The sequence below is a fragment of the Brassica napus genome, chromosome C3, assembly GCF_020379485.1.
Source record: "Brassica napus cultivar Da-Ae chromosome C3, Da-Ae, whole genome shotgun sequence".
NCBI lineage: Eukaryota > Viridiplantae > Streptophyta > Magnoliopsida > Brassicales > Brassicaceae > Brassica > Brassica napus.
Genome location: NC_063446.1, coordinates 68,515,049 through 68,630,021, shown reverse-complemented (window position 1 = coordinate 68,630,021; position 114,973 = coordinate 68,515,049). Strand labels below are relative to the sequence as shown.

Below are 114,973 nucleotides of genomic sequence, written 5' to 3'. Positions count from 1 at the left end.
CAACATTTGAAAATATGTTAAGATGATCTTTAAATTGCAATTACATTTTCACCTTTTCTATTCAATATGCTCATGTAGAATGGAAATACATGTTACTTGTATTTCGAAATTTGGGTTTAGTTTATGAAAGTGGGATTGACATTGGATTAGTGTTTATATTTCCATGTAGGGTTAGTGATTAGTGGCTAGGATTTAGTTTATGAAAGATTATGATTGACATTGGAGTAGGGTTTATATTTCCGTATAGGGTTTAGTGATATTAGTTGATAGAATTTAGTTTATGTACGTTTGGGGTTGACATTGGGGCTAGTATTACCACATTCCATGAAAGTATATCCATATCAACATTTGAGAAATATGTTAAGATGATCCTTAGATTGGAACTACATTTTCACATTTGCTATTCTATATGCCTCATGTAGAATGATAATGCATCTTACTGGTATTTCGAAATTTGTATTTAATTTATGAAAAATTGGGGTTGACATTGGATTATGGTTTATATTTCCATGTAGAGTTTAGTGATTACTTGATTGGGTTTAGTCTATACTTCGTGTTGGATTATTTCTTCGTAAGTTTATTTTTTAGATTTTGATATTTGGATTTAAGGTTTATATTTGAGTTATGGTCTAGTGATTAGATTTTAGGGTTTAGTATTTAGAAGGTAAGATGGTATGGTTGAAGCCATCATTAAATTCTTCAATGCAATAATAGATATTTCATAATATCACCAATATGTATTATGTTATTTATTTTGTTCCATTCTATTTGGATTTTAATTTTATATTTGGGTTTAGTATTTAGGGGTTTGGATGGATTATGATAAAGTCTAATATTTTGATTTTAGAGGTTGAGATAGTGATGGTGTCTTATACTACTTATTTGATATGGAATAGAACATTTAAGCTTTTTATATTTTCAACTTCTTCAATGTTTGTTCTTTTTAGATGGATATCGAGGGTTGGTAAATTGAATAAACCATTTATTTCAAACATGTTCATATTTTACATCACTCATTTCACTGCCTAAAGTAAAATTTTTTTTTGATAAATAACATAGTGATGTGGCTACTTCCTCTTCGTTTATATATAATAGTTTTGGCTCGATCTGCACCACAAAAGAACGTCACCTATTCTCTTACTTACAACTGAAAACCTTTTGTGTAAAGAGATAAAACCGGATGATTTATTACCTAAATACCTGACATTGATTTATGTCTAAATCATTGTTATTCACCTAATTCATCTTTAAAATATGGCTATTACACAAATAAGCCCTTTTATATACCCGTTGGGTTATCCTTAGAACTTTAGAGAATCATTACGAGTGTTTTTAATTAAGTTTCTAATACTATTATATTAGTATTTAAAAAAAATTGAAATAGGTAACTAAATTTTGATGTTATTAACAATTTTTTTTTTAAAACAAGTGATTTAGTGGTGTTTTAAATTTATATTTTTAAAGAGAAGGTACTTATAACACTTTAAATTATCTACCACTTTTCAAAATACAATCAATCAAAAATACTCTAACATTTGTGTTTATAGTTTAATAATTATTCAGGGTTTAATATTTAAGGTGTGAGGTTGAATTTATAAATTTCTATAAATATTTATAAATTACCCTTAAAATTTATGAATGATTTAAAAGAGTTAATTTAGTTTTTTTATCATAAATCCATACTATCATTTGCGAAGTGTTTTTTCACAACGAAGCATTTACGTTAAAAGTTAGAGCGGTTAAAGTTGTTCAAGCCCTTGATGAATACTTCAATTTATTATTATATAATTAATAATAATTTAATAAATTAAAGAAAATATTCATTAATTTTTTATGATTATCATTATCTAAAAATATTTATATCCAAAAAATGTTTCCAGCATAATACTGTTAAAATTTAAAACAAAAAAATATCTATATATATTTATTAAAAATAGATTTCTGAATAACATAACTTATTCATCAATGTTAATCACTATTTTGGTACAAAATATATTAATTGCATATTATTATCTTACTAAACATAATTTTAGTTACACAAAAACTAATGCACATAAAATACATAAAACTATATTATATATTCTTTTAGAAATAAGAATTGGTAAAACTTATGCTCGCTTTTGGTTAAATTTATACTTGCCTCAACTGTACTATAGATTTGAAAAATATACTTTTTAGTTTGGGTTTTGATTCGCATTACACATACATGCAAGCGTGATAGATGTGTATGTACATGAGTATTTTGAAAATGATTTTACGCCATAAAAGTATTTTTGCCATGATAAAACCTTTTTATTATATATAAAGAGTTTGATATTTTATGTATTATTAAATATCTAAATGCATGAATTTTTTTACATTTATTTTATGCTAAAAATATTTCTATTGCCATATATAAGAAGTTTGATGTTCAGTTTTATCATATTTGCATGAGTAATAAATTATCGTAATGATCTTTTAACTGATAGTACATCCATTTATAAACGTTTATAAAATTATTATGTCTGTATCTGCAGGCAAAACTTTTTGAAAAATTGGTATCCGTAAAATATTAAATTTATGATAAAATTAAAATTTTCTTTTTAAAAATAGATATGATTCACTTTTCCCTCGACTTTATTTTTTTAATTTTAATGGGATATTTTTATAAAAGCTAAAGATAATTATATTAGACAAGTAAAACTGTAATTTTTCTTTGATAGTGGCGTATATCTCGGATCAATCATCCAGTTAAACATTCTTTTTGCATCGAAAGGCATCCCTGTCAAACATTAAAAATATTTTTTTTTGATATTTTGGTATATTAAATTTGTTGGTGGGTCATCGTATACATGTTTTTTAATAATGTCAATGCCTTTTCCAAATATGAAGGAACATGTGCTGCCAAGCTCGAAGGAATCAAATTGTTTTTGTATAATTACAATTTTAGTCATAATTGCTCCTTTCCTCCTAATGTGATAAGGCCAGACAATCTAAGTCATCATTCATCAGTAAAATTGAACGATCAAGCTAGGTCATGAAAACCAAAACTAACATATTAATATGAGAAAATATTTCAAAGTTGAATAAGCAAAAGCAAAAACATTTGTGCAGCAAAAGTTACATCCACACATTTTCACAACTTCCATCTATTTGTTTGATATACTACATAACCAATTATGTAGTAGACTAAGTCATATATAATAAGATTTATGAGATAATCTTAATTCAAACTATAAAAGATATTCAACTTAAAAATACAGTCTTCATTAGACCTGAGCGTTTTTAACTCAACCCGAAGTACCGACCTTAACCCTAACCGAAACCGAATCCGAACTATTTTACAAAAATATCCGAATGGGACTTATGAGCTTACTACTTTGGACTTTGGTTATAACCCGAACCGAACCAAAATCTGAATTAGAATCCGAAGATATCCGAAATTATTTAAATATGTTAATGTTTTTATATATATTAAGGTGATTTAGATATTTTAGAGTATTCAAAATATTTTTGTAGTTTGTTTTATTTGTTATTTTTAATACTTTTTAGTTAATTTAGATAGTTTAACTAATTTTTAATTAGATTTGTAACTAATTTATATATTTTGAAATTTTTTTGGTCAATTTTCGAAGTTTTTAAAAATATATTTTTGTACGATTTTAAAAATTGGTTAAATCCGATCCGAACCGAACCCGGAAAGAACCGAACCGAACCCGATCCGATAGTTAGTAAAAACCGAATGGTACTTATGAGCATAACACCGAAAATCCGAAAATCCGAATCACCCGGATCGAAACCGAACTGACCACCGAACGCCCAGGCCTAGTCTTCGTAAACACAAACAAAATTTTGAAAAGACGAATGGCAATGCCTATGACAATGACCAAATAATTCTCTTCAGTTTACACTACTCAATTTAACTGAAATAATGTATTAAAAATGGGGAGGCTTTAGCACTGAGTTTTTTCTGTATTTTATTCCACTATTCCAAATACTATCATTAAACATTTGTTGGAGCAATTGTTGTTTATGTTTTGATGAGGTCATCGTCACCCATGAGTATTCATTCATCAACTTGAAAATTTAAAATATACATAAAAAAGCATAACCTTAGTTTGGAAGACATGTCACATGATCTCACACAAAAAAATTAATCCCACAACCACCAAGTTGTATAGGTCGGCAACTTTTTATATTTGTTTTTAGATGTAAACTTATTTACTTACACTTCATTGCATGAGTTATATCGAAACTCAGATACATTTGTGGGCATCAACATTTAAGTAATGGCAGCTTGCAGAAAGTAGATCCCTCTTTATCCTGTGGTCGAGACAAATGACTAGGCAATTTGTTCTCGCATGGTCTTTGTAGAAAATGGCGCATGAATGCATATGTTCTCATGTGTGAAATAAGTTTTTAATTAACAATTTTATAATGTAAAAATACGGATGCATGCTACATCATAACGATTATTGGTTAGTTAGAAAAACCTGCGTGTTGTTAGCGATAATTAAATGAGTGTCTTTGTAAATGATTTGATCTTTAAATCCCTTTTAAAATGATTTTTTCCATATTTTCCTAATCATACGTTACTACAAATTAATCGACCGGTATAAAGGAAGTATATAGCATTCTATTCCAAATTATGCGGAGGAAAATAAAAGAGAGATTGTTTTCGGAGATGCCACTTAAGCCCAGCGTCGCTGTCAACCCCCCCCCCCCCCCCCCCTAATTGAAAAGTGTATACTCTACTATTTACCTAGACAAGATCACGGCACAATAACGAAATCGTCTGGCTTAAGATGGCGACTCCCATCATATTTTAGAAGGATCTATGATTAACTTGAGGTTCTTAGCCGACTTTTACATCTGATCAAAAGAGGAATATTTCCTTGAATAAAAACTTAACGTGATGCCGAGAGCTTGAAGACCTTACAAATAATAGTAGAATCTTCTTTCCTCATTTCTCTACTCTAGGATAACGACAAAAAAATAAATTACACTTTCGAATCGAGAAACATATTTATACATATCAGCATAGATTAGATTTAAAAAAAACTAATAATGATCATTGCATTTCGCAACGAAGAAGCTATAGAAGTCCATGATCGATTAAAATTACCATTACTAAGTACTAAGATGAACTAACTAACCACTTGAATTAGTCATATAGGAAAAACTATTCAATTGCTAATCAAAATATATTATTGTCAAACTAATTAATTTTTAGCAACATTAAGATCAATGGATATAAACATCTTGCATTTTTACCAATGATCTTATGGTTATTTAATATCTCTCAACATGATATGATAAAAAAAAAACAAGAATAAATAAAATTGAATCTTTATACAACTAGATTATATTTTATTAGTCCTAACCTGTCCGATGATTCATAAATAAGTTTGATGATTTATGTATATACTTTAGCAAGTGATAGAGAAAATGAGAAAGCAAAATTACATAAAATTCACTACTTACACATCTTTAATTATTATTTCTCATAATTCATTTTATACATGGGTGTTTGGTTCTGATCATCGGATAATAATCAGAAAAAAACCCTAAGTTTCTGCTTTTTGATACTATTAAAAAGCAAGTCATAACCAAAGAGCTCCAACTTGGACAAGCTTAGGGACCAAGTGACTACTTAGATGAAGAGCAACAAGGGACTCAAGACCACCGACATACTCACGGCCAATGAAAACCGCCGGCGGAGGAACAACGACGGAGCGGCCGCCGGAATATTCTTCTTCAAGAGCCATGGGGAGAGAGGAAACCTCGTGGTCATCAAGCTCGATGACGGTGGGGACGACTCCGATTGTTGAAAGGAGGCTTTTCATGACGTGGCACATGCAACAAGAAGATCTGCTGAAGATGATCACTGGATGCTCCGATATCAGCCGCCGGATCTTGGCCTCCGAAGATTCCTCTTCGTCGATGGAAAGAGAAGTAGATGAGGTTTGAGAAGGAGGAGTGAGGTCTAAGGGAAAGACATCGTTGGAGAAACGTTCTAAGCCCAATTCTTGCATCATAGTTGCAATCAGAGAGAGAAAAGAAACGTAGAGAGCTATTTTAGTAGAAAGTGGTGATTTTGTATTTGTATATATAGAGAGGATCAAAAGAGACTAAAATTTAAAAAAAAATCAAGACGAGAAACAATAATGGTATTATAAAAAAGTTAGGAAATATAAAATAGCTAATAAAATAAGAAGAGAATTATTGGGAAAGGAAAAGACAAAACAATGGAGAGGAGAAGAAGGGAGTGGTGTATGTGGTTGCTTACATCACAAAATATCTCGTGATGTGTTTTTTTCTTTGCTTTTTTTTTCCGTAGCTTTCTCATATATTTTTGTATATTTTTTTTGAATTGTGTATTCTGATGAGTTAAATGCATGGGAGTTCCAAAACCAGTGGGGTAGATTTTATTGCTGATGTTGACCCTTTCAATAGGAAAAAGTGAATGGAAAAATATTCACAAGTTTGAAGTAATTCACATCCTAGTCATGTTAGGATAAGGGAAGACGACTCTCCTTATGTATTGGGAAGCAGAGGCGAAGAATTATGTGTTGTTGGTTAACTCTTGAAAGCAAGTTCTAACATGCATTGGGTTACAATTTATTGTACTGCCCTAGAAGAGAGTTGGAGTCAATTCTTTATGTCATTGCTGGATGAGTTTTTTTTAACACTTAAAATTCGTTATCACACCAAAGGATCATACAGTTTTGGAATACATTTGTAGGATATTAAGCCAGCAGGTACAAAACTTCTGAAGACACAACCTCTAAAGGCATCTTCATCCCTACTCCATTTATTCCTGTAAAATAGAATAAAAGTGAATATGGAGTAAGGAATGCTCCAACCCAACTTCATATCTCACTCCATAATGAAATTTACTCCATAAATGGAGTAATCTATTTTTTGTTTGTTCATCACTTCATTTACTCCATTTTCACTTTTACTCTATTTTGGATGAAAAAATAAAGTTTTACATTGGAGATGCTCTAAACAACAGGGAGACAAATTAAGCCTCAACTCATCATGGGGAACCATATATACTAATGAAACTAAGAAAGCAAAAGAGGCACGCTCACAAACCCAACAATCAACTTACGAGCACAAAGGAGAGCAGTAAAAACCAGGGTCATTGCTGGATGCGTTAAACACGATAAAAAGCGAAAGAAAAACGAAAACAAAAGTAACATCAATTAATAAAACAATTTTATCAGAGAGATCAACAAAAACTAGAATTAATGGAGTTTAATATTTCTACATTTTATTGTAACTATATTTTTCTTGTTATATTAGGTGATTCTCCGGTGCTTATATACATATATAAATATTTTTAAAATAAATATAATATAATATAATATAATATAATATAATAATTAATTAATATTTTACTTTCAATTTCAATAATTTTGCATGTATAATTTATATTAATAATATTGAACTAGACATGTGATTTTGTATATGTAATATCTAGTCGGTTTAGTTATCTCTTGAGTATATTACATTGTATCTACTTCTCTGAATGCAATCATAATACTTTTTGTTCTAAATATATTAAAATTTTGATTAATTTTTTTATTTTTCATTTAGATTATTTGTTCTCCTAAATATATAAATATATTTTAGTAGATTTTCTATGACATAATATATATATATATTGAAAATAAATCTACTAATTATTCACTTAACTTAGAAACTTTATCGCAATTAAACGTGAATACATTGATAATTTGGAAACCTAAATTAACTATTTCTTTACATTGTTTAATATATTTTTGGTTTAAAATTTAAACATATAACTATCTTCAAAATTTTGACTTGATTAATAATATCTTAATCTTATACTTCCTCCATTTCATAATAAATGACATTTAAGATTTATGCAAACAAATTATTTTTTTTAAAAGTTTTTATTCTACCCCTATTTATTATATTTGTGTTTGGTTTTATTGATTGATGAATTAAAATAAGATTAAAGTTTTTAAAAATATTTAATATATGCATTGAAAATGTAAAACGATACTTATAATGAAACAAACTTTGAATGCTAATATGACACTAAATATGAATTACATGGAGTATTTGTTAAGATACCTTTCTAATTAATTTTGATAAACCATATTAATAAAAAATTATATGTTTTATCTGTGGAAATAGAAGTTTCTTGCGGCTTGCGCAATTATAATAATTTTTATTTTTACTCATATTTATATATAACTAATTATATATTTTTATTTTATTGGTTTAAAAATTAAAATGGTAAAACCAATTATTATTAATTTTTTTAAACTATTTTCAATTTAAATTTATTTAGATTTAGTCAAAGTTTAGGAAAAAATCAATTTTATTTTCTTAAAATAAGAATTATATTACAAATAAATTTATTAAATATACAAATATATAAATTCTAGAAAACATAAATTTGTTTTAATTTATATTAGATTGATTAAAATCAATATATTCTATTAATTAACCGTTCAGCTAACATACTTTATCATAATTAAACGTGAATAAACTGATAATTTGTAAACCTAAATTAACAGTTTCGTTACATTGTTTAATAGATTTTGGTTAAAATTTCAATATTTAACTATCTAAAAACTTTTACTTGATTAATAATATTGTAATTTTATACTTCCCCCATTTCATAAAAAAATAATGTTTAAGGTTTTTGCACACGAATTAATAAAAATTGTTAAATTTTTCATTTTATCCCAATTTAATATTTATATATTTTTGCTTTATTGATGAATGAATTAAAAATGGTAAATTTGAAAATTTATTAAATATATACATTGAAATGTAAGATTATACTTATAATGAAACAAAATTTAAATTTTAAGATGACACTTAATATGAAATACATCGAGTATTTTTAAGACATATTTCTATTTAATTTTCACAGAACATATGTATATAAATTGTTTATATATTACCTGTAGAAATATTGCTATTTTTGTAAATATATTATTAGTTTAATTTTATTAATGTTAATTATGATAAATGAGTTATTAGCGTATTTTAGAAAATTACCAAAAAGATAAATTATGTAAATAAAATTATCCATGTTACAATTATCTAGCTTGATGACATATCATATTATTTAGAAACCATGTCATCTTTCTTTTGCCAATGACACATGCAAATCACTTTAAAAGAAACGATTTTTGTCTGGCTTTAATTTTTTATTATTTAATTAGGTTATAAACTATATATTAGTGATTATACTTTTAAAACTCCAATGCAAATAAGTTATCGCAAGTTCTCTGAACTTACGCTTTTGCTATTATGACAAAGCATTAGCATAACTTTTCAATGTTATTTTATGATACTATATAAAAACTGGACCAATCCCAAGGCTTCTTAGTTTGAGATTCTGTTGTCACTGATTCCGTCATAACGGAGCTGCTTGAAACTATTTTGCCTCCAAGAAAACTCACAAACTTAGATATCAAATGCTAAGTAAACTCATCGTACATATATATATATAACTTGTTTTCAAGACTTTTAGTCTACTTGGTCTTCAAGCAGAGATTGATAAGTTCTCTTTTTACCATGACGAGTAAAAATAACAGTTACAAAGAGTCAAAGACTTTACAAGTTCATTAATTGAATCTACTCACATAGAATTTTGGCAAGAAGTGAGTAAATACTACTAAATGAAGAAGAGGACAAGCATAAATGGTGTGGAAATAGGTTGAACTGGAGCCCATATGAAACAGACTTTAGAGAGATGTGTGGTATACGAGCACCGTTGATGGTGTTGTCTTCAACTTCGTGTCTGCCACATGTGCTCACGTACGCCCATCTTTACTTTAAAAACGTAATATAACTAGTTTATTTTAGTCTTCTTTTTCATTTTCAGTGGATCCATTTTCTTTTGTTGTGATCTCTTCCAGTCTTTTGTATAATTGTGATCAGTGACGTATTCTTTTATATTGGTCTCACCTAAAACATTATGTCCTAAGATTCTATATGTAAGATTCCATTTTCATCCATGTTCCATTTAAATAAAACCGAGTCTTTGTCAATGATTCTAAAGAAATGTTAGTGCGTTTGCGGTAAACAGTTGCATTTACACAATGTTTTAAAATCTGGATTGGACTGGCCTGTTGGACTGGTTCAACCGTGACTCAGAGCCGAGTCCAGGTTAGTTCCATAATCGGATTCCAATTAATGTATTTTTCAAAAATATAATATGTATTCCTTTTGTCAGCAGCGTTAAACAGACTCACATATACTCTGCAAACCAAAGTGGTAACTCTCCATCTATATAGACAACAAAATACGGTTATTTTCTGGCACTGCGTGCAAGACTATCCACCCTTAAATTCATCGTTCGTGGTTATAATGAGCTATGAGTTGTGAAAACTATCCCTTTCAGATTTTCTGCCAAATAACTTTCAAAAAATGGTCATTCTTTTGGTTCTGAAATCATGTTCACCAATTGAAAACAATATGTTACAAATATGATATAAAACTGATGTAAATTTCTCATACATTACATTGCCCAGATAAGCGCTTCTACTTCCGAGTGGAGAGGTGAAAGACTAGCTCTAGTATTTCTTGCTCCCATTAATCCATCAAAACCTTCCAAAGTGCTATACCAACTTTGTCTCGAGTAAATATCTTAATCTTTCAAGGATCCATCCGTAAAACACCATCTACCCGGTATTGAAGGTAAGGTTGTGACCTCGGCTTCCCTGATTTGAGTAACCCTTTGTATAATTGTATTATGTGCCTCCGCCCAGAGTAATGATTATGTTTCTGCCAGTTTAAGAGTGTCTCTGGGATCACTATATATATTGCTAAACACATTATTATTTCTTCCTTTTCAGGTATACCATAAAATTCACGCAAATTGATAATCTTCCATCTGTGAAGAGATTCTCCAGTACAAATGATCTAGGTTTGTGAAGAGTGATTGAGTGAGAAAGATGTCTGGATTCGTTGGGATCCGTGAGGGTCTCCAAACTTGAATCTATTTTAAATATAAAGATAATATTTATCTATATTTGAAAAAATAAATAGTATTTTTCTATACTTTAGAAAATACATTTTTACTTTAAAAAATTTTCTTTTTGTCAAAAAATGTAGAGGTGAATGACAGTCTAGAAATGCGTCATAGTTTACTTGAATTCATCTCAGTCCAAAAAAAAAACTAATTTTTTTCGATGCCTTCAACCCCACTTCAGAGCGACACTATTGTAACTCCAGTGACCGACGCCATTGCGAGGCAAGTCGATCGCCATGGGTAACACACATGCAAAACAGGAATGAACTAATGATCTATTCACTACAGGAAATGTGGGTATTAATAGCATCGTAGCATAGCATTTTTATCATGTCTGCTATTGTATACCAACACTTACATTTTTTATAGCGTTTGTCAATTTAAAACGCTATATTTGTTATCAGCGGGAAAATAATTTTTTTTGGCCGCCTAAAATCCATTTTTCTTCATTTTTCTCACAAAATCCCAATAGTTCTCTGGAATTAAGTTTCAATAAGGTTAGCTTCATCAGTAATTTTTTGTAATGTGAACCAGTGTTGCTAACGTGATTTGGGTTCTTCTCAAATTGAGATTGAAGAGTATTAGTGGAGGAGGAGGAGGAGACGAAGTTGCAGTGACGGTAACGCCGTCGCTCGTCACCACCACTACCATCGCAATCTCTCCAATCCACCATCGCTCGTCACCACCTCCACCACCATCACTTTTCAGATCCGTCTTCGCCGGTCTCCGTCTTCACCGGAGTCGCGACCACCAATATCTGAAGCCCTATTCCGATCCAACAACATCGGAAAATGAAGCTCGCTCACACTGACACTAACTCATTTCCATCCTTTGTCACTTCCAGATTCATCTCCCCTCAAATTCGTCGTCATCCGTAGCAGGTGTTACATCAGTCTCTATCTCTAACAACATATTCTCGATTTGAAAGTTGAAATCTTTATCATCTCAAATTGCAGAGCTTTTACTCAGAAGAAGCTCAAAGATCTGTACAGGAATTAAACACATATATCTCTAGATTGCTGAAGTTTTGCTTTGTAATATATCTAATTTACCATCCTTGTGTGAAACCTTTTCTTATGAATTTTGTCTATGTGTTTGCAAAAAAAAGGTGTTTTTTATTTGTCTATGAAGACTATAGAGAGAGCCCACATGCCTAAGAACTTGTGGGAGAGGGTGAAGCTGCCTAGGAACTACGAGAAAGCCCTTGAAACCATTGACAATAACTTGGTAAGTGAGTTCACCGTGTACATATATTGATGCAACAAGAGTGGAGGTCTTATTATGTTTCTTTTGGTTGTGGGTGTGTGGTAGTTGTATTGGCCTAAGTTATTACAACACAACATCAAACAAAGACTGACTAAAATGACTCAGATGCGTTGAAAACTTGCTCTTAAGACAAGGTTGGTTTTCTTTCGGAGCTGTTTGGTACTAGTTACTATTATTCTGTTGGGTCTGAATGTTTGGTGGTCTTGGTTTTGTTCACATGGAGATGATAACTACACCTAGGAAGGACATCAAGAGAGAATCAAGAAGAGAGGAGAAGGTTGTGAAAGCCGCGGTCTTGGATAAGGTCACACCATGAGTCCATGAGTCCATGAGTCTGAGATGAGTCAGAGATGCAGCGGCATTGAGACAGGTACAGGACTGAGTTAGAAGCAGAATACGAGGCAGATGAGCTCGTGAAAATTTAAATGGTGAAGCTCATTATTGAGGATGATGGTCCGTATGAGTGATCTGAGTTTTAATGTTGAAGAAGATGATAAGCTTGGTTGGAGAAGATGACATGGGAGCAGAGATTAGAGTTTGAGATTGAATGTTAACGTATACAGCTCTTAAGAAGTTGAATGTAGAGTTAGCCTAGGTTGCATGGAAACGGAAACGGATACAGGGAAACGAAACGTTTCGAAACTTTGAAACGTGATTTGTGTTTTTATTTGCTTTGGAAACGTTTTAGAAACGTATATATATATACATATATATATATATATATATATATATATATATATATATAATTGATTAATATATGCATTCATTTGATTATGTTTAGTATATTTTATAATACAAATAAATAAATAGCCATTCTATTTAATCATACGAAAATAAAATAAATCATCATTAAGCATTAAAGTCATATAAAAAATTCAAAATAACAAAACCCAGTACTTAAATATCAAATAGCTTAACTAAAATAAAAATCATAACAGAAAGTTAAAAACCAATAACATCATCTTCAGCCTCATTTTCATTATCTCTATCAAACATGACTGTTTCCAACTCAGTTTCATCGAGAGAAAGATACCTTTTGTCAAGTGTGAGCATATGGATCACATGTTAGTCAATTCAAAGTCAATTTTGTCGAGCAACGATAAACAGAGTTCGGTACTTATGAAATCACTTATGTATCTAAATCATCAAGACTCATGAGAATTGAAAATCACAAAAGAAAAAGAGATTAATACCTTGTTTATGCCGTTTTCTCTTGTTTCTAACTTCCACCTTAGCTTGATTTCGTTACAAGATTTTAGGTTTAACTAATTGAGAATAATATTAATTAGGTTTTTTAATTTATTAAAATAACAAACTAATCCTTATATTTATTATTATTTATAAAAATTGTTCTAAAAAAAGAGTTTCTTAAACGTTTCCAAAACAGAATAGCGAGTTTCCAAAATAGAAACGCAAGTTTCCATTAAGTTTCCAAACTGAAATTTTTAAGAAACGAGTTTCTAATGCATTTCCGCAAGTTTCCGAGAGATTCCAATTCCAAAACGTTTCCGAAACATGAAACGGACATTCAACGGAGTTTCCATGCAACATAGGAGTTAGCCATCAAAAAATGTACTTAGAAATATTGTCATACTAGTTATCTAAAATCCTTGTTTGTTTTGGATCTTTAATGAAAAACATATGGTATTTTATTATTTATTTGTGTTTTATTAAAGTGTAAACTCCAAACCCCAAAGACTAAAAGTCTAATCTCTTAAAATTTTATCCTCAAATTTCATTATAAATCTCAAACCCTAAAAGAATGATATATATATACACAATTATAGGGTTTAAACCCCTAAACATAAATTTAAAAACTTTAATCTTAAACTTAAACACAAAATTTAATAATTTATAAATTTAATCTCAAATTTCTATTTTAAACCTCAAACACTAAATTTTAAATCTATACCCTAAATCTGATACTTTAAACCCCAAACTTAAACCCTACATACTAAGTCATAAATCTAATCTTTTCAAACTTATAATTTAATTTTTAAACTTAAACTCCAAGTCTATTCTAAAACTCAAACCATATACACAACTCTAAATCTAAACCCAAAAAACTATGTTTCAAACCCTAAACTCACTTAATTTTATTATTATTACATCATTACTTTTACTTAATTTAAAATTTATCTACAAAGTGAAAACTAATAATGTTATTAATCTTATATCATTATTTTTATAAATTTAAATGTATAACTTAATTTCTTAATGAAATAAAAGTTTTAGTTAATCTTCTAGATATTGAACCATTCAACATTTTACACCATTTATCTTTAAACTTAAATCTAAATTTTAACACTATTCATCTTAACCCTCAATACTATTTTCAAACATTTAATATCATATATACATAAATTTTCCATATACATAATATAAATTTCAAACTTTCAATAATTTTATAATAATTATACATACAAAAAAGACAATTTTATTCTGTTTTTCGTTTGAGCCATTGATTGATTCAGAATCAAAGGCCCAAAATCAATCTTTTATTTATCTTCACCCTTTTTTTCTATTGGTTTGGCATGGATCACCATTTTGCACCCTTGGATGATAATGAATCAACGACTGAGATTAATTGTTCATTAATTTTTTAAAAATTATTTTTCGAGATTTGAGTAGATCTCGTGTTTGAGAGAGAGAGAGAAAGTAAGCGATGCATATCGACTCCTTCTCGAAAGTAAAGATCTCATCTTCTCTATGATGATTATGGATCGACTCCTTCTCGAAAATTTTCTTCTTTCTCTCATCACTGAAACTGAACCAGAGCGCGAGGCTCATGCAGAGGCTTGAGCATCGTCCGTTCGTCGTCCGGTGTGAAGCTTCTTCCAACGGAAGGGTAAACAGTCTGAAACTTTCTGAGTTTAGAGTTATCATATTCTTGCAGAAAAATCAGATCTGTGTTTGCTTGTGTAGAATCTGTGTTATCTGTTTCTGTTTGGGTTTGAGAAGATTGATTAATCTGTTTATGTTTATGATTGTTCTTATTTCAATTGATACTGTTAAGTTTAAGAAAATTCGAAATTAATCTGAGCTGTTTAGGATCTGAATTTCAATGTGATCAGTTTCTGATTTGTTTAAAAGTTTGGAGTTTAAGTTTTAGATTTCGAAATTAATTTGATTTTTGATTTATTTGTTCTTGTTACAGGAAGAAGCCGGATATGAAGAAGATGTGCTGGTGTAGATGAGCCGAGCAAGAAGAAGAAAAAGAGAAAGAGGGAGAAGACAGAGACGTAAGGAGGGAAGACGAAGAAGATGGAAGAGGAAGGCGACAACAAAGTGGCGTAGATTAGGTTTAGTATTGGTTGGTTTATTAGGTTTGGTGTAGACAGGGTTAGTTTAATAAACCGGGTTTGTGTGTAAACCAATGTTACGAAATAAACTTATTATTAATTGTAAGCCAATTATTGTATACTGATCTTGATTAATAAATAAAATTTAATTTTTAATTATGAATTAATTTTCGATTTAATTTTGAATTATTTAATTACGAATTATGTTTAGGTATAGTTTTTTATTTTTTATTTTAATTTGGTTTGGGTTCATAATTATTTTTAATAAATTTTTGGATAATTAAAAACAAATTAATAACACGAAACATTTGCTATTGTTGTTTATTAAACTATAGCATTCGAAAAATCCGCTATCAAAAGTGTTGGACCTATTATAACGGACGCTGTCAAAGCGGACAAAGAAGCGCTATTATTCATGACTCATAGCGTTTTTCGTCCGCTATTACTACCCTTATTTCCTGTAGTGCTTTCTAACTCTTAAGTTATGCTATGCCATTGATAAAGACAGTAAAAAGAAAACCAAAACACCAATTCCACTTGATAGTATAAAAGCTTAAAACCAAAAAAAAACAATTCAAAAGTACTAAAATCTAAAAGAACATAACTAGAAAACCTAAAACTCGACATTATGACTCAAAAGTTTTGCTTGATACGAAAATGTAGTACTCCTATATGAGAACATAGAAATAACCAGTAAAAGGAAAGAAGAGCTAAGGCTGTGAATAGAGTGAAGAACACTAAAGAAAGAAAGAGCTGATGAAAAATTTAGGGGCTGTATAACTATAATATAGTCATATTGGATTAGGGTTTGCCGATAGATTATATTAGACGGTACAGCTTACGTGTTAACCAAAGTTGGTCTAGTAACCTAGATACGTAAAAACCATGTTGGTTTAAGAAGAATCAATGTGGCGTCTCTAGAGGGACCTTAGAACTAATAGTAATGCGCTCAATAGCGAGCGTCATGTGTGCCTCGCATGGCTTTGCGGTGGTGATGCGATGAGAACACCGCTACACCTCGCCAAGCGCCATGGCGAAGGAAGCGATCGCTTTTTCAAACCAAGAGTCCGTCGTCATTGCTAAGTGGTGGGTTCTACTGAATCCAAGCCCTTGGTCTTTCCTCGCTTAAGATGGGTTAGATAAGCAAAATATGCAAAGAGCTTTGCGGTGGTCTTAGGTTGCTTGGTTTGAATCTGTCACTAGTAAAGCTCGTTGGACTCTGCTATTTGGAGTGTATCTTGTTTGTGGCTCTCTTTTCGGGTAGTGTCGTTTGGTTTACTGATTGTCTAGGGTTGTGGAAGAGTTAACTATGTCTTGAGCTTGGGCTCGATCGCTTGATTAATCTTATTTTAGATCTGGTTCGCGATGGAAATAAGAGCCGATTGAAATATGTGGTTAAGTGTATTTGCAAATCATTTCAGTTAAGGTTAGGTATGGATGAATGATTATTGTTACGTTGGTGATGAAGAATCAGTTATATTGGAAGCTCGAACCACGTCGAGATTGACAATTGAGTTTTATGGCGTTTTTGGTTAAACGGCCAACTAATATTACTCAATGGTTTACGGTTATTGGAAACCAGTTATCAGTTGTAACTACCCTTGCCTAATATAAAAGCAAGGCTCGTGAGTTATATTAGATATCAGAGAAAAATAGATTGTACTAGGGTTACAAACTTTACGTCACGGTCGTTGTGATCTTGGAAGAGTTTAGTAATTTGCCTTGTCAGGCCCCAGGGACGTAGCCCCACCGGTGAACTCTGGGTCATCAAATAAACTATGTATTGAGGTTTGGCCAAGACGACCGGACTTTTTCAAATTGGTCTAACTTGCACAAGTCACGCGCGAATGGACTATGGGCTTATTCGACAAAGGCCATTAGGTCAAGTTCTGATTATATCAGATGGAAAGGTCATGACAGATGACCTAAGACAAGGCAGACACAAGTGAAACACAGAGGAGAGGCACATAAAAGTGGGAGCTTGAGAGAGCTCGAGACCAGGGCATGGTCTGAAGAGAGAGAGCTAGAGAGAACTAGGTTCTCGGTACCCTAGCTAGGCTCTTCCCTTTATACTTGTATCTCTAGGTGATTTGTAACAGAGATCAAGAGAGGTCGACAGGAACTGTAACCTCTGGATATTGTACTCTCGTGCTTTTGATATAATGGAAGGTTGAGAGACCGATTTCTCTCTCCGGTGAGTATAGCTCCTTCTTCACATCGACACATCGAGGAAGGGACCTGAACACCGGGTTAAGAAAAGTGTCTTGTGTTCCTTCTTATCTTGCTTGATTCGTGTTGTACTTGATTAGTGACTAAGTTTGCGATAAATAACTACTGTAAGATTCCATGAAAGAGAAAAATTCCCTAACAACTGGTATCAGAGCGCTGGTTTGGCTATTAAGGGTTTGTCTAAGTCGAAGCTGGATTGATTCTGAAGAAGTAGAATCAAGGGATTGGTAGTTCCGATCGCGTCGCGGGTTTAAGCGTAACGAATCAGAGATGTTTCTGAAGGATAGTGTTGTAGGCACGGGGGGGGGGGGGGGGGGGTGGGGGGGGGGGGGCGGGCGGGGGTAACCCACAAATTGGTTGAATGGTGTAACCAAGCTAAAATCGGATCGACCAAAGATGTGGCCGATTGGTCGATATGGCCGGATTATGACTTGAAAACCTGAAACCAGGGGGGTGAAATGAGATGCGGAATATGATATGAATAAAACAAGACAAATAAAAAAAAGGAAAATGGATAGAATGGTGGAATCAAGCTGCTGGTTGTATAACACTCTCAGTTTGATCAATTGATGGACTTGAAGTGGAATTGCGGATGAGGGCTTGATTGAATCTCTCAATCTGGTGGTATGAATGAACGAAGTGATTGACTCTCTCAATCTGTGTACTGAGCTTATTTTATTTGCACAAATAAACTAGACTCACAAAATCAATAGAACAACAAAGAATCTCTCTTTGAATCCTAAAGACCGATATTTTATACAAACAACAACTTTGATAAAACTAAATTAAACTTTTATTAACTTGGTGATTGAGGGGTGTTATTTACAATGGACATCTAGGAGCTTATATAATGCTCAGAGACAAAGGTCTTAACGTTCTAAAACAAATAGAAAAGGAAAGAAATGAAACAAAGCAGCAAAATCGGAAACTAGCCGTTGGAGAGATTGATGAGATTTTGGCTTGTCAAGGGGAGCTTGAGTAATCTTGAATCTGGACTGTTTAAGGGGATAAGAGAGATTCCTTGGGATATTATGGATGGTTTGGAAGGTTCTAATATCGTGCATAAACTCAAAGAAAAAGAGTTGTTAGAGTTTGAATGCAAGAGCTTCCAAATAAGGCAAGTTGGAGTTAATGGGGATCCTTTTGATCATATGTTGGCTGGTATATGGTATAAACTTGTAGAACTCCTCTTGGCCGTGTATGATGTCTCCTGATTGGTTGGAATGATCTCCTGGTCGCCAATGTCTGGTTTGAAGCTGATTGAACCGGTTAGCTTCCAATTGAGGCAAGTGTAGAACTGGTTTGGCCGGTTCTGGAGAATGAATCATAACTTCTGATATCCGTGTACATTTCTCCTCAAATTGGGATTTTTGGAAAGATGTGAGATCCCTCTTGAATCCTATGATGGTCTTTGGTTCAGGACGCTCCTTCCTTGGACTTGAATCTCCTTCTAAAGTCGGGTACTCGCAGATGGACGGGATGAGAAACCTCTGACTTGTAAAATTCATAACTCTTTTTTCCGTGAAGATTCTATTGAAATTCTAAGCCTCAATGACTCCTTGATGAGTTAGACTTCTTTGAAAAAAACATTTCATAGAAAAACTCCTTCTGATTGTCGAGATAGGCTCCTTGGACTGAACGTCTGTCGTTGGTGTTTCCTAGGTGGCCGGTTTGGGAGGTTTGGTGAAACTCTGGTTTAACCAGGGATTTCAGGGCTACAACAGATAGGAAACATCAAAGAAAGAATAAGATGGCGTTCATGTATGGTACGCGAAGGAAACGTCGAAACGGTCCAATCGGATCTAATGGTTTATGGTCTGTGAAATCAAATGTAAGTAAAAGATGTTGCTGGGTTTGCAAGAACGGGAAGATCCAAAGACTGAAGCAAGAACAACTACACAGATGAGCGTGTTCAAGAACAGCGGCACAGTTGAGCGTGTCTGTGGTCTGTATGTTTAGAGATTGATTTGATGTTTGTTTGAGATGGAGGATATCTCAAGTTGAAGACATAATCATATTAAGTCAGAACAAGGCTTATGGAGATGGAATCAAAGTTTGGTCATAAATTTCACTGGTTTAAATCTTCAGAATAAATGGCTCATTCCTAATGGACTCACAAGAAAGGTTGTGATGGCTGGTTACTCAGGTTTTGCAACATGTAAGGAACTGAAGCTTTCATGATCACAAGGGATGTATGTTGTCTTTGCAAAAGATGATCAAGGTTCTGGTCTAGGTCAGATTGTGCGTTGGTCAGTTTGATTGTCGAAGAGATATGCAGTGTGGTTTCAGAAAGGTGTAAAGAATGACAGTTGGTGACACTCTGTTATCTCAGGTCTAAGGGACGTCTTAGAAGTTGAAGATGGTATGTGTGTTCAGGGGCTATTCGGATTTTAATCAATGGTTCCAGGGTTCGGGTGTGAACAAAAAGTTCCAGAGAAGTGTTCAACGCGAGGAGGCGTTGATTAGGTTTGGAACGAGATAGGGTGTTGGTACTTTGAGGCTTCAAAGTCGGTTCAGTTAAGAAGATTTGAGTTGCAGGGTTGAAGGTTCAGTCACAGAGAGGTTAAGGATCAGGTTCTTGTGGTTTAAAGGAAGCTTAAGGGATGATCGGGGTTAAAAAAGATCACAATGGAGCTTGTACCAGCACATGTTGGTTTCTTGTGGCAATGATGTGACGAAATAGATGGCGTTCTGTTTTGGGTCAGTGCAAGAATATGAGTGAATCTCATTGGATACGTGAGATGTAATGTTTCTGGTTGATAGAAACATGTTGTATCTCCACGAAGAAAGAACTAGAGTAAAGGAAAATTGTGTAAAGGCCTACACAAGTATATGTTGGAGCAAATTGCCATTTGTGGTAACAACATGTAGTAGTTCTGGTGAGGTCGTGTGAGTGACAAGAGCAAGCCATGGGAGAAGGCGATTCAAGGTTAGAGTTTGCTTGGAGATTCTGGTCAAAAGCAGAGGAAAATGCGCAGGAAGAATCTGGTAGAACATGTTGAGCGACACTTGTTTAGGAAGCATTGTTCACTACCACAGCTAGGAGAAGCGTGTGTGAATTTACCTTTGAGGAATCGTCATGATGGTCTGAGTCAGAAGTTTCAGAGGAACAGACTCAGGAGAAATAAGGGACGACAGTATTGGTGCCATGACCAAAGTCGTCAAGGTGGAGCGCTCGGACAAAGAGGTAAAGCTCTGAATCATAAAAAAGGATGAAGTTGTAATCTTCCAAAGGAGAAAATACTTGCGGACTTGACAAGTATGGAAATCAGGCTTGGACAGGTCACGGTCAGGTCTCAGAAGAAGGATGATGCAAGCACCAAAGGTTTTTTGGTGGAGTTCGCACACTGGTGATAGTGTTGAAGGACTGGTTACAGCTGGAGAAATTCGTCATGGGCTCGAGTTTGACATGAAAGAAGTTGTAAGGGTGTATCTCGACAGGTTACAAAGGATGCACGCACCAAAGGTTTCTTGGTGGAGTTTACACACTGGTGATAGTGCTGCAGGACAAGTTACACCTGAATAAACTCGCCACGGGCTTCAGTTTGACAAGGAAGAAGCTGTAAGGGTGTATCTCAGGAGAGCATCACAGGTTTGGATGATGTGACATATGGTTAAAGGATACTAGTAGTGAGGTTAAATCTACTGGTAATTGTTTTTCCTTAGACTCAGGGAATTGAACATGGGACTTATGTCGAAAGTATTCACAACAAGGTGGAGTTGTGTGGCGTGACCTGTTAATATCGACAGCGTTACGAGTGTGTTCAAGGTGGAGTCTTGCTGGACAGGTAGCTGTTCGAATCAGAGGATGACTCAGGATGGAAACATGTATGTTTCGGGTTTTCTGCATGGAATTCTGTAGAAATTTATTTCTATATCTTAGGGATATGAGGTGAATCAGAAGAGTCTACAAAAGTATCATAGTTGCAGATTGGTAATGATTTGTTTGAGCAGTGGTTGAGCAGAGATCTTTGCATCGGAAGTCTTCTTAGCAGAGAGTTAAGTGGCGTGTTCTGTTGGCAACAGCAGCGGTGCAGAATGATGTTTAAGATAATGTTAATGTTCATTCAGGTTACTGTAAACGAATATCTCAGGATAACAGTGGGTCTACTGACTATTGAGGTTGGTTGAGTCAAAGGGGTTTCTGATTTGAGGCAATGGTGATTCAGGTTCCGTAAGAGTTTCAGGCCAGCATCGACATCAAGTTTTTTGCAGAAAGGTTAAATTGTATCAAAGCTCATCTGATACAGAACTAGTTTTGAATTATAGTCACAAAGGGCTGATTAAGTCTGGCATTGCTTCAAGGTTGAGGCTGAAGTGTCGATGGTAATAATCAAGTGCATGGTGGTGACTGAAGTAATAGGACTGCATGGTTTTGAAGACATGGTTGTTATTGGTAGAGCTTCGGGTTTGAGGTTCCAAGGGAAAGCAACGAAGGAATCTTCAGGTTGTATCGAGTTGGATACATGTGTGATGCTGGGAGGAAACCTGTTCAAGGCGTATTGAAGTTGAGCAGGTGAAGTTCAACAGGTGGATGAAGCCGGATGAGCTTTATTCAGAATATGTGAGGCTGAGAAGGTCGGTTCTCAGGAGGCTGCAAGAGATGCAGAAGGTGAGCATGTTTTTTGCTCTGGCTTCAAGAAGTATTTGAAGCAACTCTGAAGATTCTCGGAGTAGTCGAGCACTAGGGTGTTTAGCACTGTCTGGCATTTCACGAGTTGGCAACATGGTAGCTGCAGATAGAGCTGATTAATCATTAAGGTGGAGATTGTTACGTTGGTGATGAAGAATCAGTTATATTGGAAGCTTAAACCACACCGAGATTGAAAATTGAGTTATATGGCGTTTTTGGTTAAACGGCCGACTAATATTACTCAATGGTTTACGGTTATTGGAAACCGGTTATCAGTTGTAACTACCCTTGCCTAATATAAAAGCAAGGCTCGTGAGTTGTATTAGATATCAGAGAAAGATAGATTATACTAGGGTTACAAACTTTAGGTCACGACCGTTGTGATCTTGGAAGAGTTTAGTAATTTGCCTTGCCAGGCCCCAGGGACGTAGCCCCACCGGTGAACTCTTGGTCATCAAATAAACTATGTATTGAGGTTTAGTCAAGACGACCGGACTTGTTCAAGTTGGGCTAACTTGCACAAGTCACGCGCGTATGGACTATGGGCCTATTTGACAAAGCCCATTAGGTCAAATTCTGATTATATTAGTTGGAGAGGTCACGACAGATGACCTAACACAAGACAGACACAAGTGAAACACAGAGGAGAGGCACGAAAGAGTGGAGCTCGAGAGAGCTCAAGACCAGGGCTTAGTCTGAAGAGAGAGAGCTAGAGAGAACTAGGTTCTCGGTACCCTAGCTAGGCTCTTCCCTATATACTTGTATCTCTAGGTGATTTGTAACAGAGATCAAGAGAGGTCAACATAAACAATAACCTCTGGATATTGTACTCTCGTGTTTTTGATATAATGGAAAGTTGAGAGACCGATTTCTCTCTCCGGTGAGTATAGCTCCTTCTTCACATCGAGGAAGGGAGGTGAACACCGGGTTAACAAAAGTGTCTTGTGTTCCTTCTTATCTTGCTTGATTTGTGTTCCGCGTATTTGATTAGTGACTAGGTTTGCGATAAATAACTACTGTAAGATTCTAGGAAAGAGAAAAATTCCCTAACGATTATGTTTTGAGCCTAGCTTTTGTTCTTGTTTCAATAATTGTGGATGGTCTCTGTTTTGGTTCGTGACAAAAGTGTCTTTCTAGGTGTTCATATGAAGTTCCAAATGGTGTTATTTGTGTTATTATATGGTACCGGTTTAGGGTTGTGCGAGCTTTAAGGTTCCGACAAATTGGTCTTTAGAATAGGAAGTTGCTTCAAGTCTATAAACAAGCTTCATTGACTTGTTTCTGTCCGCATTTAAAGATCGGTCCATTCTTCCCCAGTGGTCACTATCATCATGACATCTGTTTCAAGTATTCAACTCTTTCTACGAGACTTTCATCTTAAGTTTTAGCTTGCCATATCTTCTTTTGTTCATATCCTTGTAGTTTCGTTTTTGAGTTTCTCGTTTGGCTCCAGAAAGATTACGATTCTTATCAGTTTATGGCTCAGAAAGGAATGTGTTTTTTGCGGACTTATGAACAACATCCACGTTTTTATTTATTCAAATATTTGGATCTAAACAGCCCACAAAACGATCATACAAAGAACTACTCGAAACAACAAAAAATCTTGCAATTCACGAAATATACAAAAGATATAAAAGAACAAAGAAAGACGGAGGCTAGCTTCTCCTCTTCTAACCTATTCTTTCTTGATTAAACAAGTGTAAGTTTTAGCATTTCACACCTCTAGGGCTTGGGATCCCCATGTAAGCTAACCGTGGAGAAACCCTCACTCTAGGACTCGGTCTTGGAGATGGGATTGGTCCATACGAATAGGCTGGTGAGACACGAGGTGAGAGATTGACTTGCTCCAATGCTTGTGCCTGTAGCTCCACTGGATAATCTCTAACACACCCAATTCTTGGACCGTATCCACTTGACCATTTACAAGAAAGTCTCTTCGCATGATCAAACACTGGTCTCGCTCTCTCTTCTTGCCCTGAAGGCAACTCAACTTCTTCTGATACTTCTTTTGGTTCATCTTCTTCTTCAGTAGTGGATTTGAATGACGACGAATACTCTTCATTCACAGCACATCTCTGCAATACATATTAAATTTATATCTCGTTAATACAAAGATGTCAAGAACACGAAAGAATGTAATGTTTTTATTTGTTTCCTTACCTTAACATTGGTGAGAACAACATTGTGCTCCTCCAAGAAACTTATGAACTCCTTGAAGTTTTCTTCTGTTGGGAGATAGTGTCCACTATATGGCCATATAGCCTGAAGAGGAGTAAGACCATTTTAGTTTACACAAGATGAGATTCATACACGATGGAGAAGCAAGACATGTAACTTAAGTACCTCAAGGATCCCATCACGGGCCACCAATCTTCCTGCAGCGGTTGTGGCTCCTCCAGATAAGAAACTAGAGTGCTGGAAAACGCCTTTCTTCTTCTTCCCTACGTATAAGGTTCTAGTCGTGCTAAGTACAAATATGGACTTTGATTCATCAGTTGAGTTGATCAGATCCATGCTTTGTTTGTACATTAGTCTCCCATCTTCCACTATCACTTCATATGCTTCTCTCTCCATCTGAACGTTTGAAGAAACCACAAAGAGTGATGAGTAATCAAGAAGGTAAACCTAGCTAACTAGTACTCCTGTAAGAAACTCACTGGTCCGAGATAACTGATGCATTGTTTCTGCAGAACACTTCTTGGGTGTTTCTCAAGATTTACGTCTTTTCCGTCTCCTATATCCAACCTTTAGTTTCAAATGAGTTGAAACGGAGTTTAAAACAGATTCAAAAACAAAAAGATCTAAGATGAATGTTTGGTTCTAACACTAACCAGTAAAAGAATGGCTGTGAGCTCTTGCTCTCTGACCAGACATCATAATAGAAGTGCAAGTTGTGGCCATAACGATGACGTGGGTCAATCTGTTGATAAAAGAAAAGACGATCAGATTAGATTCCCAACATCAAAGAGGAACCTATAACTTTGACCTTGTGTTCTACTACCCAATTTCCATGACTTAAATCTAGGTGCACCAATAATCTAGATAGTTCTTTTAGGATTAAAAAAAAAAACACTTCTAGTAATAAATATAACTTCCTATAGAAAAAAATATATTTAAAAGTATAAATAGGAATTAAAAAAAATTGTAATTTATTCATTCACACAATCAATAAACAAATCCTAAAAATAGGTGTTTGTATCAGTCTAATTGTGCTCTATAATTTTTTTTATTTCCTCGAGTTTAGGTCGCAGATTCACTTGACAAAATTCATCGATATGATTCTTGACATGTCCTATCAATTACCAAAAAGAGGTCATGGGGACTTACCGCTTCAAGCCAATGCTGAAGAGCTAATTTCTGAGCCTTTTCATCTTTTGACAAGCCTTTCCCAACCTGCAAGATTGAGACCACATTTGTTTTTTCATAAGAGCATCATTATTGGGAGTATCTAGCTAGTAGGAGTTCTCAAAGTACAATAAATTTATAATTATTATAAATTATTATGTTGGATATCTCAAAATCATGAGAACCACACACCAGAGTATCTCAAAGTATGTTTGGTGTAGAATTCACGAGATTTTGAGATACCTTTATTTATCTATACATACACATGTGTTTATATTGATAATCCCTTGACATGCTTTAACAAAGAGAAATAGTGAAACTAATAACACCTTGACTTAAAAGTAAGCAGAGAGAAAGAACTTGTGAAAATGAAGTCAGACCTTAGCGGCTCGTGTTCTAGCTCGCACCCATTTTGAAGCAGCGGGCTCATGTTTCTCTTCTTCAAAGAAAGACACAGAGCTCAGGTCCAGAGTTGCAGCATCAAGAGTCTTCCACCTATAACGTTACAAGCAATAACAACAGTTAAGTTAAATCATCTTTAAAAAACATTAAAAAGATGAAAATGGTTTGTGCAACTCACCAGAGCTCCTCAACGACGACAGCACAATCTGCTAAGTTCCTTCTTGTACGGTAACTCTTGTACACCTTTTGTAGCGTAGTTGCAGCTGCATCAAGCTCGGTGACCGGTCTAGGTGAGAAGAACACAAAAGGCTCAGGTGGAGTTACTGTGGGTTTCTTTATTTGGATTCTCTCACAGTTTCTCCCGTTCAAAGTGTTATGAGTTGACTTCTTTGTCTCAAGAACCTTAAAACCTGAATCATTTTTTGTTTCCTCAGTATTTGAGCTCAATTTGTGAGCTGCAGCATCCAAACTCTTCTGCCTACAACATTTGAAGCAACACTTAGATTAGTGTAAACATCTTTATAAGACATCACAAGAAGAAGATCAATCAAGTAACTCACCAAAGCTCCTCTACAAGGACAGCACAATCTGCTAAGTTCCTTCTTGTCCGGTAACTCTTGTACACCTTTTGTACGGTAGTTGCAGCTGCATCAAGCTCGGTGACCGGTCTAGGGGAGAAGAACACGAAAGGCTCAGGTGGAGTAATCGTAGGTTTCTTTATTTGGATTCTCTCACAGTTTCTTCCATTCAAAGTGCTAGGCGTTGACTTCTTTGTCTCCCAGACATCAAAATTTGAATCAGTCTTGGTATCTTCAGGAACCTCCCAGCTGTTGAAACTCAACGACCGCTGCATAGTTGGTTTCCGATTAATCTTAGGAGAGTTCTGGTGAGTAGTGTTATCTCTATTGAAACTGTTGGTTCTTGAAGTCAAGCCTCCGTCTTTAATTTTCAAGCTAAGGGAGCCAACTTCAAGACCCATGGACACAATAAAGCCAGAGGATACTTCCAAAATATATTAATATAGAAACCTCCTGTACACGTCAATACAGATGAGTATCAGCCTTTAATTTAATTGAAATAAAACTATAGTCTTATTAATAGTAGCTACACCAACCAAACATTGATAAAAACATATCGTCCAGACATCCCGACAAATACCTTTTGTTAAGTGATTAGTAGATAGAAGAACCAAAACAAATGGCACCAAGAGAAAGATGAGCTACAAACAATTAAAAGAATTTTAAAACAATGTGGAGAAAAAGGAAACGAGGGATTTGAATAATTGAATATGTCCAACATAGGTTGAAGAAGACTTATATAGCTATGTAGGCATAGATATGTGTAGTGTGGGCAGTTGGAAGACTAGTAATAGAGTAAAAGTCTTAATTACATAATCTTTGAAGACGGAAGATTCAAACTTGGTGTGTCTGAGAAAGATGAACATTTGAATATTATAGAAAAGGGTGGGTTAGGAGAAAATAGAGGATGTGGGGGTCCTATTAGATATGGAGGCTATACTGAAGCCTCAAGGTAAGTTCATGGAAGTTATTGAGAAAAGGACTATACACATGATCTATTCCAATTCTTAATTAATGTTAGTGATTTGATATTCTGAGTTTGATTTTTCCAATAGAAATACAACTAACAACTGGTCCTAAAGATGGTCTTAAATGTGATTGGTGTTCAAAACAAAATGTGTCGTCAAAAGTTATTGCTCCCTTTTCACACGGACTGAGAAAGTAGCGAAATATATGTAAGTTGATATTAATTACATCTTTCTGATCAATAGTATTTGAGATAAATAAAATTATTTATAAAACCAATATAGTTTGCAATTAATTTATAGTTGAAAGTAAGTATAATTTGTATTGGAATTGCAAAGTGACACTTTTTGTGTAACATGAAAAAAATGCTAGTAAAAAAAAAAAAATAGAATGATATTTATTATGAAACAGACAGTATATTATTATATTTTTCTTTTTTTCTGTGTGAATTTATATATTATTATTATTATTATATATTATTATATCTTTGTCATGACTTTGTGACTAGTCGATGCGTGCGGGTCAAGCATGTTTGTCTAGAGTGCATGTGGTTTATATTGCACTTGTTAGTTGGTTACTAATGACTTTCTTGGAATTGAAGGGTTCGAAATTGAAAACTTTATTATGAGATCAAGTAAAAACATAGAGGATATTCTATAGTTAAGCGGAAGTATTTTCGTGTCTAGTCACAATATGAATCTATTTGTAGAAAAATGCTCTAATTTCTGGAATATTTGTAATTGACAATTTATTCGTCAACTAAATGTGAGTTAACTTTACAAAGTATGCTTCAATATTTGTCAATGTTAAAAATAAATGTAGATTGATAAGTTTGTTATAAATCCATGATATGGATATGTGGATTGCCATTAACCATTAAGGAGGTTTACATCTGACCCGACTATCCGGTCCGTCTACACCCGTCTCCGGTCCGTCTACATCCGACCAAGACTAGTCAAGATGAAGACTCATTCAACCGGAGCATTTATGAGCTTTGACCAAGTCTAGATATTTGTAGTCAAATGTATTAAATGTGTAGATTCTCTCTTTTGTGTAAACCCTTATGAACCTCCACTATATATTGATAGTGAGAGCTAATGAGAAAGACACAACTTTCAAAGCAACACTTCTCTCATATTTCTAACACGTTATCAGCACGATTGTGCTCTCCACCTGAGAAATCTCTCTCAGCCGGCGATCCCCTTTTCCGGCCAGCTCCTCCGGTGCTCAGCCTTTGCTCCACCGGCGCTCAGCCTTCTCTCCACCTGGCCACCTCTCTCTCTCCGCCGGAAAACTCCTCTCTCTCTCAAATTCCGGCCAACTCTCTCTCTCTCTCACGGTGGTCCTCTCAGATTCTTGTGGTGAAAAAGGTAAACAAATCAAAACCTTGAAATCTAAAGAACACCATTATATCTGAAACAAATCTAGGATCTATATGAATCCATAACTTATAAACAATCTATGGATTTAAAATATTGATCTTGTTTCTATGATCCATATGATCCATATGAAACTTGATTCTAAAAGTATCTTGAATCCATAAAACTTAAAATTCTCTAAAGGTTCTATGTTTCTCTAAAAACTTATAAACTTATCAAAATACCTAAAGATCTACATGAATCTTGTTTATAAAAACTTATGAATCATAAAATTATTAGAGAAAGCTTAAACCTTTTGATTCAATCCTTTTGTTTGGCCATTTTACCAGATGTGATAAACATAAGTGTATAATCTGGCCAAAACAAAATTCCATCAATCCCTTGCTGTGCCATTTTCGGCCAGATCTCCTAAAATCAGTCAACCCATCAATAAAATCGAAATTAAAATCATTCATTGCATATCCTTGACTATTAATATTTATTTTGTAACTATCAAAGTTTTAAAAACCTTTTATGATTTTTATAAATGCATAATCGATTTTATAAATGCTTGTTTGAATTTATTAAGTGCATATCTTTGACTGAAAATTATTTCTAAAGGTTTTATAAGCCATAGTCTTGTTTTAAAATTGATATGTCATAAGGTAGAATAAAATCTGGTTGAAATCATTTGATCATATTGTTAATTAAACCAACCATGAACTGATTTTATATCATACTGAATTTTGATCACAAAGTTTGCTAGTTAAAATAAAACTTGATCTAGTTTCATCCTTGAACCTGATTCTATGATTAAATTATGAACTGATCATTTGTATACCTGATAGTATCATTTAGTAAATCATTAGATCGAACTTGAATCATCCATGAACTGACCTTTGCATGCATCCAACTATCATATTGTTAAAACTGGACATAGGTATCACATAATTGAAACCAAACATACATGTTCGCATAGCTTTAGCAATGATGATACTAGTGCGTCTGAAGTGGTTCATGTTGTTTGCATCTAAATGATTCACACTGTTTGCATATAGTTAGACAAAATCGGTTTCCATTTAAAATTTAGTACATTTGCTTTATTCAAAATTATAAACCAAGTTTTAACCGATTTTGAAAATCTACTTTGGTTTACAAATATCTTGAACATTATAAAAGTTATTTGTCCTGTCCATGATGCATTTTAATCCATCCATATTGATTGACAAAAATTTTATCTTAATGCATATAAAATATATTTTCTGAAAATAATATGCAAAATAAATCATCAATCTCCTTGGCATATAAATTCAAGTCCTGAATTATATTATGAATCCTTACTCCTTTATGGATATTTGATTCAGATGTCGAAAATCAACAACCTTGAATATGCTTCCCTCAATCTCTCCGGAGATAATTACCTCCAATGGGAGCTTGATACCAAAATCCTCTTAAGGTCCAGAAACCTTGGTGATACTATCACTGAAGGCACTGAGCCATCAGACAAGGATAATTACAAGGCACTTGTTGTCATTCGCCATCACCTTGCTGAAGGTCTCAAGGACCAGTATCTCACAATTGAGAATCCTCTGGAACTTTGGACAGAGTTGAAAACCAGATTTAATCATCAGAAAACTGTGATATTGCCAAAAGCCCTTTATGATTGGAGAAACCTGAGAATCCAAGACTATAAGTCTGTGGAAGAGTATAACTCGGCTTTGTTCAAAATAGTCTCAAAGTTGAAACTTTGTGGTGAGACTATTACTGATGCTGATATGTTGGAGAAAACATTCTCCACATTCCACACCAGCAATGTTGTGCTTCAGCAACAGTACCGAGAGAAGGGTTTCTCCACTTATGCTGCCTTAATCTCTTGTTTGTTGCTAGCTGAGCAAAACAATGAGTTGCTCATGATGAACAGTGAGCTAAGGCCTCCTGGTGCTAAAGCATTGCCTGAGGCACATGCGGCCGTAGAGCCAAAGGATGAGACTCCAAGAGAGTCATACCATGGTCGCATGAGAGGCCGTGGTAGATGGCAAGGTCGTAACCGTGGGTTTCAACCACGTGGCCGTGGATTTCAACCACGAGACCATCTTGGTCGCAGCCGAGGCCGAGGCTACAGCCGAGGTCATCAAGCTAACCGTGGGTATAAGTCCGACTTCAAAACCCATGGCTCGAGCTCGACCAAATCTGCTTGCTATCGTTGTGGGATGACCAATCATTGGGCTAATAAATGCAAAACTCCCCAACACCTTGTTAAGCTCTACCAGGAGAGCATAAAGGGCAAGAACTTTGAGGCAAATTTGGTCCATTATGATAATGAGAATGATCTGGATCATGAGGATGATCAAGCCCATGACAAAGATGATCATGAGGACTTTGAGACTTCAGACCTCCTTACAAGTGGCTGAATATGAAGATTTCGATATCATATTGCTTTTGTCTTTGCATTCTTGATTTGGCTTTATGTCTTTTTCCTATGTTCTATGACTTTGCATTCTAATGCATTATATTCTCCTAAAATCAAAGAGAAACCTGTTAAGTTTCAAAGACATTCGCATGAATGATCTACATGTTGAAACTAGGGGCGAGGGAAAGAAAGAACTCCTCTTGATTTATGAAAATGCCCAAGGCCATAAGAAAGTCCTAGAGACTATCCCTACTATATCAATAGGCCTCTATTGTGCCAATATAAAATCGAGTGAGGCTAACACTTCAATTCCTAATGAGTTCAGAGAAGCCTTTAAACAATGGCATGAAAGGCTTGGCCATCCTGGCAGATCCATGATGCGCAAAATAATCTCGAGCTCAACTGGCCATTCCTTGAAAGATAGGATAACTATCCCTATGAGCATTACATGTATTCCATGCCCACAAGGGAAATTAATAATAAGGCCATCACTTGGAAAGGTGAGTAAGGAAACATTAAACTTTCTGGAAAGAATACATGGTGATATATGTGGACCAATACACCCACCTTGTGGGACATTTCGATATTTTATGGTCCTCATTGACGCATCGACCAGATGGTCGCATGTTTGTCTATTATCATCTAGAAACTTAGCATTGGCAAGACTATTGGCACAGATCATAAGACTGCGAGCCCATTTTCCAGATTTTCCACTAAAGACTATACGTCTTGACAATGCAAGTGAATTCAGTTCCCAAGCTTTTAATGATTACTGTATGTCCATGGGGGTAAGTGTGGAACACTCCGTGGCACATGTACATACACAGAATGGATTGGCCGAATCCTTCATTAAAAGAATCCAGTTGATTGCTCGACCATTACTCATGAGGTCGAAGCTACCAGTATCAGCTTGGGGACATGCGGTATTACATGCTGCTGAATTAATACGCATAAGGCCATCCAGTGAACATAAATATTCTCCATCCCAATTACTCTCGGGTCATGAGCCAGACGTATCCCATATCAAAACATTTGGATGTTCTGTGTACGTCCCTATTGCACCACCACAGAGAACAAAAATGGGACCTCAAAGGAGGATGGGAATATATGTTGGTTTTGATTCTCCAACCATTATTAAATATCTTGAGCCTACTACTGGAGATTTATTTAAGGCCAGATATGCTGATTGTCATTTTGATGAATCAGAGTACCCAACATTAGGGGGAGAAAATAACAAGCTGGGCAAAGAAATTGTATGGAATCAAACATCCTTATCATGGCAAGATCCTCGGACTCAATCATGTGATTTAGAGGTCCAGAAAATAATTCATATGCAAAAGCTAGCTAATCAATTGCCTGATTCCTTTGCTGACCCGAAAAGAGTGACTAAGTCCTATATACCAGCTTGTAATGCACCAATAAGTATTGATGTCCAAGATGGACACAATCAAGTGGCTACAGAGTCTAAAGCACGTCTTAAGCGTGGTAGACCAATTGGTTCCAAAGATAAAAGACCTCGGAAACTAAAGAAAGGTGCAAAAGAAACCGAGGTCATAGATTGTCCAGACAAGGCCGAAATGGCCATGCCTAAGGTACCAACCAATGAGACTCGGGACGCCGAGCCTCATGGTACTGAAGGTGCTAATGATGAGATCTCAATTAATTATTTAATGTCTGGGACAAGATGGAACCGGAAAGATGTCGACATCAATGATATATTTGCATACCAAGTAGCCCTTGATGTTATGGACTTAGATGAGGATCATGAACCCACGTCTATACTAGAGTGCACTCAAAGATCAGATTGGCTCAAATGGAAAGAAGCCATAAACGTGGAGTTAGAATCATTTAAGAAAAGGAATGTCTTTGGATCGATTATCCGGACACCTTATAATGTTAAACCAGTGGGATATAAGTGGGTATTTGTGAGGAAGAGAAATGAATATGGTGAAATTGTAAGATATAAAGCACGGCTTGTTGCACAAGGATTCTCACAAATACCAGGCATCGATTATGAGGAGACATACTCCCCTGTGGTGGATGCAACTACATTTCGATTTTTAATAAGTCTGGCCATCAAAGAAAATTTGGATATGCGGTTAATGGATGTTGTAACCGCATACCTTTATGGTCCACTGGATAACAAATATATATGAGATTACCAGAGGGTGTTGAGCTTAAAGCTAATAAAGGTTCTCGAGAAGAACACTGCATAAGGCTGAACAAATCCTTATATGGACTTAAGCAAAGTGGTCGAATGTGGTATAATCGCTTAAGCGAATACCTTGCCAAAGTTGGCTATAAGAACGACCCTATCAGTCCATGTATCTTTATAAAGAAGTTTGCAAACAAAGGATTTGTTATCATAGCAGTGTATGTTGATGATTTGAACATCATTGGAACCCCTGGGGAAATCGCCCAAACAGTTGAATATCTCAAGAAAGAGTTTGAAATGAAAGACCTAGGTAAAACTAAAGTCTGTTTGGGGTTACAACTTGAGTACATAAAAGGAGGAATCCTTGTGCATCAAAAGGCATATACAGAAAAAGTACTCAAGAGATTTAACATGGACAAGGCTCACCCATTGACCAGCCCAATGGTCGTGAGGTCCCTTGGAGTGGACACTGACCCATTCCGTCCTAAGGACGAGAATGAGAATGTCCTGGGTCCAGAAGTGCCTTACCTCAGTGCCATAGGAGCATTACTGTATTTGGCTAGCCACACTAGACCAGATATATGTTTTGTCGTGAGTCTCCTAGCCCGTTTTAGTTCATGTCCGACCCAAAGGCACTGGAATGGAATTAAACATATCCTACGTTACCTTCAAGGAACTAAGGATTTGGGTCTATTTTATACCAATGAAACCAAAGATGGTTTAGTAGGATTTGCTGATGCAGGCTACTTATCTGATCCACACCATGCTCGGTCCCAAACCGGTTATGTGTTCACTCATGGTGGTACTGCAATATCATGGCGTTCCATGAAACAAACTATAGCAGCCACATCATCTAATCACTCAGAAATCTTAGCCATGCATGAGGCAAGTCGTGAGTGTGTATGGTTGATGTCTATGACTCAACACATCTGATCAGATAGTGGAATGGTCGAGGACAATGGTCCGACCATCATATATGAGGATAATGCAGCCTGCATTGCTCAACTCAAAGATGGGTATATCAAAGGTGACCGAACCAAACATGTACTACCCAAGTTCTTCTTCACACATGAGTTGCAGAAAGCCAAGGAGGTCAGCGTCACTCAAATCCGGTCAAGTGAGAACTCAGCCGACCTCTTCACCAAATCACTTCCCACCAGCACATTCAAGAAGCTTACGCAGCAGATTGGCATGCGAAGACTCAAGGACCTTCAGTGATGTCCAAATCAGGGGGAGTAATGTGTGTTGTACTCTTTTTCCTGTCCTTGGTTTCCCTTTTTACCACATTGGGTTTTGGGTTTTCCAGGAGAGGTTTTAATGAGGCAACGTTAGCACATTACAAGCCCGATATGGTTATGGCATCCAAGGGGGAGTGTTATAAATCCATGATATGGATATGTGGATTGCCATTAACCATTAAGGAGGTTTACATCTGACCCGACTATCCGGTCCGTCTACACCCGTCTCCGGTCCGTCTACATCCGACCAAGACTAGTCAAGATGAAGACTCATTCAACCGGAGCATTTATGAGCTTTGACCAAGTCTAGATATTTGTAGTCAAATGTATTAAATGTGTAGATTCTCTCTTTTGTGTAAACCCTTATGAACCTCCACTATATATTGATAGTGAGAGCTAATGAGAAAGACACAACTTTCAAAGCAACACTTCTCTCATATTTCTAACAAAGTTTTTTTTTTACGAAAAAATCAACTCGAAGAAAGCAAATAAACTCAAAAGAGAAAACGAATTAAGACAAATACTTATTTAGAGTTTGTATATTGATTATGTGTGAATAAATTTACAGTCCCTTAGATCCATATTTATATTAACCTCAAAATTCAATATTTTTTATGAATACATACTTAATATTTGCGCTTTTGTATTGGCCGAACTACATCCGACCTAACAAATACTGGTCTTTTTTAGTGGTGCACAGAGATTTAAGAAACTTCTAAAATTACCAAGTTTGATTTTATTCTTGTTTTATATCAACTTTACTATCTCTAAAAAAATGTTATGTTATACTAATCGTATTCTTGTTTTCATACTTATAAGTATACAACACATAATAAGCCTTTAGTCAAAAAAGTATACAAGACATGCTACAAATGATCTTTAAAAAAATATTTATTGTTCTTGGTATTGATTTCAGTGAAGCTTTAAGTTATATACATTCAAAACTACCTATAAGACTATCTATGACTATAGCAAAATGCAAGATTTTGAGTTTTGTGCATGACATTTTTTTATAAATATTTTTTTTGAACTTTTATGTTTTATAGATTCAACTCGAGACAGAGTGACTGGTAATGGTATATAAACATAATTGAAAAATGAATATAATAGTCACAAAAGCAAGTATATTGATTTTTATGTTAGAAATTTTTGAAGATAGCATGGCATTGGCATATATAACTGATTTCTCTCTTCTTTAATGCAAGCTTAGTTGTTAGTTGCTTTACAGAGAATGAACCAAAGAGTTATTCCTGTAGATAAAACTACAGTAAGCAATGGCCCTTATCATCCTTAAAACTGTACATAGAGAAGGGAAACTTTGTTGATGGCAAATTCAAAGTTTGAAAGAAACTTCAGATTCTGTGTTGAGAAGAAGAAACAACAAAAAGGTTTGCATAGCGCAAACATGTTTTTTAGTTAACTCAGGGAGATAACCCAACATTAAAAGAGTAAAAACTTTTAGTTTGAAGAGAGGTGAGCAACTAGCTGAGTGAGATTGTCTTCCTTCCTGATACTCTCCACCCAATTAGCATTAATATGAACCCTTTCAATGCTCTGCTTCAAGGTTCTTGCCATCGAAGGCTTTGATCTCATTGCAAAAAACTCCTCCACTTCTTTCGCTTTCTCAAACGACGCAAACTGTGACAAATGGACATAAAGAGGAATCAGTGACAGAACATAAAAAAATCAAGAGATGTGTATGGAGTATGGACGAATGAAAGAAGAACAAACCGGTGATACAACTGCACTTATGAAGCGTGTTATGAGAAATCCAGAACCCCATGTCTCCTCAACGTACTCCCACTTCTCCTGTAGCCATTTCCAGGCTCCTTCACGTCCTTCCCAACTTACACCGTAGAGCCCATAAAGTGCATCTTGATTACGGACCTGGATAATTATCAATAATATTGATTATTCACTAATATACAGAGTTGAAAGTAAAATCATTACTATGTATGTACCACCTCATCAGACAATACAAAGTTAAGAACATCTTGAACTATACTGGGGTCAGGGCAACATGCTAAAGAACCTGCAAGAAAAAAAAAAACATTAGCAATTGAAATGACAAATTTAAATTCGTTTTTCTATTGAGAGATTAGTTACCTAGGATTCTTGTTTTCTCCTCGCTCATTTCTGTTTCCCTATAAACTCTCAGAAGAGACTCATAACCAGACTTGTCTGACTTGTTGGCTCTCTGCATTACAGCAACATAAGCAGCCTGCCAAACACGTACAGTTCAATCATAAGGTCACCATTTCCAATTTCAAAGTTTAATTGGATTATGTTATAAGAAACAAACTCTTCTAAGGTCAGGAGGCAGAAGTGAAGTGTTCCTATCAGCTAAGAATGCATCAAATCTCCGAGTTGCTTCCTTCCGTGTCTCATCATGCCCAAACACAGCAAGTGCAGTTAGAACTTCCCCTCTCAGCATAGCATCTAGATGGCTCTCCCCTTGTTTTGGGTCCCAACCTAGTTTCCTGTAACAACAATGAACATTGTAACAACCTAGTTTTCCTTTTTCATTGGTAAATAGAACATCAAGTTAAAATATACCTTTTTGTTGTTGATAAGTCTAAATTCTGTAGATGGGTAAAACAACTTACCCTGCAGCAAATTGGAAAACACCGACGAAAAGTTGTTTAATCTCAGACATCAGTTCTAGATTTGCATCTGCTGCAATCTTCACAAGTTTGTAGCTTATCTGTATGGAGGAAGAGTCAGAGCCATAGGCTAAAGCATAACTAATGAATAAGGGAAGATCAAAAACAAAACAAAACAAAAAGATTCTTACAACAATGAGGTTTGACATCACAGTATAGTCAAGTTCCTTCTTGTAAGCACTAATCAAAGTGAGCAAAGAAGCCAAAGATTGCTGACGAGCCATAGAAAGTGCGAAAGAATCATCCAAAATACCTGTGAAAGAAAAAAAAGACATAATTTACATGATGTCAACAAGAAAAACAAATCTTTAAAAGGTTGCATTACCATATCTATCAATAGAGGTCAAGCTTTGGTTCTCTGTTGCCTTTCTGAGTCCAGCGGCAAGGGTGTCATCATATTTCACCCTGTAGAATCCAGCCTGATCGACATTGATTTTTATCCACGTACCACTACCATCATCGATGGAGGAGCCCAATAACTCCTTTAGATCATATACTCCAGATTTGGATTCCAACAAGAAGTTTTTGCGCATGTCATATGAACCACAGCACAAAGTTACAGGCACAATCCATTGTCCTTCCCCAGGAGAACCGCTTGACAGGAAACGAGACTGTAATTTAAACATTAAATATAGTTAGTTGATCATACAAAAGATATCATAATGAGCCTCCAACCTAAGTGGAGGTTAAAACGCTTATAAGTAATACATCCAGCAAGGGAAATGAGTGTATGAACCTGCTCAAGTTCCAATTTTCCATCTGTGATTTTGGCTGAGACAACAGGATATCCAGTTTGTTTTGTCCAAAAACTCATGAGCTTGTTCACAGGTTCTCCTGATTCTGCTTCCAAAGCAGACCAGAGGTCTTCTGTCTTTGCGTTTGAGTAAGCGTGATTTTTTACGTATGCAGCAAGCGACTTCTGCTCACCAAAGTAGGGTAAGAAATTTTGGAGACGTTAGAGCTCAATAGTCCTAAAATTGCTTTTGTAAGAGAATAAAAATGGGCATGAGCAGAACCTGAAAAACTTCAGCACCAAGATAGCTTTGTAGCATGCGGATGACAGATGCACCCTTCATGTAGCTTATTGCGTCAAATATTTCGTCAATTTCAGCAACGTGATTAACCTCCACCTGAGGACATTTTCATAATATGGTATAGTTGGATGAGCCACTGCCACATACAAACATAGATACTTGTTTTGGTTACCTCTATGGGGTGAGACTCCTCAAGCCCATCTAGCCTTAGACCATCAGTAGATTCGTCTAGAAACTGAGTCCAAATTTTCCATTCAGGGAACAAACTATCAATAGCCAAGTAGCTGACCTGAAATAGATAAAAGAGAAACGTTACATTCACAACAAAACTCAAAACATTTTGTTTATACAAAGACATAGATTTTGTAATGTACCCAAGTAGCAAAACCCTCATTCAGCCATAGATGAGTCCACCACTCCATAGTGACAAGATTACCAAACCACTGGTGGGCCAGTTCATGGGCAACTACAATTGCAACCTAGCATGATAAATTAAAAGCTTTAGAAAATTGCGCAAAAGCACACAAGGAAAGATTCTTCTAAGAGGATAATTAGAAAATGTTTGCAGTACTCTCTGTTTGTTAGAAGCTGCTGAATGTTGCTCATCATAGAGAAGAATAGTTTCACGGTATGTTACTAAACCATAATTCTCCATAGCTCCAGCAGCAAAATCCGGTATCGCAATCATATCCATTTTGGGAAGAGGATATGGCACAGCAAAGTACCTGCAAGAATATTTGGAGTAATTTTACAATGAATATCACACAAGCCTAAAAGTTGATGAAGGAACCTACTCTTTGAACAGATCCAAAGTTTTTGCACCAACATGCAATGCAAATTTCCCTTGGTCAGCTTTGCCCACTTGACAGTACACTCTCACTTTGATCCCTGAGAAAAAGATGAAACTTGATTTAGTCCTTTAACAATATGGAAGATAATAGGGGATAAAATGAATATATATTACCATCGGATGTATGATCTTCCACGTAGTCAAACAAACCAACAACAATGGCTACCAAATATGTAGACATAATTGGTGACTCTTGATAAGAGACAACCTTCACATTCCCATCAACTTTCTCGTCCACGATGGGCATATTAGAGAGAGCCACTAATTCAGCCGGTACCTCTAGTGTGATCTTGAAGGTAGCCTGTCACCAAATTTGTCCATATAGGTAGATAAAGACATAAGAAAAAACAATATGCCACTATTGATATCCTCATGCGGATGAAAGAAGAGGTAAATAGAAAGAACATGTAGAATGTAAACCTTGCAAGCAGGTTCATCCCAGCATGGGAAGCATTTCCTAGCATCAGCTGGTTCAAACTGAGTAACTGCCATATTCTTCTTCTCACCGTTATGTTCATAGGTACTGCACCAAGGATAAAAAAAAGTTAGTCCTACTAACCCATATCAATTTAAATTTATTACTTAAACATTTACCTTTTGTAAAATCCCTTCAGTTTGTCATTGAGTATACCACTGAACCCAAGTTGTAGAACTCCAACTCCACGGGGAAGAATCTCAGTAAATTCGAGCACCAGAATCTCATCCTCCTCAAACAGGACAACTTTGGGAGCTGCAAGGGCCTGCTTAACCAAAAAATAATAATAATACATATTAAACCCCTCGATTTTCAGACAAGAAACATAAGACGCAACAAGATGTAAATGATTCTACTGTCTGAATGATATATTGATATATGAAGTAGGCACATATAAACTCAACACAATCCAATATTTTCTCCATTAAATCCAATCCACATGACAGCTGACTAAAGGTCAAAATGAGAAGCTAATCATGAAAATATATCTAACAACACTACTTACTCAGCGACCAAAGCAACATCAACACCGTGATACCTAACCACGTTATCGGAATAGATCAGCTGAGTGTTGTATATATAATATATACCTTAGAGGAGGTAAGAGGCGTGAAGGAGACGGAATCATCATTGACTGAGATATCAGCTGCGTTGAGAACGATGAAGCGAGTATCTGCGACAATATCTACATCGATGGAGACTGTTCCGGTGAAAGTACAGGCGATGAGATCGGGAATGAGACGGAGATCGTATCGTTTTGGGACGGCGAACTTAGGGAGACGAGGTTGACCTTTGAACTTATCCATTATCGTGCAAAGGAATGATTACTGTGTGTGTGTTTTTTTTTCTCTTACGGAGGGAGGCTTTATATATAGAGCCGAAAACTAAAGGGCTCTTAACCTTAAACCAAAAAAAAAAAAATGCAAAAAAGTGTTTGATATAAGAAAACTCTTGATGTAACGCCACGCTCGATAATGACATGACCAGAAGTAGGGATGTTAACTACAGGGTTAGGGCTCAGCCCTCTTTTGTTTATTATAAGCCCAGCCCTATTTTAACCCAACCCTATTTTGACCCTATTATAATTAAGGGTTAGGGCTGGTACCAGGGTTAACTCATTTAATTGAAAAAAATATTTCATTTATTTTTGTTCTTAAATTTTAAAGATAAAACTAGAAAAATTAAGATATCATATGATTCTTTCCTCCAATTTGTTGAGCATCAAAATCAAAAGTTTTCCTTCCAAAATCGCAAAATCGAGTTTTTGCTCCACAACTAAGAATAAAATTTTTCCGTCAAAAAAAAATTGTGCTTTTTTCCGCCAAAACCTAATTTGAGTTTTCCACCAAAACCACAAAATCAAGTTTTCCCGCCAAAACCGCAAAATCGAGTTTTCCCGCAAAAACAGCAAAAACCGCAAAATCGAGTTTTCCTGTCAAAACCGGCAAATCAAGTTTTCCCGCCAAAACTGTAAAATCGCGTTTTCCCGCCAAAACAGCAAAATCAAGTTTTCCGCCGAAACCGGCAAATCGGGTTTTCCCGCAGAAACCGTAAAATCTAGTTTTTCCGCCAAAACCGCAAAATCGAGTTTTCCCGCCAAAACCGCAAAATCGAGTTTTCCCGCCGAAACCGGCAAAAACGAGTTTTTCCGCCGAAACCGGCAAATCGAGTTTTTCCGCCGAAACCGGCAAATCGAGTTTTTCCGCCGAAACCGGCAAATCGAGTTTTCCCGCCAAAAACTACAAAATCGTGTTTTCCCGCCGAAACAGCAAAAACGAGTTTTCCGCCGAAACCGACAAATCAGGTTTTCCCGCCAAAACTGCAAAATCGAGTTTTTCCGCTGAAACCGCAAAATCGAGTTTTTCCGCCAAAACTAAAACCGCAATATCGAGTTTTCCCTACAAAACCGGCAAATCGAGTTTTCCCGCCAAAACCGTGAAATTGAGTTTTACGGGTTTTCCAAAAAAACTAAATTTAATTTTACGTTTTCACGGGAAAATTCGATTTTGAGGTTTTGGCGAAAAACTCGATTTTGATTTTTTGGCGGGAAAACTCGATTTCGAAGTTTTGACGAAAAACTCGATTTTGCGTTTTTGGAAGGAAAACTCGATTTTGTTGTTTTAGTTGAAAACTCGATTTTGCGGTTTCGACGGAAAATTTCGTTGTTCAGTTTTTGGCGAGAAAACTCTACTTTAAGTTTTTTTTGATGAAAAACATTATTAAATATTGTATAATAGTTGTGTGAATCAAAATAAAAGGGTTAGAATTTAAACCCTGGTCCTATTAGGGCCAACCCTATTTAAACCCTGTTTAAAAAATGAGGGTTAGGGTTACAAATGGGTTTGCAGGGTTAGGGCTAACCCTGTCACGTTGAGCCCATATTAACATCCCTGACCAGAAGTGATTCCAGTTCGTGTAACGTTTGACGTTGACAATGTTGGTCCCACGAGAATAAACAGGCCTAAACAGTCTGGGCTCAATCTGCTAATGGGCTTTGCATAGTGCTTTTATCTGCCGTAAAACGGCGTCGTTTGGATTTTCCCACACTCCTCCGATCTCCGAAGCTTCAGGCGTCGTCGAGGCTGAGGTTTACGGGTTTAGATTCAGACATCTTCTTCTTCTTTGTCCTGTCTAATCAAATTTAGTCTTCCACCTGTTCCGATCTGTTCAGGGTAACATTTCTCCTTCTTGACTTTCATCTATATTTGATGTATGTTTGTTTGCTCTTTGAAGAGAGATCATTATATTAATCATGAGTACAATATTTTTGACAAATAAAATTCTTTCGTCATTGTGAAAGGATCCATGCTTCTTGATGAAGCTTTTATAAGATTCTTGTGTTTCACATTTTTCTTTATTTCTTCGAATTGATAATAAGTTTTTGAACTACGTATATAGGTACTAAGCTCAAAAGTCACAAGTGATTGAAACAATGGGCTTGTTGAAGAAAAAGGATTCAACTTCAACTCGCTCCTCTACTTCTCCCTGCGCAGATTTGCGAACTGCTTACCACAACTGCTTCAATAAGTGAGTTTTCCTTTTTCCTTTCTCTAGTGTTTGTTTAAGTGTTTAGTAGCTAGCAATGGTGAACCAAAATGGAAATATATGGTCTTTTGATTCAAGTACTTCCCTTTATATGAAATCTTTTGGTTAGTGTATAACTCTGATCCAAAACCATTGAAAGTTGCATCCTTTTATCTTTGATTCTGCAGATGGTACTCAGAGAAGTTTGTTAAAGGGCAATGGGATAAAGAAGAGTGTGTTGCTGAGTGGAATAAGTACAGAGACTGTCTCTCGGTAACTCACCCACTCTACTTCTCTTCTTCTTCTTCTTCTTCAGCTCTATTCATGTTTTTGTCTGATCATCTTAATCAATTCCATAAACTTCTCTTTCTGAGTAGTTTTGTTTTTTCATGTATTCAAACAGGAGAATTTAGATGGTAAAATTCTCACTCGCATGTTGGAGGTTGATAGTGAGCTGATTCAAACAAAGCAAGCTGATTCAAAAGAATCCAGTCGATGATGACGCTTGACCACTTAATGTTTCTCAATGACATTGTCTCTTTGAAACAGCTCCATTGAGAAACTCTTTTTTTATAGGATAGCATACCAGTACTAATCAAAGTAGAAGGAGAATGTTGTATTTCTTTATTTGACCCACACAGCCTCAAAAATAAAATCACTTACTGATTATTCAGAAGAAATATATACTTTATTTATAGATAGCAAGAAGACTAAAGATGTTGCCTCCTGCGATGTCTCATGATTTATACTGGAGAAATACAGGAGAAAGGAGACATAAACTGCGTTGGAGGAGCTGGAAACAAGATACTTGTGTGTATTCTTCTCAAGATAATGCAGTGTAACTTGAATTACAATCTATTGAGTAAATTAGGCCTGGACGTTCGGGTCAGGTTTTTCGGATTTCAGTTCTCTTTTATAACACCTCTTATGTCTCATTCTAGTAAATTTGTAAGTACGGGTCGGGTTCAGATATAACACATCGGGTTCGGGTCGGTTTTGTATCACATCATAAAACCCATAAAGTAATCATATATCATTCGGATTCGGGTTATATCGGATCGGTTCGGATATACCTGAAATAAAATCTAAAATTTAAAAGTAAAACATAAGAAATAAATATTTATTATTTATTTATATATAATTAAGTATTTAAGGTAATTATTTAAATTTTAAATACTTATTGTTAGATAACATATCAAAATAAATATGAAATTGAATATTTGAAGTATATATTCATGTTTCATATAATTATATTGTATATTATTTTGGACATTCGGATCAATTTCTTCGGATATTTTTTCGGATTATTCGTTTTTCGATTTTTTGGTTACCTGTTCGGGTTCGGTTAATAACACTTCGGTTTCGGTATGTTTTGTATCACCTTACAAGACTCATTCGGATATTTTTTACATTTCGGACCGGATACGCATCGGGTTTTTCGGTTCGGGTTCGGTTCGGATTTCGGATATTATGCCCAGGCCTAGAGTAAATCAAAAACTTAATCTCTGTCCAACCTTCCAAACTACCAAAAATCACCACATGAGCATTTACCATCCTTGAACCTGTGAAACCGGTTTGCATCTCTCAGTACAATCTCTCTACCATACACTTTCGCTATATACTTCATCGCATTGTGGCAATCTCCACAGACGCGAAGATTCTTTATGACACGGATCGGTGTTGCTGGAGGAGTGCTCATAAGCCCGAAAGCAACAGCCAGCTTCTCGCTGTGATAGTACAACGCCCTCTCTTTCTCCTCTTCCTCCACATCCACAAGTGTGTAATCCGTCTCAGGAACATACCCTTCTTGCTTGATGTCTCTGATCACATCTTTAACCTTCCTGTATATCAACTCGGCTTGAGGGTTTGATCTATCGTCCACAACAAATAGATGGATCTTGTTTTTCACCTCGATCCAACTGAAACCAGGGTCTTTCTTCACGTTTTGCCCTCTCATCATCGTCCTGGCAAGTTTCACCTCGGTCCATTTGGAAGCAGCAGCGTACATGTTTGATAAAAGCACATAAGCTGATGAATCCGATGGCTCTAGCTCCAAAAGCTTAGTGGCCACTCTCTTCCCTGTCTCTGTGTCCCCTTGAACTCTGCAAGCTGCAAGAAGAGCTCTGTACATTGACGCTGAAGCTTCCAGGGACATCGACTCGATCAGTTTCTCAGCCTCTCGGACAAGTCCAGCACGGCCAAGCGCGTCAGCTAAACAAGAGTAGTGTTCTATTTCAGGTTTAATTCCGTAGTCTCGATCCATTGACTTGATCTGCTTGTATGCCTCGGATACTAAACCTGAGTGACTGCAAGCAGAGAGAACACCGATGAAGGTGACCTTATCAGGTTTTATACCTAAAGATCTCATCTGTTCAAAAAGCTGGAGCGCTTCTTTGCCTTCCCCATGTTGAGCTAATCCTACCAACATCGCGTTCCAGGCGGCGATGTTCCTCATCTCAATCCTTTTAAACAAAGAAAAAGCGTCGTCGATGCTTCCACATTTAGCATACATGTCCACAAGTGAAGTTCCAACGAAAGGATCACCTGAGAAGTTCAGCTTGAGGGCATTTGCATGAATCTGACGCCCCTGTTCTAATGCTGTTAAACAAGAACTTGCTTTCGCAAGTGTGGCTATTGTAAACTCATCAGGTAACACTCCCATGAGTCTCATCTGGCTATACACATGGAAAGCTCGCTCTTCTTCTCCGTTCTCTATGCATCCTGATATCATAGTTGTCCAAGCAACATCGTCCGGCGCAGCAATGCAATTGAAAGCAACATGTGCTGCCTTCATATCGCCACATTTTACGTACATATCCAACACCCCACTGCTGACCCATAGATCTAAGTTGTATCCGGATTTGATTGCATAAGCATGGACTTGCTTTCCTTGATTCATTGCAAACAAGGAACCACATGTCTTAACCACTGTTGCAAGCGTGAAATCATCAGACCTATCTCCCTGTTTATGCATCAAAGCAAAGAGCTTCAGAGTCTTGTCGCCGTCATTACTCTGGGTGTAACCAGACATCATAGCATTACAAGCGACGAGATCGAAACTGTTCCTCGAGAACAAAACCTCTGCCTCTTTCATACACTTGTTCCGAGAGTAGGCGTCTATCAGAGCAGTAGAGACAAAACTGTCACCAACGTTATTGGTTTTAATTGCATGAACATGAACTTGTTTATTCAACGAGAGAGAAGAAGTTGCTTTTAGAACACTGGTTAGGGTATAATGGTCTGGTGTGAGGCCACAACGTAAGAGCTCCATAAACAGACACACTGCTTCCACTTCTAGGCCACTTTGAGCAAACCCGGAGATAACTGAGTTCCACGAAATCGAATCTCGTTCACTCATACTGTTAAAAACAGTCCTAGCGTAGCCGACTTTTCTCAGCTTACAGTACATGTTTATTAGACTATTCGCCACAGTGAGCATCAAATCAAAACCCAACTTCAATGCCATAGAATGAACTTGCTTCCCTAATGCTAAACTATCTAACCTAACAGCTGTAGATAACACCAAAACAAATGTGACACTGTCACATTCCAAGTTGGAATCAACCATATCCGCAAAACATTGGAGAAGAGATGAGTACTGACTTCCCTGGAGATACTTAGTTAATATCTGGTTCTTGGATCGTATTTCGGAAGCATCATTACCATTCACTTGTCTTCCTTCAGAATCATCACCAGAAACTCTATCAAGTAAACGCAAAGTGATTCCATTGGGATGCAAGCCACTTTTATGGAATGCAGAAGAGAGTTCAACTGCCTCTTCTTTAAAACCCATATCAAGATAAGCCTTCAACATCAAGTTCCATAGCACCACATCTCTACCAGGCATCTCCTCAAACAAAACCCTACCTTCCTTAACCTTACCGAACTTCAGATATATATTAACAAGACCTCCGGCAACAAACTCATCACTGTCCAAACCGATTTTGCAAGCATACCCATGAACTGCCTCTGAAGCCCACACATATCCAGAACACAAACAGAGTTTCAACAGAGGAGCCAAAGTCATTCGACTGGTGAACACAACGTTCTGTCGTAAACTCCGGAAAAGAACAAAACCCTCTTCGGTGCTGTCGATAACATGTTCGTAAGACTGGGCATATGCTGCTAAAATAGAGTTCCAGGAAACGAGGTCTCTTTCAGGCATTTTATCGAACACTCGGCGAGCGTGAGTGAGTGATCCGCACTTTGAGTACATTGTGATGAGGTTGTTGATTAAGAAACGTTCTGGGTTTTCTTCGGAGGTTAGGATACGTGCGTGCGTGCATTTCCCGAGCCTCAAGTCCGAGGAAGAGATGGCATGGCGTAGAAAGCCGAACCATTGTGAGGAAGAAGAAGAAGAAGGAGAAGAAGAAAATGGTGAATTAGTAGAAGTGAGAAGAAAAGGAGAGAAAGAATGAGAAGAGAGGAGATAGTAGAATCTGGGAGGTCTGTGGAAGGAGAAAGGGATGGCTTTGAGGCTTGCTTGCATGGTAAGTTTAAAAATGTAGCCTTTTGAAGATGAGCGACGTTTCTTGCACGTCACGAAACTAGAGACATATCTCTACGCTACCCTTCTTGTCAGAGAAAGAATATGAGGAATGATGAAAAGAGTCTGAACTTATATTTATTCAAGTGTAATTTTTCACTAACATTACTGAAAGAAAACAAAAAAAATGGTTATCATATTTTGATTGAGATGGTAATCACGGTATATTTGGAGCAATCCATTAGATCATCTCCAACCCAAACCTATTTTTTTCCTCTATAATTTCCACGAAAATAGAGTAACTAAATTTTGCTCTAATAGCTTAGAGGGATTTCAATTAGGCTCTCCATATAAACTATTCCATATATGTTGAATAATATTATTACATCAGTAGCAGCGATGTAGTCAAAGCAAATACAAAAAAAAAGTAAAGATTTTTGTGTCATCACACAACACAAGGCCATAGCTCCAGTCTCCAGACTCCAGAGGCCTAGAAGCACTACTGAAACTCGAGACTTGGACCCATTAGTTACATCTCAAACACCACACACTGACACACATCATAGCATTTAGTATAATTTTAGAGGTTGTATAAAACATTCCATGCAAACTCCTGGTCTTTCAAAAGATTAGGACTGCTGCAGACGCGCTTCAAACTAGGGCACACTGTTTGGAACCTCGCCATGCTCACTGAAGATATCTGTTAAATCACAAAGAGATGGTTTTCAAAGTTTTAAAGTCCCTTTTATGATCCATGGATTATTTGTTTAACTTTGATACCGAAGTAAACACTCCCTACTAATAATACCTTTGGACAGAAACGGAGATCCAGTATCTCTAGTGAGCAGCATCCTGATATAGCTGCTTCAACTCCTGCTTCATCCATTTTACATGACTACCAATAACAGAGGTGTCAAAATGTGTTTAGTGCACAAGTACTGGAACTATAGATATATATCTTGAACATATATAAACCCATGTGATTTAACTAGCTTAAAACCAAAACAATTAAGATATAACTGTGGAATAAAACCATTACCTGAAGAAAGAGAGTAGACAATCTTGGACAGCCAAGCTTCAGTACTTCCAGAGAGCAACAGTTGCTATACAATCCATTTTTTGAATTTAAATTTAATTAGCAAATGGAGTAACACCAATCTTTTTCTGTGAGAACTAAAGAAACAAAGTCATATTACAACTTGTAAACCCTCTCATACCTTAGATTAAGTTTGACCAGGTTGGAACAAGCGAGATCAACCTCCTCTAAATGGACCGATAGAGAAAGGTTCAGTGATGATAAATGATCAAACCGAGCTGCAGGTGGTATCAACACTTTTCTGATATTGGGGCAACCCACACAGTTGAGGTTTTGCAGTAACCGGTTGGATGTTTCAGCTGATTCTTGAGTATTCTCACTAGAATTGAATACACCAAAGTAATCAAGGTCATGCATGTTAACACAGCCGTTCAAGCTCAAATGGGTCAAGTGTGTGCAGCAGGCAAGTAGATTATCTATGGTAGTCTGACAGAGAGTTCCATAAGACAGGTCCAACTCTTCAAGTGCGGGTAATGCACCTTCTTTGTATAGAGGCTCCAATGATGAGTCAGTAAGATCTTTGCAGGCGTGTAGTTTGAGTACCTAAACAATAAAATATGCAAGAAGTTCTCATGAAATGAATAATAAGTATATATGCTCTACTGCAGACAGAAAGAAAACATTATACAAGTCATAAGGTCTTAACTACCTTCAGTTGAATACAAGACTTGAAGATGGGCTCCAGATTCATCACGCAAGTATACGACAAATCAAGAACAATCAAATTTTGGAGGCCTTTCAAGGAAGAAAAGCCATCAGAGCCTATAGAGGAGCAGGACATTAGCAGCAGTGACTCAATTAGTGGACAAGAAGCAGTGATTGTAGGGAGAGAGTCATCCCTCAGTTTCCTGGAAAGGCAATGGGGGGGGGGGGGGGAAGTCGATTAGCAGCAGCATAAAATCAGTCATGAAAATAAAAAAAATAACATACAATAAAGAATTACCCGCAGAAAGACGCATCTAAAGATGTTAATAAAGGACAAATGATGGATGCTTCAGACAGTCCACCGAAACATTTCAAGTCAAGGGACACCATATAAGGCGCTTCGATACTGAGCACACTCAGTTTTGGGCATATTCCTAGATTTAGAGACCGGACCGCAACCTGTTCACAACCAGAACGTTCAAGGGAGAAGTAATAAATCCTTCAGTTAAGAAAAGTCAGTTTTGTGATATGAGAGAAGAAACACTCACAGGCTTGAAGAATACAGTTTCAAGATTATCACATCCATCCAAACAGATCTGCTCTAAGCGAGGGCACTTCAACGCAAGAGAAGTAACAGCACGACAGCCAACAAGGGACAGACTAGACAACGATGAGTTGCAGAATCTCACTTCTGTTAAGCTCTACAAAATGATACAAGGTTTAAAAAACATTAAAATATGAGCAAGTGCTGCTTTAATTAACTATATATATTTCACTATGTTTATCAGATAAAATAGCAGTTAGTTGCCGCCAAAAGAACAAGAAGAAACTGGATCACACACCTCACAGTTGTCAAGAATTAATGACTTGAGCATTGGGCATCCACCATCATCACTAAATACAGTGTTGGACAGTGATTTACAACCAGTGAGATCCACTTCTTGCAAGGACTGGCATTGCAGAACTAATGTTGTCAAATTCTCCTGTTTCTTGATAGCTAATCTCTGCACCAAAAATGAAGAAATGTTAACGGGTTATTTAGAACAAAACTGTATTAACAAATCATGATAACTAAGTGCAGTGCATACTCGTAGGGCGTTGGAAGTGATTGTGACTCGGCAAAGAGCTGGACACTTTGAAACAGTGATTGATGAAAGCATGGTGCTTTGCAAGTTCAGCTCTGTGAATCTGTTACACACAGGGAAAAGAGGACACGTGTGTGAAATGATAGCAAAACTTTTCCAGAGGAAAACAAAAGATGAAGGCTATACCTGGGGCAATTTACTAGGCTTAAACTCCGCAAGAAGGAGAGATGCAACGCGACAGATGTCAACATGGTGCAATTATCAAGCTCCAAAACCTGTAATTAGATGATATGTGAGATTAACTTAACTGGATACAGTGGTCTTTAGTTAAAGGTTGTAGAACAGTGTGCATGTGTATGTGTGTGGAAAAAAGAAAAAACAGACACAGACCTCCAGCGCTGGACTGTTGGCAATCCAAGTCATAGACACGGATGTTATACAGCTACATCTATGAAGCTTGAGAACTGTCAACATGGGGAGATGTACTGACTTCAAAGAAGAAAAGGTCAAACAAGTCAGAAAACAAGTATGAGACAGCAGATAGCAGATAACATGACACCAACCTCAAAAGATATACTGGGGCAGCTTGAAGCATTAAGCATACGGAGACCAGCACAAGCCTGGGCTATTTCACGCAAAGTCCCGTTACTGAGATTGGAACATTTAGAAACATCGAGCGATTCTAATAGAGGACACGAAGTGACAGCTGAACGGATTACAACATCTAGGAGCTTACGGCACGAGGCTATGTCAAGATGTTGGAGGAGTGGACAGTGAAGCATCGCCCGTACCGTGTTGCTTCCTTTTAAGGATAAAGACCTGAGCTGCTGACACCTAATACGATAGATAAAAATTGAGAATAAAAAAAACCAATAAGAATCAAATGGAAAAAAAAAAACAACTTCACCTGATAGCCAAACGCATAACGCGACATTTTATAATTTTAAGTTCACGTAGCCGATCATGACTTAGGTGTATTTCCTGAGGACCAGTTCCTAGAAAAGCCTCACTTATGGTCACACTCCTCAAGCTATTACACTCCCTCAATACCTGGAAAATTTCCTCACTGACATGAACTTTTCCTATAATTAAGACCTCCAGGTTCCTGAAACAACAGACGAAATGGATATATATGATTTAAGTTTAATTTATGAAATCATATTCAAGGCTAAAGAAGACAGATACCTCAAAGTAGTAGCTGCTTTCATAGCCAGACTGTTGCTGACAGAAGGAACACCATAAACATTCACTTTAGTTGCATTGGGATAGCGATGGCACATGATTTCAACTGCCACACAAAAGCAACCAATGGTTATACTTTACTCTAATTATATATTAACGTCTTGCGAAAATACAAGTTTGAGTTAACATAGCTCTCTTAGAGAGGCCATTAAAGGTTGCAGAATGAATGCATCCAATGTTACCAACATACAAGTTTATTGTATTCACTAAAAATATCAGACAAATGTATAATAGTCCAAGACTCAATATCAATTCTCAGAGTTCCTTCAAGGTGTACACAGCAAAATAACAGAGAAGACAATGTTTAACATTATGTATTGAAAAGAACAACTTACACTGCTTGATAGAAATCCTCATATTTTGAAAGTTGAAGACCTTCCAAAAATCCTCATGAGCACTAGCTACTCTCCACTGGCGACATACCATAGCAGAGCGACAGAGGTCGATGTGATTCAAGAACGAGAACACCTGAAAGTGGAAAAAAAAAAATTACAAAAAAATCTATAAAAAGAAAAAGATTATCTTAAAATGCAAGAGTGTGTATACCACATGTAAGAGGTCATCATCAGTCAAATCAATATGAACTTGAGAATCATCATCTTTCCGACCATGATTTAAGATGAAATTTTGGCAGAACATAGCAGTATCTGTCCGAGAAGAAGATGCAACAGTTTTCTCCATGGACGAACCAGAAGCATCTGAAGATATCCCGGAAGCAGACCGGCATTCACTAAAACGAAAAGAAACAAACAAAATAACACCCAAAAAGGATTCATGATAGTTCAAAGGATGTTGGTCAAAAGCTGAGGCAGCTCCAAACTTGGTTTCTATCAAGATTCAGTGAGTAGAAAATGGAGTTTAGGGAGAGAGCTAACGCAAGGGCAGAGCACACTTTGGCACGCTTGTGGTGCGAATCGTCCTCCTCCTCCATCGTACAATCCTCAGCATTGCTCGATGACCATAAGCAGCGCTTCAATTCAGCCCCTGCGGCTTCTTCACCTTCCTCCATCCTCGCTAGCTTTAGTCTAAGGAAAGTTCGGTTCTAGGCAACACACAACTTCTTTAATCAAATAATCAATCAAACTTTTCTCAAGAGATCATCATATCCATATTTATACTAAAAAAATAAGACATATCTCTAATAGGATTAGAATAATAATCTGGAAAAACGTTAAAAAAAATAATAATATAATCCAAAAACCTTGAAAGACTGATCTCCAAGCTGCAGAAATTAGGGTTTGGGAAAATGGAGTGGTGAATAGGAAGCCAATAGATAACTGCGGTATTGTGTGGTTTTATTAGAGAGACTACTGCTGGACATTCGGGTTCTCGATTCGGATCTATTTTGATTTTGGGTTTTCGGTTTGGATTGATTCGGATTATTTGGGCTTGGAATGTTTAAAATCCATTTAGAAACGAAAGAATCGTTTACCATATAAGACACATTTAAGATTTTTTTAACGCGTGAAGACACATTAAGCCAGTTGGCACATTTTTTTTGGACAACTGTATTTTTTGCGTACTGTTATGCTTTCACGCCAAGTTACTTGTTTCTGTCTGGTTAGGTTAGAGTAACCAAATAGTTTAGAATACAACGATAGAACACAAAATGTGTAACGATTTTATATTTAAGAATTGCAGGTCCTTAGATTTCATTAGAAGGAAAAAGATCCAACGGTAGATAATAAGGTTGTATTACATTATTGTTTTGTATTTTTATTATACATTCATCCCTTATATCTTATTTTGACTGTATTTCAAAATTTAAAATACATAAATAAATATATTTGGTATAGTTTGTTCTAAATTGTTTTTTTTTTATACTTTAACATCCATTTTAATAATCTTAATAACTAATAAATAAATTTTTGTGGATAAACAATGTTTAAACATGTGTTCTAGTTTTGTGGACACGTGAGTTAGGGATAGACGATTTGTGGATTGGACGGAAGACTTGTGGATCTGATCTATCATAACATCTCTTTAAACTCATCCATCTTTTTCATAACAAAATTTTAAATCTTCTTTTTCCTGACATGTCTAATAATCATTCATATATAATAAAATTATCATTTAACAACCAATATCAAATGGACAAAAAACTGTAGATAACATTTTGATAACCATATATATATATATATATATATATATATATATATACTTTGATATTTTCAAAAAAATTAAAATTTTAATTTATTAATAAAAATGTTGTGGACGAAAGAGTTGTTGATTGATGCAAAGTGTTGTGGGTGATAGAGTTGTGGATTGGTGAATCTTGACTGATGCGAAAACGTATAATATAGATCTATATAATAATATTGTTATGTCTATCAATTTTAGTATGCTTATGGATGAGATAGTGTAGACAGTTTGGTGAAAACACGGTCTTGCTGACATGTTTTGTGAACATGTTATTGTAGATTTAGTGTGGACATGTTCTCGTGGACGGGTTCATGTTTTCGTGGAGGGTTTACCTTCAATAATTTCATGTTTTCGTGGAGGGTTTATGATACTTTGTACACACAAAAAACACAATGCTCCATCTCCACAAAGCTTTTTGGAATATATTTTTACATATTTTGTATAACTTGTTCATGATATTTTGTACATAAAAAAATATGGATGCTGGAATTAGTATTAAGTATTTTTAATAAAAAAAATCAGATACATTTGTATATATTAAGTTGGTTACGAAACATTTTATGAATAAGATATATACTCCCTCCCTTTGTATCATTTTAAGATGTGTTTAAAGTTTTTGCACAAATATTAAGAAAATACAATTTTTTATGTAATTGGCTTTGATTACATAAAATAACATTAAATAAAACTAATTTAACAAATAAAAAAAGATGCAGTATTTTATAATTGGTCAAAAATTTCAAATGACATTAAATTTCACCTAAAATTGCGAGAACAATCACTTATTTTGAAACAAAATCAAAATCTTTAAACACCAATTAAACTGATACAGAGGTTTAGTAAGGGGAGTTTTTAACACAACATATTAAGGTGTTGACTGGTTTCCCAGCTACCACCCGCAAACGCAGCTTTTGCGGTTGGTAGCATTTGACAGCGTTTCGAAACAATCATACAAATCGCTACAAATCGCTTCAAACCGTTCCGAACCTGTTAAAATCAAAAGCCGGTTCCAGCTAGCGTTTGCGGTTGCGAGAGGATAAATTTTTTTCCTTTTTTTTAAAACATATAAATACAAAAATAAAAATATTCAATAAAAATGTAAAATTGGAATTATAAAAATACTAAAATATATCTATTATATTTTAATTACTATTATAAAATTTTAAAATAAAAATATTTTCTATAATTTTTAAAAAATTTAAACTATAAATTTTTAAATATAATTTTCATATTTATTATAATATTATTATTTTTGATATTTTATAATTAAATAAAATATAAATATTGTTAATTTATTATTTAACCGCTACTGTATTTGGTAGTTAATCAGTCATAAGTATCCCGCAAACGCATCAATTTCTAACCGCAGAACCAGTCATACAAATCTCTTAAACTGCTAGAAACCGCAACCACCCGCATCCGCAAACTCCCGCAACCGCTGCGTTTGAACTAATCAGACCCTAAGTACTCCACGTTTAATTTTATTTTTCCCTGTTTTTTTTTGTTTTTTTTAATAATGGCAAAATCGTAATTATAATCATCTTCTTCCTCCAATTGTTTTAATTCTCCTGGGACACTTTCATGACCGACCATAGAATATTGTAACAATACATCAAAATATCACGTTTTCATGTTGTTTTTGAATTAAATTGATAGATCTATCCAATCACATTCAATTTTAAGCACAATCCAAAAAAAATCTAAGAACCCGATTTTTTGGCCAAAAATGGCCACAAAAATCTTACCCACTGTGAAACGGTCCAACGCTGTGTAATCTCCTGTCCGAGACCTATCTAACTCTAACTAAACAACTGGTGCCATCTTCCTCTTCCACACCACGAGTTCTGTTCGCCGTCGAGTCGTCATCTCCACACCGGCGCTCGAACCTGCTCCTGTAGAGAATGTGATGAGAGTAGAAGATGTGAATAATATTGTATTGACTCTCGTGAGAATAATGGTTAGAGTTACATATATATTTATATTAGAGATGTTTCCTAAACTAGATAGATACAAATATATATGAGTATCTTATATAATAAATATACAATATTAACAATAATGTTTATGAGCTCCTCCTCGTAGTCTCCATGCAGAGCTTCATCAGCCAAGTTTATGGTACACCATACCCTTTCTTCTTCATATCATCAACCGAGCTCGGAGCATTTCGAAATGAAGAAGAGAATACATGGGACCATTGAAGCAGGAGAAATCTCACAAAAAGATTGACACATTGGGATTCATTACTCATGGAATAAGGCACCAATTCCTTATCTCCTTTTCTTACAGTTAACTATTGTCAAACGACACGTTTCTAAAACGTCCTACCTTACCAAACTAATGGGGAAGCAAAGAACCAAAGACTCGGAACGAGCTCTGCAGTTTTGTCTTTCCCTTTACAATTTTGGCGGATTATTTTCCTCTTCGGGATCTGATCAACGACCACTTTGACTTATAGCCTCTCTAAGTCTTGGGAATATTATCATAAACCCAAAAACTTAATTGGAACAGAACCAAAAAAAAAAAACAAAAAACCAAAACCGGACAAAGTTTACAAAAACAATGGTTTTTACTTTTTTTTTGAACCCGAAAAATCCAAGCGGAACAGGTAAAAATATCCCAAGTACAATTAAATATTAGTTATTTTAATACTAAAATAAATACATATATATAAAACATTTAATTTACAAATCGAAAATCTGAATTACTCGAATATTTTTTTTTGTTTATTTGGAGTTTATCTGGAGCATTCAAGATTTTTTAGTTTTAAACTTGAACCAAATCCAAACTGCTTTTAGTTCGGTTTCATTTCGGGTTTTAGAAAAACACGTGATCATGATCCGACCCGATATTATTCGAACTCACCCGAAAAATGTTTCGTTTCGAAAAATTTACTCCTAGAGACATAATTTCACTTTACAATTACGCAATGAATCGCATTGTCCTTGGAGAGCACTTTTCTTGTGTTGATTCTACAACTTACCCTTCAAACTAGACCAAATCCAATTAGTCACTCTCATTGTTCCATCGCTTAGCTTTATCCTTATCACTTTTGAATTATATATTTGCTTAAAAAATAAAAATAAGGTATTTCAAAAAGAAAAAGAAAAAAAATAGGATTCAGACTTTTCTTTTTTTCGCTTCTCTTCTCTATTAGCGTTGGATTAGACAAACTCTTGTATAAAAATTACATAAAATAAAGTCTTACCGTTGGATTGAAAATGGCCTAATCAAGCAAAAACACACGAAAGTTTGTGTCATCACAAAAGCAGCCTAAGAAAGCCACAATACAAGGCCTATAAGCACTACTGAAACTCGAGACTTGGACCCATTAGTTACATCTCAAACACCACACAACACATCATATAGCATTCAGTATAATCTAGAGAGAGTTGTATATAATAAAACATTCGATGCAAAACCCTGGTCTTGCAAAAGATTAGGACTGCTAAAGACGCGCTTCAAACTAGGGCACACTGTTTGGAGCCTCACCATGCTCACCGAGGATATCTGTTAATAACCAGGACATAGTTTTCAAAAGTTGAAGTCTCTTATTTGCTAATCTTTATATCAAACTATCAAAATAAACACACCCTACTTTATACCTTTGGACAGAAACGGAGATCCAGTGTCTCTAATGAGCCGCATCCTGATATAGCTGCTTCAACTCTTGCTTCATCCATTTTACAAGACTACCAAAGACAAAGTCACAAAGTGTGTTTAGTGATAACATCTGGACAAGTACTACAACTACAGATATATATATATCTTCAACTTACGTGAACCCATGTAACTGAGCTTATTTCACTAGCTAACAAAACAATTAAGATATAAACAGAGCCAATCATGGGGAAAAAACATTACCTGAAGAAAGAGAGTAGACAATCTTGGACAGCCAAGCTTCAGTACTTCCAGAGAGCAACAGTTGCTAAACAATCCATTTTTGAATTTAAATTTAATTAGCAAATTGAATAACACCAATCTTTTTGATGAGAACTAAAGAAACAAAGTCATATTACAACTTGTAAATCCTCTCATACCTTAGATTAAGTAAGACCAGGTTGGAACAAGCGAGATCAACCTCCTTTAAATTGACACATAGCGAAAGGTTCAGTGATGATAAATGATTAAACCGAGCTGCAGGCGGTATCAATACTTTTCTGATATTGGGGCATCCCACACAGCTGAGGTTTTGTAGCAACCGGTTGGTACTTGTTTCAGCTGGTTCTTGATTACTCTCACCAGAACCCCAATCATGTTCAAGGTCATGCATGTTAACACAGCCGTTCAAGCTCAAATGGGTCAAGTGTGTGCAGCAGGCAAGTAGATCATCTATAGTAGTCTGACAGAGAGTTCCATAAGACAGGTCCAACTCTTCAAGTGCGGGTAATGCACCTTCTTTGTATAGAGGCTCCAATGATGAGTCAGTAAGATCTTTGCAGGCTTGTAGTTTGAGTACCTAAACAATAAAATATGCAAGAAGTTCTCATGAAATGAATAATAAGTATATATGCTCTACTGCAGTCTGCAGACAGAAAGAAAAAAATTGTACAGGTCATAAGGTCTTATGACTTATCTACCTTCAGTTGAATACATGACTTGAAGATGGGCTCCAGATTCATCAAGCAAGTATACGACAAATCAAGAACAGACAAATTCTGGAGGCCTTTCAAGGAAGAAAAGCCAACAGAGCCAATAGAAGAGCACGACATTAGCACCAGTGACTCGATTAGTGGACAAGAAGCAGTGATTGCAGGCAGACAGTCATCCCTCAGTTGACTAGAAAAGGTAATGGAGGGAAGTTGATTAGCATAAGTCGTGAAAATGAAATATAACAAACAATAAATGATTACCCGCAGAAAGACGCATCTAAAGATGTTAATAAAGGACAAATGATGGATGATTCAGACAGTCCACCGAAACATTTCAAGTCAAGGGACACCATATAAGGCGCTTCGATACTGAGCACACTCAGTTTTGGGCATATTCCTAGATTTAGAGACCGAAGTGCAACCTGTTCATAACCAGAACGGTCAAGCAAGAAATACATCAGTTAAGAAAAGTTAGTTTTGCAATATGAGAAAAGAAACACTCACAGGCTTGAAGAATGCAGTTTCAAGATTATCACATCCATCCAAACAGATCTGCTCTAAGCGAGGGCACTTCAACGCAAGAGAAGTAACAGCACGACAACCAACAAGGGACAGACTAGACAACGACGAGTTGCAGAATCTCACTTCTGTTAAGCTCTGAAAGATGACAGAAGCTTTAGAATCAGGTAAGCAACCAGGAAAAAATCACCTATTGTCTTAGTTAACTATATATTTCACTATGTTATCACATGTAGCAGTTAGCTGCAGCCAAAAGCACAAGAAGAAACCGTGTCACACCTCACAGTTGTCAAGAATCAATGACTTCAGCAATGGGCATCCACCAACATCACTAAATGATTCACATACAGTGTTGGACAGTGATTTACAACCAGAGAGATCCATTTCTTGCAAGGACTGGCACTGCAGAACTAATGCTGTCAAATTCTCCTGTTTCTTGAGAGCTAACCTCTGCAACAAAAATGAAGAAATGTGAACATGTTAAACAGACCAAAACTTCCAACAAATGGAACTGTATTAACAAATCATGATAGCATACTCGTAGGGCGTTGGAAGTGATTGTGACTCGGCGAAGAGCTAGACAGTTTGCAACAGTGATTGATGAAAGCATGGTGCTTTGCAAGTTCAGCTCTACGAATCTGTTAAAACGCAGCGAAAAGAGAGGACACTTGTGAAATGATAGCAAAACTTTGCCTTTAATTTTCACAGTAAAAAAACAAAAGATGAAGGCTATACTTGCGGCAATTTAGTAGGATTAAACTCTGCAAGCAGGAGAGATGCAACGCGACAGATGTGAACATATTGCAATTATCAAGCTCCAAAACCTGCAATAGATGATCTGTGATTAACTTAACTGGAAACAGCGGTCTTTAGTTAAAGGTTATAGAACAGTGTATGGAAAAAAAAACAGACACAGACCTCCAGCGCAGGACTGTTAGCAATCCAAGTCATAGACGCGGATGTTATACGCTCACAGCTACGAAGCTTGAGAACTGTCAACATGGGGAGATGTACTGACTTCAAAGAAGAAAAAGGTCACACAAGTCAGAGAAGTAAAATAATAATATATTATATATATAGTAACATGACACCAACCTCAAAAGATATATTGGAGCAGTGTGAAGCATTAAGAATATGGAGAGCAGCACAAGCCTGGGCTATTTCACGCAAAGTTTCATTACCGAGACAGGAAGAGTTAGAAACATCGAGCGACTCTAGTTGAGGACACGAAGTGACAGCTGACCGGATATCAGCATCTTGGAGCTTATGGCACGAGGCTATGTCAAGATGTTGGAGGAGTGGACAGTTAAGCATCGCCAGTACCATGTCGCTTCTTTTTAATGATAAAGACCGGAGCTGCGGACACCTAAATGATAGGAAAAGAATGAATGAAATACACATAAAGGAACAAGAATCAAATAGAAAAAAAAAAATCAACTTCACCTGATAGACAAACGCAGAGCGCTGCATTTTCTAATTTTAAGTTTATGTAGCCGATCATGGCTCAGGTGTATTTCCTGAGGAACACTTCCCAAAATAGCGTCACTTATGGTCACGCTCCTCAAGCTGTTACACTCCCCCAATATCTGGAAAAAGTTTTCACTGATCTGACCGTTTCCAATAGTTAAGATCTCCAGATTCCTGAAACAAACCAAACGAAACGATGGATATGATGTACATAGCTATATAGCTCTTAATCTATGAAATCATATTATATTCAAGACAGAGATACCTGAAACTGGTAGCTGCTTTCATAGCCAGGGCGTTAACAGCAGGAACGCCATAAACATTCACTCTAGTGGCATTGGGATAGCGACGACACATGTTTTCAACTGCCACACAAAAAAAGCAAGAAACCAAAGATTATGTAAGTTTGAGGAACATAGCGCCTTTGTATAAAGAAAGAAGGTTGCAGAATGAATGCATCCAATGTTACCAACATACAAGTGAAGTTATTGTATTCACTAAAAATATCGAAAAAAAATGTATAATAATAGTCCAAGACTCAATATCAATTCTCAGAGTTGTTTCTTTCAGATTTAACATATTATGAATGAAAGAAGAAACTTACACTGGTCGATAGAAATACTCATATTTTTAAATGTCAAGACCCTCCAAAAATCCTCATGAGCACTGGCAACTCTCCACTGACGACATACCATAGCAGAGCGACAGAGGTCGACGTGTTTCAAGAACGAGAACACCTGAAAGCGAAAAGAAATGACAAAAAAAAACTAAAAACAAAGGGAGAAGAAGAAAAAAAAAGAAAGAATGCAAGAGTGTGTGTGTGTACCACATGTAAGACGTCATCAGTCAAATCAAAACGAACTTGAGAATCATCATCTTTCCGACCATGATTCAAGATGAAATTGTGGCAGAACATATGTGTCCGAGAAGAAGATGCAACAGTTCTCTCCTCCATGGACGACGAATCAGAAGAAGCAGACGCTGGGCACTCACTGCAATTTAAAAGAAAAAGAAAAAAAGCCTTTTCGAACAGTTTGTATCAAGATAAGAGTGATCAAGGTAGTAAAAAAGGGAGCTTGAGTACAGTTTGGGACGCTTGTGGTACGTATCATCATCCTCAGCATCTGTAGATGACCATACGCGCTTCAATTCACCTTCCTCCATCGTACAATCCTCAGCATCCAACGTGATCAATCTGCGAGAAAAGAGTTACCAAATTCAAAAGATTAAAATCTAATCTCAATCATAATCCTTTTATTAGTGAAAGCAAGTATAACTTACCCAACAAAAAAGCAAATGATTTCATCTCCAAGCTGCAGCAAGCAATTAGGGTTTGAGAAAATTGAGTGCTGTGGTTTTATTATATCAAATCCAGAAAGAGGAAAATAATCCGCCAAAAATTAGAATAGGAAAGGGAAAAGACAAAAGAGCAGAGCTCGAGCTAGTTTCGAGTCTTTGGTTTCTCTCTCTTGCTTCCCCGTTATTTTGGTCGGAAGGGAGGTCTCCAAACGGTGCCGTTTTATGATAATTACTAAGGTCTTTTGGAGAGGAGAGCAAAGAAACCCACATTGAAACTGGGCTTGTTTTTTGATGGCCCAATGAGTATTTCGTGGCAATCAATGTCAACGTGAGACTAATATTTCTTTGACTGACTCGACTCCTTTTATTATATCTTCAGTTCAATCTTCTTCCTCTTCCTTCCACCATTTCTAAGAGCGACCATCACGAGTTTTCTCTACTGTTATATTCTTTCCTTCTGTTTTTACTTTGTATTTTTGATCAAACAAAAGATGATTCAACTTGTCTCTCTCTATGCATGGTTGCACTTTAATTGAAACATTTAGTAAACATGCGGTATAATTGGTCAGCTAGATAACTTTTTTTTTTTTTTGCTAAAATATTATAGCTAGATAACTTACTAGGCTGTTTAACATGTCTAACGAATTTTGGCATTGTGTTGTCTATCCTTACCACATCCATCTAGCCTCTGCATCTATCCTTACATGTGTACTCTCCATGAAATTATAAACTCAGAAATCACTTATTTATCGTATTCGTACGCAATAATAATAGTAATACATTCAGCAATAATAATAGTAATACATTCAGCAATATTTTCTTCTTATGGAATAAATGATACTACAAGAGAAGATCGCGACATGCATCGAAATATTGTGGAATAATCAACTTTGGCAATGATAGAGTGGTAGTACCATGCTAGCTAAGAGTCGGCGATGGGCTTTTAAGCTCATTAAACATTTGATTTAAGCGCCAAATTTTATACAAATGTTTAATTTATTATTTCTGTAAAACAAACTTTATTGATCTTTAGGTTAACTTTTCAAGACTCAGATTAGAGCATGATTATCGCAAAATGGGTTGAAGAGTTTCTTAATTTTTTTTTTCCCGAAAAAAAAAAAAAAAAAAATCAATCGCGGCCGCCACGTGTCAGTGGGGTCCGCAAACAGTACTTGAAACCAACAATAGTCGATCTTTATTAGATCACTTTTGACATCGGTTTTATGGTGATACGTGGGATCCACCACTAACTTTTTTTTTCTAAAACCCCTGTTGGAAAACACCGATAAAAATGGTCTTAGTGTTTTGTGATTTTATTCATATGTATGGGACAGCAATCCCAAGTCAGTATAAATGACTCAGATTAGTGTTTTGTGATTTTATTCATATGTAATCATTTTTTACATGAAGTTCTATAATTTTCACACAAATTAAGGCACTTGCTACAAAGTCATTTATATCTTTCATCATCAATTGACCATCATCTCTCGTAACACATTATTGCACATTGAAACTCGAGTTTGTTGACTAGAAATAACAACATGAGGGTAAATAAAGTCATATCTTATCATATTATGCATAGTATTTTGAAAACGTCAAATATAACGAGACAAGAAAAAGAGTCTAAAACGTCATGTAAAAGAATACAGAGGGAGTAATTATATAAATGACTACATTTACTTGATTCCTCCTTTGTATTAAATGATGATATAAACTAAAAGCTTTTGTTTCATTTAATTATTGATGTTTTACTTTCTCAATACAATAAAAAAAATTCTGTTTAACCTACACAATGAATTGAATGAGTAATATGTTCATTGTTTAAATGAATAATATATTTAGTATTAGTATGTATAAATTAGTAAAAAAAAATCTCTTATATATCAAAAGAAAAGCATTTGTAATATATATTTTCACATTGTAATATTTTAACATTGTGACGTGTCAGCCTCACAATCATTTAAACATTAGATTGTTGATGTGTTTCTTGCATAAAGCTTCTCAAATCAAAATGGTTTCACACTTTATGTGAAAACATTTATTACAGTTTCCAACTATTCATCTAATGTGTCATTACCTTGCAACTGAAACTATAATATGTTTATTATCATCTACATGGACTCGATGAAACATCATCATCGAAAGAAGCTTAAACATGAATTCGATGAAACATGATCAAAATATTCACAGCGCAAGAGCTCGATAAAACATTATCATCGAAATTAAGAAGCTTTTAAAAGTAAAATAGGTTGTAGAATCTTTTACTACATCATCATTAATTAAAAATATAACTATTTCATTAATTTCATGTGTTTGTTATTTTTATAATGTATGTTATAATTTGTATATCTTGATTTATTAAAATAGTATAAATTAAATTACATTAATTTTTTATAAACTAAAACCGATAATATATAAACCAAAAGAAATTAGATATGATTTTAATATGGTCGTTAATTTGTATTAACCGAAAACGAAAAAACTAAACCGGAACCGAATTGAATTACAAATTTAACATTCTTACACTAATCCCTTAGTATAATATACTCCAATATTTAATCTACCGAACTATCTCATTCTGCGCACAGGGGATTATTACCTAGTAACTCAGATATAACGGATGGAGTCTATGATTTTTATAAGGCGGTGTAAATGGCTGCATTCTACTATACGACCGAATCTGAGAACATAATGGATGTGTGGGACGGTTGAGCTATAATTAAGAGATCTCATAAATACAATTGAAAATAAAAGAAATATCAACGATGAAAGAAAGAGTTATGTTTGTTGGGATAATGGAGTTAAGTCCCAAATAAAGATTTACGTAGACTTAACTGTTTCGAAGTAGACAGACAGGTAGGTGCAATTTAATGCGTTCCTTCTTTTATAGGTTCCACTAACTCAGAAGAGCTTCAATGTGATCAAAACCACCCAATCCTTTCTTTCATCTAATCATTTTATTCATTATTGTTATAAGTTAAAGCATTGTTTAACAACAACAAAAAAAAGAGAAAAATGTCATGGTGGAAGGGTTTCTTGATCTTCTTGATGCTGTGTTTGTGTGTGTCATCAGAAGAGAGTATGCCATACGATTACTTGAAAGTTCCAGCAAGTGAGTTTGTGAGCTCCATTAAAACGATCGTGGAAGTAATAAGACAAATGAGTTCGATTTTGTCTCGGTTTGCGGATTTCAGTGGGGATCGTCGACTCCAAAATGCGGTTTCGGATTGTCTAGATCTGCTCGATGTTTCTTCAGATGAGCTGAGTTGGTCTGCCTCTGCTTCTGAGAATCCACATGGTACGTACCTTTAAACCCTAATTAACCGCATATATCTATTATCTAGTTTTAGCACCGCCTTACAGTGTTATAAACTCTAAATGCACAAGTTATTTTTTAATTGATGGAAAATACAAACTATTTTCTATAAACCCAAAACATAATATACAAATTGGATCAAACCGACAATTTTTTTAAAGAAGAAATGGATATTAGATACGATTGTTGCCACTTTAGAAGAAAAATGGATCTAGCATGACCTTTGTTATTGGCTTATAGCTGCTTGCTATGCTTTAGAAAGATTACCTGAACTTTTCTTTTCTTTTTTAATTACCTGAACTAGTTGTTTTAGCAATTAACCGATTAGAAAGGATTTTTGAAACCGGTTGTTTATACCGATTAAAATGATCCAAAGGTCGTGAAATTGACCAATTTAGTATATACTTTTTTTTGTAAACTAAATTTAGTATATACTATATAGTAGTTTTATTCTTTTTCACGATTATTATATATACATATCAATCAGAGTTTTTGAAAGTTCAGAACATTATTCGTAGGCATCTAAAGACTATCCATTAGACAAGTAACGACGCCCAAATTACGTAATTAACAATATTTTCACCATTACACAAGATAGGCAAAGGAGAAGGACATAGCTGATGTTAATCTGACGTATACGACCGTCATAGAATTTTAGTCTTTTTGATTATAAACGTGTATAAAACAGCAATAATTAAGTATTCTTGTGAAACAACACACATGTACAACTAGACTGCTTCAGAAGTGGACTTTATCTAGTAAGATTCTCCACGACTCCAAGTCTCCAATAGAATATGATCATCCATGGTGTTATTAAATGGTAATATAGTTTTTTTTTGGTTCACCAAATGGTAATATAGTAAGTCATTTTATTCACATATTTAATTGAAAAGGGCCGAATTGAGAAAGTTTTTCTAAAAACAAAATGAAAATTAGTTTCGCACTTGCTGCATTAAATTTGAAATCCGGCATGGAATTGATTGCAATACGGTTATTTGGTGGTTCTTTGACCACCACCCTAGTACTAGCTAGTAGTATTATTCAACTATACAAACTTTGCATTGCAACAAAGAATATTAATCTCTACACGCATATTCCCCGTTTTCTTATTCGGTTTTGTTGATTCAGCTTAAACAAAGAGCTTAAAAACAAATACATTTCTGCTCTTTCGCCTTCAGAAGATCAGTAACAAATGATACTTCCTCCCTTCAGTTGTAATAGAAAGCATTTAGTCCCTATATTATAATTTCATAATTTAAATTTGTTTTTTATAACAAAACCACACGAATAAAAAAAGAACAAATTTGAGATAACCTTCTGAGTGTTTAGCAAACACTGCTAGCACAAAACATTCTTGGAAAAAATGTTATTCGATTGAATCTGTTAGTCAATGAAATTTTAGAAGTTTCCATCACACATCTTTACGTCAAGAGACTCAAGACATAACTTCTATAGTAAATGGCATGTGCGTAGTAGGGACAGAGAACGTACGTGGATTCAACATCTTTTTTTTTTTGTCATCTGGTAGATTAAGATTAGATTAAGATTAGATGGCACAATAAATATAAGTGAATGAAAATGATAGTGTGGAAAAATAAGAATAAATAATACTAGTAGTTAATGAGCTTTGAGTGGGACCAACAGGTAAGGGCAACGGAACAGGGAACGTGAGATCGGACACACAGACATGGTTGAGTGCTGCTCTCTCCAACCAAGACACTTGCAAGGAAGGCTTGGACGGTACATCTGGTCTCGTCAAAACTCTTATCGCTGGTAATTATTATGTTTTTCTTTTATGTATACTATTATTTGTGTGTGTCACTAAAAAGTAAACTTAATATAATGATATGGTAATTTCTTAACAATCACATTCGATTCAGAGTATCAAACTTTCTTTGTTATTATGTTTGTTTCGGTTTTGGACAACAATATAGTAACTATATAATATGCTGTTAAGCAAAAAAAAAAACTATATAATTGTAATTGAAACGGTGTAATTTGAGGCTATAACTAGTAATTAATAATAATAAAAAAGATGAGATCAAAGACACAACTATTAATAGAATCGAATGGAGTGAGATTAAAATTCCATCTATTCCACTACTTTTTTAATGTGGAATGATTTTTTAAACAAAATGTTTTTTATTCATGATTATAAATAAAATGAAATTCCTTTTTGTTTTTTTTTAATTTTAACTGGTGAATATTATGAGATTTTTATCTTAGAAAACAAACAGAAGATTTTATTTCATAAAATTGCATCCGAGTTGCCTCTAAGTATAATATAAAAGTAGGTTTGTTATACAATATGTCTACTAATTATGATATTTGATTTTTTCAGGTAGATAAAATTCTTGTTAAGTTTTGATTATTCGGTTCAGTTATATACAGTAGAAACTCTATAAGCTAATACTCAATAAATTAATAAACACCATAAATATTTTTTTACGGTCCCAAGTTGGACCGGTTTAAAATATGATGCAAATCGATAAAATAATAAGATAATAATTTTTTTAAAATCCTATGTAAATATATATAGATCCCATTAAATCATAAATTAATAATTATATATATATATACATTTTATATATGTACAAACAAACTATTATATTGTTTGTCTTACATTCACAAGTAGAATTATATTTATATTTTTTAACACTTAGTATATTTTGATGAAATTTAGTAAAAATATATCTAAAATTAAATTTAAACTATATGAAACATATTTTATGTACACTAAATAGTATAATAAAACAGTATGAATGTCAAATTTCAAAAATGTAATTAATGTATATATAAAAATAATAATAATAAATTTTATTTTGGAAAAATTATATATTTAAAATACAAAAATCTTAAAATGATTTTTTTTTATAAATTAATAACTCTATAAATTAATAAAAGAGAAATTCTCTAGGATAGCCATTTTTAAGTTTTTGTCACAAAAATAGCTTTCAATGAAGGAAATGACCAAAATAAGTTTTATTAAAAGGTAAACATGTATTTTACCCTAGGGTTAACTAATATAGACTTAAGGTTTAAAGTTAAGGAGTGGAGTTTTGTGGATATGGTTTCAAATTTTAAAAAATAAATATTAAATTTTTCAAAATAAAAAAGAGTTATTTTGGTCATTTTCTTTTTTGATGGTTATTTTTGTGATAAAAACTTAAAAATGAATATTTTAGAGAATTGCCCTTGATAAAATATCATAATCTCAAACATTATTAATTTATAGAGGTTTTAAGTTATTTTATATATGCCCAAGACTGTTTTTAATTCTACTCCCGGTTCATTTCAGGCAGTCTCGATCAACTATATTATATGCTTAGGGAGCTGTTACCACTTGTTCAAGCCGATCAGAAACCCAAACCCATTTCTAAACCTGGCCCTATTGCTAAAGGACCAAAGGCTCCACCAGGCCGGGGACTCAGATCAAACACCGACCACGACGAAAGCCCTCGTTTCCCAGACTGGCTCAGGTCCAACGACCGTAAACTCCTTGAAACAAACGGTGTAAGTTACGACGTAAGTGTAGCCCTGGACGGGACAGGCAACTTCACGAAGATAATGGACGCCATTAAGGCAGCTCCTGAGTACAGCTCGAAACGTTTCGTCATATACATTAAAAAGGGTTTATACTTGGAAAACGTTGAGATCAAGAAGAAGAAATGGAACCTCGTTATGTTAGGTGATGGCATTGACGTGACCGTTATTTCTGGTAACCGCAACTTCGTTGACGGTTGGACCACTTTCCGGTCCGCGACATTCGGTATAACTATTACGTTTTATATGATTCTCATTAATATTTATATGTTTTATCTTCTTTTTTTTCTAACTTGTGATACATATTTTAGCTGTAAGCGGAAAGGGATTCTTAGCAAGAGATATAACCTTTCAGAACACAGCGGGGCCAGAGAAGCATCAAGCCGTGGCCCTAAGGTCAGACTCCGACCTCTCTGTGTTCTACAGATGTGCCATGAGAGGTTTTCAAGATACACTTTACACGCACACCATGCGTCAGTTCTACCGAGAGTGCACCATCACTGGAACGGTAGATTTTATATTTGGGGATGGGACCGTTGTGTTTCAAAACTGTCACATTTTGGCTAGGAGAGGACTCCCTAACCAAAAGAATACCATCACTGCACAAGGCCGTAAAGATCCTAACCAACCCTCAGGTACACTTCTTAGCCACTGTTCTTGGAAACTCTATTAATAGTTATCTTTTGAATATAGTTATATCGTTAATTTTTAGAATAAACGAAAAATTCAAGCTTCACATCGAAATATCAAACAAATAATATCTAATATATAAGTAAATTCAATTCTACTTAATATAAAAGTTTTTTTGGCGAGCAACTTTCCCATAAACAAATTTGCGAGGTTTATGTCCAACATCTAGTTTTAGTAGAGCTTGTGGCTTCCCTACATTTGCTCCGTCACAACCCCTGTTCTGGAACGCGGTAGGCGCTAGTCGGGCGGTCGGGTTGGGCCTAGCGCCTAAAGAAAAAATCGGAGATTAATCGGAAATTATGCGGGGCGGAATTTTTAGATGGTTTACTATGTTATAAAACATGTTAATGTTTAATTGTGTATAACATTAATACATTTTCATGTTTATGATTGTATAAAACACACAAATAGAATATATAAATTTAATATAGTGTAATTTTCATCAAAATTATGAATATAAATGATATTTATAAAATTTTAGATCAAATAAACAAATAAAAATATTATTAAAACTAAAAAAAAAATTAAAAAAAAAAAAAAAAAAATTAGGCGGCCGCCTAGGCGGCTAGGCGGTCATTTAGGCGGCTAGGCGGTCATTTAGGCGGTCTAGGCGGAAAAAATCGGATATCCGATTTTTTAAACCGATTTGGCATAAATCGGGGCGGAAAAGTGACGCGTAGCGCCTAGGCGGCTAGGCGGCCGCCTAGGCGGCTAGGCGGCCGATTTTTAGAACAGGGGTCATGCCTAGGCGGCCGATTTTTAGAACAGGGGTCACAACATTAATAAAATATAGTTTCTTGTCAACAAAGAAACTATGTACCACACAAGCAACTGTTCTCATTAATTGAAAGCCTTATTAAAGTACAAAATCAATCAATGCATGTACTATCTACAGTGTAATGATTCTCACTTGGACAATTTTGCTCACATTCAGGATTCTCTATCCAATTCAGCAACATCTCTGCGGACGCAGACCTAGTCCCATACCTAAACACGACACGCACATATCTAGGGAGGCCATGGAAGGAATATTCAAGGACAATTTTCATGAGGAACAACATGAGCAACGTTGTGAGACCCGAAGGGTGGCTTGAGTGGAACGCAGACTTTGCTTTGAACACGCTCTTCTATGGAGAGTTCTTGAACTACGGGCCTGGCTCAGGACTCAGCAGCCGAGTCAAATGGCCTGGTTTCCACGTGCTTAACAACTCGAACCAGGCTAACAATTTCACCGTTTCTCAGTTCATTAAAGGAGATCTCTGGCTGCCTTCTACAGGGGTAACGTTTACTGCTGGCTTGGACATCTAAGTATGGCTCTGTTTGAAGCGTGAAGCCTTTTTTTTGTTTTCAGTTTCTATTTATGTTTTTGTTTTCAGTTTCTATTTATGTTTTTGTTTTGTGTTTTGTCATACTGTTCTTTGATGTTGGTGGAGTGTGATTTTTACGGTTTTGGCAAATATTGTTACAATATAAATGTATTACTGGGCCATTAGGTCATCAGTTTAAGAAGAATCGATCATTATTTACTCAAGAGTAAATAAAAAGAAAAAAAAATATTTCGAAGAATTAAAAACATATAATGTTATGGAGTATTTGATATGAAAAGAAATGTAATAAACAAAGTAACGAAAAACTAAAGAGAGAAGCATGGTACTATGTATAATTGCACCTTGCTTATATAACTTCTAATGCAAGAGCTATATGGCCACTTTAGGCTAAAGGTGAAGCATAAGCTGCCATTACCCAAAGACCATTCCAAAAAGGCAAAACCGAATATTGTGTATGCATTGCAGAAAAAGATTCATGACTTGTTACCAACACCTTGTAGATCAAAGAGCGCTATATAAAAAAAAACTATGGCATCCCAGTACTCTTACAAGCAAGTCGAATCGATCAATCTACTTATGGCAAAGTCTTGGTTTACTTGATTCTGAAGAAAATCACCCCAAAAGTGTAAAGAGGAAGAAAATCACATTCCAGCTGTCTTAAAGTGTTGTATTACAAGAAAGACAGAGAGACTAAAAGGAAAATTTGCAGAGTTCTCAAAAAATTGGTTCAACCAAGGATGGGGAAGATGCGGGCGATGTGTTCCAAGGGAACATTCTCGCCTGTGTTTTTCTTAAGCTCCGGATGATTAAATTCGTTCTGTGGTAAGACGCTACTTCCGTCTTCTTTCACAACAATCCATCCACTGTTGGTCACTTGGTGCTCAATGAACTTGTCTAGAGATGCACCATCCATGTTAACAGCCTGTGTCAAATGTTCATAAGTAATGAGCAAAGGGCATGTAAAATTATACAAAGTGAGAGACTTTAGCTATCATTGTGGTGAAAAGAAGAAGGTCATGTGTCAAGATTTTCATAAATTCAATCAAGATAGAACAACATACCTCGGCAAGAACAGATCTTGGAACCTTTTGGTAGCTTAAGCTAAGAAGGTGAGTTGCATATGCTTGGGTAGCTTGCTCAAAACCTGCATTTAATTTCTTTCATGTAAGACATCTACACACAAGTCATAAAATGAATAGACAGTACCATAAAGACCTACTTGTGTACAAGAGAAGATCTAGTTCTAGAAATTTGATATACCTGGAACGGTCTCGAGAATGTGACGGTTCTTAGCAGCTTCATCCCAGAACTGCTGGAACCTCCCAGTCTACAAAAGCAAAACAAACAAGTATTCTAAATACTCTCAACAGACAGACATACACCTTTTTCAGGCTCTCAAGTCTCAAACTAACCTCAAGGTAGTGTGAGAGAACAATGAGTGACTTGAACTGCTCCTCCATTTGCTGAAAGACACAAAGTAAGCTTGATCATCATGAATCTTCCTACAGTGCAAGTGAAAGAAGAAGCATTACCACTCTTTCGGGAATCAAGAAGAGGCAAAGGCTAAAGTCTGGAGCTGGCATAGCCATAAGAGCCTTGATCAAGATACGAGCCACAACATGAGTGTTCATACGCTCAGGCTCAAACTGCACATAAAAGAGACAAAAAAAAAAAAAAACACCACTTAAGAGACAACAGAGTCTTCAGACAGGTAATGGTAATGAATGGACAACAACTAGAGTACCTGGTAGAGACGAAGCACGCATAGATTTGCATCAAGACTATACGTTTGCGATGTAACCTGAGGAGAACATAGAGAAACACATACAACAATCAACCTCACGTGGAAGAAGATTTCTACAACGGAAAGCTAATTTAATTACATGACAAAGCACAAAACAACAACAGCAACTGAACCTGCTCGTTGACGTAGTTTTCGAGATCAGGTAAGATCTCAGGGTTGAAGGGATTGACGGCGACGAGCTGCTCAACGGTGTATGAGCTCTGTTCCTTCGGGGACTCCATCTCTTTTCCCATCTCTGTCTCTTCGTGCTTTCGAGGTGAATCACGGCGGGCGGGTGAGAGCAGATGGATATAGGGTTTAACGGCAAAACGGCGACGCTTTTTGTCTTATGAGCTACTATTGCAGGGTAATTAGCAAACTAGATAAGGTTTGTTTTGTAAATAACAAAGATTCTCTTCACTTTTAATTAGAAGAAAGTTAAACGGTGATTAACATTTAACCCTGTTTTTGATCAAAAAAAAAAAACATTTAACCCTGTTAAGTAAAGTTATGGTTGTTGACTAGTCAACAAAACTTGTAGAGATTTATTCTGTAATGAAATATCTGAGACATTGTTTCTTGATTTAATGATCACTAGACCCTCAGCGCGGATATGAATTTTCAGTTTTTAATTATTTATTTTATTAAATGATGTATTTGTAATATTCGTTCATATTATATTCATTAAGTAAATATTTTTTTTGCATCTTAAACTATCTATTTTTTACGAATGTGTGATATCATATAAAAAAATATAAAAAAATGAGTATATAGAATTAATTAGATAATTGTAAAAACAGAAATTTTTTTTCGTGTTCTATATCATATAAATAATGATTCACCAAGTTAACAAAAATCATGATTTTTTTTTATGTGTAATTTTTTTTATTTTGACCATTTCTTTAAAACTATATTAAATTTTACATAGTTTAATTATAATATTTTTAATATATTTACTTTTTTATTTGAAATGCAACTCAATATTTTTTTAAAAATTATAACAAAAATATTTTTAGAATTTATTTGAAAAATATGAAAATTACATTTTAAATTAAAATTATCCTAAAATATGATAAGTTTTGATATAAACAAAAACTTAAAGTATGTCAAAAATAATTATATTCAATGATAATAACAATTTAAATTGATTATTTTTAAAAAAAATTACAAATTTCAAAAATATTGTTTGAAAGAAAATTCATTTATCTTTCGAATATAAAATGAAAATATTATAATTAAATAATAAAAAATATAAATAAAAACTATAAATTTAGCAAATGACAACTGAGTTATATTATGCTAAAATTTTCTTTCTAACAATTTAGCAAATGACAAATGAGTAATGAGCAAATAATACCATATAATTTTTTAAAACATGGTCATTCTTAAATATTTTTTGAATAAATAATTATTTTTAAATTTAATCAACTGAAAATAATATCCGTACAGTTGTGTGAGTCAAATTCTTGTTTTATTGATGCATGTTATATATTAGTGTTGCATGTTTTAGGTAACATTTTAATGATGCACGTTTTTTAAAATCTCCATTATTAAAATTATGCACGTAAGGATAACTCATGAGTTTTTTTGGTTGATTAAATATCATTATGTCCAAATTGATTTAAGGATATTTTATTAAGGTACCCGAAAAAGACAAACAATAAAATAGGAAGTTTAAATTCATTTCAGCATATTTCATTAATGTAATTGAAAAGACAAGTATTAAATTAGGCAGTTTTATTCGTTTTAGGATATTTCATAAATGCAACTGAAAAAGACAAGTAAAAAAGTATGGAATTTAATTAATGAAATAAGAACATTTTCAAATGGGTACTTCTCTTTTAATAATATAGATTATCAAGGCTTCGTGTCCAAGCCTTGACATTATCAGAAAGAATTAAGTATAATATACAGTTACAGTGGTGAGAGCCGGCCCTGCACTAAAGCTTATAAAACCCATGCTTTAGGCGCTAAATAATGTTAGATATTTAAGGGGCGCTAAAATACAAAGGATCTTTCGTAGTGTAGTGGTTTCGTTTGATACAGATGTTATACAAGGTCTCTGTTAGCGTAATATTAAAAGCTAAAAGACATATCTTATATATCTTATTTAAGATACGTTTCTTAACTTTTTTTAGTTAAAAGCTAAAAGACTATATCTTATATATCTTATTTAAGAGACGTTTCTTAGTTTTTTTACTTAAAAGCTAAAAGACTATATCTTATATTACGCTAAAAGACTTAATCTAAGAGACCTACAATAAATATACTCTAATTAATGTTCACTTGATGAGACGAATAAGAGTGTTAAAAATGAAAATTCTTTTTCTATGTAGGGTATATGTAATACAGTGTGCACTTTGCTTGTCAATCCATTTCATGAAAATGAAATCTAAAATTGTAATAAGATACAATAAGTCTTTTATGTTCAAAATCAGTAGCTTTCCCTTGTTGTTTGTTAGTCTAGTCTTTCACAGTTTCTTCAACGAATACGATTCACACGAGAGAATGGCCCATGTGCAGCTTTAGGAGCAAGTTTCTTGGCAGTCTCTGGCACTCCAAAAACATTCCAAAACCTCAGTGTCTCATCTCCTGCTGCTGAAGCTACGGTACAACCATCTGGACTCTGTAGAAAACACACAGACAAAAACAGCACAAGTTTCAGAACTAAAGACTTCAAAAAAAAAAAAAAAGAACTAAATTAATATAAGTTTATTCTCTTCACCTGGGCCATATATAGAACTCTTGACGTATGACCATTGAGCTCAGCCATCTTCACCATAGATGGATACTTCCACAACGTAAGCTGATTCTGTGCAAACCCGTGTGAGCTAAGCAACTCTCTTTCATTCTTGCTCCACAACAACGAACACACTTGCGAGCCAGTGTCTACCGAATTCAAACAAGCCCCCGTGTGAGTGTTCCAGAACTTAATCGTCCTATCTCCTCCACCACCACCAGTCGCTAGCAGATTCGCCTGGAAAGGGCACCAGGCAAGGGCTTTAACTGCAGACGTATGCTCCTCAAGCCTGTGAAGCCACTGCGTGGTGGAGTTTGAAGAGGCCACGGAACGGTCCCATATGTGTACCACGTTGTCGTTGCCACCACTCGCTAGCTGCTGTCCGGATCCTGACCACTTGAGCCCACAAACCTCCTGAGTGTGACCACTGTAAGTCTCCACGACGTGTGATCTGATCCGTACGTCGTTGTTTACAATCTGCCCATCCATTCCCCCAGTTGTCAGAATATGATTGTTCCATGCCAAGGATCCTACTCTTGACTGGTGGCAACCCTTCAATGTCCTTAGCTGCAGAAAATAAAAGTACAACACATCAGGTTAAGTACACAACACATTATGTCTGAATCAGAGGAGATAGGAGATTTTTGTAGTTAACTTACTTGACGGTTGGATGCAGAATCCCACAGTTGCACTTCAGCGTTATTAAGACCAACAGCAACATGACGACCATCAGGTGCCCAGTTGATACTTGTCACAGGTCCTTTCTCTTCATCAATGGTTACAAGCTCAGATGTGGAGCCACTAGAAGCATCCCACAGATAAACTGTGTGTCCCAGCGCTATAGCCAAAACATTAGCACTACCCCAGTCAAGCAAGTTGAGGTAGAAGTCCTCCACAATGTCAGGTGCATCCAGTGTCCTCTCAGAAGTCTATCATTACAACATAAAATTAGAACAAACGGATCAATATTACAATACAACAAGAAGTAGATGCGAACTAATTAATACATACCTAAGGAATGTGTCTTCTTGGCTTTACGGATTTAGGTTGTTGTTGGTGAAGAGAAGAACCAGAGTGGTCAGTGGAAAGCAACTGAGCAGGATCTTTAGGTTTGTTCCTGAAGGCGAGAATCCGTGTGTGGTTCAGGTTCATGGTCTCAGCTAGTTGCTTCCTGTAGGCCTCTCTGGATGGTGAGCTTACCGCGGTTTCTTCTTGATCTTTACCGTTCCTTCCTTCGGTAAGAGCGTAGTGTGCGTAGTCGAAATCCATGGCTGATCTGTTGGGTATGAATCTGTCAAGCTGGTGCAACACAAAAGCAAATCAATATCACTGATCTTTTTAAGATATCTAAATAAAGACAAACATTCCACAACTAGAAACCCTAATTCTCAATTAGAAACCCTAACTCACATTTTCCTTGCAGTTTTTCCTGGGAAGGAAGTGTTCTCGAAGAGGGCAGCGAGCTTGAGCCTTCAAGTGCGAAGATGTGTTTATACCTGCATCCATTGTTGACACAAAACAAGCAGAGAGAAAAAAAAAACACAAAGAAGCAGAAGGCACGATAGTGATGATATATATATATATATATATGGGCAAATCTCCAAAATAGCATAAGTTTATATCACAAAAATAGCACTCAAAAACTAAAATGACCAAAATAGCATTTTATCTTCTGAAAATTTAAATTTTTTTATTTTTCAAAATTTGAAATCTTATCCCCAAAACTTCATTTATAAACCGTAAACCCTAAATTCTAAACCCTAAACCCTAAACCCTAAATTCTGAACCCTAAACCCTAAACTCTAAACCCTAAACCCTAAACCCTAAACCCTAAACTCTAAACCCTAAACCCTAAACTCTAAACCCTAAACCCTAAACCCTAAATTCTAAACCCCACCCTTTAACTCTAAACCCTAAATTTGTGATTTTTGATAAAACATTAAATGCTATTTTTGTGACTTTTGACCTTGAGCGCTAGTTTGGAAACAAAAACTTATTTAGTGCTATTTTTGTCTTTTTCTATATATATATATATATATATATATATATATACACGAAACGGATTTAAACAATTAAATGAAATTAGATCAAAGAATAATCAATAGAGTAATAAATTCGAGCGAAGAGTTGTTCGTGGGTTGATGATGGGATGGGAGATGAGTGGAGGAAAGTGTGAACTTTGAGGTGAATTTATAGTTTTTGATTATTAAGCAGTGGAGGCCGTTTAGGGTTTCGGCTGTCCCCAAATCTCTAATCGGAAAGTCGCTAACGGCTATATTTATGTGAGAGAGCCGTTGAAAATTTTATATACGCGTTTCTCGAATCTTACTAAACCAAACCATAACCAGTCAGTTATGTAATGAATTACTTACTAACTGAAATTTGTTTTACAAAAGCCGAACCAAAACATAAGAGACGTTCGATTCGGTTTAATTGAACCAACACTAAAAAGACTCCCGTTGAAATTTCCTTGCATCCTAACACAAAATTGGGTTACATTGCTACATTTTATATACAAAAAGGCTTCACTAGGAGTTTTCATCTATGCATCATACTTAAAGCATGAACATCCGAAAGTCCTTGGGAAGGTTTTTTGACGAAATATAAGCCCCACTGACACATGGATCCCACAAAAATTTAAAAATCATTTTTCAAAATCACCAAATAAGGATCGGTAATTGAGGGATTTTGGCATTGTTTGCGGACCCCACCGATACGTGACGGCCCACGATTGGTTTATTTTTTTTTTTCAAAAAACCTTAAGGACCCCTTACGATAATCATAGTCTTAGACCATGTTTATCCCTAAGAAATCCATTTGGGTTTCTTAGATTTTTTTTTTTAAAAAAAAAAATTAAAAAGCAAACCAATCGCGGGCCGCCACGAGTCAGTGGGGTCCGCGAACAGTGTAAGAAACTCACTAAAATCAGTTCTTAATTAGTAGTTTTTATAACCGATCCTTAAGGGTTTTGTGGGGATCCACGCACTAAGAAACTCACTAAGAATCCCGGATAAACATACTCTTACACCACTGGCTGGAGATATAGTACAGGAAGCTGGCCAGATTCTGTATCAATGTCAGAGTTAATATTGTCCTCTTGCATTATAGGGGCGGACCCACTCAGAGAGGAGTGGGTTCAATTGACACCATTAAAATAAGATAAATAGAAACTTTTCATTTGAAAACGTTAATATATCGTGGCCGAGTTGGTTAAATTTTCTTCATTGAACCCACAAATCTTGTGTTCGATTCCTCCCAAGGTCAACTTAACCGCAGTCAAATTTTTTTGCTGGGTCCGCCACTCTGAGATATTACGAGTTGCTGTTTTAGCATTGTATCAATATCGGTATCAGTAACAAAGTCAATGAGGTCTTCTAGCTCATTACCAAATATTACAGGTTGCTGGTTCACTGTAGTTTCAATATCATCAGTGCTAAGGTGTCCCTTAGGAGATATTTAAGACGTTGCAGTAAAATCTGTGGATATTGTCTTCTCTGCATGCCCACATTAATGACATAAGCTCAGACGCTCTGAAGACACTTTTTTAACCATTTTCATACAAAGATTAAGAATAAGATAAGCAAAAAAAGAGACTTGACCGATTGAGTTTGTAGAAACTGTACAGAGAGATCTTTACTACAAAAGCATGATATTAATTAACAAAGAAGAGAAGCCCTACACTAATCCCTCAAAACTATTTACAATTGATACAAGGCCACTCACTATAGGTTTATGGTCTTACTCGTCGAGCCAATCTAAGCTGAAACATTTCTCAGCAGCTTCAATCTTCAACCCTGGAACAGCCTTCTCAACTTCCTCCCATATAAACGCAACGTCCTTATCACAAATCACATGGCGTAGAGACTCTAAAGAAACAGCAGAGCTAAGTCTATCCGAGAAAAAACATTCTCTCATGTCTATCTTCTCAAGCGTCTTTAGCTTTCCTATCTCCTCTGGAAGACAACTCAGGTTAACACACTGTGAGATGTCTAGGTACTTAAGCTGAGGAAGCTCACAGATCTCCACAGGCAATGCCTTTAGCTCAAGACAAGCATATAGCCTCAGAATTTCAAGAGCTTGTAGCTTACTGAGGTTCTTAGGCAATTCACTGAGGCGTGGACAGTTTGTGATGCTTAAGGAGTTGAGAGATGTCATGCCGCAGATGCTTGAAGGTAGTGAGACGAGATCATCACAGTGATCTATCGTCAGGTCAGCTAATTTTGGGAAGAGGTTGGAGATGTCAACTCCTGTCTGATCAAAACTGTTATTGATCTTGCAGAGGATCAAAGACATCTTGTGGAGTTTTTTCAAGGGAACTGTAGTGTTGTAGAGTTCAGGGACATGAACTCTCTCCAGCCAGAGAGTCCTTAGGTATGACAAGTTGGCGAAAATCGAAAAGTCATTGAGAACAGCAGGGGACATGCCGTTGTTGATGATCACTAGGACCCTAAGCTTGCTCATCTTAGTGATGAAAGGAGGCAGAACATATTTGTCTGAAGAGAAGTTCAGTATTAGAATCTCTGCCTTAGGGAAGTCCATGTCAAAGTCAGACCAACCCATCTCATCCATATCCCCTGCAACAGAAACATAACTCTAGTCAACATTACCATCCTTGTGATATAAAGATTGCAGTTTAAAACAGTCTCTTACCAGTATGAATAGAGACTATCTGAGCTCTGTATGGCTCATCACTGTTCCTTCCCCATTCTTTTGGAAGAGATGACTCTCTTTTCGGCATCAGCAGTCTCTTCCTTATGTTTACTTTCCCTTTGTTGCTTAAATGAAGAGCCAAGTCTCTCAGAACATCATGTTGTGTCACAAACACATCATAGTAGCTTGCATATGAAGAGCCAAGCCTGTATATCAATATACCAGTAGTGATTATTAGTACATATAAAAAAGTGAAGAGCTACAAGTGATGTGATCCCATCCTTACCGTGGATCTTTCCCAAGGGTAAGTAGATTCTTGTGCGACAAATCAACAAGAGTGGCAAAAGCAATGGCCTCCTCTAGATCATGTATCTCAATCCACATGTTGATAAGAACATCTACAGGAATCTTCCTGTCTTCAGGAAATGCGCCAAGATCCAAGAAACACTCTCTGGTTGTCGAGTCAAGATTTTCTAGACTAGCTTCCATTTGATGAAGTAATCTAGTCTCGTGAGTTTCATCAGCAGGTTCACCTTTTTGTAACCTCTGCAATGCTCCTTTCCAATACATTTCAGGTCGGTCTTTTAGTGAAGCCCCTGTGACTTTGAGAGCCAAAGGTAGACCTTTACACTCACCAGAAACCTGTGAGAATCAAAAAGCATTGGATATATACATCATACTAGGCATGAATCAGTTGAAGAAAAAAAAGTAGACATTATAATTACCTGCTCGACCATTTTTTTGTCGAAACCAGAAGGGATAGTTTTCTGACCAAATGCACAGAGACAGAAGAGGGAGAGTGCTTCATCTTCCCTTAGTACTTCCACATCATAAGTGGCTTTAGGCTCTGTGAGTTTGGACCGTGAGACCACAAGTGTTGTGCAACCAGGGATATTAAACGTCAAGGCGTCCAACGCTTCTCTTGTCCAAACATCATCAAGAATCACCAGCTTCTGTGTTTTAACACCGCCCTCGTACTGTAAATTCCAGTTTGGAACAGGGTTTACACCTTCATAACCAGACACAAACGCCCATATATGTGCTCTCAGTTCCTCAAGCATCGGAGATTGTGATACAGTCAGAAACAAAACCTTGTTCTCAAAATGACCTGACATAAACAAAAACAGTGTCAGTAACTCAACTCAATCATTACAACATGTTCATCTAACTATTTGCAATCTAAGTCCCACATCGGAATATTAGACAAATAGTTTCTAATATATAAAGTCCAACTCTGATTCATATGAGGAATTTTAGGAAAAAAAATCGTAGGGCTTCCGTTCCGTCCAAAACCGACAATATCATACTAATTATGCATCTGATGACGACATAACATAGTTAGAGACAGAACAAGAGCAGAAGACTTACATTGGACTTCAACGTCCCGTTCAAGCTCTCTAGCAAGTGTAGTTTTGCCGACACCGCCCATGCCACTGATACCAATAAGCCCTCTCTCGGCGCTAAACATCATCTTCTTCACCTTCCTCTTACCTATCTCCAACCCAACACCAAACTTCTCCTCGTCGTTGCCCATCTCAATCTCCATCGTCGCCTCTGCTATCTTCATGGCTTCCCTTATCATCCCTCCTCCACCGATCTTCATCGACCCCAAGTGCTCAGTCATCATCTCAAGGCTCCTATCAACCCGATCGAACCTTACATCGGAGTTAGCCCTGAGAAGATGAACATCAGCGAGGATATGAGTCAATATCTGATTCTTAAGGAAGTTAGAGATATCCTTCTCTAGCTTCTCCATCTTCCTCGCTAATGTTAACTGTCTGTACACGTTCCAGCGACGGGCGCTCAACACTTTCTCGGTGAGTTTCTTCCCTTTCTCTAAGGTGTTAGAGAGCATACCGATCTGAGCCTGACGGTGAGGAGGGAGCTCGACGCCGCTGTACTGAATCTCCTTGATGGTCGGCTGCATGTTCTCGATCAAGTCGATGAGCCTCTCAGCGACGCTTTTGTATTTCCATGCTTTGGCTGATATCATAAAGAGCTGTTTCAGTAGCTCAGTCGCTATTTCACCGGCGAAAAAATCGGTGATGGCCATTGTTAATGAAGTCAATGAGGTCGAGAGAGAGAGAGAGAGTAGTTAAGGAGAATCTAAATGGAAATTTCGTGGAAATTTTACAAAGATAATGGTAAGTGAAAACATCATCTATCCTATACTAAAAGCAATATATGGAGTGTTTTTAACATGTCCACGTAGGCAAATTTATTTGGCCAATCAAAACATTTTAATAATCCACGTAGATCTGTTCAGTAAACTGTTGATTTTGTATGGGCTCTAATATGTTCCGATGGGCTTCATTGGTTAGCAATGGACTGAGCTATCCGGTTCAATTAAAAAAAACATGTAACCGCAGCGTTCATCGCTTTCCTTCCTCCACAAATAAACTCGCCGTCTCCGTTAATTCTTAATCTTCAGAGTTTCTCTTCTCATCTCTTCATATTCCCTGAAGTTCAATGTATTCTTAAAATTTGGCAATTCTAGCACCGCTCCCGTAGTCCTCTAACAGGAAGCTGACAACTTCACTGACGAACCACCAGAGCGATGGCGCTCACCTGGGGATCTACCACACCAGAGATCCAACCGAACCGCAACGAGAGAGAAAGGTACCACCTTGACGACGACGGACGCTTCCTCCTCCATCTTGATGATCAGGTACCGGGTGGGGAGACGAGATGAGCTCCGACGAGGCTGCCGGAAGACGCAGCGCCTCCACCCACGGAGAACACGAAGCTTGAAGGTGATTTGTTCTGGGTTTAGTTTTGCTGATTTGAGTCGAGTTTGGGTTGTGGATGAAGAAGTGTAAGAGAGTAGTTATTGTGGTGTTGATGATGATTGTTTGGAGATGTTCATGCCGTTTATTAGTGAAAGATTGAGTAAAGAGGTTGGTTCTGACTCTTGCACCGTTGTTTAATTTGCTGGAATCGTAGCTTCTCAGCTTCTTTTGCTTGATATTTGATTCGGAGTTAGGAAGAGATCTGCGAGAATCTGTGCTTCAGAAGATCTTTGGGTTCCACAGTTGCTACTTCTTTGGTGAGTCTCTTTTCTATGGAGAGTTCTTTGTAGTCTTCAATTTACAGGGAATACAGATGATTGAGTATATTCTGATGTTTTCTTGATTTTGACTTCACAGATGGCATTATAAAGATGCTTCTGGTGGAGCCATATCTGCATTTGACTCCACTATTGGTACGTTCTTTAGCTAAACATTGTTTCTACTCTACAGGTGACATGAGAATTTCAAATTTAATGTTTTTCATTTATAAAATGTTGTGGAGTTATTTTTGTTGAATCATATTTGTATATGGAAGGGCTGTTGTAGCTTTACTGAATCATACTGACGCTCTTAAAAATCTTTCAGGGTTCAGAAGACGAAACTGCTTTAACTGAAACCATAACAGAAGCTATGACTGAATTGGCGGAGAGGCTATGAAGTGGAAAATCCGAAAGAAGTTTGCAGTTAAAGAACATTGCTATCAACTGGTAGTTTCTTTTTGGCAAGGCCTCCCTTAGGTATGCATATAGTTATTGGCTACTAAAAGTTAGTTGCTTTCGGTTACTTAATTGTTTTTGCTTGATATTTCCAAACGATCACACATGAAAACTGAAGATCAAGAGGAAACCTGCAGATACATGAACATGTTCTCCAATTCACGTACACCCTATCACTTGGTCAACTGGGTGATCAGTCAAGGTGAAGTGATCAGAGATGTGGACGCACCGCTAAACTCTACGCCTGCATCCTTCATCGGTAAATTTCTTTTACGTAATGTTGTGGACTGTTTTTCTCGAATCATTTGTTCATAGAACATTCCCATCTTTTATTTTGGAGCTTTTATGTCTCTCTTGACTAATCTATTATGCAAAATCTAATCTCCAGAGTGGTGTGTATCGCTTGAAGAACAAGGACTAAAGGTTTTGACTGTGACCATTCCAACATTGACACAACAAGTTTGAAGAGAAGTCCAGATTGCAACCTTTTGTATTCTCGGATCGTTTTGTGAATGGGACTAAGGTTGGAGTTTCAGACATGAAGCTATGAGTGCTGAACCACCCACCACTTGAAAATAGGCTTAGCATGAAACCCTGGAAATGTAAGGATGCTGCAGAAGTAGTAATTGTTGTCCAGAGATTCTAACATGTCACTTCGTAACATTTTTAGGATCTACTACTTTTTTTTGATCAAGTAGGATCTACTACTTAACCAAGAAAATAACTACTATTGTGGATCTTTGTATTGTAAAGCAGACTCTTAAAGTCTTTTAGAGATCAGTGGTGTTCTTTGAAAGGTCTTCAGCATGGAAAGTTTTAACATATTTTAAGTCTTCTGTGATTTACAAAGAACTTTTTTTCGACCAATTTTTTTTTGCCAAATGTAATTTACAAAGAACTTACGAGTAAATCTTTCCACGTTTAAAAAATAAAAGAAAAGAATATACTGTCCCAAGAATGTTACAGAGTTGTGTTGTTGGATTCAGTTCGAAGAGTACTAATGTTTTAAATTTTATTTTCTTTTAAATTTTACATTTGAAAAAAATTATTATTATTTTGATATTAAGTTATATGATTAGAACAAAAATGTCCAGTTTCTCTGACAAGAAATACTGATTGAATTTTTTTTTTTGAAGAATCAGATTGCATTCAAGGGGCAAAAAAAATCAAACAATACCCCAATTACAAGTGAGGGCAGAGATGAGTGAATTCCAGGAAGCAAACAATACTTCTTTTTTTTTTTGTCAAAATTGGTGGAGAAGCATGACACCACTCTTCTCCACAAATATTTCTTCTCAGGAGTTGTGGGACTGGCGTGACATAAGTATCATTCTCTGTTTACCGCTTTCTGATCTCAATATTTGTAATATTGAACGTCAAGGCGATGAGCCAAATCCCCAGGGTGTTAAGGGCAAAGAGGATGGTCGTAAATGACCCCATGAGTGAAGTAACAAATCTGTGAACCCGTCAACCCAACATGCTTCCATCCCTTTACAATTTCATAAATTTTTATGCATTTCCTTTTTCCTTTGCGATATTACACCTTCTATTTATTTTTTGAAAAATAAACTTTATTCAATGTGAATTGACATTTTTATCCATATTAGATATTTCAATAATTAAAATATACTCCAAACTAAAAATAGTATTATTATTATAATTATTTATGTTTAAGATAAATTTGTATGTTTAGATAAATATATGTTATTTTATCTTTTAAAATTTTAAAATAACAATTATATTATAAAAACAAAAAATCATGATTTTTTCTCTTTTCCAAAACCTCTAGCTATATGCAGCATAATTTTACTAAACGAAAAAAAAACAGAAGTATTTTCAGAATAAAATAGAAGCAGAATTAGAAACTGAAATCTGATTCATGAATTAGCAAATTTCTTAATGAAATGAGAGGAAATAGGAAGAATCTGTGAAACTATAGAATAAAAGTTTTGTTTCAGACATGGAGGATACAAAGAAGGTTACCTTCTTTTTTTTCTCAAAAAATAAATAGTTTAAGATATATTAAAATAATATATTTTGTAGATAAAGATAAATAGTTTAAGATAAACATTTCTTTTTATAAAAAAAAACTGTTTTTCTAAAACCTTACTTTAAATACAAAATAAATTAGGAATTGAGAAATATTCAGATTGGACAATTTAGTAAATTTATATATACATAAGTGTATTTTTCAAAAAAAAACTTACACAATGGTGTAGTTTTCAAATTAAAAATTTACTGTAGTATATTTCTCCAAATTTTCCCATTTAGTTTTTATCATAAACCAAAAAACCAGCATTCAAAATTATTGAATTTAGGTATATTTATATTAAGTTTGAAATTTTATTTTAAGATAGAATAATTTGCTGACTGAACGTTTATAATCCAAACTTATCGCTAAATATTGTTTCATATTTTATACACAAAATTATTTTATGAGAAAAATAGAATATCTAATAAATGGACAGTAAAATTGTTCATAATGAATAATAAAATACAATAAATTATCAATATATACATATATATTAAGTAGGTTTTATCCTTTTTATTAGATCATCAAAACAAGTAATGTACCAAAAATTGAATCATAAGCACATTTCTTAAAAACAACCAAGATTTTAGTTAATTATCTATATATCATTAAACATTGAGTTGGTGATAGTGATACTACTAAGCTACTGCGAAGCATTTTCGTATTTCAAATAATGTGAAAATAACCTTTTTTAAGTGTGAGAAATATTTAGAATAGAGATTTTGGTCTAAGAGAATGTCATACAATTTTGGATATTAGGTACAAAAACAACATTAATAAATTTATTTTCGTGTTTAAATAATTGGTATGCAGTAGTGACACCTTTAAAAAAAATATTTTTTTGAATGCCTAAATATATTTTTTAAAGTTATTCTAGAAATTAATATTGTTTTGCTTAAATCCAAATTTTGGAATACTATTTTTCAAAAATTTAACTTGCTTGAAAGACATCCAATACATATTATGATATTTCAACTCTTTGCGGTTGCACATACTTCAGAATAATATTTTTATATTTTCAAATGTTTGAAAATAATTTAAAACATAAATTTAAAAGACATAATCCGCGCGTAGCGCGGAAAAAAGATCTAGTTGTTATAAAGAAAAGAAGAGGAACGCGCTAACAAAAGTCCTAATGAGAATATTTCCACACAAGTATGTTCTGTTCAAAAAAAAAAAAAAAAAGTTCTGTTCACACAGACCACATCGTGTAGGCCAGTGAGATAGAGAGAGTGGGTCCTACTATTTATTTGTTTACTTGTTGATATAGTCTCTTTTTTAGGTCAAGTCTTCGTAAAACAATAAAATACTAAGAGGTGTATGATAGTTATTTAAAAAATTATAAAGAAAAAACCTCTCATTGGTGGGTAGGCCTGGGACTGATCGAATATCCGGACAAATTTAAGGTATCTAGATCCAAATCTTTATCCGGCGGATCCATAATTTTACAATCATCCAGATCCGAGGTTTTCAGATATCTAGGTGTCGGATATCCTTCTAAAAATTGTAATATCCAGCGGATATCCGGATCCAGATTTGGATCCTTAAAATAAATAAAAAATAATCTTAATATATATAAATATTAAAAATAATTTAAAAACAAAAAATATATAATGTTTTTAATTATTTATGTGTATAATATTACAAAATTTATATAAAATTTATATATACTATTATAAAAATGAAAATATATTAAATAAAATTAATTTATATATATATATATTACATTTTTGAAATAGTTATTAATAAAACTTACGGATCCGGAGCCGACTTTGACGGATCCAACATTTTACTATCCGGATTCGGCCCCTTCGGATATCCGAGGATTTTTGGATCGGATTCGGATCGAATCTCGGATCGAATCCGGATCTCCGATAAAAGTTCCAAGCCTATTGGTAGTATCTAAAATCAGGCCCGGAACTACTTATTTGGATGGTTAAACCATGGAAGAAAAAATTTTAACGAGTGGTAGAAATAGAATTTGGGACAGGAGTAACTAGCGTTAAGCCTTTTAAAAAAAAAAGACAGAGTAACTTCCTTGGTTCTGTGCCATGGGTTCTATGTATCCAGCCGCAGACTAAATTTTTATTTGCTTAGCTAACCGATATGAGACTTTCATTCAAAACCTGGGTTCGGACTATTTCATCTGTAGTATCCTCATATGGAGATTTGTTGGGTTTTGGTCCAGATACCTCCGACCAATTAAAAAACATTTGTTATCTGTAAACCATATACTAAAGTAAGAATGTGATGCTCTGGCCTTGCCATGTGAAATGCTTAGATACACGCTCAACATGTATGTGATTCGTTTCGCATCAGATTCTTCCATGTTCACCATCCTTATCGTTGTTTTCCCTTTGTTAAAAAAAGTAGCTTTCTGTCTTTAATTCCACTGGGAATATCGTAGCAATTTGCAGTGACAGTGACGACATCATTATACGACACTGCTAAATAACGTAAGAAATAAGGAACCAGGAACAAGCTAACAAAAGTCTAAATGTAGATTGGAAAAGGATTGGATAATATTTTCACACAAGTTATGTTGCTGTTCACACATATAATTATATTGCAGATAGAGATAGATAGAGTGGGGTACATAATTATTTGATTATTTGTTGCTAAAGTCTTTTTAGGCTGAGTCTACAGAAAACAATAAAATATTAGGAAGCATAATAATTGTTTATTTGGAATAAATTTATCACATTAAACGACTAATAAAAGGAAAAAAAAATTGGAGATACAGTACCTGCTTATGAAAACAGATTAAAATTTTTCAAGTTAAATCTTTCAAAATATATAAACATATCAATTATATTGATTTTTTGATTAGAAAGCATTTCAAAATTTTGAGGAATTATTTATGTAAAAGTTTTCCAAAATAGACAAAGAGAAAGATATTAAAATAATATTTTGACAGGTTTTTCAAACATTCGAAATGTTCTCTGATCAAATATTAATATACTTTTTTTTTACGGCAAACATTCACAGATTTATGTAGACTCAGTAAACCAATGCGGCAACTCGGCATCCATGTGTACGACGAAAGATGGCTGGTTCCAAGCACTGCGTGCCAAACGATCCGCCTTTATGTTTTCCGTCCTAGGTACATGAACAATATCTGAGTTGGTGAAGCTTTTTCTTAAAAGCATAATGTCTTCCAGGTAGCTTTCAAATGCTGATCATTCCTCTAGTTCCGAAACCATCTTCACCAATTGAGAATAATCTATTGCAAACATCACCCGAAACTGTCTTAAATTCTTCATACATTCCATTGCCCAAATTAATGTCTCTATCTCCGCATGAAAAAGAGAGAGACATGTCCTTACATTCCTTGCCCCTAATAACGCGTCAAACCCCGGTAGTGTGTTGAACTAGCCTTGTCCTGAAAATAAGTCCTTATCTTTCCAGGAACCGTCTATAAAACACAATCTTCCTGTAATCCCATAATTAGGTCTTATCTGACCCGCTTGTACCAACCTGGTATCATTAATAACTTGTGTCTCAGCCCAAAGTCTTGATTCCAATTATGCTAAGTTGAGTGTTTCCCTCGGATCAATATCAAGATTACTGAAAACTTTTTTATTACGGCCCTTCCAGATGTACCATAATATCCATGCAAACTGATGGTCTTCCATTTTTGGGTTAACTCTCCAAAATAGATGGTCTATGTTAGCAAAAAGAGAACCCATAGGAAAGATATTTGGATTGGATGGAATCTTAGGTAGTGCCCACACCTGACGTGCCGGGAGACATTCAAAAAACACATGATTTATTGATTTCTCCGAATCTCCACACCTTGCACAACATGTATCTTCTTGTATTCCTCTTGCATTTAGATTTTTTGTTACCGCTATACAACATGTCACCAGCTGCCATAAGAAATGCTTTAACTTTGGTATATCCACATTTGGTCCATAAAATTCTGGTAGTTTTTCCTTATCATGATATATCCTTTCTATCTGATACCCTGATTGTACCGTGTATTTCCTGTTATTAGTGAAATGTCATCCATTCCTATCTTCCTTCTGATTCCTACTCAAAGGAATACTTTCGATCATTTTTGCATATTGGGATTCCACCAATGTCTTAATGGCCTGTAAATTCCATGTTCGGGATTCCTGATTAATGAGAGAATCCACTATGAGTTCCGGGTAATTATTATGAAAGTTTTTGTTAGCTGGTCTCGGGCGAGTGGATGAGATCCAATGATCATTCCATACTGAAATAGATGATCATGATCATGTTCCAACCTTTGTGATTAGTCCTTTTGATTAATATAATTTTTATTATATTTCAAAAGTCCAACATCAAAATTCTCCAAAATAATGATATTCTGAATGTTTTAAAACATTCTATACTCGAAAACATGATATATTTTCTCCATGTAATTACAACCACATAAATTATGTTTGAAACAGTTATGTGGAATTAAATAGCTTAAAGGGAAACTAGAAATTGAACATAAAATTGTGACATTTCTTTAGAGCACTTTTATCGTGTAGTTTCTTAAAATGAAGTTTTCAATAGGTAAATATTAATATTATAATACAAATTTTGATTTAAACTAAAAATATTTTCTTTTAAATATTTAAATAAATAAGAAAGTGACACATGTACTCTAAAATATCTCAATAGGTTCTTACAAATCCTGTTTTTAATTTTTTTTTCTTCATCTCTCTCCAATTTTTCCCTTTTTAATTAATGAATTACAATTAAAAATAGATTTTTATGGAGTTCTTACAATTAAAAATAAATCAAAAACAATTAAAAGAAGGAAGAGAAAAATGAAAAGTTTTTAAAACTCAACCTTTTAAAATCCATGATCAACTATAAATAACACATGTCACTTAACTAACATTTCATCTATTAAAGAAAAATCAAAACAAAAATCTGAAATTATAATACTATTATTATTATTTTTTTAGATATTTTCATGGTATGCTCTATCGACAAATGAGTTTTCTTTTATATATCAGTCCGGCAGCGTTATATATATGTCATATTTGCAAAATCGTTTTGAAGTAAACAACTAAGGGTCTGACCGGTTCAAACGCAGCGGTTACGGTTGCGGGAGTTTGCGGATGCGGGTGATTGCGGTTTCTTAGGGTTTTAAGAGATCTGTACGACTGGTTCTACGATTAGAAATTGGTGCGTTTGCGGGATACTTATGACTGGTTAACTACCAATTGTATTAGCGATTAAATAATAAATTAACAATATTTATATTTTATATAATTATAAAAATATCAAAAATCATAATACTATAATAAATATAAAAATTATATTTAGAAAGTTATAGTTTTAAATTTTTAAAAATTATAGAAAATATTTGTATTTTAAAATTTTTATAATATTAATTAAAATATAATAGATATATTTTAGTATTTTTATAATTCCAATTTAAAATTTTTATTGATTATTTTTATTTTTGTTATCTTGTTTTAAAAGAAAAAAAAATATTCTTTCGCAACCGCAAATGCTAGCTGGAACCAGCTTTTAAATTTCTAAGGTTTAGAGCGGTTTAAAGAACTTATTAGAATGATTGTTGCAAAACGCCCGCTACCAACCGCAAAAGTTGCGTGTGCGGGTGGTAGCAGAAAAACCATTCATCCCCTAAATACACATAAACCATAAAAATAGTACAACCACACGAGCTGAGAAACAAAGATAAAAGCTTATTTCAGAATAATTGTAATCGAGATGGCATGAGAAGATCACCCACACGCAAAAATAAAGGAAGAGATAAGAATGGGGTCTCAGTCTCACAGTCTCAATTACATCTATATACACAGACAACAAAAATTTACCCTATCAAATAAGAACGGCGTCGTCTTGGATCAGTAACATTGATCCTCCAATGGAAGTCAGTTGAACCTCTACGCCTCGATCTCCTCCTCTCCCAGTTAAGTTCTGTCCTCCTCTTCTTGGTCAGCCTACAAAACCTTTGCAAATCTTCGTCCATGGCGTCGTGCACTTTCCACCATCTATCGTGAGCCGCGTCGCTAGCGTACACATGCTGCTCCACGTCGAAGTTGCAGTCGTAGTCTCTATAACAAAGCCATGGTTTCCATCCCAAGTAGTGGACTGCATAGAGCTGAGGCGGCTCAGCAGTGAAGAGGCTGTTCTTGATGTTTCTTTCGTTGGTTGTGTTCGACCAGAAGTTCTTTAGAAAGTTTACTCGGCGAGGTAATCGGTGCCACCACACGAATATCTCGTTTAGATACCTGAAAATACATATGTACATTAGCATTACTGTTGTTATGGTTTAATGTATTGTTAGTAGTAGGCCTGTAAACTTAACAAGAACTGAAAACCAATACAGAATAGAACAGAAATTAAAACCAAAACCAAACCGATGTTCATATACAAATGATTCCTATCTTTAGATTTGAAAAACATGAACCGAACACGGCTAACTTACCCAAAAAATATGAATTACAAGAACAGTTTTTTTTTATTTGAAATACTTAAGATTATCGGACTACCCAATTTTGATCTAACAACCCAAATTACCCAAAATTTAACCTAAAACTCTATTATGTGACTTTTATCCGAATTATCCCAAATTACTTGAAAAATCAGAACCCAATTAGCACTAAATTGGACCTGGACTTTTTCGGATATTAGCCGACCAAACCGAACCAATTTTTAAAAAATACTCGAATTGTTCCAAAATCCCCAAAACCAAAAACTAAATCGAAATCAAAATCAAAACGAAAATTGAATGCTCATGCTTGTTGTGCCTATGCCTGATTAATTAGTAGTGTTTATATCTTATAGGGTCTACAAGCGGTTTACACTTAACCATACCATTGAATTGATAAAAGTTAACCGGACCAGTTTGGTTGATGCTCTCATTGATGCTGTTAAGCACTTTTTTTTGGTCAACAAGCTTTTATATTAAACTAAATGCCCAACGGGTTTAGACGGTTACAACCGGAAGTGAATTCAACGGCTAGATGAAAACGAAAGGTACAGCAATAAAGGATAAATGTGTTTAAGGGGCGAAGATACCCGTAGACAAACTTCACTTGAAACCCTAAAACTGATGCTCCCAAGAACATACTAAAATCGGTACATGAACCGATGAGAGGGGACCCTAAAGATCGGGTTTGAAAGTCGTTGGTGAATACCAACACTGATGAGCTCATTGAGAAGCTAGATGTGAATATGCAGTCCATTAGACAAACAAGATCAGCTATAATCCGGGAGACTAGGTGAATCTCAACTGTGCCGGAAAGCATATTGTTTGGTGAGACGGTTGATACCGTTGTCATCTCCAATTCCATAGGTATATTTGACTTTGAAACGAACCGTGAGAATGACGTCGGATAAGATTGTGGTGGGAGATCACTCGAGAGTCCTTTTGGGTCATAAAATGGGCTAGAACCCTTGTTGTTTAAAGTCCAGGCCCAGAAAAGTGGAGTGAAGCTCGCGTCTCGGCGTTGGAGGCACAAAACGTCGTGGTGGTGGGGCGACCTCTCGTCTGAGAGTGACTTGTTTCGAAGAAGGCGTGAGCGGCTTGAAGATAAGAGTGAGGAAGCACATAAGCAGAGAACTCAACGGTGTGGTGGTGACGGCTCCGCCTTGTCGGTGTGAGAACAAGACAGCAGTGGATTTTTTGTTGGCGGAGATGAAGGGAAGCGGGAGTGATATCGACGTGGATGGGTGGAGCTGAACCCAGCGAGGATCTTTTAACCGAGAGATCCAACTCTCAGATCTGATGTTCCAAACAGAGGAACCATCGTTGTGGAGGTTACGAAGTACGGAGGAGCAGCAGTGGCCTTCAGAGGAGCTGACGCCAGGGCCACCGGTGGTCTTCATGGCGGTGCTTGAGACCAAGCCGTTCGAGCCATCTGAAGATCCAGCGGAGACGAGCATGAACGGAAGTGCTGCGAGGACGATGAACGCGCTGAAACTAGGCATGACTAGAGAGGGGCTGCTCGCTCGGAGAGGATGAGTGGTAGCGAGGAGGGGAACATGGAAGGCAGTAGTGTCTCGGATTGGAGGGGAAAAGGTGATGACGAGCGGATCTAAGGGAGCAGCGGCGTGGGAGACGATGACAGTACGAGTACAGATGTTAAAGACGACGAAGAAGAAGAGAGAATACGTTATAACACAGACGGAATTGAGGGCCCGACGCCGGTGACCATGGGCCTCACCGGCGTCGAGATGTAAGAGCGGCGGCGGCGTGGTTATGTTCTCTCTCTAGGGCGAACTCTCCCCTTTCTTTCGTTTTTATAGTGCTGTTAAGCACTATATTATTAATGAACTATACTAAATGACTGACATAAAAACATTAAACTACCCATGTATTGTTAAAATATGCAAAGTGCGTACCCTTGATCTCCGCCGTTGTATGAAACGATGTCGTTTCGTTGACTCATGATCGTACTAAACGTACAATTAGAAGGCTCAATGACCATTACACCGGAGTTAAATATCCAGACATCATTCCCGGTGGCCGACATCTGAGGGAAATGGAAGAGAAGGTCAAGGTTAAGCAGGACGATGATGTCAGCATCAATGAAGACCACTTTGTCGTAATCCGTCAACTGCCACAGTCGAAACTTGCTGTAATTATACTCATTGTATGAATCTTTTTCGGCAAGTGGGTTTCTGATTCGTAGGATTCGACGGAGCTTCCATCCTGCGGCTGCGAGAGCTCGGAGTTTGGTAATGGAGATGGAGTCGTCGTGGAGAAGGATAAGATCGCGTTTTGTGTTTGTCTTAAGGAGGCTTTGAGCCAGAGTTATGGCGCCACAGACGTAAGATTCGGAAGAGTGGAGGACGGTTGCGTAGGCCTCACGTTTTGGTCGTCTTGTCTCTGCTTTTATCTTTGTTAGGTCATACACTTTGTCTATACCTGATTTTTTGTATTTGTAATCCAAGAAAATTACATTATACGCTTTGTTTAATAAGATTAACTTTATAGATTAAAAAGCTTATATTAATCTAATTGATATAATACTGAATTAATAAAAAGAAGCTATTTTATCAGATGTATAGCAAATTTTTGTTCTCTGTGCTCAAAAAAAAAAAAGAGTAAATTTTTGTTCTCTTTTATACAGTTATAACATATTATTGAATTTTGACTAAACTGCACACATGACATAAACTTAAAACATATTAATCATGCCATTTTAGAATCTCTTTTAGGAAGCAAGGTAGCTTGAAAAACAATCAATATATGGTAGTTAGCAAAAAGACACACCTAAATCACAACCACTAAGGCACTAACATACCTAATTAACACACAAAAATCAACTAAGCAAAGTATCCAAACATGTCGATTTGTTTTATTTGCCACGACATAGTTAGTACGTACCTTTCACATCAATTTCACGTAATCAAGTTTTTTAAGTTGCAATGTCTCATTTGAGACCTTTCTATCTCAGTTTCAGTTCGAATAATCATCTGTTTGGCTACTTCAACTTCTAATCAAATTAAAACACAAAAGTTAAAGCAATTTGCTAATAATACTAAAAAAGATTGGTTTCATCTTAAGTGAATTTTATTATGGGAATTACGTTTTGTTTTGTGTGGTTTGTATACTTTAGTTCCTTTACTTAAATTAGAATTATTGAACAAAAAAAAATGTGATTGTTATGCAAGTAATATTACCTTGTGGTGCCCACAAAGGAAGAGCAAGATTGCAAGATCCGATGGGCAAACTAACCTTCTGCTGTAACCTAACCACCTCTGGCCGATACAACCACCAATTTCCCTCCCTCTTCTCCATATCATCACACCGGAAAATCTCAATCATCGGTTGACATTTGCTCCAAAACAACACTTTGCTCTTCCATGTCCAATCCGTCTTCCCTTTCTTGGCCACCAAGTTAGCCGCGACAAGGTTGACTTGCAACCTTAAAACCTCTCTTCTCCACCCTTCTTCAGGGTACTTACAAGGCAGCTTCACTACTATCAAATCAAACTTCTCTAATCTTTCCAAATCAGGCATTGGTATCTCAGGACATGTGGGAACCTCGTGATCTTCCTCTTCGTCTATCCATTCAGGAAACAAGTCATGCCATGTGAAAAGCTTAGACACACGGTCAAAATGTATGTGATTAGTTTCTCCATAACGTTTCCATTGGGTAAGATCGGCTTCTTCCATGTTTACCATCCCTATCTTTGTTTTCCCTAACCCTCTTGTTAGAATCTCCTCCATGAAGCTTGGTGCCTCAAGCTTGGTCTGGTTACTAGCGATTTGTGAACCTATCTTGTTTATTTGGTTCTCTACAGTGAGTTCTTGCATCTTCACTCCTCTCGTTACCTATAACTCCAAAGATTTGATCAAATAGCAATAGTAAAAATACCGATTAGACCGAGTTAGGTATAGAGTTTACCCGTTCATCAAAATAAAACAAACACACTTCACCTTACCTTGGGAGTGCAATGACGAAAGGAGCATCCAACAAAGGAAGCTGCGCTGCGGAAGTAAACTGACGAAGAAGGGTGAAGAGAAAATGCAGTGTAGAGAAGAAAAGAGAGAGAAAACAAGATTAAGTTGAAGCGTATCAATGCGGATTTGGATGGAGCTATCTTCATTACCATCATCATCGTCCTCCCGTTTCTCAATAAAAAACACTTCTCTTTCATCTTTTATACTAATCAGATGGTAATTTTCTATATATATATACGGTCCGCGTAAGGTAGTTAATGAAGTAGTGTTAAAAAGTAGTTAGGGGAGATAAAAATAATAGAAATAAACATGATTAGTAAACTACATATGTAGAGGACCAGAGGTTGAGTTTTAAAGTAAGATACTATAATATACCAAAAACATCTAGAAGAGTTTCATTGGACGTGTCAAATTAAGGATTTTCTTTACTCAAAAACAAGCCTGATGGCAAGTTCAAAAAAAAAAAACAAGCCTGATGGATTTATTGGAATATAAACAAAGATGTCGCCAACGATTATGGGTGGTTGGGCTACGAATAATGAAATGACTGTGCAAAAATGTACGCCTTACGTTACGTATTTGTTCTCAGTTGCACATATGGGACCAAGTATATATTATAATGAAAAACAACCCTCTTCTGTATCGTCTCATGTGCAATGGGAAATGGGTTGTTAATCATGACTTGTGAGTCAAGCCTTAAGCTTAGGTGAAAATTATTTATAGTTAGTAAATACTCAACACTCGTCATTCATTCACAAAATTCTTTTTTTTTTTTTTTTCACTTTGTCTATATTCATTCACAAAATTCTTGTAAATATGAGAAAAATGTTGAATGAGTTCTGTTACGATACTACGTTCGAGAGCGGGTAAACTGTCTGATAGAGACAATCCAACAATCTTTTTATGAGATCTAAATTTCCACAACTTGATGATCTTAAAAAGAAAACAATGGTGACATATGTGTACAACGACAAAAAAAAACAGTTTCAATTATTTTTTGTCGGTAAACTGTCTACCAACTACAATTTTGAGAATTATTAGTACAAAATATCATAATAATTCGATGTAAGAATTCCGTGGGTGAAAAATTTGAGGAAATGCTTAATGTAACAATATAAGAGATGATTAGTTTAATTATAAATTTTTTAATTTGTAAAGTTTAGAACCTTTTGTAATGTAATTAAATTTGTCATGGTCTAATGGCAGAAGTCTTTTGAAGTTTTTTAAATTTTTTTTTATTTTTTAATTTTAGAAGTTGAATTATTAAATTTAAATGTATATATAGCACAACACACACAAATGTCTTTCAAAAAGATCAGGCTTCTAAACAAATTCATGCGAAGAAGGTGAAAATAATACAATACCTCCACGGATTTGACGATCAGAGTTTTTTCTAGACTCATGATTATTTTCAATTGATCAAACGATTAGAATTACGATCACTACTATTTTTATTATTATTATGAATTATATAGAGGTATCCTGACCCCACAGAAGTGGTCCAGACTAGTCACGTGTTGCCACGTGTCGGTACGTGTCGATTTTCTGTCTCTTGTCTGTGGCGATACCGAAATGTTATTTTTATTATTACTATCAGAGGGAAGCTGAGGAGAAAAATGAAGGATGAAGATAAGAAGACAAGTCGTAAAGTGGCTCGATATCGATGATGAAAAGATCAGGCTTCCAAACAAATTCATGCAATTTCACTTATTAAACGTAACCGTTCCCAGACATAGGTATAGGCCTACCTTACTATGTGTAATATTTTGAAATATAATCAAGAAACTATCTATAGGAAATTATGTTCATATGCCATCGAAAAAAAAAACAAATTAATTTAATTTACTAATAATTTGATTTGGAATGTAAAATGGACGACGTCACCATCCAGAATCGACTTGGTCTATATTGGAATTGTGTAAGCCCATGTCCAACTCTATATTATCCGATTAGTACGATATTGTCCACTTTAGGCCTAATTGGCTGGTCAGCATAGATTTATTTTTGGGCTTCTTTCCAAAAGGTCTCGTACTAATTAGAGTTGAACATCTCTTTATATATTAGACACTCATTGTCTAATTCTCCAATGTGAGAATTAATTTGTTATCTCACATTCCCCCCTTCAAACTAAGGATCACATTCATCTTGTGTCCCACAATTGACTTCCAGGATCTTTTGACTTGAACTCTGCCACACACACCTCCCAATCCTAACTCGATGGATCTCATTCCTACTCGAAGGGTATTTTGGTTTTCTTGCAGATTTCTCGTCAACTTGGCTCTGATACCAAATCTAGAATTCAAGAATGAGATTTATAAAGAACATTCTTTATTAATGCCTTAGAAAAATCACTCAAAAACTAAGACTCTCAATCACACAACTCGTGACTAATGCCATTACTCGACATAGCCTTATATAGAGACTTTATATTTCCTATTCCTAATTGTAACACACAAATATAATATGATCCTTATCTCTTAAGATCATAAATCAAATAGGACTAGGTTGCTTGACTCTCAAGCTTTCTCCAAGCTTATCTCAACATTCTCCCCTTTAAGCTTGAACTCATCTTCACTCACATCTCTAACCCCAATAAGGCTTCTCAATTCCTTGAATTTGATCCTATCAAATGATTTAGTTAGCGGGTCGGCTCTTTGCTCGCTCCCGGGTACATGCTCCACTTCAACTTGTTTGTTTTCAATACATTCTCGGATGAAATGAAATTTTCTATGAATGTGCTTACTTCTTCCATGAAACACATGATTTCTTGTAAGAGCTATTGCAGAGTTGTTATCCACACGTATTGTCACCTTCACGCAACCTGCTCCCATGATTTCACTAAGTAGCTCTTGCAACCATATCGCTTGTTTAGCCGCCTCTGTCGCTGCCATAAACTCTGCTTCGCAAGATGATAAAGCCACAATCTCTTGTTTCTGTGAACACCACGTTATCGGACTTTCATCGAGGTAGAAGACATGGCCGGTTGTGCTTCTTCCATCATCAGTATCGACATTATGAGAACTGTCGCTGTAGCCTACTATCTTGAGCTGTGTTGATCGTGAGAACACGAGACCAAGTGAACACGAGACTCGTAAGTACCTTAGTACCTGTTTGAGAGCCGCTCCATGTGATTCCTTTGGTTCTTGCATGTATCTACTGAGGACTCCGACACTAAACGAAAGATCAGGGCGCGTATGCAGCAAGTAACGAAGGCATCCAATACTTCTACGATACTCTCTCTCATTGATGCTTGCTTCTTGCGGAGCTTTAGACAATTTGACATTTAAGTCCATTGACACATGAGCGAGATTGCACGCATGCATACTGGCTTCTTCAAGTACCTTCCGCGTACCTATCTTGCGTCAAGACAATGCCTTGCGCAAGCTGGTGTACTTCGATTCTTAAATAGTACGTCAACATCGCTAGATCGCTCATCTCGAACTTGGCAGCCATCTCTCTCTTGAACTCGACAATGCATTGAAGTGAAGTACCGGTCACCAGCAAATCGTCTACATAGACGCATACTAACAACAAACCATGTGTATCTTCTTTTCGGTAAAGGGAGGCCTCCGTTGCGCATCGTGTAAAGCCAAGATCCCTAAGAATCTTATTAAGTTTGACGTTCCATGCTCGTGGAGCCTGCCTCAAACCGTATAAAGCCTTTCGTAGTTTGTATACTTTATCTTCCTCTCCCTTTACTTCGAATCCTTCATGTTGACCAACATAGACTTCTTCTTTCAATTCTCCGTGTAGAAACGCTGTTTTTACATCTAAGTGATGTATTTCCCAGCCTTTCGATGCTCCAATAGCTATTACCAACCTAATGGTTTCAATGCGAGCCACCGGTGCAAACACTTCCTCATAATCAACTCCATGTCTTTGAACATAGCCTTTTGCTACCAAGCGTGCTTTGTATTTACTAATACTCCCATTAGAGTTCCTCTTGATTTTGAACACCCACTTCAAACCGATAGGTTTAAAACCTTTAGCCATATTGTTCTTCTCCTCGTGTTTGCTTCCGGGGTCTATGGTTTCCCATACCTTGTTGACCTTGAGGGCTATCTTCATACGCATCGCCCACACAGTGTAATTTAGTCTTTTTGCAGATTTCTCGTCAATTTGGCTCTGATATCAATTGTTGGAATTGTGTGAGCCCATGTCCAACTCTATATTATCCGATTAGTACGATATTATCCACTTTGGGCCTAATTGGCTGGCCCGCATGGATATATTTTTGGGCTCCTTTCCAAAATGTCTTGTACTAATTAGAGTTGAACATCTCTTTATATATTAGACACTCATTGTCTAATTCTGGGACTTAGTTTGTTATCTCAGAGTCTAAAGGCCTAAAGCGTAGAGTTAAATATACCTGAAACCAAAAGCAAGTGACAAGTATGCATGGACATTCCATATGTGATTATATTCGTATAATATGTAATTAGTGTAAGAAATGATATTATATCATCATTTTTAAGCTGAGATGTCAATGGGATTTAGCGATCAAAAAAGAAAGAAAGAAGAAAGAAAATTGAGATGGTAGCTTTTTATTGTATGTCAACCAAATTAATCAAGAATTAGACTAAATGATCATATAAATTAGGTGGTCCAACCTAACACGGTTTAGATTTGGGTGGTTTAAGCTTGTGAAAATGGATTACAGCTTCATAGCCTTAAACCAACATACCATTTATAATCTATTGATAGAGAATAGAACTTGCTTGAAAAGAAAAGGAGGGTGAAGAGGAAGAAAGCAACAAGAGACGTGACTTGTGTTTGGTTCGCAATATAATAAGTGTGTCAGATTGTGAGTGGAGTGGGAATGATGTGGAACTGGAGATGATGCATCGACGTATTTAACCAAAGAGTATATATATGGTGTATGTTTAGTGTGAACTGGTGAAGGGAGATTGTAGATTTATATTGAGTCATGCAAGAATAGCTTCTTTTTTTGGCTTTTGTTATTTTTGAAACTATATCATAGCTCTTTTGTGCTAAATATTGTTGGTTGGAGGGTTCAAATTGAACCATGACACCTTTCTCCAAATTTATCACTTTGCATCATTTTACGTGTGAATTTTCAAGAAAATGAAATGCAATAGTAAACTGTATAGATTGAGAAAATATTTTGAGTTTTTAAAAGACTTTTATTTAGTACATTGAGTTGAGAAGACTAGTGACAATCCTATTCCTATGTATCATAACTCGAGGGGACTCTCTAAGTAAAGAAAAGCTTGTCATCTTGTTCACCTCACCCAGATTAACTCACCCAGATTAAGTATATTCATAAATTCAAATCAGTCATCCACCATCTGGTAAGCAAATAGATTGATGATTAACAGTTACAATGCAAATCGGTGGTCCTCACAAGCACGACTGCTCCGTGGAGACATTTTATGGCCTGATGATTCTTAAACAGTATGTAACAAATCATAACATCATATGTCTTCACACCATCAACAATATTATTCAACTATAATTTATAATGAAAGTCCTAGACAAGACCAGTAGGAATCACGATGGACATATCCAAAGAACTTACTCCACTCGACCCTTCCATGGATCTCGACTCCAACCTTATCCAAGGCGATCACGGCACACCAAATCTTCTCTTCGCTGTCTTCCCATAGCAAGGCAAGTTTCCCGTTGCATTCCACCACATGCCGGCCCACATCACAACGCAAACCTTTAACCCTTTTCCTTTTTTTTGATCAAATCTCCAAAAGATAATTTTCTCAGCAAACTCTTAAAGATGCTCCCAAAGTCTCAGATCTGCGATACTCTATGTAATCCATTGAAGGAGACATAATGGATTAGCTGATGACGAAATTACCGAAAGAACTCTAGTGGAAGATGAAATTATCAATGATTTTTTGATGTATCCTTTGGGAAATACCAATATTTGGGCTACCATTTTCCTGCAAGAACACCCTCAGATTCTACAGAAGGTAAAGATGAAAACAGAGCATCATACCCAAAATTTGACTCTTAAACAGATACATAAAATGGACTACCTTTTTCAGGCGCCTCATTGCAAAACAAGTTTATGGCGTTTTTAAACCGGTATGCTTTGTTTCACAGTCTCTTACTGAATAAAAAGAGCCTTTTTATGGGGTTATTGATGAGACACTTTAGAGTAATACTTTAGACATTCTCTCTATGGTCCAGGAAGCAAAACTTGATGGCCAACTAATGGTCCGTCTATGCTCATAGTCTGAATCATCTTCAAACTCTTTTGTTTATTCATTTTCATGTTTTTTTAAGGCAATATCTCACTTTGTTCAGGTACGTTCACCTGAATCCTGAGATTTACATCAATCCAAAGAAATGTCGACCTTCAGGATAGGAGGTATGTAGATATAACAGATTTGTGGCGCATTCAAAAATTAAACTGTCTTTGTGATTTGTAGTTGATGTTGCAAAAGAGTAACTAAACATGGTCAGGTTCATTCTGCAGGGATACATGCCAAAACCAGGTACATTCCTTTCTTTTTGTTTAGGAAGCGGTCTTTGTCCCGGGAAAGATTTTGCCAAGCTCGAGATTTCCATTTTTCTTCATCTTTAACCACTGAAAATGGATTTAACTACGCTATCGTTGAGGCTGTGGGTTATGAGTTCAAAACTATCCAGCTGAATCAGCTTGTGAGAAGGGTTCTGTCTTGCTTTGATCCCAAGAAATTCTCTGTAGCCGTGCACTAGACTGTTGGAGTGAACACGTACAAGCCGGAAATTAGTGTATACTTGGAAGATTAGGGGTGCAGAGAGAGGACATTTAAGTCTCTAGGAGAAGAGAGTGGACCAGTGATATATCATACTGATATGATACAAGGCACGTGGGAAGGAGCTGGTACCTGCACAATCAGAAGAAGAGAAGGCAGTTACTTTCAAGAGAGGAGTATAAATAAGAGGGAGGATTGTTATTAAGAGTTAGTTGGTGAGTCTTGGCCTTGCTTCTCTATTGAGAGCAAGATTGTAATTGGCTTAGTACTCTGGTTTGTAGAGGCTAAGAGAGGGAGTTTGAGAAGTTATTCATCAAATATACATCATTGTTCTATCACATGCATTTGAGAAGCTTGGCAAGTAGTGTGTGTCGCTTAGATCTACCTTGAAGTGGGACTGGAGCAGCAGTAACAAAAGAACACGAGGGGATCTAGCAGAACTTTATGTAAACTATTTTTGAGCTCTCTGTTTTTGAAGTAATGAATGATGATTTGTGAAGTTAAGGTGTTCCCTTCACAAGCATGTGTGTTGTGTTTTCGTACTCTACAGTCTACAAGTTGGCTTTAATATATGGAATACTATTATGATTTATCGTTTTTCCATTACTTATATGTCTTTTCTTTGGTTATCGAGGATTGAATGAAAAAAAAAACAGGACAATATACTTGGATCACACTCCAGCGATATTAATCTTGAAGTTTAGCATCCACACAAATCATACAAGCATTAGTTCCTTACTAACACATGTTCTTCTTTCTGGTTCACATCATCTTCAAAATCATTAGCTTCCTATCAATAGTGCAACCTGCACTACCAAAAATCTTAACTCAAACTCATATCTAACAGAAAAATAAAATTTTGAACTGAATAGAATTATTAGGATATTGAAATTTGAAAACTTATGTTATTCATTAATAATACTACCTATTAAAAATAGAAGAAATATACATGTTTAACCATTTGCGAGTATGCATTCCTCTATTAATAAATTTAGAAATAATTGTTTATGCACCTTCGTTGTTATGTTCGGCTTAACAACAATGTGAACTTAGGCTTGCAAAGTTGATTTGTTTAACCCTTTTTCTATTAGTGTAACAAAAAAATAAATTGATTAGTTTTAGGGCGATTCTCCCAAATATATGTTTGTAAGTTTTTCTTACAAAAGAGTTTTCAACGAGAGAAATAAGACACTTCTACTCCTTGATATATATAATAATAATAATAATAATAATAATAATAATACATATATTTACTTATAATTTTCGATTATATGTTTTTAAATTCGAAATTTTTATAAAAAAATATTGAATCTTTTTTCAAAAAAAATATTAATTTTTTCCTAATTTTCCTTTTGAAATTCGAAAATACTTTTTGAAACTATTTTTTATTTTTTTTTCTATTTTTAAATTTTGTTTACCCTACCCCTTAACTCTAAAACCAAAGTCCGGGGGTTAGATAACTTTAAGGTTATAAAGGTGTATTTTCTCTTCAATAAAACTTCTTTTAGTCACTTTCTTTTTTAGAAGCTATTTTGTGAAAATAAAATTAAAAGGGTTATCCTACAAAGTTTCTCTTAGTTTTATGTAAAATTCAAATATATCTTTTCGAAAAACAAGTTAAATTTGCTAAAACCTCACTAATGAAAATATTATGAGAACAAAATTACAAGTTAGAGTTTCAAGTTTATTATTCATTTCGTAACAAATAATTATAACTAAATGAAATTTTCCAAAAAATATGATAGTTAGGAATACTAATCACTAAACATCTAAACTTATACAAAATGCTCAACGCAGAGTAAACATTAATAATATTTAATAACAATGTGATCAGTGAAGAGGTAAACCAAAAACTATCAAATGATCATAGTTTTCTGATTTTAAAAATGTGAACAATGGTATAGTAAAAATATTTCTTTGTGTGCTTGAGTCAATGAAAGATGTTATAGTTGCTTACAGATATTGAAAAATTAGAATATCTATAAGATTTTAAGATACCAAGTTGGTCATAAACACGAATCCCAAAATATATAATTAAATACTTACCTGAATTAACCATATACAATATTAAAAAAAACAATTTATATGAAGTTATATGAAGTTTCAAATGAAATAGAAAAAATACAAAAAAATTATATCATCCAATTTATAAAGTCAGGAGAGGCAACAACAGAAAAAACAAATAACAAAAAACTATATTACTCCTCTTTAATGTGTTAATTATCAAAATCAATTTGGTTTTATTATACCTATTTTATAATATCAAAATAGATGTGGTATATAATGTAAAACTTTATCTTTTAAATTTGTTAGAAGAAGCAAATAAAAAATAAAAGAATTGTTTAGTTCAAATTATTAAAAGTACAACTAATTAGTATTTATATAAAACAAAAATACAAGCTCAAGCAAACAAATTATATAATAATAAAAAGATAATTTAATAAATTTTAAATACGCGCGGTGAAAAGATCTAGTGGTTTTAAACCTTTTCTATAACAAAATATAAATGATCATAAAACCGTATGCATAAGAATTCATTTAATATATATAATTAAATTAAAATATATCTATTTAAATATCTTTTACATTAAAATATATATCATATAAAAATATAAAAATAGATAGATATTCAATTTCGAAATTTTCATTAAACAAGTATTTAAAAGTTAATATTTTAATTTCAAAATTTGCATTGAATTGTAAAATATCAAGAAAATCTGTTTTATTAAATAAAAATACACATTAAACAAGTATTTAAAAGTTAATATTTTAATTTCAAAATTTGCATTGAATTGTAAAATATCAAGAAAATCTGTTTTATTAAATAAAAATACACATTGTGTCTCTCATCTCTATAGTTTATAATATATTAATAATAACAACTAGATTTTGAGCGGATGTAATTTTTTAAAAATATGATGCTATTTATTTTTTATGTTACTATTTAAGGTTGAGCAGAAAACTCGAATTCGAAGAACCGAACTGATCCCAATCCGAATAAGTAGTACCAAATCCGAACCGAAATTGATTAAATATCTGAATTAGTCAAAATTTTGGTATTTGAAGAACTAAAACCTAATCCATATTCGAACCGAAGTATTTTGGGTATCCAAAATAAATTTATATACTTATATATTAATTATTTTTTAGTTTTAATATATATAAAAACATCCAGAATATATATAATACTTTTAACTTCGTGTAAATACTTGAAAATATATACAAATAATCAAACGTAAATATCTAAAATAGTTAAAATATACTCAAAACTCCAAAAATACTTAAATAATTGTTAATTCTCTATCCAAATATTTAAGCCAAACCAATTTATATGTTAAGTTAAGTACTCTGACATATGTTATTCAAATTTATATGCAATATATTCTATTGTTTATAGATTTTTTTTTAAAATTAAAGCATATAATAAATTTAAAATTTTTAAAATTAATTTAAATTGGTTATCCAAATCCGAACCGAATCTTCAAAGATCTGAACCGATCACGAAATCCAAAACAGACCCGAAAACGAACTCGAACGTCCACCCCTAATCACTATTATATATCCTATATGTGTCATCATAGGTTACAAAAATATGTGTTATCATATAATTGATCGTATTTTATACGTACCATCAAATAAGTAATCTTATAATTAATAATATTTTATACGTACAATCATATAAATAATCACATATATTATATTTTTAAATTTCAATGTGAAATATAAAAACCATAATTTAAGTTGGTGTTTGAAATTGAGTTTTGTATTGTATTTTTCTTATATATATTGAAAATATTTTTATAATAGTTATTGGAAAATATGTTAGTAAAAATCGAATTTTGATATATGTATATTTTTGAATGAATTTTTGATATAAATCAATTTTAAATTATTATTTTGATTTGAATATGTATATCAAGTAACATAACCCTATTACTTTTTAATATAATGTAATGGACTTCCAATTTTTTTAATAGCATAAGTCCATTATTTTTTTTCCTAACTTACTGCTATCCATGTTTCCAAACAACATTATTTTTTTTAACTACTATCATAGATTTGAAGAAACTATGTAAATGTGTGTTCCTTCTTTTTTTTTTTTTTTTTGATCTTGATTTTTTTCATTCGCTGCATATGTAAAGCAATCTTACGTAACATACCTCGTTCTTTTTGGAATTATAAAATTTGCTTGTAATTTTGAATTTTTGGCAGAATATAAACGGAAGACAGTCCTCCCGTAAAGCAAATCTTGTATTTTCAACTTCCACACTGCACTCTAAACACATGACTTAACAAAAAGCTTATATCACTTAAAATACATGTAGAGATTTCTTCAAACTTCTCCCTATAAAAATAATCGATCAAATTATACAACATATAAGAGAAACGCAAAGCAAACATAATTTTTCATCCATAAGTGGAAAATGGGGAACATTACTAAAAACCAGACCATGTTACTGCTTGTTTTTACACTTTTAATGGTAATTGCGTACCATGAGGGAGAAGCCATACAATGTTCACAGATAACCATGTACTTAGCACCATGTTTGTCCTATGTAAAAGGTGGAGGAAACCCGCCTCCTCCGTGTTGCGCCGGGCTTAATAATCTAAAAGCCTCTGCGCCGGGGAAACCAGATAAACAAGCAGCTTGTCAATGCTTGAAGAATGTAGCTAATGCCATTTCCGGATTCAACGATGACAATGCCAAACAACTCCCTGCCAAATGTGGCGTTAGTGTGGGGGTCCCTTTCTCTAAGAGCGTGGACTGTAACAGGTATATAATAGATTGCAATAGCATCCATATATCACATTAGAAAAAAAAAACTGAAATCTTTTAGTTCATACAAAAACAATGTGAAGAAATTATTTTTTCTAAATATGATAGATGGATGCTGTTGCACGTTAAGTATTATATATAATACATAAGCCTCGTTCAATAGATAATCCTCTAATTGGCCTTCTTTATTTGTTTTTGAACAGCATAAACTGAAAAGAAGGAGTACCAAAGGCCATGCCGCTATAATATAAAGTGGATATCCTGAAAGAGCAAAAAGCATTATAACAAAACTAATTGGATACTTTATACATGTAATCATATAGCTCTTGTCAAAATAAACTGTGGAATTCCTACATCTACACAGTCTTTTCTAGTACTCAGTCTCATAGAAGGGAGCTTTAAAAGTAATCTTATTAAAAAGAAAACAGTGCATAGAGAGAAATAAAAGAAGTTTAGTAAATGACCATAGTTATAAATTGAGTTGCTCTAGTAATCCAAAATATTGTTCTTGAAAATATCAGAAAGAAGTGCAATTCTTTTTTCTTAGTATTGAATGAAGCCCAAATCCTTTCCTTAGCTTTCCAGGGTCATAAGTATATAACCAAGTTCTTAGCCTTATCACAAGTATTCATCTCACCACATTCACCAACTGCTAAGTAACCAGAAGAGCTGGTGACTAATATTTTCACTTTTTCAGCAAACTAGTAATGTCTGTTGGCTTGCTTATCAGATTCAACCATATCTTTGAGTTTTAAATGTTTTAATTATAAAATTAGGATTAATTCACCAAGTTAATTATCTTTGATTAAAAATAGTATGGTAGTATCTACTATTTTATATTCATGTGAACAAAAGGAAGACTGCTTCTATTCTTCCTATCACACTGCCAGAGTCGGGCCTGAAATTTACGGGGCCCTATTCGAAATAAAATTTCTCATTTGTAAAAAATTTACGAACAAAAACTAAAGTTTAAATATTACGGTTTAAAAAATATATATTTATATTTATATTTATATCTAAATCATAATAATTAAAATATTATATGCATTTTAGTAGTCAGTCATACGGTTCAACTTGACAAATAAACTAAAAATTTAATACATAGTTGCTTTTTTTTTACCATGAGCTTATTTAAAAAAATGCCGTTACGAAAATAAGGTGAGCAAGGAGGAAGAAAACTGAGGCTGTCACGTGAAGGCGAAGAGTACTATCCATATTTCAACTAAACCTTTACAAACATACTAGGAAACCATATGCAGTAAAAAAAATTTAAAATATATTTAACATATAAATAGAAATTATATTTTAAAATAAAATTTTATTAATATTGTAAATTTTATTTTTCGTATCAATATTTTAATATAAATTTGATTTAATTAAACATAAAAATTATATTTAAGAATATGCATGTATATATTTGAAATTATAATCTTAGATAGATTTTTCTATCTATTTATTTTAATTAAATATATTAAATAAATTTGTAAAAGTTGCATAATTACCAAAAATTAAAATTACAATATTTATAAAATTTGTAGATATATAAGAAAATAATGATTTTACGATTAAATTTTTATAATTTTCAAAAAAAAATTGTATTCATTTTTGAAAATTTTAGTAATAAAATTGTATAATATAAAAATATATAATTAAATTATATTTCGAAATTTATAATGCCATATTTGAATATATTTATTTTAATGATGATTTATGAGTTATTCCCGTATTCTAAAAAAAAATTCAAAAATAAAAATTGACATTAAATGTAATATATGAGTTATTACCATATTTTTAAAAGTTTATCAAAAATATAAATTAACATTAAATGCAATTATCCATGTCATGTTAAGCTATAAGACATGTCATTAATTTCAGTAGTCATGTCATATTTGTTTTGTGAAATTGATTGTAGAAATAACATTTGGCAAAATCACTTTGTAAATATAGTCAATGATATAGTCTAGGGGATACGTCTCTTTTCACAAAACTTGTAAAAATCTGAGGGGCCCACAAAAAAGGGGCCCCATTCGAATGTTTCAAGATCATGTCCTCGAGCCCGGGCTCTGCGCACTGCCTTCACCACCAGTAAGATGATCCCCATCTCCAGTTTTTAAACTAAAAACAAATAGGAGGGCAAATCTGTCTTTTGCTAACATATTCTGGTTAATTAGCGAACCCGCAATGTACTTAATTAAGCAAGTTTTGTATTAATTACAGAGCCCCCGCATTTAATAGCGGTTGTCGGTATAATATAAGCTCTCTCTCTCGACAGACACCGATTGCCTTTTTCCACCGTAAGGACATCGAATCTTCTAGCTTCCTCCGATCAAAAGCAAACGTCTTTCTCAAGATCTTGAATTACCCATTACACAGAGAGAGAAGGCGGGAGGAGTATGGAGGTATGAGGGCGGTGGGAGATGGCGAGGGGAGGAGGAGAATACAACGGAGGAGGCGGAGTTCTTCTCTCCTACAAAAGAATCACTCTACTCGTTTGCCTTATCAACATCCTCATCGCTCTCTTTGTTCTTCGCTTTCTCTACGCTTCTTCTCTCCACATCTTTCCCAATCACGACAATGGTGCGTTGAAAAAAAGGAACACTCTTTTATCTTGTTTGACTATAAGTTTGTATCTAAAGCTTGTGTCTTTTTTTTTATCTAGGGGTTAAGAACACAGCAGATGAGATTAGGAGAATGGAGGAATCGGTTCGGATTCGAAGATCTAAAGAACCTGTTGAGCTTGTTAGATTGGTTAGTGGCTTTTAGTGAACTCCTATTTTTGGAAAGATGCATTGGTTCTCATGATCTATAAAACCATATAGGTGAAGAAGATGAAACATGATGTGGCCATTGCAGAATCAAGTGTTGAGTTGTCTCCTTATGTAAAAGGCAAACTAATTGATGAGATCTTGGAGCTTTTGAGAAGGGTAGAGGAGAAGTCTAATGTAACCCTGCTCAGAGGTTTGTGCTATACATATCCCTTCTATGTCTTTTGTTAATGTATAGTATAAAGTCGTGACATTTATTTTGAAACTGCCACAAACTTAACTTTTCTGATTAGTTATCAGTTAACGGTTTGTCTTCTTCTTCCCTCGTTGGAATGTGATGGTGTCTCTGTTGAGTAGATTTTGTCTTATTACCTAACATGTGCAAGATGTGGTCTATGTCAAGAGCTCCATTTAGTAAAGATATCAATACTATTCATGTAGGAGTGGAATATAGCTCAAGATATCAATACTTTATTTGCTTGATCTGTTTCAAAAGCTTATTCACTTCCACCTTACTCATTGAAAGCGACTGTGTGGAAGGGATAAGCTATCAAAACAGAACAAGCATATAAAGCATCGAAAACCAATTAGCATCTTTTTTCCCTTGTGGTGTTAATAATGCACAGTGGACTTGTTAAGTGTTATAGGCTGCAATGGTTTTCCTTTGGAACATTCATGTCACCCCTCATTCAATGTATTGACTGCCCCCTTAATACCTTCATTTGGCCCACAGAAGCTGTAGAAACGTGGCGCATTGATAAGTTGAAGGAAGCTAAAGAGCTAATTCAAGAACAAAATGGAGTAAACTCCACCGTGATACTGGAGGAAGCAGGTATTACTCATTAAGAGCCAGTTTTAAGTTACCATGACCACAGATTCACTTTATGAAACCATCTGGATTCTGGATCGTTGTCTAATGTAATTAGATGGAAACTCTCTTGCCCTGTAACTATCATATAGGGATGCTTGTAAGAGCTTTGGAGTTGGAGTGGGATGTGCTGTCGGAAGAGATTGGGTTTTGGTTACCTGCTGAGGTTAACAATGAAGTGCACGATGATAAACCTGAAGGAGAGGAAGAGCCTGGTACTATTTCTCAGAAATTTGTGATGGGATCATAACCAAGAAACTAAATGCATTTTGGTGAATTAAAAACTCACGAGGTTATGCATTTTCATTTTCAATTTGCAGAGGAGATATTAGCAGGAAGACCAGTGCCTGCTGTATGTAACGCAGAGCTTCACACAGATTATGGTGGAGCTGCAGTGAGATGGGGACTTACACACCACAAAGAGAGTGCAGCTGATTGTTGCCAAGCTTGCTTAGACCAGGCAAAGCACGCGAAACCTGGGGAAATGAGATGCAACATTTGGGTTTATTGCCCATCTGAGTTTGGTTGCTATTCTCCAGATATTTATCAGCATAAACACCAGGAATGTTGGCTTAAATACGTAAGAAGTTGCCTCCTTCACTTACCTATTTATATAATTTTCAGCTCGTCTAAGTTGGAGTTGGATAATGAAAAATTGTCTCATATAACAATGTCAATGTGAATTGCAGGCAGAGCAGCCAAAAGAGAATTTTAAAGACAGATATTCAGAGTCATACAGAAAAAACCACCCAAAAGCGCCTACTATTGTTCCATGGGTTTCAGGTGTTGTAACTCCTTCAGCATAAACACATGTGGACAGGACTGTTTGATGGGACAATAGGGGAGAGATAGTTTTGGTTATTTCAGTTGTGTTACCACCATTATTTCTGATTCTTGAAACTTTAAGTACCGGACCAAGATGCTGACATCTTTGGCCAGTTGTATACGAGAATAGAATGTTTCTTTTTTGGTTTCTTGTTTTGTTTGTTTGTCTTTGAAATACATGGATGGGGGGCTTTACCACAACACATGATCGAAGTCTAATATGGGATCAGGAATATGTTTTTTGTCCAGCCTTGTTTGATTGTCCATTGGCTACCTCATAGTGATGTAAACTGTACTTGGCTGGATTTATTTCTGATTATTTCTTGTCTTGAAAAAATTGATGCATTTGTATGCCATGATGGAGCTACCAAATCAGCTGTAGCAAGCCACTCAAGAAGCAGATGAAACGAAATCATTCTCTGAACATGCTCGTGAAGAGCTTCGAAATTCTCAAGAAGCAGAGCAAGAAAAAGCTGGAGCAAGTACAATGGAGAGGAGAATATTTGCAGCTCAGAAAGAAACTGAAGCTGAGAGATTTGCATTAGCCGCCATCAAGGCCTTGCAAGATATCGAATCTGCTTTGAAGGAAATATGACAAACTTAAAACTTAAAAGTCACACAAAAGTAGTTTAGCAACATCCCTAGATGTCTTTTCCCGAAATCTAACACCGTACTAAGAGCCAGAACATTGGAATTTCACATGGTTACAAACAGACTAGGATCCGAATTATATAAACTAAAAATGGTCAATCCCTTGCTTGCTTCATCGCTTGCTGGATAAGCTGAAAGAGCTGACTTTCATGGGAGTTGCAATGACCAGAGGCGCTTCGGGTGAGCCAGAGACTGCAAAGTTGTCGTTCATGAAGCGGCTGTCCACAATAGATTCATTCCGAAGGACTATCTTGTAGCAGTAGCATTTCTTCAGCCCTTCCTGCTCATGGTAGCATTCATGAGATCCATTCTTCACTTGTTGAAAGTTCCATATCACACTGAATTTGCCAACCGTTGCCACCACATGACGCTCTTGTTTCCCATCCTCCGTGACCTATATATATCGAAATTTACCAACCAAAGATAAACTTAACATGGATTAAAAACGAAACACCAGACAACTGAGGAACACTATAACCTGTAATATGAAAACTATGGGACAAACTGAAGAAAGACTAAGGCAAGTTCTATTCTACAGGCAAATAAATGTTCTTCTTCTTTTTTGTAACAGACAGGCAAATGTTATTGTTATGGGAAACTATACTTCAACTAAGAAATAAACTTCCTCAACAGTCAATTTAGACAGAAACACCTGCATATAGTCACAAATTCAGCTACGGCAAAGGCAGCAAAGAGAAGCTTTCCAGCAAAAAGAGACCTACTCTTTCAAGTTAAAAGAGGCAAATATTGATGCGTTTATCTAGAGCAATAATGTCACTTAGGGAGCACGAATATAAACATAAACTAGAGTTTTGCTTACCCATGAAAACTGAGCATTGCGGAACTTATTGTTAGATCCAGCTAAATGGGCGTCTAGAGGTCTCAGCTTCAGCAACCTTGGTGCAGCAATCTTATTCCCCATGCGACCCTCAAACCCAGTCTTTGTTTTGCCAGCCTTATCAGTGAAAAGGGTACAGATAACAATCAGATACGTATCAGTCGTACCAACAATCCACTTCCCATCGTAAGTAGCGTCCACATGAGTCACAGGCGCACCAAGTCCAGGGAAAGCCGTCTTCGCCTGCCTCATAGTGTTGCTAGAGTAGAGCCTGATCTTCCCATCAAGAGAGCCAACAACAATCGAGCCATCACCAGTAGTCGCAAAGCACTGGAAGTTAGTCCCTCTAGAAAACTGATGCCCCTGAGCCCAACTCAACACCGGAGCATTCGCAGTAGCGAGATCCTGAACCATCCCATACCGGTCACGCATATCCCACCTGCAAAGCCTGTTGTTATCCAAACCAAGAAAGGTTGACGCAGACGGGTCCAATTGAGCACCTTTACCATCGTTGGTAATGTCACTCATGGAGATATCAACTCCATCTTTCTCAAACTTCCACTCAGAGATAACCTTCCCGGTTTCAATATCAAGCTGATGTATCCCTCGGTTCTGACTCATGGGACTCATTAACAACATATTAGTCTCAGCTCTCATGAGAAGAGCCTTCCTCGGGGCAGAGTGAGCCCCACCGTAACCAGGCTCAAAGTTAACACAAACACCTTTCCCTTGAATCCCTTGCCTCATGTTCTTGAACACCTGAATACCAGAGCCCCCCACAAGGAAGCTATTATCCAACGCACCTAGAGCTAAGCTGTGTATCCCCTCACTCGTAGCTTCCTCAAAAGCTTCCGTCAGATCTTGCGTATCTCTCACCGGAGTAGCGGACTGCGGACTATTAAGCAGTAGATCATCAGCGTCTTCCCACATGGAGTCATCAGCAGCTTCGGGGTTGGCCCAAGCGATGAAATCTTTCCCAAAGATCTTAGCTTTACTCGCTTCGTTCAACTCAACGCCGTGATTGTTCTCAAACAAGCAGTTGTTGTAGCTGCTTACAAAGGCTGCGAAGTCTTCGACGGTGCCGAATCTCAACGCCCAGACTCCTTTAGCGACGAAATCGACTCGGCGTTGGTCTTTATACGCCTTCAATTGCATCTCGTCGGAGACCTTTTCGCGGATCTTGCTCCTCCCGACTTTCAGAACCCACCATTCCTTCTCCGAGTCTCGATTCCTATCGTCGTCGTCGTCGTCGTCGTCTCCTTGGGAGGTCTTGACGAAGGAGTAAGAGGTGAGCTTCTCGGCTGTGACCCATTTGGCTTTGGGAGTGTTTCCGTTGATGTAGCGGAAAAGCTTAGTTGAGGTTTGGGTAGACGGAGGAGGTGCTTGTTGTTGGGTTGATGGGTATTTGAGCTTCAAAGCTCTGAGCTTTGATTCGACGTCGTCTAGCGATGATGAAGAAGGTTTAGGACGGAGACGAGAGGAGGATGGGACAAACGTATCGTCCCTGGAGTCGACGAACTCTTCTTCTTCTTCTTCTCTTCGTTCTTCGTACTCTTCGTATTCCTCTTCGTCTGATTCACAGATCTCTAGATCTTCGTGACTGTGAGCTGCTCCCATCTCGAAGAATCCTAAAAGAGAGAGAGGTGGAGAGGATCTGGGATAACGACAATGAGATTCAAGTGAAGGTGGAGAAGAGAGCGCAAGTTCGAAATTTGAAAATTAGGGTTCTTTAAAGCAGGTGTGTGTGGTTCCCTTTACACACCCAGATTGGAAGTAACCGGCTACAGCCAGTATATAAAGTTGAGTAGAATCGGCTGTTTCATTAAATACCGGGGATAGCCTGTTCAAATAGATCATTATGTCAGACTCTGTAAGACTGTAACTAATAAATGATCTTATAAATATTTTTATAACGATTTCGCTCATTTTGTAATAAATATTGTTAAAATAAATCTTGTATAACTGTTGTAAACTACATCCCGTATAAGAGAATCTCCAACCCACCTATATTTTCTACTTCTATATAAGA

The 114,973-nt window shown here is 35.4% G+C and overlaps 14 protein-coding genes, 2 long non-coding RNA genes and 1 pseudogene across 21 annotated transcripts; 6 read left to right on the top strand and 11 right to left on the bottom strand.

The window, feature by feature from the left end:
* Positions 1 to 5,374: 5,374 nt before the first annotated feature.
* On the bottom strand, positions 5,375 to 6,335 carry LOC106434037 (glutaredoxin-C6). Its single transcript, XM_013874876.3, has one exon. The coding sequence runs from the start codon at positions 6,015 to 6,017 to the stop codon at positions 5,583 to 5,585; it is 435 nt and encodes a 144-aa protein (XP_013730330.1). The 5' UTR covers positions 6,018 to 6,335; the 3' UTR covers positions 5,375 to 5,582.
* Positions 6,336 to 13,644: 7,309 nt separating this feature from the next.
* Positions 13,645 to 16,167, top strand: LOC125583453. Its single transcript, XR_007320481.1, has 2 exons — positions 13,645 to 15,122; positions 15,432 to 16,167. It is a non-coding gene; the product is annotated as an uncharacterized LOC125583453 (long non-coding RNA).
* A 7,783-nt stretch (positions 16,168 to 23,950) lies between these two features.
* On the bottom strand, positions 23,951 to 27,596 carry LOC106361114 (IQ domain-containing protein IQM1-like). The gene is made up of 10 exons (XM_013800813.3): positions 27,347 to 27,596; positions 26,749 to 27,219; positions 26,367 to 26,666; positions 26,167 to 26,281; positions 25,769 to 25,834; positions 25,273 to 25,361; positions 25,099 to 25,186; positions 24,785 to 25,015; positions 24,602 to 24,703; positions 23,951 to 24,516 (listed from the first exon to the last, which is right to left on the bottom strand). Exons 2-10 carry the CDS (start codon positions 27,165 to 27,167, stop codon positions 24,148 to 24,150), a joined length of 1,779 nt encoding a protein of 592 aa, XP_013656267.1. The 5' UTR covers positions 27,168 to 27,219; positions 27,347 to 27,596; the 3' UTR covers positions 23,951 to 24,147.
* An 8,550-nt stretch (positions 27,597 to 36,146) lies between these two features.
* Positions 36,147 to 41,226, bottom strand: LOC106361112 (aminopeptidase M1). Its single transcript, XM_013800811.3, has 18 exons — positions 40,506 to 41,226; positions 40,035 to 40,180; positions 39,861 to 39,963; positions 39,555 to 39,741; positions 39,385 to 39,478; positions 39,162 to 39,315; positions 38,965 to 39,069; positions 38,763 to 38,879; positions 38,573 to 38,686; positions 38,293 to 38,475; positions 37,882 to 38,167; positions 37,688 to 37,809; positions 37,500 to 37,597; positions 37,196 to 37,373; positions 37,000 to 37,114; positions 36,858 to 36,925; positions 36,625 to 36,780; positions 36,147 to 36,531 (listed from the first exon to the last, which is right to left on the bottom strand). Exons 1-18 carry the CDS (start codon positions 40,719 to 40,721, stop codon positions 36,352 to 36,354), a joined length of 2,622 nt encoding a protein of 873 aa, XP_013656265.1. The 5' UTR covers positions 40,722 to 41,226; the 3' UTR covers positions 36,147 to 36,351.
* A 1,212-nt stretch (positions 41,227 to 42,438) lies between these two features.
* BNAC03G66760D (uncharacterized protein At4g33100) lies at positions 42,439 to 43,608 on the top strand. Its single transcript, XM_013799421.3, has 4 exons — positions 42,439 to 42,587; positions 42,814 to 42,942; positions 43,128 to 43,212; positions 43,343 to 43,608. Exons 2-4 carry the CDS (start codon positions 42,848 to 42,850, stop codon positions 43,436 to 43,438), a joined length of 276 nt encoding a protein of 91 aa, XP_013654875.1. The 5' UTR covers positions 42,439 to 42,587; positions 42,814 to 42,847; the 3' UTR covers positions 43,439 to 43,608.
* An 812-nt stretch (positions 43,609 to 44,420) lies between these two features.
* LOC106361111 (pentatricopeptide repeat-containing protein At4g33170) lies at positions 44,421 to 47,653 on the bottom strand. The gene has a single exon (XM_048750418.1). The coding sequence runs from the start codon at positions 47,426 to 47,428 to the stop codon at positions 44,462 to 44,464; it is 2,967 nt and encodes a 988-aa protein (XP_048606375.1). The 5' UTR covers positions 47,429 to 47,653; the 3' UTR covers positions 44,421 to 44,461.
* Positions 47,654 to 47,762: 109 nt separating this feature from the next.
* Positions 47,763 to 52,896, bottom strand: LOC106361106 (F-box/LRR-repeat protein 15). Its single transcript, XM_013800807.3, has 18 exons — positions 52,695 to 52,896; positions 52,369 to 52,535; positions 52,040 to 52,223; positions 51,829 to 51,961; positions 51,437 to 51,539; positions 51,159 to 51,356; positions 50,815 to 51,085; positions 50,642 to 50,740; positions 50,438 to 50,526; positions 50,255 to 50,354; positions 50,009 to 50,170; positions 49,715 to 49,867; positions 49,465 to 49,625; positions 49,171 to 49,369; positions 48,643 to 49,064; positions 48,465 to 48,528; positions 48,234 to 48,320; positions 47,763 to 48,125 (listed from the first exon to the last, which is right to left on the bottom strand). Exons 2-18 carry the CDS (start codon positions 52,500 to 52,502, stop codon positions 48,006 to 48,008), a joined length of 2,679 nt encoding a protein of 892 aa, XP_013656261.2. The 5' UTR covers positions 52,503 to 52,535; positions 52,695 to 52,896; the 3' UTR covers positions 47,763 to 48,005.
* Positions 52,897 to 55,243: 2,347 nt separating this feature from the next.
* Positions 55,244 to 61,702, bottom strand: LOC106361108 (F-box/LRR-repeat protein 15). 2 transcript variants are annotated; one of them, XM_048750419.1, is made up of 19 exons: positions 61,492 to 61,702; positions 61,295 to 61,405; positions 61,037 to 61,202; positions 60,815 to 60,947; positions 60,476 to 60,575; positions 60,187 to 60,384; positions 59,839 to 60,109; positions 59,662 to 59,760; positions 59,479 to 59,567; positions 59,282 to 59,381; positions 59,023 to 59,193; positions 58,729 to 58,881; positions 58,486 to 58,646; positions 58,213 to 58,411; positions 57,673 to 58,091; positions 57,497 to 57,560; positions 57,238 to 57,324; positions 55,961 to 57,142; positions 55,244 to 55,527 (listed from the first exon to the last, which is right to left on the bottom strand). In XM_048750419.1, exons 2-18 carry the CDS (start codon positions 61,372 to 61,374, stop codon positions 57,005 to 57,007), a joined length of 2,628 nt encoding a protein of 875 aa, XP_048606376.1. In that variant the 5' UTR covers positions 61,375 to 61,405; positions 61,492 to 61,702; the 3' UTR covers positions 55,244 to 55,527; positions 55,961 to 57,004. The 2 variants fall into 2 exon arrangements, with proteins under 2 accessions (XP_048606376.1, XP_013656262.2); XM_013800808.3 differs by having other exon boundaries at positions 55,966 to 57,142.
* A 2,710-nt stretch (positions 61,703 to 64,412) lies between these two features.
* Positions 64,413 to 70,584, top strand: LOC106361105 (probable pectinesterase/pectinesterase inhibitor 44). Of its 2 annotated transcripts, XM_048750420.1 has the most exons (5): positions 64,413 to 64,807; positions 66,470 to 66,598; positions 68,124 to 68,594; positions 68,680 to 69,003; positions 69,993 to 70,584. In XM_048750420.1, the coding sequence occupies exons 1-5, from the start codon at positions 64,525 to 64,527 to the stop codon at positions 70,364 to 70,366; spliced, it is 1,581 nt and encodes a 526-aa protein (XP_048606377.1). In that variant the 5' UTR covers positions 64,413 to 64,524; the 3' UTR covers positions 70,367 to 70,584. The 2 variants fall into 2 exon arrangements, with proteins under 2 accessions (XP_048606377.1, XP_048606378.1); XM_048750421.1 differs by lacking the exon at positions 66,470 to 66,598 and having other exon boundaries at positions 64,418 to 64,807.
* Positions 70,585 to 71,012: 428 nt separating this feature from the next.
* Positions 71,013 to 72,525, bottom strand: LOC106361104 (eukaryotic translation initiation factor 3 subunit K). The gene is made up of 7 exons (XM_013800805.3): positions 72,304 to 72,525; positions 72,131 to 72,187; positions 71,919 to 72,032; positions 71,799 to 71,849; positions 71,647 to 71,713; positions 71,448 to 71,530; positions 71,013 to 71,308 (listed from the first exon to the last, which is right to left on the bottom strand). The coding sequence occupies exons 1-7, from the start codon at positions 72,421 to 72,423 to the stop codon at positions 71,114 to 71,116; spliced, it is 687 nt and encodes a 228-aa protein (XP_013656259.2). The 5' UTR covers positions 72,424 to 72,525; the 3' UTR covers positions 71,013 to 71,113.
* Positions 72,526 to 74,497: 1,972 nt separating this feature from the next.
* On the bottom strand, positions 74,498 to 76,524 carry LOC106358978 (annotated as a pseudogene).
* A 1,962-nt stretch (positions 76,525 to 78,486) lies between these two features.
* Positions 78,487 to 81,714, bottom strand: LOC125583452 (probable disease resistance protein At4g33300). Its single transcript, XM_048750417.1, has 5 exons — positions 80,928 to 81,714; positions 80,285 to 80,667; positions 79,846 to 80,201; positions 79,560 to 79,765; positions 78,487 to 79,483 (listed from the first exon to the last, which is right to left on the bottom strand). Exons 1-5 carry the CDS (start codon positions 81,610 to 81,612, stop codon positions 78,648 to 78,650), a joined length of 2,466 nt encoding a protein of 821 aa, XP_048606374.1. The 5' UTR covers positions 81,613 to 81,714; the 3' UTR covers positions 78,487 to 78,647.
* A 6-nt stretch (positions 81,715 to 81,720) lies between these two features.
* Positions 81,721 to 83,894, top strand: LOC106369304. Of its 3 annotated transcripts, XR_007320480.1 has the most exons (6): positions 81,721 to 82,456; positions 82,543 to 82,605; positions 82,706 to 82,761; positions 82,934 to 83,085; positions 83,183 to 83,323; positions 83,453 to 83,894. It is a non-coding gene; the product is annotated as an uncharacterized LOC106369304 (long non-coding RNA). The 3 variants fall into 3 exon arrangements; XR_007320479.1 differs by having other exon boundaries at positions 81,721 to 82,605; positions 83,202 to 83,323; XR_007320478.1 differs by having other exon boundaries at positions 81,721 to 82,605.
* Positions 83,895 to 90,635: 6,741 nt separating this feature from the next.
* LOC106361102 (UDP-glucuronate:xylan alpha-glucuronosyltransferase 2) lies at positions 90,636 to 95,821 on the bottom strand. Of its 2 annotated transcripts, none has more exons than XM_013800802.3 (4): positions 95,486 to 95,821; positions 94,721 to 95,375; positions 93,437 to 93,962; positions 90,636 to 91,320 (listed from the first exon to the last, which is right to left on the bottom strand). In XM_013800802.3, exons 1-4 carry the CDS (start codon positions 95,699 to 95,701, stop codon positions 90,900 to 90,902), a joined length of 1,818 nt encoding a protein of 605 aa, XP_013656256.2. In that variant the 5' UTR covers positions 95,702 to 95,821; the 3' UTR covers positions 90,636 to 90,899. The 2 variants fall into 2 exon arrangements, with proteins under 2 accessions (XP_013656256.2, XP_013656257.2); XM_013800803.3 differs by having other exon boundaries at positions 95,481 to 95,710.
* Positions 95,822 to 106,577: 10,756 nt separating this feature from the next.
* On the top strand, positions 106,578 to 107,373 carry LOC106359783 (non-specific lipid-transfer protein 11). The gene is made up of 2 exons (XM_013799419.3): positions 106,578 to 106,994; positions 107,201 to 107,373. Exons 1-2 carry the CDS (start codon positions 106,645 to 106,647, stop codon positions 107,208 to 107,210), a joined length of 360 nt encoding a protein of 119 aa, XP_013654873.1. The 5' UTR covers positions 106,578 to 106,644; the 3' UTR covers positions 107,211 to 107,373.
* Positions 107,374 to 109,212: 1,839 nt separating this feature from the next.
* LOC106361101 lies at positions 109,213 to 111,702 on the top strand. Its single transcript, XM_013800801.3, has 7 exons — positions 109,213 to 109,574; positions 109,657 to 109,745; positions 109,817 to 109,955; positions 110,496 to 110,594; positions 110,723 to 110,845; positions 110,951 to 111,210; positions 111,320 to 111,702. Exons 1-7 carry the CDS (start codon positions 109,415 to 109,417, stop codon positions 111,434 to 111,436), a joined length of 987 nt encoding a protein of 328 aa, XP_013656255.2. The 5' UTR covers positions 109,213 to 109,414; the 3' UTR covers positions 111,437 to 111,702.
* Positions 111,703 to 112,031: 329 nt separating this feature from the next.
* Positions 112,032 to 114,691, bottom strand: LOC106361100 (protein CYPRO4). Its single transcript, XM_013800799.3, has 2 exons — positions 112,927 to 114,691; positions 112,032 to 112,500 (listed from the first exon to the last, which is right to left on the bottom strand). The coding sequence occupies exons 1-2, from the start codon at positions 114,559 to 114,561 to the stop codon at positions 112,219 to 112,221; spliced, it is 1,917 nt and encodes a 638-aa protein (XP_013656253.2). The 5' UTR covers positions 114,562 to 114,691; the 3' UTR covers positions 112,032 to 112,218.
* Positions 114,692 to 114,973: the final 282 nt, after the last annotated feature.

What these genes read in the sequence shown, in the direction of transcription:
- BNAC03G66760D (XM_013799421.3), top strand. Translation starts at nt 42,848, where the DNA reads ATGGGCTTGTTGAAGAAAAAGGATTCAACTTCAACTCGCTCCTCTACT. An exon ending in TACCACAACTGCTTCAATAA is followed by an intron (nt 42,943 to 43,127) that starts GTGAGTTTTCCT and finishes TTGATTCTGCAG; the next exon opens with ATGGTACTCAGAGAAGTTTG. An exon ending in AGTACAGAGACTGTCTCTCG is followed by an intron (nt 43,213 to 43,342) that starts GTAACTCACCCA and finishes GTATTCAAACAG; the next exon opens with GAGAATTTAGATGGTAAAAT.
- LOC106361112 (XM_013800811.3), bottom strand. Translation starts at nt 40,721, where the DNA reads ATGGATAAGTTCAAAGGTCAACCTCGTCTCCCTAAGTTCGCCGTCCCA. An exon ending in GGGATGAACCTGCTTGCAAG is followed by an intron (nt 39,742 to 39,860) that starts GTTTACATTCTA and finishes ATTTGGTGACAG; the next exon opens with GCTACCTTCAAGATCACACT. An exon ending in TAAGTGCAGTTGTATCACCG is followed by an intron (nt 36,532 to 36,624) that starts GTTTGTTCTTCT and finishes CATTTGTCACAG; the next exon opens with TTTGCGTCGTTTGAGAAAGC.
- LOC106361106 (XM_013800807.3), bottom strand. Translation starts at nt 52,502, where the DNA reads ATGGAGGAAGGTGAAGAAGCCGCAGGGGCTGAATTGAAGCGCTGCTTA. An exon ending in GCCCCAGTATATCTTTTGAG is followed by an intron (nt 50,741 to 50,814) that starts GTTGGTGTCATG and finishes TCTTCTTTGAAG; the next exon opens with TCAGTACATCTCCCCATGTT. An exon ending in TGTCTACTCTCTTTCTTCAG is followed by an intron (nt 48,321 to 48,464) that starts GTAATGGTTTTA and finishes TGTTATTGGTAG; the next exon opens with TCATGTAAAATGGATGAAGC.
- LOC106361105 (XM_048750420.1), top strand. Translation starts at nt 64,525, where the DNA reads ATGTCATGGTGGAAGGGTTTCTTGATCTTCTTGATGCTGTGTTTGTGT. An exon ending in TTTCCGGTCCGCGACATTCG is followed by an intron (nt 68,595 to 68,679) that starts GTATAACTATTA and finishes TACATATTTTAG; the next exon opens with CTGTAAGCGGAAAGGGATTC. An exon ending in AGATCCTAACCAACCCTCAG is followed by an intron (nt 69,004 to 69,992) that starts GTACACTTCTTA and finishes GCTCACATTCAG; the next exon opens with GATTCTCTATCCAATTCAGC.
- LOC125583452 (XM_048750417.1), bottom strand. Translation starts at nt 81,612, where the DNA reads ATGGCCATCACCGATTTTTTCGCCGGTGAAATAGCGACTGAGCTACTG. An exon ending in ACGGGACGTTGAAGTCCAAT is followed by an intron (nt 80,668 to 80,927) that starts GTAAGTCTTCTG and finishes TGTTTATGTCAG; the next exon opens with GTCATTTTGAGAACAAGGTT. An exon ending in GATAGTCTCTATTCATACTG is followed by an intron (nt 79,484 to 79,559) that starts GTAAGAGACTGT and finishes TTTCTGTTGCAG; the next exon opens with GGGATATGGATGAGATGGGT.
- LOC106361104 (XM_013800805.3), bottom strand. Translation starts at nt 72,423, where the DNA reads ATGGGAAAAGAGATGGAGTCCCCGAAGGAACAGAGCTCATACACCGTT. An exon ending in GCGTGCTTCGTCTCTACCAG is followed by an intron (nt 72,033 to 72,130) that starts GTACTCTAGTTG and finishes TTTTATGTGCAG; the next exon opens with TTTGAGCCTGAGCGTATGAA. An exon ending in TCTTGATTCCCGAAAGAGTG is followed by an intron (nt 71,850 to 71,918) that starts GTAATGCTTCTT and finishes TGTGTCTTTCAG; the next exon opens with CAAATGGAGGAGCAGTTCAA.
- LOC106361108 (XM_048750419.1), bottom strand. Translation starts at nt 61,374, where the DNA reads ATGGAGGAAGGTGAATTGAAGCGCGTATGGTCATCTACAGATGCTGAG. An exon ending in CTGATGACGTCTTACATGTG is followed by an intron (nt 60,948 to 61,036) that starts GTACACACACAC and finishes TTTCGCTTTCAG; the next exon opens with GTGTTCTCGTTCTTGAAACA. An exon ending in TGATTCTTGACAACTGTGAG is followed by an intron (nt 58,882 to 59,022) that starts GTGTGACACGGT and finishes GTCATCTTTCAG; the next exon opens with AGCTTAACAGAAGTGAGATT.
- LOC106361102 (XM_013800802.3), bottom strand. Translation starts at nt 95,701, where the DNA reads ATGAAAGAGAAGTGTTTTTTATTGAGAAACGGGAGGACGATGATGATG. An exon ending in TCCTTTGTGGGCACCACAAG is followed by an intron (nt 93,963 to 94,720) that starts GTAATATTACTT and finishes ACAAAAAATCAG; the next exon opens with GTATAGACAAAGTGTATGAC. An exon ending in TACAACGGCGGAGATCAAGG is followed by an intron (nt 91,321 to 93,436) that starts GTACGCACTTTG and finishes ATGTATTTTCAG; the next exon opens with GTATCTAAACGAGATATTCG.
- LOC106434037 (XM_013874876.3), bottom strand. Translation starts at nt 6,017, where the DNA reads ATGATGCAAGAATTGGGCTTAGAACGTTTCTCCAACGATGTCTTTCCC.
- LOC106359783 (XM_013799419.3), top strand. Translation starts at nt 106,645, where the DNA reads ATGGGGAACATTACTAAAAACCAGACCATGTTACTGCTTGTTTTTACA.
- LOC106361111 (XM_048750418.1), bottom strand. Translation starts at nt 47,428, where the DNA reads ATGCAAGCAAGCCTCAAAGCCATCCCTTTCTCCTTCCACAGACCTCCC.
- LOC106361100 (XM_013800799.3), bottom strand. Translation starts at nt 114,561, where the DNA reads ATGGGAGCAGCTCACAGTCACGAAGATCTAGAGATCTGTGAATCAGAC. An exon ending in GCAATGCTCAGTTTTCATGG is followed by an intron (nt 112,501 to 112,926) that starts GTAAGCAAAACT and finishes CGATATATATAG; the next exon opens with GTCACGGAGGATGGGAAACA.
- LOC106361101 (XM_013800801.3), top strand. Translation starts at nt 109,415, where the DNA reads ATGGCGAGGGGAGGAGGAGAATACAACGGAGGAGGCGGAGTTCTTCTC. An exon ending in TAATGTAACCCTGCTCAGAG is followed by an intron (nt 109,956 to 110,495) that starts GTTTGTGCTATA and finishes TTTGGCCCACAG; the next exon opens with AAGCTGTAGAAACGTGGCGC. An exon ending in AGGAATGTTGGCTTAAATAC is followed by an intron (nt 111,211 to 111,319) that starts GTAAGAAGTTGC and finishes TGTGAATTGCAG; the next exon opens with GCAGAGCAGCCAAAAGAGAA.
- LOC106361114 (XM_013800813.3), bottom strand. Translation starts at nt 27,167, where the DNA reads ATGGGTCTTGAAGTTGGCTCCCTTAGCTTGAAAATTAAAGACGGAGGC. An exon ending in GTCGTCGTTGAGGAGCTCTG is followed by an intron (nt 26,282 to 26,366) that starts GTGAGTTGCACA and finishes GTAACGTTATAG; the next exon opens with GTGGAAGACTCTTGATGCTG. An exon ending in CTAGAACACGAGCCGCTAAG is followed by an intron (nt 25,835 to 26,166) that starts GTCTGACTTCAT and finishes TCAATCTTGCAG; the next exon opens with GTTGGGAAAGGCTTGTCAAA.